Source organism: Leuresthes tenuis, unplaced genomic scaffold (assembly GCF_036924035.1).
Source record: "Leuresthes tenuis unplaced genomic scaffold, fLeuTen1.0.hap1 SCAF_21, whole genome shotgun sequence".
Classification (NCBI taxonomy): domain Eukaryota; kingdom Metazoa; phylum Chordata; class Actinopteri; order Atheriniformes; family Atherinopsidae; genus Leuresthes; species Leuresthes tenuis.
In genome coordinates this window covers 20,231,560-20,374,798 of record NW_027325375.1, presented here as the reverse complement: position 1 = coordinate 20,374,798, position 143,239 = coordinate 20,231,560, and the positions used below count along the sequence as shown (strand labels likewise).

Below are 143,239 nucleotides of genomic sequence, written 5' to 3'. Positions count from 1 at the left end.
TTTCTTTAATACCATAATCATTTACTTAACTTAAATCTTCCAATATACCACATTTTATTTCTATTATATTTACTCAGCTCTAAGCTGAAGCTGACAGTACGAAGTGTAGGTGGCAGCGACTAAAGATATGCAAATGGATCAAACATAAGTTTTACTTACCTGATTGTAATGGCCAGATATTGTAAGAGTGATTTGGACAATTGGCATTTAAAATGATGTTTTAGTTGCCTGGGTCCTGAACGTTGAATCCATTGTGTATGAATAACATGCAAATTCAGTCATATTTCATGTGCCATTTTATTCTGTATACTTAAAAATGAAAAAGCAAAGAATGCCACCAATATAGTTAACTAATATTTTCAGTGGTACATTTCTAAATACTGAGTTACATTACGTAATGTTGGAATAACTGCTGGTTTTATTTAATTCGACAGCATGTACACCAGCATCATAATGTCATAATGTTTTTAATAAAAAAAAGAAAATTAAGATTTAAAAGAAAACCAAGAGCAGGGTGGGGAGGTTCTATGTATAGCAAGGACTAATCTAATCTATTTCACTTTCTCCTTCTTGATCATCATCAGGCTAAATGAATGCATTACTTTCATCCAGTTATATTCATACTTATAATCACATTATGCAAGTGTGGTAAAATGTAAATTTCCCATCTGTATAATAGTTGGGAAAACGTGAAACATTTATGTTGAAGTAACTGTAATCCACAAATAGTATAAAATACAGAAACATGCTGTTCTAAATCCAGAGTAAATTGATGCAATTCGTAGTAGTGCCTTTATGGCTTTTGTGTGTTTTTTGCTCTTTTGAATAATTCATGATATAGAGACGCAAAATGTTCAGGTAAGTGGGTTTTCTCAAGACTACATGTCATAGAATTATATTACAAAAATTGTATTGTAATGACACAAAATATAACTACATTCATATGCTATTTCATAAGATCAAGCTGGTGGACACAGACCAATGAAGAGCCACTCTTTCGAGGCCTCCTCCTGTTGGTGCTTTTACTGATAAGTAGAGAGATAACTAATTAATCGCAGCATCCAATCTCATTAATGTAATCCAATGCCTGTATTCCAGTGTTGGTTTCCATCAATGTGCTGTGGTTTCAACTGAATTCATTTGTGGTTACCAACTGTGAAAATTTGGCTGTTTGCAAATCCACCCACAAAGTGCTGTGACACCAAGAAAATAATATATTATAAACTATTTCCACATGCAGAATGCTATGAAGAAGTATACTTAGAAATTATGTATAGCTAAATCACCACTGTGATGTATGAATGGGTCATATTAGAGAAACAGATGTTCATCTGTGTGAAATATTAGTTTTTATTGGGACTTTGCATTCTCCACATTCTCCCATTCGGTCTGTGCTGATGTCTGCCATTTGTGTTCATTTGTGAGGCCACCAGATAAATTATTGATGCACTATTAGTACCACTCCGCTTTGAAAAACCCAGCCATCTCAGTAGATAAATATGCAACGAAAAAGAAATCATTAAGCAGCCCAGCCAAGTTTGACGGCCACAGAGTTCAGCAAAGTGCAACGGCAGTCAATCCCATGTGTCTATAAAAATCCTCTGGATCAATTGAAGAAATCAGAAACAAATCCCAATAGGAGTGGCATGGCTGCTGTACAAAAAAAAATAATAACAGTCCCTGCTACAAAATTGATTATTTGACCGTCCTGCTTTACTCCAGGTTTCAAGCTAAGCCTTATGGATTGTCATTACACTTATGGACAGTCACTCACACAAACAGAGTGCAGGCAAACCTGAGGATCAGAAAGAGTTTGCGTGGTGAACGACCTCTGGCCAACGTTCTGCTCTCTACATGTTCAATTAATCACAAACAACAGCTTAATCCACAGTAATAGTGTCCTTCCAGCGTCCCCCAGAGCACACTCAGAGCCGTTTGAAAATTTAACCTCCTTTCTCTCATTCAACTTTTGCGTACGCCTCCCCCACTCACCTCACCTACTCACAGAATTTCTAACACTTCTGAGAAAATCGAAATGTAAACAGTTAGCAATTGTATTTGATTGCAAACGTGTGTTTCATAGTAAAATCAATGCCTGTTACCCATTAATGGAACGTGATGCGGATAGATTATCTGACAGCAGACTTCAATTTAGCCCCGATCTGGATTGAATAGCCATCAAATGGAACTGGAAATGGCATTCCATAAATCTATTACAGAAAGAAAGTTTTAAAAAGCTTTCTGGGTGGAAAGTTTCAGAAATGACGCTACCACTCTCGTTAGCAGTACTGCTGCCATGTCCCAGCCACCAGGGGCTGTAATGGAGGCACTAACTGTAACAGCTAAGTAATATTTCAGTTGAGAACCGAGGAGGGAAAAAATGACAGCATCAGTCCACTGGTAACATCTGTTTAGAGTAGTGTCTAAAAGCGATCTAAAAGCCTTCAAAATAATGCCTCCAGCCTGCCTTCTGTCAGAGGCAAGAAGAAAGCCTGACAGAACAATGTAAACAGGTTGCTACATTTCTATATAGCCCCAGCATCCTTTATGCTCTTAGATTCTGTTCTTACTGTTGGATGTTTTCCCTTGTGACTTTACACACGGTGTGTAGCAAATGTTGAATGATTTTCCTCTTTTTCTGCCCAGACCTAAACCACCATGTTTCAGAGAACGCTAGCAAAAGATGTCTTGTTTTAAATATATATTTGGGGTTACTTAAAGTAGGGTTGTGTTAAGTACTAATGAGCCTTATCAGTCTTATCTGCAAAAGAAAGCAGTCAGAGTGCTGTCAGTTTGGAAAAAAATCAAAGCCAAGCAAATAGCTACCCAGAAAGGGATAAGGGAATGATTTCCACGCACATTGGCTGCCAAACATATTTTATGCGTGTTCACCCTGTTGCCATTGTTGGACTCCATATCTGTCTTTTTCAGTCATTTCAGCTTGCAGCATAAGTGTTATGGCTGTCGGTGGAAGATCTCAATCTGACTGGCTGTTTGGCATAGCGATTGAGTGCACCAGAAGAGCAGTGACGACTAAAAGAGGCCAACTAAAAATGTCACACACAATCTTTTTAGAATTCTCGATCACCAGTTTCCTTAATTGTATAATGTATGTACACATCTGGGCTGGCACTTGGCAGATGTCTTTGCAGTGTGTTCAAGTGTTATTCTTTTTACTCTGATGTTAGTAATGTGAGAAGATCCAGCAGGTGGCCTCTCGTCATCATTGGTTCTTCATGATGGTTTGATGTATAAGAGCTCCAAGTCAATCGGGTCACAACAGGAATGGGAAGGTTAAGATTATTTTGCTATTAAAAAGATTCTATAGCTTCTCCCTGCATGCCAACATCAAAAGGCAACAGTGGAGCTGATTTGAAAGGGGAACGTATAACATTGGAAGTGATAATTTGAGTCTTAGTCTGTTTAAAATGGAATTTAAAGTAGTTTTATATTCTTTTGTTTCTGAAGAGTATTAATTTTATGTATTATGCATCGTGAACAGATGCGGTTCATGTACTAGTACATGCACCTCTTTGAGGTGCATGTACTAGTACTACTTCATGCAGCAGCCTTTAGTGGCTCCGATACTTTTAATGATCCTTTCCCATAAGACTCCCACGGCACTGGCAATTTCCAGCATTTTAATATATTTGACTTGTTTGCCAGAAAAATCAGCCAGCTTTCTCCATCAGCTTTGCTCAGAAAAGAATAATATTTTAGCATTCTGTTAACTGTACTGAAATGTAACTGGAGAGAGAGAGAGAGAGAGAGAGAGAGAGAGAGAGAGAGAGAGGGGGATTAGGAAGACTTTTTGACTAATTTTGTCAGTGGCAGTGAGAAAGAGCGATGAATATGCCAGAGGGTCCAACAGTGGCAAACGGGGAGAAGAGAGCAGCATATTTAATGCCATCATTTTCAGGCATTTTTATTCACACCCAATCCCCCCACCCCAGTCTTATTAATCCACATGTAAATTTCAGTGTAAGTTCTTTCTCATAGGGACAACACAGTGATTTACAATGAAAAAAAAACAAAATGGCAGATGTGAGGGTAGAGAGCTGTAAAACATGTCTGTGTGCACTTTGAGGCTCGAAAAAAGAAAATGTGAGGCTGGGTGGCAATTTCTACATTGAACAATTTAGAATATAAGCAGCACCTAAGATGGAAGGTGAAGATGGAGATCTAGTTTTGCAGAGCAGAGGCAGGCTTGCTGCCTGCTAATGTACCCCTGAATTGCATTTGATGAATTGATGGCTACTGCGTTTATGTGCTTGAACGTTCTCCAGTCATAGTTAATCTTTTTCACGGTAAATGACGCCTCTGCCCGAGAGAGACAGTTGAATGGCTTGACTTTTACTGACATTTATTTGTGTTGCTGTTTGGCATGATAATGACCACCAGCCATCTGATAGGCATACTACCACTGCAGACCTGGCCAGCAGTGAGATCATGGAAGGTGGGATTTAAAAAAAAAAACCTGTCAACTTACAGTGAGACAGTGCCTGTGCTGAGAAGAGTTTGAGCTCATAAATGAAAGGTAATAATATATAAACGCAATAAACGTTTCGGGTCTTGTGTCCTCAGGCATCCAGCTGCCTGCAAGGCTCGGCACATAAATTCCTAACAAGTATCTTCTGGAAACAAAAGCAGAGAACAGGTATATGTTTAGGCCAATTCTCGCACTGCTTAAAGTGGACATGTCATTTAATTCTTAATCTTGGGTACTTCTAGATTAGCTTTGCACACATCGTATCTTAAAATAGTTTGTAATTAGTTCAGAACGAGGGAGTGCTCTCTCCAGGGGGTTGCCTTCTCCTGGGAACAAGAGGGTCTGGCTAAAGTGTCTTCAGATTGGTCAAATTCTTGGAGGTTTGCCGCAGGGGCCGAGAAGGGGACGAGAGTGACGGGGGAATGTGCAGAAGAACTTTGCAAAACGGGCTACATTTTCAAGCATGACAGCACTCCAGATGTGTGCGTTCAAAAGTGAGCAGCATGACGAGGATTACAGCAGGACGTCTCTGTTTAGTAAATATACTCTGTACTTGCAACTGCATTTGCTTGTGTGAGTAAATCTATAGTTCTGAGTGGTTGAATAGGCAACAAATGGATACATTCAGTTGTCTTAAATAAATTTTGCCCCCTTAGGTCCGGCTGAAGACCGTGCTGGTCTTACAGTATTGCTTGCAAGCACAACCTATTTTGATTTTCTAAGATGGTTTCCACAGAAATAATTCAAGTTTCTTAAGTGTGATGATTTGTTACTTTTTAGAATTTTTGAATTGTTTTACATTTCATATCTAAATATATATACACACACAAACATATATATATATATATATACCCTAGTTTCAGCTTTATGTAAAGCTATCAAAGTCAGCTGCACCTCAGTCGAATACAGTTGCAAAACCATGTAACAGCCCTTTTCATAAAATGTACATTGATCATACATTTTTAAAGCAAGGCTTTTACTTGTAGTAGCGTAGTTTCTTATATTCATTATATCGAATTCAAAAATAACCTGTTCCTCTTTTGTTATTCCAAATATCATTTGACTTTTACTTACCTTTAAAAAGTAGAGCTTTTACCTAAAGATGACAAATCATTCCCAAAATCAGAGCAAATACATTGAAATTTAAACTGACTAGTAGTCGTACAAGCCCCTAGGTCATTCTTTCAATTATCTTTGCAAATATACCTTTGTATGATCCGTTGATTAAATGACAGCAGTAGCTTATTCTTAAAACAGCTGGGAACAAAGTGAGGAGTCAAAGAAAAGTCGTGGTGAAGAAGATTAGAAATGGTGTGCTATATGTGGTAAGTTCAAAGGCACTTTGAGGATCAATTCAAATAGAAGTCATCTACACACTCCATATAGGTTTTAGACGATACATACTAAGAAAACTGTGCCATCACTTACGATGTTCGTCTTTGTGACCAGTAATTAAGTTGTCCCTGTATGTCACTTACTGTACTGCACAATGGAGCCATTAATAAAGGCCTTAGAGCAGAGTACAATGTGCATAGTGCTCTTGCTGAATCCTAATGCAATGACAACTCAGATCTACATGCATCAAATGAAAAATGCACACAGTATAAAAGCCTCCACTATTGAGGGAGGTAATGGAAAGAGCAGCAGCGTTTCCAACTTAACATTCAGTAATGCAAGTAGCCTAAAGCTAAGAGTGCTGCTACAACTTTTCCTCATAATTTCAAGTTAAGCCTCTAGCCATGTTTCCTGCCGGAATCTCACAAAAACACCCAAAATAAGCCCGATCTCTTCTAACTATAGATTATTGGTGGTGGCAATAGTGTTAAGATTACATTCTGACACCTCAGCAGTAATGCCTTAGATCAGGTTGCAAAGTTCACATCTTTAACACTGGTCCAAAAACATATCCAAACATCATTTGAGTCTTGAGTGCAATGAGATTAATTTAATCAGCATTCAGACTCATCTGCAGCTCGACATCACAGCAACACAACATCCAAGGATACGTGCTCATTTTTCGCAAAGACTAAATTGGGTGCATACACTTCTACCGACTATAACGTCTCATGTTGAGCCTCTCAAACTGTAACAAACAAAAGTAGTAAACTATTCAATTTCAATTCAATGTATTTATATAGCGCCAGATTACAACAATTGTCATCTCAAGGCACTTAAGTAATATAGTCCAATTCAAGCCAAATGGAATTCAATTCATTGTAATCATAATCCAATTAATTCATATAGAGCCAATTCAAAAATTAATATCCTAGCTAAGGAAACCAACAGATTGCACCTAAACTTGTCTTCAGTCCAATCTCCCGTCCTGAGCGTGCCTGTGGCAACTGTGGAAAGGAACGACTCCCTTTTAACAGGAAGAAACCTCTGGCAGAACCAGACTCAGGAAGGGTGGCCATCCGCCTCGACCAGCTGGGGTTTGAGAAGACAGAAAAGAGGGAAAAGAGGGGGGAAAAACACCATAACACCATTCAAAGGATATCTGTTGGAACAGGGAAACACAAGTTAATAACCACAATAATGTCACATGTACATAAAATCAATTGTGAAATTAAACAGGGGGAAAAAGAGAGCAAAGTGAGGAAAGGTGTGACAGATGAGGTCCCCCAGCAGTCTAAGCCTATAGCAGCTTGACTATGGGATGTATCAGGATCACCTGAGCCATCCCTAACTATAAGCTTTATCAAAAAGGAAAGTTTTAAGCCTAATCTTAAAAGTGGAAAGGGTGTCTGCTTCCCGGACATTTACTGGCAGCTTATTCCACAAGAGAGGGGCCTGATAACTGAAGGCTCTACCTCCCATTCTACTTTTAGAAACTCTGGGAACAACAAGTAAACCTGCAGTTTGGGAGCGAAGTGCTCTGTTAGGAAAATATCTTACAATGAGATCTTTAAGATATGATGGAGCTCGGTCATTAACAGCTTTATATGTGAGAAGAAGAATCTTAAATTCTATTCTGAATTTAACAGGGAGCCAATGATGAGAAGCTATCCTGATTAGCTCAGGAACACAGCAGGAACACAGCCTGTAGGATACAGTGTAATGCCATCCGTTTACATTGTTGTGGTGGCAAAACTGTCCTCTGGGAGGTAGAGGTACACTGGCCTGGTATGCTGTAGCCTTCAGAGCACTGATTATAAATTTGCAGCTACATGCAATGGCATGTAAATGCAGCCATTAGGCTTTGGCTTGGTTCTTCATTAGACTGACACAAAGCCCACAGTACTGTCTACATATAGTATGGAACAAAAGTCTTGATCCACCCAGCATTTTAAACACAGTTTGACTGACAGAAAATTGATTTCCTTTCAGCAAGGTAAGGCAAGGCAAGTTTATTCGTACACAAGGTAATTCAAAGTGCAAAAAAGGTGATTCCCAAAGAGCTATTAGCTGAAAACTTGGCATACATCAGCATAGTGTGCAGTGTGTCCTCAAAATATTTGAGGAAACTGTGTGTCAGGCCTAAAAAAACTATCCACAGCAGATGAACAGTATCTGAATGTGATATCCTTAAGAAAGAGGAGAAAAAAGAATCCAGCAAAGACCTGAGAGATGCATCTGGACCTTCAGCTGATCCATCTACTGTTGGCCCAAGCCTCATCAGAAATTGTCTCCATGGAAGGGTGGCTGTCAAGAAGCCATTCTTAAGGAAGGGAAACAGGGAGAAAAGGCTGAGCTATGCCAAATGACACAAGAAGTGGACTGAAAATCAGTGGCAACAGGTCTTATGGAGGGATGAATCCTCCCCAGAGCCCAGACCTCAACATTATTGAATCAGTGTGGGATCAGCTTGACAGAGAACGGAACAAAAGGCAGCCGGCATCCAAAGAAGAGCTTTGGGATGTCCTTCAAGAAGCCTGGAGAACTATTCGTGAAGACTACTTAAAGAAATGAGAAAGCTTGTATAAGAGGGTTCAGGCTATGTTGAAGAATAAAGGTGCTCAGACAAAAAAATGAATTTTTCAAGCAAATTAGACTTTTACAAACTGTATTTTCGCCTCATGAGTATATTTCCATTTATGTTTGCACATGTCTAAAAAACTTGCTGCATATATTTTCAGTTTTCCTGTCAATATAAAGAAATGTAGGCTGGTGCCATGAGTGGCCTGTTCTGTTGTAAGCATTTATACCTGTTGGGTGGTGTGTGTGATTCAGTCTATAGTAAAGAAACCCAATGTCATTGCTTTAAACAATGAATGTAACTTTGGTCCATGATAACATGAGGAGCTAATTAATGTAGAACAAGACACATTTACTACAATAGAATTTAGAGGGGATAGTGTGTATGACCACTGAACCAATGGAGTCTTTGAAGGAGAAAATAGTACAGAGCTTAAGGCAGAGTTCTGGATATTGTATTAACATTACAAGCAAACTGAGATAACAGCCTCATACATTTTATATCGGTTTCACAGGGAAATTATATTCACCCAGGACTATGCCTTAATTGTGCTAAAAGGCATGGGCTGCTAGGACCTCCCATAATGCATTGACCATCTTTCCTCTGCTCTCCTCTCATCCTCCATGCATTTCTATGCCATAATTGCATGTTATCACAGTAGTGCTTTGCCTGTAGCTCTCACTGCACCTTTCTGCAGGTATTCAGGGCTTCTGGTCTGTGGTTACAACTCGCCAGTGTTTGTTGGCCCTCTCTCTGTCCTGCTCTTCTTTTTTTTTATGCTTTCCCTTGAGGCCAACCGTTCGAGGCAGATGGCTGCCCTCCCCGACTCAGGTTCAGCCAGCTCTTTCTCTGTGCCGTCACCAATTGATTGCTTAAAGGTAGGTTTCTTTTTAAGCAGCCTGAAATGACCGTTATTAGCCGGCAGTATATCAATAAAATTTGAAAAAACTGACTGACTGTTGTTTTCTACTTGACTGGCAGTTCTAATTTCATGCAAGACACATATCAGACCATAAAATGTTCATCCTTCTTAACAAACGCCCATTAAGCGGCTCTTTGTTCTCTGCAGTGCTAGTAAAGTGACTTTAAATGATCCACTTTTATTAAATCAGTGTCAGAGAGGGAAACTGTTTTTCTACTGAGAGGAGGTCCAGTCCAATACGATTTCCCTCCTGATTCCTCTAGAACAGCAACTGTTTTTTTTGCTGCCACACACCCACAGGAGCAGTCGATACAGCTGATTAGAAAACTGTCTGATGAGGATGAAGGATGAGCCTTGAGACTTCTATCATGAGGACAGCGCTCACAGACAAATCCTCTGAACTTCATAAACAAACTCAATCAATCGCAACGCTAAGACCATCTGAGTCACCCTGCTCTTTCAGCACAGGAGGGGAAACTATTGGATGGCTGTACGCAAAGACAACTATCATTTCAAACAAAGCAATAATGTGATGAGCAAAAGTAGATTTTAAAACAATTTCTCACTGGATTTCAGTCAGCAGAGCTTAAAGAAGGGGTTTCTGGGTAGTATTTGTGAGAAAGGCAGGGAGGGGTAGGAAGCGATTTGAACAAGTCACATGACCTGTACATGTCAGTATGGTTTGATAGTGGCTAAAATGACAAATGTGCGTTGCTGCTAGATTGCTATGAGATTGGGACAGACCGATGAGCTGATCAATATTGCCTGCTTTCGTGACCAGCAACAGTGTAATTTCACATGTTTTAATGTACCAGAATTTGGTACAGCTGCTTTTTGAACCTGTTTGCTTTCATTTAAGTATCTTTGGTTAGGTGTGGTTATACATCAGATTTAAACCAGCTGTCATATTGCTGATTAAGCTTTAATTTCTTCTCTCCTCATCTGTTACCATTGACATAAGGACAGATTCTTCATGGAAAGTCTGCTGTGAATTGTAAAAAGGGTGCTTGAAACAAATAACCTTGAAGAATTTCAAAGGAAACTCACAGTTGACTTAAAATTGCATCCACACAACAACCAACCTTCACGTGGACAGTTTCAAAAAACCTTGTTTACGGCATATTTTACAAAGCAGTCCTTTTTGATTTGGCCATCTTCATCTACAGAGTGTTTTGGAAAATATTTATTTTGGAAGGACGGTTGACTGTGTAGCTTTTCTTTTTAAATCAAACTTTTTGATCAAATGAATATTGAAAATGATATTTTTCAAACAAACAGTACAATAAGTATTATCACAAAGCAGAACAGTTATTTTGGAAAGTTGTTTTTTCTGAATTATATGAAACTTCCTGTCTAAATGTTGCATAACCTCACAATGAAAACTAAGTACTAACTGAGCTCATAGCAGGCGAGAACACTTGTATTCAGGACTAAAATGATCTCCGGTTCAACTTGCAGTGATAATCTTTCCTTCCATACTAGCAGTTAGCTGCACTGCAGCTGGAAGGAGAATGCATTGTATTTCACTGAGGAAGTGCCATGTGTAAGTCGTGTATGTGGTTTATCTAAAAGTGGTTTTAAAGGAAGAATAAAGAGAATATTCCTTTAAACAAACAAAGACAAGTGGTGGAACGACTGACAAACATTGTTATCTCCTAAGCCAAACTGCAATAAGCTTTAAAAGGGATGGGGAATACCATAACATATATACAAGGGCAGAAATTATCCATCAAGTTCACATGATAAATCATTCTGTGAGTGGTTGCAGTCTGCGGCGGTTAGATGTATTTATTTGGCCACACAGGTATTATTACAATCAAAACAACTACTTCAAACACTTAGGAATATTTTTGGAACCATCCTTTCAATTCACACAGGTCAACATAGGTTATAAGTCAGCTTATAGGTTAAACTGTGAAGCTGTGAACAGCTGCAATTAACCTTTGCTCATCTAACTCTTATTACAGTGACATGCCGTGTAGCATAGGGAAACAATTTTGTCTGGTTGTTCAGACTGAAATCAACTATAAAACTATGTGCAACCTAAAGATCACGTCTCTCTCTGTCCATCATTCCTTCTTTGTGGAGCTTTCAGTAACCCCACCAGAGCAGAAAATAAGCTGTAGTTTCCCCTCGGGTACGGATGAGCTATAGGAGCTCGACATAAAATGGATGAAGCAAGGAAGCTGTGCAGTGCTGAACGGCAGAATTGGACCTGGATCGGATGTGAGTCATTGAGTTTTCTCAACTGCCACAGGAAGAAATCCTTTATTGGGTTTTCTTAATTAAACAAATGATGTTCTCATTTAAGGGTGTTCGCAAAGTTGGACATTTAACAAGTGACTAACTACTAAAATCTTAAGTGAGCAATTTTATTTGTAAATTAATAACTTTGCACTTCAAATTTCAAAACTAAAATAAGTCATTACAACCTCCTCAAAACCCATCCACCTCTTTTCAGCGAGATCTCGTTGAATTTCTTTCACTTCTCACAACAAAGTTTACAAAAACGCTTTAGAAAACTTTTGTATCGTAGCATTGTTTTAAATGACTGTAAAAATAAAAAAATGCGAGGCACACCACAGGGATTTCCAATAGCGATGAACCTCAGGGAAATTCTGTGCTGAATCTGTAATTGCTTTTGGCTTTATAGAGATCCCAGCTCATTTCTATGGTTTGTAAGAGCAACTTTACTGCTGCGGGCAAAACCGTCATGGTCATATTCAAGGAACAGCAGGTTGTTCATATAAACAAAACTCTGAAAAAGAAATCCAAGTACACACCACCTTTTTGCAGTAATCAGCCAGATGCAGTTAGAGACCAGCTTGGGAACACAGTGGAGCATTTGATCGCTAAACAGACAGATATTTCCCTCGGGAGGTGGTAGAGACCAATAACAGTGAAAATCAAATGAATGTTGAACCTACAAAAGGCGGACATAAACAAAACTTCAAATGAATGAGAATGTTGCAATACAGTTGTCGGGATGAGCAGCTGCCTCCAAATACCTTCATATTATCAGCCTGAAAAGGGATGGTGCAGAATCTGGTATCTCAATGAGCACACCCAGGAATTTAAAATTACCGTCAGACTCCTTTGTCATTTATACAGCCGAGACAGAAGTATTTAACTTAGAGTCCAAACTGATCTTCCCTCTGTGATAGGGTTTGTGCACACAGCAGTATCGTGATTTGTTTGAACACTTTATTTAACAGACAGAAGCCGTCACCAGTTTAGCTTCATTGTGTTGATAACATAAAAGAAATAAAAATTTAGGACATGATGCAGCAACACTAAAAAAAAAAAAAGAAGTTGGAGGAGAGGCAAAGAAAGACAGCAAAGTTTTTAGAATAGATAGATATTCTGCAAGAGTCTATCTGCATATTTTCTGGTGACAGGAGAGGGTGCCACGGTTGGGTATAAAAAGAGCATCCACCAAATATCTAAGCTTAAACATACAGCTGCTGTTAACTACGTCTGTTTATCCTGGTGCGTCGGTTGTGCACATCCAAAATTATCGTTACTCGTACACAAGCTGCAATATAGGTGATCGGTAGGGGGTGTGTAAGCTAACTTAATGTTTCGATGTGTCTAAAGTGAAGAATCTAAGGAAAAGTCGACAGGAAGGAGCTTCAATGTGTCCTTAATTGGGAAAACAGGACCATCCTTTATGAATGAAAGGTATAATTCCGACTCACAATTCTTTGTGGACACAACTTTCGAATATATTTTTCCAGACTGACTAACTAAATAGGAGGCTGGGCCCCTCTGTAAAACACTGTGATAAGATTACATTCGATAGGGTATTTTTGATAGAATATTAATTTAATGTCTACGATTTCACTGCTGCAGACCCACATCATAGAGTTTAGCCTAAGTGTGGTCAGGTTCTCATTACAGGTCAGTTTTCTTTTCTTCTCTGAAAAAAAAAAAATAAAAATTTTAAATTTAAAAAACTGGTATCTTCAGTTCCCAAAAAATTAAAGAGTTCATTAAAAGGGAAGCAGATGGAGCATAATTGGGAAATGTGCCTCTATCCCTAATTCTGTGTTGCTGCATCACATTTTAAGTTTGTTTATTGTTTCTAAATACAATGTTTGGGGTCACTGAAGATGACTGAAGATGAAAAAGCATTTCTTTGTACTCATAGCTGGTCAGTTAAGATTCAAAAACAGATTTAGGTATGTATGATATTTCAGAAAAATCGCCCAACTTCTCTGGAAGCAGGGTTTGTAAATCGACCATGTGCATCAGGATGCCCTCGACATGAACTTAGCATAATTTCCGGTCAGTCCTCCACGGCGCATTTATCCACAGCTTGTATTTCGACAGACAGCTGACAGGTGGTACAGTCATTGATGCATTAGGTGACAGTGATGGCAGGGGAGGCTTCCACAATGCACATGAGCTCCCAGTTAAGTCAGGCAGCTTGGAAGCGACATCTGTGGCAGATGCTGAATTTGATTCCCAGCTTCAGTCGTTTTACAGTGTGGTCTGAATGTTCAAGAGCATGTGGATCACACTTATTGGTTCAACAATCCAGAGGTTTGCAGGTCAGGTTCATTGTAGACATATGAGTGAGCATGTGTGTCCTTGCAGGAGTGGTCAATCCAAAGTGTGATCTACATAGAAGGAATGAAACAGAAAATTTTGTGTTTTGATGTAACAACATTCCAAAGACATTAAAGAGAAAAAAAATAGAATCTGGTATCATATCTATATTTTTGTCAAAGCCCTTCCCAGTTTCAAAATACTACACGCTACAAGAAAAAGTTTCACTGTAAATCATGTTTCTTTGCATTAGCTCTTTGCTTTCATTTCTCTTGCTCTATAATTGAAGAGTCTCTGTTCATGCAATAATGTATCCACTGAATCAACAACATGTCGGCAATAGGAACATTTTTCTCTCCTCATCCGTCTCACACAAAGTTGTTGCGTTCCATTGAGATGCTGCCAGGGTTGCTGTCTCGTAATGTTTCAAACATGTTTAAAAATCCTAATGAGGTGCCTCATTTAACTCTGTGTCTGGAAGGAGTAGAATATGAGCTTTCTGACTGCAATAACAAATTGTAGGTTTTTTTCCTCCGGTTTTAGCATAACAAAGAAAGAGTCTGGGTTAAGTATTCATTTATTTATAACTCACAAGGGCATGTGAAGCTCTATGAAATATTTCTTTATCATTACTACTGCTGTGTAGCACAAAGCTTTTTGCAACAGAACTCATATCATGAGCGCAAGGTCAATCTAGGTTTACATTTTAATTGCACCGTGTGTTTTTACACCGCTACCATACAGCGCTGAACCACTGCACGGGGCATGAGACACCTCATGAGAAACTGTCCACAATTATTTAGGCAGTAACCAAGAAAAAAAAAAAGTTTTCGGAGCCTTGGTTCGGAGAAGAATCAGTAGTTTTGTCCAGCAGTTGAGAGTTCTCTTAAAAGAAACTGAAACGTCGCACTTATGTGTACATTTGGCAAAAAAGTGAGATTGAGAGTACAATTTATAATCCAATTCTTTGAGAAGCAGCCACCGCAGAGCTGTTTCTGCTTGGTTAAGAGTTATTTGGAATAACAGAAGCATCTGGATGCGACAAGTTTTATCTTTTATAACACTGAAGATCTGAGTAGAATTGCTAAGGAGAAAAGATTCATCTTCTACTAAATAATGACAAACATGTCTACACCCCAACATTTTCATTTTAAAGGAATAATTAAGATCCATTGAGCAATGTCTGTATTAATAAAACATCCTTTATAAAAGGTGTATTTATCAGTGAAGACTCCTTTTGTCATCACCCTCTGTGTTCACACTTCGAAAAGAGGCTACTTTTCAAAGATTTGTGTTGTCTGCCCTCTGCTGTCCTCTTTGTGAAATTGTACCTATGAAAAGGCTTAATCTCTATAATCATGATCATCCTTCATCTGTTAGCATCCAGTTAAAATGCGTGTTTCTCTGGGATTAGAGTAGAGGAAACGTACGCGTGTCTGTTTTAGCAAACAGCTCTCGGTCTGCCTTATTTTTGCATAAATTGCTTTGTTGCTGATAAACTCGGATGAGGTGGTAAGATCACAGAGGGTGGCTTTGCAATGCTTCTTGTGTCAATATTTGGGCATGAAATGGGGTTTTGTCATTTCAGAAGGTCTTTCGTGCTTCTCACCTCTACTTTCTTCAAGTTTCAAACATAGTACAAGTTACTTAACAGCTAGTGATTATGGAGGTGGAATAGACATGCATATTTCTCTCAAGGGTATTCTCCATGTACTTCAGAAGCGGGTCGGTGTTAATGGAGGCTGTGAGGCACCCATTATTTAGAACAATGGCTTGTGAATGAGTTGAAATAATAAACAGTACATCAAATGAAAAGTGTCATAAAAACATGATTCAATACAAGAACTTTGCAGTGGGACAATAACCATTTCACAGGGGAAATTACTGGTGAAATGTCCTCTAAACTGAAGCAGAAGTTAAGTTTTTGTATGTCTTTGGTTGTGATTGTCACCATATTGTGCTTCAGAGAAATGAATAAGCAGTATGATGAAAACAGTGAAAATCTATAATGCATAAAAAATTTAGGAAAACATGACAAATATTCATTGAGCGTACATTAATCATGTACAAATGCTGTTCAACTATTCTCTAATCAATGTTCTTTTGTTGTTACAAATCATTCAGAGATTTCTGTAAGCCTCCCACGACTTTGAAGAAATTGACTGCTTCCAGTTTTTAGGAGATTTCAATTATTATTCATTTGCTTTCTTGCTGTTCTATCCTTTCTCAAAACCTCCAGCAAACATGATGAACTCCAGGAAGCAGGGAGGAAAACAAAAGGATTAAAGATGGCTTGAAAGAATGAGTGAACTGACTTTTAATGACTGCTGCAGGGAAACTGGTGTGTTCAGTCAGCAGAGAAAAGAATACCAGTAAGAATTTATTTATTTTTTTAAACTACCAAAAACAATTAGTTGTTTCAAGGGTCAAACCTGTAGGGGTGTTCAGTCCCTAATGAGAGTTTGACTTCCACACTTTCACCCTCCATGTTGAAATAAAAAAAAATCAATTCATGGTACTTTAATTTAAAAGCCAAATATTTTTAAATAAATTACTAGTGGTTGTTACTACTTGCCACAATCAAGGGAAAAATGTTTGCAAAGATACTCAACCTTTGAGTTGGCGAACCATCTATTCAGGTCCCCCCTGAATGAAATTTGGGGTACGACCTGGGCTGGTTGCCAGTCCATCACATGCCTCACAGAGACAAACGAGACAAACAACCACGCACGCTCACTCACTCCTAGGGACAATTTAGGGACACCAATTAACCTAACATGCATATTTTTGGACGGTCGGATGAAGCCGGAGTACCCGGAGAGAACCCGTGCACACATGCAAAGTCCATACAGAAAAGCCACAGTTGGGATTTGGGAGGTAACCGTGCTAACCACCACACCGCCGTGCAGTCCTCAATTAAAGATAACGTTGACTTGAGAATCATTGTATAGTATAATTGTTGTTTTTTTCTAATGAAAAAAATAAATAAAAATCAGTTCAAACATATTATACCTTTGTTATGACCATTAGTTATGCTGTTCTATAATAAACGGCTTGTATTGTTTGCCAATTGTTTTGTCTTGTGTGAACAAAACAACGATCCTATGACAGTAAAAATCTTATCGTTTTACCAGCAAAGCAGATCTAAGGAGAAAGCTGCAAATCATTTTGAGTCTCTGCACATTGGGATAGACCTTCATATCATCAAGCAATAAAAGAGGAATCCTATGATATAGATATCAGGCCATTGCTCTGATTGTTGAAAACTGGTCAGATCAGAAGCTGAGACCAAAAACAACTCTGGAAAGTAATCACTTTTTCTGAATCCGCTCCGGATATGGCCTTTAAGGCAATAAAAAGAGCATTACTTTTGGAAAAAAAACGTACCTCTGAATGGGAAATGGCTCAGGTACTGTGACTAGAAATGTTTTATTTTTTTCCTGCAGATCTTAACTTTATTGTACAAACTCAACTCAAGGGCATCACCAACCCTGTCAACAACGAGGTGGTTTAGTGCTGCTAGTGGCATATAATGCTGAGAACGTTTGGAATTTTATGAAGATATTTAAAAAAATAAAATGAAATAGTATGTAGGAGTAAAATCCATACACACTGATAAACGAATGTGATTACAGGTGAGAGTAACAGCATTTAAGAGTTGTTCATTTGTTTGAGAGCTTCTCCCTGCTGACTATTCCCAGTAAAAAGAAAATAAACATTGCATTTTAAATCTATTCATATTTTCAATAGTCTTTGGCCAATGTACTAACACAAAAGTGTACCTTCTAGAAATGCATGAGAAGTACACCAGCATCAAGCTTCAATGTCAAACAATTTTTCATAATAATAATTTCAATATAAATGTAAAAGGGAAAGCGCTACACTTCAAACTCACAGCTAATGTTTGGACAAACATGTGTCCTCTGGCTGTCCCCACAGCTCCAGGTATAAAAGATGTGGCCAGTAATGTTGCGTTCAATGGCATCATGGAACAACTTGCGTTAGGTGTTACACTCTCATTCGTGGGAATATGTTAGTTTTGTTGATTCTTTTATTGTTCGTTTGTTTATATCCTTTTTGTGTTTTTTTTAACTTATCATTTGTGTTTTTAGGACCCCCCACATCCAGTTTTTGGCCTTTTGGTCAGGGAGTGCTGCATTTAAGTTACAAAGTCATTTATTCCATTTTTTTCTGTTAGTGTTGAAAGTCAGGTCGCACCCCAAAGTCAAATAACATTTGACCTACTTATTTCCTTTTAATAGTGCCAAGATTTATTTTAGCAACCAATAAAAGATCCAAAAAATCAACATAACAATAACATTTCTTTTAAAAATAATGATTATGTTGATGATTCTAAACAGACTCGAGAGTGTGCATGTTTTTTGCTCGTCTTGGTGTTGGCCCTGTGGTGGACTGGTGACCTGGGTATACTCTGCCTGTTGCCCAATGGCATATAGCATAATTAAAAAACAGCACTAAGTAAAATGGGAATAGGAAATTTAATTCATTCAGTTATTCTTAAGTAGGGAACGATACGAGTTTGTGTAACTGGGGGCAATAATAATGTTGAGGTTGACAAAAGCACGCTTGGCATAGGAGTCCAATTATCGTGACATTAATACGACTGTTCTGATTACGAGGCTATTACAGTCAGACATGTACAATCACTTTCTAAACGATTAAATTAAAGATTTGATTCAATCAATTTTACAGTTTTAGGTGAATTAGATCGATCTTAAAACAAATAGTCATTTAGATAAAGAAATATGAAAATATACCCGACAACTTTTTTATAGTTAAATACCAATAAAAACCTGTATTCCTTTTATTCCGTTCATACACAACGGAAACATACTAACGGCTATAGCCAATTTAGAGCAATCAATTAACCTAACATGCAGGCCTTTAGTTGAACTTGGACCCCTCTCCTTTAGCTGAACAAGACAACGAATGATAAAGGTTTTATTTTATACTTAACACATGTGGTTATGGTATTAATTACTTGCTGTTATATTGCATCAATTATGAGAGGATGCTGTATTCTTCTGTCCACTGAGATAGATAAACAATTTCAAACCCAAAGAAAACGTGACGCTTCTGAACCCCATTCAATATCTGAAGATATACTTATGGCTTTTCTCTTTTACCAATTTTGCAGACACAGGATAAAGATACAGAACAAACATGACACAGGGGGTTGTGAGAACTCACAAAGGTTCCAGGCCAATTTTGAAGCATTTGGACATTTGTCTATTTCAAATTGTGTACTATTGGATCAAACTGTGTTGTATGAAAAGCCTGCTTTTATTGCCAAGGAAGGCTATAAACTGTAAACCAAAGTTATAGTTGATTTTGAATGATTTTTATACAATTCACAGGTGTGCAGAAGGCAGATCTTGTACAGTGCAACATGTCTGTTGGTGGCTGTGGCTCAGGAGGAAGAACAAGTTATCCACAAATCAGGAGGCCAGTAGTTTGATCTCCTCATCCTCCACTTTGGATGTCAAGTTTATCTGTTGAGGATACTGCGTGTCAAAATGCTGTGGTGGATGTATGCAATAAAGTGTTTTATACATGTGTTTAAAGATCTACTGATTCAGAAGGCAATAACTTGATATAATGAAGTTTATTTTTTTCTTTTGATGCTCCACAGTAGGCATCATACAAGGTGAAAATCACAGATTTTCATCACCGCATCGTACACATTTTGCAGCGGCGCCAACACAATAAATCAGTATCAAATCAGTGTTGCTCTTGCACATAAAATATTTTAATAAAATCTTTTCTTTTATCTCTATTAACAATCAGCTGACTCAAATGTGATGTTGCTGTTAATCCCACAAGTCAAAACAGAGTTCAATAAAAAATCAGCTCATATCTTTGGCATCCTTTATCAATAGGACATACAAGAACAATAACTCTTACTGACAGAATAATTTGCTCTATAATTTTCATTGAAGTTTGTAAGATACATTAGGATGACCAAAAGACTTGTTTTCCTCCTTTTTCAGTTCACGTTTTGAAGGTGTGAAGAACAAATGGTGAACAGAAAAAAATAAAAAAAAATTAGAGAAACTTCCATTAATGCATTAAAAAGACAAATGATTACATTAATTTTAGATGGTTTTTGACTGCTTCAAAGAAGATTTGAGGATTTGGGGGGGGGGGAGAAGATTAATGGCAAAGACTAAAATGACTCATCAGCTCTTTGTGGTTCAAGTCAGCAGCCTACAAACTCATGTCAGAGATTGATGTCTCTCCAGATGTAATGTAATACTCCAGATATCAGAGATTAAAGTATTCCCCGAAGAAGAGTTCCCTCGTGGATGTCAACCACCATGTTTTGTTTTGTTTTTCCCTCCTAAAAGGGTTTTCATTCTGGTTAAAACAACTACTTTTTCAGCTGATGTCGCCCGTATCGTCACCCTCTGGTGACGCCACACAACTCATTTATTTCTCTTCAAACCAGTTGCTGGAAAGTTGACTGATTGGCTCACATTTCTATTTTGCTACTTTTTAAAGGATCTCTACAGATTTGCCTGCTGGTATAACAGCATGATCTTGATTATAAAATGACCTGGACAGGTTTGGGGACTGTGTCTTCCATGATTTTGAGGCAGTCGCATTGACAAAGTGTATCTGCTGACATACAGACACAGCTACACACTAACCCAGTCACATGGCAAAATGTAAAGTAGTCCAAAACCAAATGTTATTGTATTTGCTTTGTTGGATACAACAGTTATTTCTTTGAAAGTATTGAATTTGGGTGGAATTTTATATAAGTTTTGCACCCTGTTTTGTGTCTTTTTCAGAAGGGTCAGAAGTTCTCAGGCAGTAATCTAAAAAAAAGTAGATTCATAATTTTCCTAAACCTTTCCTGTCAATTATAAGGCTGCATGGAAACACACTGCTTCTGTTTTTTGTCTAAGTTCTTCAGTTCAAGATTTAATAGACAGGACTCCCACTCACTGCCTAGCTTGGAAAAAGACATTTCGATACTAGCTCTTTATCAGACAAACAGTTTTTAATAATCAGAAAGCTTTAAGAGTACAACTAATCCCATTTTCTAAATGTCACAGATTTAAAATATAACACGAATCCCAAATGATTCTTCAGTAAATTACAGTTGTTAATGTGTCTATGTTTATTAAGTCTGGGAATAACTACACAGAAATGTAAAATAAAAATAACATCAACAAGGACAGAACACCTACATAAATAAAAAAAAAAAACTTAAATTACAATCTGCAAACTACACTGGTATTAACTTTTTTTTTAAAGTTGCTGTCTGAAATGGGATATAAGTAGTATTTCACGAATACGTGTAATTTTATTCAGATGGAGGATGGAGGAAGAGACTTGATTTCTTGGAAGTCGCTTTACTCGCGACACAGAACATACAAACATCCCCAAAAATGCAACATTCTGCTTTCCCCAGAAGTTTTCTTCCATCACTTCACACTAGGGGAAGCAACAGATTTGCATCCACTCTTTCCAAAGCCCTTCCACCTTAAGAAAACAAAACAGTTGTGATGGCAAAATTTAGTTTAATTAGTTTGGCTGCTGGTCGATGGGGATGAAAGGGTAAAAGGTCTAGTTGTGTCCAGACATGAATCCTAGACTCCTGTCTGAGCCGGATCCACAGAAAAGCAGATCACTGCAGAGAAACCTTGACTAAGGGGATTTGAGCAGAGTCACAGCCCGGATATCTCATCCCTCAGCTTTCAAGCTGGATGCCTAATTAGACCATATTTGTTCTTTTTAACAAGCATTTCTGCATTTTCAATGTTGGTTGAAATAATAGAAGTCGGTCCATTAAAGGTAAGATCAATCAATTGATCAACGTGGAATCAATTGTTATGATTCAGGATAATCATACAGATGGGTGGATAGATTCCACAAAGACACTTAAAGGACGTGAGATGTTTTATGCAGCAGAGTAACTCTATATATAGTATAAGCAGTGACTTGAAGACAGTCTATAGACTTAGGAAGCCAGCTTTTCTAGTAATCTTTAAAAGTGATCAGTGTTTTTTTCCAGAGGTTCTTTCGAAGTTTTAATAAAATAAATAAAATCATAGTTTTTAATAATAATCAAATAATGGCTGCTTCTTAAATTTATACTGACAGTATCTGTATAAATGATGAGTTATTATCTTCCGTCAACAGATGCACACACGTTAATAAAGCCTTATCCATCCTAATCTGTTCTGACAGCTTTTTGCATAAATTTGACATGAACGCAGTCGTCTTACAGTTTCAATCTTCTGTAGAGAAGAAACAACACCGAGGAAAAATAGACTGCCCATCTGCAAAGCTCCATGGAATAAAGACTTCTGAAAATGTTGAATGTATCGTCAAAGATTATACGGTACGGATTCAAATATTTACAGAGAAATAGTTCATGTTCAACCTGACTCTTGCCATCCCTTAATGATGCATTTAAAGGATTCCTTTTTTGTTCTTTATGTTCTCTGTGATAAAGATATTTGAATGACAGGAAATCTGATTCACCGCGAAAGTGCTGTCAAAGATTTCTTCGTGACATCTCGAGAGATTTACAAGAAAAAGGGGAAACTGTTTGTACGTAACAAATTTGGCTGTGTCAGAAGACATTTGCAACTTTCAATCATTCCACTCATGCCCATGAATCACAGCTGACATCCTGAATGATTATCATGTTCATAAGACTTTAAGTTTGCAACAGCTCAAAGGGAATAATGTCCAGTTAGGCCAAGAATCTTCACCTCTCAGTCTGTGAGGGGGAAATGGGATCTAAACATTCTTAGTAATGACAACCTGAGCACGCAACTAGATGCTTTCATTCAGAGACTGAAACATATTTCAGGATGTAAAATCCCCATTTTTGTGGAAGAGGGAGGGAGGAGGATTTCAATAAATATGTATAACACCTAATCTGTGCATATGTAAAGTCACAGCTTTTCTGTGAATTTACTTTTGACTTGTTCCAGTTGCACTGAGGTTACACTAGAGGGCGATCCTGTTAAAGCTTTGAAATCAGTGGGCCCACACTGAGGCATGTTCCATGTAATCTGGTCTCGTCAGCTGGAGCCTATCCAAGCTGCTATTGGGCGAGAGATGGTGTACACCCTGGACGGGTCGCTAGTCCATAACAGAGCATTTGAGTAGATTTTAATAAAAATAAATAAAAAAATAATAATAATCGGTCAGAGTTTAGGTACATAACAGCCAAGTTGGATTTAAAAGCTATTATATCCCAGTTTTTCTCTAAACCAATTTAGTCATATTTGACAAGAGTGATTAAAAGCAGTCCTCATTAAATCTGTCAGAGTCCCTCATTTAAATACGAGTTGAGCAAAAGCATCTGTTAAAAAAATAATTATCTGGAGATTTTCATATAATGTGCACTTAACTTCTCAGGTTGACACAAAACTAAAGTATTTCTTTATTATTTTTAACAACAGGACTGTTGCACGAGTACTTTTACTAGACAATCAACTGAGAAATACGAAATTTATGCAATTGTATCTAGGCTGCCATTCTATGACAAGAAAGTGTGTATACATGCATTTATGTGATTCAGTTGCAACGTGGCTACTTCTGTTCATATTCAAAATCCAGGTGATGTAGCAATGAAAGAAGGATCTGTTGTACAGAATATCCAAGAGCCAGTTAAAGGTATTTATGGCACAAGTGTATTTTTCATACAAGTCATTTCTACATATTCTAGGAGGGAGTGGAGGTGAATGCAGCAGCTTGAATTAGCCCGCTTCATCTTCCAAACTGTATAATAGATTGTTAAATAACCATAGCAACCTATCTGCATCCTCTTTAAGAGCTGGAAACAATTCATGCAAAAAGAGGCTGTGCTGTGAACGGCAAGATGGAGCAGTGGTGGTGGAAGGGGGTCGTCTTTGGGTTCAATGGTGGGCTCGAGGTGCATTATGCGAACTAAGAGAGCACTTAACAGTGCTGAGGGGGGCTGGCCTGAGTGAGGGCACAAAACTGTCTCAGAGTAATAGCACAAAAGCAGAAGAAATGGTTTTTCGGGTGCTATTTCTACCATTCATGGTAAGACTTTTTTCAGTTAGATGGATGACATAAAATGATCTGGACCCATATGGTTATGGGCATTTAAAAAGAAGGCAGACTGCTTGTAGCCAACACAGCAGGCAGCACTGGTTTAAATCCCCAGCTTTTCCTGTGAACACATAACCCAGGCAACACTAGATGAGCGTGAGGTTGGCCGAGGCGTCTCGGCCGAGCCGCTCTTGTCTGGCCCATGACAGACAGCTCTGCTCATCCCTATGTGTGTCTGCTGCCCGTATCGACTCCCCTCCAACACATAACTCCATTAATCAGTCCAATTTCCCTGTGGGCAGTGGTTTATTTCCGTCATCAAATGCCTGATGAAATCTTTAGACACTGCGTATTAGGGAACAATCCCTACAAATAGCTGATAGTGTTAACCAGTCACATGCTGCGCTGAGGCATCGCTCAGCTCTAATTTGAAAGGAAGTGAGGTGATAATGCGATGTGTCATCCTTTTGTGGGCGTGCATTAATGGCACCAGCCAAGATGGCAATTGATGGCAAATCAACTTCTTCCAGCGGGAAGGGAACAGTGGAGGGAGGGGAGGTCGGGTTGGAGGAGAGCTAAAGAACATTGACTGGCAAACTGCAGAGCCACAGCGGCCTTTAATCCATTATTTCTCCTGATGGGGAAGGTTTAATGCATCTCAACCGTAGATGGCATGTGCATTTCAGCCTCTCTTCTTCCTCCTGTTCTCTGCCTATCTTTCTGGATGAGCTGCCTGTTACTATGACAGTTTTAGAATTTGATGTACGGCATAGATAAATGCTCTTTATTCATTCATTTCTTGTTCATTTGCATTTTAGTGGAGAAGTTCGGAAATCTCCAACAGCGCTGGACAGACATTGAGGACTACACTGGACCTTATTGGAAAATACCTGAATCTTACCCAAAGCCATAATCTTACATTTAAAAAAATTAAATAAAAATGACAGACAATGAAAGTCATGCATTGACATTCCAAAGGTATAAAAGAGAAAATAAGGTTGTTCTTTAAATTAAAATCTGCAGAAGAGGATATAAAGAAAGCCTTTAAACTTAGTGTAACTAACTCAGTGCTTTTTTATATTAAGTGTCACAGAAAAAAAAAAAGATTTATAAAAATCTCATCTAATCTGTCAGAATTGCATGAGTATACAATATGCAGATGACACATTTGATCCCAGGACTAAATTCCCACATTTCTAGATGTTCCGATCCCAAAGCCAGAAAAATCACCAGTTAGGAAATCAATATTCATCATCACTGCATTGATCCAACTCTGTATTGAGTAGCAGAGTGTTAACAGCATCTTGTATCAAACCAAGTGTTGCAGCTGACTAAACCCTCGTGTTAACCTGTTAAGTGTTTCTAGCTAGTTTCCTAAATGGCATTTAATGGTTAGTGTTTTAAAGGTGGAGCTGCAAAATACATATATACACAAAACATGCAGGCCTCTAAAAGATAACAGATTCTTACTTATCCTGTGTAAGTGGCTCTCAAAACAAGCAGCGAGAAAATAAAATAAAGTAAAGAAATAATTAAGCAACTTTCACTTCCTAAACTTCACCAGCAGTTTGGATTCTCTTACAAAGCAAATCACAACTGATCTTTTGAATAGCTGGGGAAAAAAATTTAAAAAAATAAAATGAAATCAGACATGTTTCCACTGAAATCAAATGAATAAACTATGGTCTTGTCAGCGAGTGGCAGGATGGGCTAGGTTGAAATTCAGTAGAAGAAGCAGTTGTTCTAAGAAACCTTGAAGAAGAAAAAACAGTTATAGGAATAACATTCAAGAGCTCTTCTTCAAGAATTACCTTAATCTCTGAGAATACCTGCCATATTGTACCATATCTGGGAAGATGCTGGTCAGTCATGAGTTTATGGTTTCCCGGGTTAGACCAGAAACAGAGGGTGAGTTATGTCACTGAAATCTCTGCCAGGTCAGACACAGTTCATACAAGTCCATCAATCAAAACAACCATATGGGTGATGTAGTCATATACTTAAATAACACCCAAAAGGGTTCCTTCCCATCCCTGCAAGAGGTAGAAAGGAAAAGAGACTCGTATGAGCTTTTCTATATTGGGACATGTCATTCTCAAGATTGAAGTAGGTGATTAGATGGTTTGGTTGCATATAGGACTTTTGGTCAATCATAAACTTTCAGCCATGGTATGCAAGTTTAAGACGAACATATAGCAGCTGTTTTTTTCCCCCACTCGTGCTCATTACTTAACTTTATTAAACACTGCCTGGTTGGGTTAAGGCATTGGCATTGCTTGGATAGAGTTAGAAATCCTGATACCTGGGTTGGGGTTAAAGGAATAGTCACAGTTACAGCTAAAATTCATTGTTTTCAATATGTCACCATGGACGATATTGCTGGTTGTCCCGGTTACATGTTAACTCAACATGTTAAGAGAAAATGTATCTGAATCCTGGTTGGATTTAGGCAATAACATCACTTGGTTAGGGTTGGAAATTGATCAATATTCAGGGCTAAAATACACTTTTTACAACATACCTGTTACAAATATCTTTATGATTCACATGCAGTTGCTCTCTCAACCACTAAATGTCATATTTTCATTCTTTGAAATAGGCAAAAACCTCTTTGACACGTTCTGACAATGTTCTGACGTGAAACAACAGAATGCTGTCCCGTTTGGCCTACAGCAACCCTCTCAAAGGATATATTTTATCTTACCCTGTGTAAACAATCACCATATAGTGATCTCTGAAAGAGATTTCCTGTATCTAACTGAGACTTCCAGAGGCCAGGGTATTTTCCATGGTCCTCTGAGCATTTGGTCGATGTGTTTTGTTGTGTGGGCAGCAGATCATTTTAAGTGATTCATACCTCTCCAAAGGCTCCTTATCTCCCAGCCACCCAAACACCCTCAATGATGTTTTCATCTTAACTGCTAGGGCAGCTGCCATCTCTTTGCTCAGTGTTTCCACATACCAGCTGGGTCATCACACAGCAGGTACACTGTGTTGACCTTGCAGCATACATGAAACATCTGTACATGTGCACATGTGCATTGTATATGATCCCAGAAAGTGTGCTTGACCCGATGATTTCATTTCATCTAATATATTCTTGTCATATTCGCTGTATCCGTTTGGCACCTACACCTGTTACTCTAAAATATAAAATTACCTGCTTCGGGATATATTGCACGGTTTCTGTAATATATTTACATCATACACTAGTTTTACGTTGAGCTTACGGGAAGACTTTTGATGGTCTCTATTCCTCTGTGCCATAGAGCTACATTTCCTAACAAAAAAATAAATAAATAAATAAATTATTTTGACTCCAGTCCACATGTTTTTTTCAGGAGTTAAATAGATGGTTAAATAGGCAGAAGATACAATAAAACTCTTTTTTACTTTCTCAAATCAAAAATGCAAAATCCAAATGTACTCTCACTGTTTGTAATCCAATGGTTCCTCTAATTGCTAACAGGTATTCTGCATGTACTGCTGGGATATTTATTTATTTTTATTTTTTTGCAGCCATGGCTGAGGTGTTACAATGCTGATCCCCAGCCCCTTCACATATGAAAATGTCCTTGAGCAAGACACCGAACCCCCCACATTTGCCTTGTTACGTTAATTGATATGTGATTGTAGAGAAAAAGAAAATGTGCAGCATGCATAGAGTGCAAATATATGATAGCAAGCAGTGTTTATTGAAATAGGAGTGAAAAGCACATTGTAAAGGGCTGAGTGCTGATATTCTGTACGTTATCGTTAGATAAGACATTGCACCCATGTTACCTTTTATAATATTTACCTGGTTACACTGGGCTCTCTAGAACATGAATTCTGCATAAATTCACATCAATTCTGCAGCGGATTCAGGTCTGAACTCTGGCTGGACCACTTTAAACTGTTGATACTGTTCTCTGTTAAAGTCTTCCATTTACTTCTGTTAATGTTTCCCCCCCTCATTTCTTATTCCAGTTCCATCCCACAACATAGGCTTGTCCTGTAATGAAAATCCCTTTGCAAAAAGAAATCTATAAGTCATTCTTAATTGAAGACTAAAATTCAGCAAGAATGAGAACTGTTGACTATATTAGATAATAAATTTGTTCATTAATATTTGCATATTCATTGAGTTGACTTTATACCATATCATTGAATATGTACACAGTTCTGAGAACTGAGGTTTTTCAGCTCACTTGGTTGAAGATACTATACATGACTGCCAAAGTGTTAATGAAATGACATATCAAACATCTGTTGTGTGTGATTAGAATCTAACAAGTCCAATCACTGAGGAAAGGGACAACAAACTCTCAGAGAATCCAACAATTGGATCTTCATATTGGCATTAATATATATACATATGTGTATTTGTTTTATCACAAGGCCCACACTTCATAAAGCCATCTCTACTATTTCCAATGTACACACTGGCTTCTTATTTCCCTATGAGAGGCATCTTTATAATAGCCAATTGTTTCTCCATGACAACAAATGCCCAGACCTCCGCCAATAACAGAATGACTGACTAACCCTATGCACATTTCATCACACAGCAGCCCTGAGTGTTCTCACAGTATACCATCACTGATAGGCAGCATTCTGGGATGCAGAATGAAAGTAATATGCACAGGTCCTGCCCCTAATTTGTACATACATTCTTCTGCATTTACACAAAAAGCAGATGGGGAGCTTCGCTAGGATTCTTTTCTTTGGCAGCTCTACGCTAAGACAGGCAACAGCTGTTCATTTGATGCCGCCTCCACCTTTGCTGACCCCATTTCCGTCTGTGCGGTGGCTGAGACTGAAAAGAAATTAGTTGCATTACCCGCTCCCTACCGCGGCAGGTCTAGCTGTGATTCTGCCCAGATTCTGTCCATTATAGTGGCCCCTCTGTCTGATTAGCCCCAACACACTCCCTAACATGCTAAATCACTGCTTCACTCAGCCGTCAGAAAACTCCATTCAGTGACAAAAAGACGAAGCAAACGGCGACGTTGTAGCAGAGGCAGACTGTGTGAAATATATACACACACATATACCAAAATCAACTGTATATTTGTCAGCAAAGTTACATTATAAGACGTTGTCATTTATAGAGTCTAGTGGCTGTACATCTTCTTCCAGATTAACACAAAGATAAACCATTGTTGCAATAGGCTTAAGCTCTCTTTAAAAACAGCAGACTGAGCAGTTTCAAATTGAAGATGAATGATCATTTAAATTGATGTTCATTTCTTTTGCGTTTTTCAAAAGCTGACAAGACTGAATCATAACTCATTGTAAAATTTATTGACATGTCTCATAATCAGAAGAGTGCTGAACCCGAAGCTGGGCTTTAGTTTGCAACATAGGTTTGGAAATTACCATTTGCATCAAACGGCACAGAAAATTTCTGCAACAGATTTGACTTTGTTAATATGTTACAGTTCAGTTTTGTGGTGATGGCCCCTTTGTGTACAGCGGAGAGAATAGTGTAATAACACTCTTTCATTAATCCAACTGTTTGAAGGGACAGGTTTCCTCGAGTAAGATCTGTTTACCGTTTTCATCTCAATCAGATCTCATATTTTTCTACATGCATACAAAACTGTAAAAATCTAATTTAACATACACTTTAAGCATGTCAAAGCTATCTTTTTCAGTTTATCAGATTTTTGTGCTTATTTTTCAGAACAGAGACATGACATAATGCTTGTCAATTCACATTCAGATGTAATAAAGCTGATCAAAATGGGAAATTTGCATACAATTTAATCATAATTACTGTGTAATTTAAAACAGACCAATGAAAGGACTGGAATTTTAAGAGTATTAAATGTTGAAAGGGGATGGTAGATGGACTGAACCAATGCCCTTGTACTATAAATACAGAAACAATTTGGTGTTTCTTATATTATTCGCAAAAAGCCTCTGTATACGAAAATTTCAATATTTTTCTGAATAAAGATCCACCTGTTCGTATTAAATGTCGTCCCTTGCTGTGAAATTTTATAATAAAAACTGGGTTAAATTTTGCATCTAATCTGTTAACACATTGTCTTCACAATACCTAGTATTCACCTCTTTTATTACACAGATGTAATCTTAACCCGGTTATGACAGATCAAGAAAAATGTTTGAAACAAACTGATAAAAAAATAAATAAAAAGGCTGAACCAGATGCCGTTTACCTTCTTGAGGGACATTACTCATACAAGATTTGAGCTCTTCTCAAGGAAATCCATGCAGGTCCAGCAGATTATATGTAGACCTGCAGCACAGAGTGTATGGTTTCCAGCTCTGTGTACCCCCCATCCATTTTTATTGACTTTATGCACAAGAGACATTTTAACTGAAATAGCCTTTTTTAATATTCACTCCCAACACAACGGAAGCCTAAGTCATATCGATTGAGGTTGAATTAAAACTACCTGATGCAGGGCGTCACTAATCCGTGGGGTCTTTTAAGAGTCACCTGGTCTGACAAATGGGCCCTTTTAAAGGAGTATAATGTGTTTTTAAATTATTTTATTGATGGGAGGGGGGTAGCCACTCCAGGTGCCCATACAAAGTGACTTAACACGCTGTGAAAGGGTCAATTTGGCCTCCATTTTCCATTTCTTCCTTATCTGCATTTAGAGTCATGCCGAGTGGCTCTATGTGAGCTCGCATAGGCTTTGAAGAGATTTGGCAAATTTCAGTATTTGCTTGCATTTAAGAGGCTCCTCCATTGCAAAAGATATTTGTTAAGACTTTATGCACTTTATGTCGTGGGCTTGCTGGTGATTGTTGTGTTAATTGATTGTTTCGACCTCACTGTATTGTCAAACACAAATTAATTTACTACATTTTCAAATGAAGACAAAAAAAAACACAAAAAGGAGCACTGTTCAGCCTCAGTCCACTTTCTACCTTATTCATTAACTGTTACATTGGCTCCTGACTCTGCTTATGGCATCAGCCTAAGAAATCTTCCTTAATTAAATACATTAGTTTATACAACCCTAATGGCAAAAAGAGATTTGCATTCAGAGTACAATGTAAATAAAACAAAATTAAATGACTTGCAAATCTCATGAACCAATATTTTATTCACGATAGAACATAGAAAACATATCAGATGCTGAAAGTGAGACATTTTTATTAATTCAGGAAATATAGTAGCTCATCTTTAATTTGATGGCAGCAACAGGTCCTCAAAAAAGTTGGGACAGGTCCGTGTTTCCCCACTGTGTAGCATCCACATGTTTACAGCAGTCTGTAAACATCTGGGAACCGAGGAGACCAGTTGCTAGACCTTTGGGAGAGGAAGCTTAAACTGAGCTTAAACCTGCTGTTTGTGGATGGCACAGGGAACTGTGTTCTCCAGCTATGATTTCTGGAAGTCTTCCTGAGCCCATGCAGTTAGTTCCACGATAATATCATGGATGTTTTTAGTACAGTGCTGCCTGAGGGCCTGAAGATCAGCATGTCAACTGATATTCACCCAGGTCTCTCTGTGTGCACAGAGAGGTCTCCATATTCTGGAAATATTTAGATAAATAGCAAACGGACTTAATATTGCACTTTTCTAATTGACCTCCTGTGATGGACTGTTGACCTATCCAGGGTGTACCCGAGTTCTCGCCCAATGACAGCTGGGATAGGCTCCAGCCCCCCCACACGACCCATGGTTGATTAAGTGGGTTAAAAAAAATAGATATATGGATAGTTGACCTATTAAAGCACTTTTACATGACAAGCGATATTCACCAAGCACCGATAGACCCATAAAAGGCTATTTTGGGTTCAGTGTCTCGTCCAAGGAAATGACGTGGTTTGGGAAAGCCGGGGATAAAACAGCCATCCCACTTCTCCACAATTTTTGCAGATTGTTGAGCCTCTGCCTATGATTACTTCTTCGACTCTGCCTCTCTAATGTGTTCCCTCTATACCCAGTCATGTTTCTGACCTGCTAACAGTTAATCCAGTTAGTTACAACCAGTTCCTCCAGCAGTTTCTTTTTAGTAAAACTTACTTTCTCAGCCCTTCATTGCCCCCCCATCCCAAATTTTTGAGGAGTGTTGCTGCCGTCAAATTCAAAATGAGCTCATGTTTTTTCATGAAATTGTGAAACGTCTCACTGTTTGATATGACGTCTATGTTTTATATATTGCATCAGGTTTACATTGTGGGTATAAATAAGCAACACTTGAGGGTTTTTTTGCCTGATCCCCCCAATTAAAAGTTCTCCTGTACATTAACACATTAAACAAAGCTTTCAACTCTCCCCGTGTAGGTCTAATAAATGCTGTCCAGGAAGGAGCCTCATGCAGTGGCCTGTCAGAATTACATTTTGTCTCTCATAAGCTAGGCAATTTATCCCTGAAAATGACTGATTAATGTTGAATCGTGGAGAAAAGGTGTGTAACACTTTTCAAATTAAGCAGACTCCGTATAAAAGGGAGAGTGCTAATTACATTGCAATTTGTATGACCTCTGGTTAAGTACATGAAAGCCTCCTGCAAACGTCAGGTGAAATTGCATTTTCAAGTAACATTTTAGAGTCCATGTGGGCGCTCTGCACTATAAAGCCATTTGTAAACGACTCCTCTTTTAGACTCCATTAGGACGTGGAGCGAGGAGCATTTCAACGTAGAATTCAAAGTCAATAAGCATGTAATCAGGACGTCCAGAGAATGTAGTAACAAGTGAAGGGGATGATTAATAAGAATGGCTTATGAACTGCTTAATTACCGACTACTGGCCTCTTCAGTTGTTCCTCCAAGTGCAGCTTTTGTTCCCTCGCTGCTATTATGCCCCTGACTAGGAGAGGTGGCAAGCATGGGAGAGATTCAAGACATCTGAAGGTACATTAATTGGCCATTTACAAATGGAAACCAGGCTGGCAATCACTTAGAACAGTGATTAATACAGTGTGTATGATTAATAGAGGTCAGGGTGCAGTGAATAAGCTTTGCACTGTAAACATGATGCCCAAGTGGGCCACGATTCACCCACATCCAAATTATTTCAGGATACAGATATTCATCGTGGTCTCATGTGGGAGTTTTATGTGCACTTAACAGTTGCTATGAGAATGAATGTATGAAGCTGTGTGTACATTTTAGCTGTTAAAAGAAATACGAGATTGTTGAAGTAGAATTTCACATTATAGCTGCATAAAAAGATAGAAAGTATGTAAAAAGTCTTTGGATTCAGCGTACTACTGTGTTTTTATTTAAAAAGAAAACAGAAATGGCAGGAAGCTTGTCTCAGAGTTCAGGCTGTGTTGAAGAATTACATTTTTAAGTAGTCTTCAGGAATAGTTCTCCAGGCTTCTTGAAGGACATCCCAAAGCTCTTCTTTGGATGTCGGCTGCCTTTTTGCTCCGTTCTCCATCAAGATGATCCCACACTGATTCAATAATTTTGTGGTCCGGGCTCTGGGGAGGATTTATCCTGTTGCCACTGATTTTCAGTCCATTTCTTGTGTCATTTGGCATAGTTCGGCCTTTTCTCCCCATTTCCCATCCTTAAGAATGACTTCCTGACAGCCACCCTTCCATGGAGACCATTTCTGATGAGACTTGGGCCAACAGATGAATCAGCTGAAGTCCAGATGCATCTCTCAGGTCCTGTGTCAGGTCTTTGCCATTTTTGAAAAAAAATACAATTTGAAATTGCTTCTTTGCTAAGTTGTCTGCTATGTGTAGACACAACACTGGTCCATCCCTTAAGTTAGGAGACTTTTTAATGCTTGAATGATTCATAGGTTCATAGGTCAGAGTTAAGTGACATTCCTCATGAAAACCTGGATAACTATTGCTCAAGACCACTTGAAAAGATTACAAGAAAGTCTGCCTGCTTGGAAGCAAAAGAAGTAGTGAGGGTTGACTCAGGAGATTTGTGCAGTACTGTACACTAAGATTTAAAGTTACACAATAAACTAGATGCCCAAGTTAAGATCCATTTGCACTCCAGCACCTGTAATGTGCTAAATGAATGCACTTACTTTATAGGTATGAATAAAGTCAGTACACTGACTGTTTATTCGAAATTAATGATGAGGTGTATTTTGATTGGTATGTTAAGAAAAAAAATAATAAATAAAATAATTCCTGGTTTCAACATATTAAGTTTACTTTTTGGTTTGATATATTAATACAGCAATGTTACAGAAAGATGGCATAGTACTGCAAGTGTTGAGACTAAACCGTTATTGTTATTATGTCAAGTTATTATGTCAAGCAAAGAAAGATGGCAAAGATTAGCTATGAATAAATAAGCTGCACCAGACTGTCCATACAAAATACACACATGTTTCCCCTCGTTTAATGTGAGACTAATATTCAGGAAGGATGTAGAACAGGTAATAGGACTTATCAGATTGGGAAAATGAGTAAAAGCCTGTGAGAGTCGGGTGGGAGGACCCCTCCCAGATTTCAGTGTATTTGGGATGTGGAAGGAGGCAGGAGTTATTCAGAGCCACATGAGTCCCCACATGTCTGGGGTACCACCCCTTCCCACCCTCAAAAAAGTAGGACGGAATGATTTTTCAGGCAATCAGCAGGGGTGAGACCAAAAAAAAAAAAAAAAAATCTATCAAGAAAATCCACACAAACACACATACGCAGCCTACAAATGGGTGTGTGTGTGTCCACTGACCCGAGGTGACCTGTCCTTTCTGAAAGCAACAAAGGTGGGAGTGAAAGAGGCGTGAGATCACACACATTTAAATCAACTGGATGAGTGCTCTTATTCATGCAATACCCACTAGGGCGAATGCTAACAATGTCCTGCTTGTTCACTGCCCCCATATTAGCCCAGAACACGCTGAAGTGGCTGCAGTAACCGCTACACTGATCATTAGATTAACCCATCATTTTTACAATGTGGGCATTCTCAATCTGCAATTAGTTCAATACCCATTGTGTCGACTCAAATAATTGATTACCAATCTATGTGATTGTCCCAATCCACAAACTGCTAAAATCTTCCAAATAAAGCTACTGTCTATAATTCAACATTTTTAGTCTTGTCAAATAAACAGCTGGTACAGTAACTGTTCAGAATTGGAGTTGTAATTCATCAAATTTGCCATTTGACAACGTGTATCTAATAACAGAACTAAACCATAAGAAAAATCAAACAAGCCAATGAGGGCTTTATTTTTCAAGCCCCAGTTCAATTCCCAAAATACTGTATAGTCTATTATTTAAAAAAAAAAAATCTGTTCTGTAATTAATTTGAGTTGAATAAACATACAAGATGTTCACTCCAATAGTCCTGATACAAAAGTTATTCCTGAAGCAAGAGCACAAACAGCTATTTTTAAACCAGGCAGAAGATAGGAATCTATATCGAGGACCGAAGCTGCCAAAGTAAAAAACTGACACCAAAAATGGGTTTGATTCCATATGCAACGCATATGAAGAATCAATTTAGGGTGATAACGTACAAATAAATGTTAGATTTGTTTATCTACCATCTTTCAACTGTATTTGTTAAAGAAATTCATTCATAATTTATTCATAATTTATCACTTTGTTTGAATATGTGTACTTTTAAAGCTGTATTTGTTTATTTTTCCCTAAAGTTATAGTTTAGTGAATGTTATTGTTAATATATATATATATTTCATATAGCAATGCATTCTTTAAACTAGTCAATGTTTAGTTTGAAATTCATTTTAATTTCTGTATGATTTCCATTTTTCTCCCTCACTTATTTCCCCCAAACTTTACATACAATTTGTTTACATATAAAATATATATTTTATTACATATACACTTGTTTCATTATCAAATGAGGGGTCCATCTTTTATGTGTGTCCTTGGAGGCCTGTTTCACAGAGACAGGAAGTTAGCCAAACTTACAATCTGAACATAGGTGTAAAAGCAATCAGTAATTAAGCATAGCTCTTATCGGGTTTTTTTTGTTTGTTTTTTTAAACTTGTCTTGAGCGCTGGTTGTGATGTTTGGTGCTTTTCTGAATCTTATGTTGGGCTGAGCAGACTGCAGATCCTTTCCTTCAGGGTGGAGTCTGGCTTGCCAAGGTTGGTCCATGGTCTCTATGACTCTCTCTCTGAGATGAGGATTCAGATCCCGTTTTGAAATATGGCTGATTTAAATAATGTGGGATCATACTTAATGATTGAGATGTTCAAATTGTAGTAATTTTGCTATTTATTTATTTTTTGCCTTTATGAAACTGCTGGATTTGGCACTGAATCAACATGGCTAATACATGTTCAGTGTTTGGAGTGAGACTGCATTTCAGTAGGGGAGGACTGCCTCATCTTTAACACCAATGCTTTCAGCATCTAAGATCCCCCATTAGGGATGTTGAAGATTGTGTTTACATAAAAAATAAATTAATTAATTAAATAACCATATTTAAAGGAGCATTGTGTAATTGTCTGCTGTTCGTCAGATTATGTCATTTCCGATTGAGCTATGAACGCAACACTCCATGCTTCGGAGAAACTACGGTGGCCTGACGCTAGGTGCAGCACACACTACCCAACACATCCATCACTAAAATGTGTCACGATGTCTTCCCCATCGAGTGAAACCACCTTCTCAAGTTCTGAGGTTACTTTTAAAGATAAATTATAAATAGATGCTACATTTGGTTAGATATTCTGATAACTTACAGTGAATGTCACTGTTAGTTGTTCTGTATTATATTAGTGTTTTGTGGACCCCAGGTAGCTACCTGCATGGTAATAAAAGCTAATATTAGCTACGTAAGGCTAAAGGCTGTATTTTGTCTAATAGGGGGATAGCATTAGCAGGCAACATATTGTATCTGGCTGACCTCTTAGTATCATGTTACACTTTGATTGAAATCAGCTGATCTCCGTAGCATGACACCGAGTAATTTCTGTCCAGTTAACAAAGCTACTTGTAGTTTTGGTGCATAAACACAAGCGAAGCAACAGTTTAACAGGGACATGGAGAAAACGTTACATTTGTTTAATCAGATCAGCTGATCATCTGCAAAGTAGCATCAAATCGCGCTTGTGCCACCCTTTGTCCCTTCTAGGCCATTGTAATCAATAGGGTGGTGTCCTTCCGGGTAAGCCTTTGTGTAGAGCGGACCACGATATATGTCGATAAAAAGGTGAAATCTAAAGTAATAAAAATGTAACGACTCGTTTCATAGGACTATATAGCACTAACAACATAATTATATTATATTCCATTTCTGTTAATAAATCACCATAATTATTACACACTGCTCCTTTAAGAGTTTTGTTTTACACTGATGTGTGTAAACGCGGGATATCTGCAGTATGTGCTATTGTTACCCATCTACATATAAAAATTATATTAAACTGCAACTTTGCAAATGCAAATATAAACACTTTGGAAATTTGTACAACTATCTTTCATTTGTTCAAGAGATGGCAAAGGTGCAGAACTTATAAATTCAAAACAATAAATCAAGAACTTCCGATAGTTGGGTGAATATAATTAAAACATAATGCACTTGCAGATGAACAGTTTTGAATATGTTAATACATAACATTTGCACATATATCAGAAATCCAAAGATACAACTGTTATGGCACTATAACACATTTTGCTGTAGTGATTGGACTGATTTTAAGGAAATCTATTTCCTACATATTTCAATCTTTTACTTGCAGACAGTTTTCCATTTAGGTTTGATTTCTACCTTTTAGAGTTACAAATGTGACATTTGATATATATATATATTTTAAAAAATTGTATATTTTGCTAAATTTGAACAGCTTTTGTGAATACAGTCACCAAACTCTTGAAAATGGTATATTTTTCTTGCCAGAACTCACTACACAGTGAATTAGAAGGCAACAAGCACAAAGAACAGGATGAATTTTATGATTTATCCATGTAAGCGTGAACATTGACTTAATTCTACTCCGTTTCAGACCCAGTGCTCCCAGCGACAGGAAGAGGTAGACTTAAGGGATGGCGTGTTGCTTGAATGGAAGTGATTGCTCTTAGAGTTGGAGTCCGTCGTTGCTGCGCAGATCCCTGCTGGAGCAGCCGAACAGGCCTAAGCCCCTCTTTTCTCCCTGCCTTCCCTATGGATTAAATGGCTTTCGTTCGCCTGTTTTTCCCTCTCTTGCGACAGACAGGGGTGGCATTTTACTTTTTCTTCCCATGGCCTCAGCAGATGAGGCAGCAGTTTTCTCTATTTTCTTCTTGCTCACTTGCACGGAGCAAATGACCAGCAAGAACTCAATTAGCAACATGTTCCTCCCCGCCAGGGGTTCCAAGCAACACTTGCTCATCCTGTATCGGAGATCAAGCTGGCTTAGCCAAAGTGTAGTGACAGCAAGCAAGAAAAAAGGGTAAGCGAAGTGTGTGCTGAGGGTTGGTGGTGGGGGGGTGTGGTCGACTGGGCGGCATCTGCCCCCATACAGATTTGCTTAATTGGGTTTGACTCCCACAATTACAGGGTAATAATGGCCTTTTCAGCCCAGCCACGTTGAAGTGAAAGCAGTTGCTCCGCACACCCGCATGCTGTCAGATGGTTTATTGCAGAGAGCAAGTAACCAAGAGGGAGGGAAGAGGGAGACAGGGAATTGGCAATGGACTTTGGTTAAGCAGTGGTTATTGAGTCTTTGATAGGACTCCAGGAGGCCAGGGCAGCAACAATGACAGAATTAATGGGCAAGGCACGATGAGAATGTCAGCTTAGCGGGAGGCTGCTGTGGCCTTTGAGCTGCCTTCTGACGCCTCTGTGATTGTGCTCGCCTCAACACAACAAGGCTTGACCTGTTTGTTGGTCTATCTGGTCTGTAAAGCATTCCTGCCCATTGTGCTTATCATAACACAAAATCCAAAAGCAGCTCAACAAGTTCATGAGCAAGCCAGAATCATTTTGCTAATAGGCACATATACTGCTGCAAGATAATTGCACGTTTACCAAAATAAGACTGGAGAAATTGACACAAAGAATCACAAGTAGCTACATTATGTTGACTGTAAGGAATCTGAATGATTTATGATTTTTATGATTATGACTTTATGATTATGCAGGATTATTTAGATGTAGAATTCCTCATTTGCCAATTAAAATAAGTCTAACAGAAAAAATATTAGCCAAATTTAGTGGTAAACTAAAAGTTTAAAGCAATTTAACTACTGTGGTAGACAGTGAAACCATATTAAGGGTTAAACTAAACAGCCTGCAACACCATTGCCTTTTTAAACTCTTTTTCTCAAACATGTCAACCACTACAAGGAAGACCGTTCCAATAAATGGGCAGTGTGCATGCATGATGTACAGTTATAGAAAAATTAACACCATTGAATTGTATGCATTACATATAGAATTTTTTAGCTATATATCCCAGTGAACCAATTTTGTACAGCCAGTTTGTTTTTTTATATAAAATATGAACAAGCGATAATGAAAAAGGGCTTTCATAATTACATTAAATACAAACAAAATTTTTGGCACGCCTTACGAATATCCTGTTTCAGAATCTTTAGCTATATTAACAAGGTCCCCCCCCAAAAAATGTGTATTGTGTTAGAATCATATTTGGAAAAAAAAAAAAAAGTCTTTGATATTTTACTCCTATCAGCTTTTTCCACATAAACATCTATGTATATAGTAGTGATTTCCAAGAGCAACACTGACATGCTCAACTGAATAGAGTTGCTGGAGATATTTCTGTAGTGCACAGCCAAAGGAATTGTTTTTGTTTTGATCTTCTCTCCTCAAAGTTATGGACTCTTAAACTCAAACCTATATTAAGAGCAGGTAGAAAGATATATTGCATCGCAAAAAATGGAAACAAAAGGGTTTTTCTCACTCACCGTAGAAGTTTATGTAGTTCACGGCTGGTTGGTAGTGCTTGGCCTGTTGGGTGAGGAAGAAGACAGGAAGGCCTTTTTGACTCTCTAATTATTACCAATTATTTACCAAAGAGGATGCACTGCTGATGGAGGTCACCCATAATCCAGGATTTCAAAACACAGACCAGAACAAAACTGGAACAAAGCTTGAGAGGACAACTCACACAGCAAATGATGACAGTGAATGAACTAATCAACAAATGAAAACCAGGTGCAGGGTAATTAGGCCACTTACTAAGGTGTAAACTGAAGAGGAGACGCTCGCTGAGGTGTCTGACTGCCAAAATAAAACAGGAGGTAAAGTTAACCAAGACACAAAACAAGAAAATTACCAAATTCTCTACGAAAGTACAGAACAAAAGAAATTAAAGACTAACCTCACAGAACCAGACAATCTTAACGGAACAGGACAGAAGCCACAGACCATAATATTGGTTTTAATACCTAAACCTAATCGAGTAGTTTTCTATAAAACTGTGATGAAACAATGTGTGAAAGAACCGCTATTTCAAAGTTATTTGTAAACACAAGCGGTCAGAACAGGACAAAACCTTCTATTTTGCAGTCATATATATGTAGTTCCATTCTCCACCCACTCCTTCTCCACCTCCAAATCCAGACTTTGTTGCCTGTTAAATGTAAAACCCCAGAATGCCAACCGGTTGACCAGTTGGCATTCTTCTGTGGAGCTGTTTTCATGTGCAGTGACATGAACAAAAAAACAACAACTAAATTCATGTATGTGGACACAAATCACAAAATCAAATTCATGTGACTATTTCATGTTTTTGCTGTGAGACTGAGTTGGAATATTGTAGATTCTCCAGCTGTGCTGAACAGCCAGTCAGAATGTGTTTGTCTCACTTATTCAGCGTCTCTTCCACACAGAAGAGACAAGAGACAGATGGTCCAGACGATCCTACCAATCAGTGTTGGTGTTCAAGGCCCTAATGTGTCCAGTTCGCAACTTCCAGCTAAGGTTGCATTGTGGGCAATAGAAGACAGGAGAATTCTCTTTTAACATGCGGAAACCTCCAGCAGAACCAAACTCAGGAAGGATGGCCATCTATCACGGCTGGTTGAAGGGTTAGAGGGCAGAAAACATAAAACACGGTTACGTGAGAAGAGAAAAATACTGAGTTAATGACAGCAGTAAAGCCATAGACATACAGCTACAGGTCAATATATAATTATATAATTTCCCTTTAAATAAAGCGTTCTTCCTTCATTTAATTTCAATAGCAGCATTAAAAAACACTTTTTGGTTTGGGTTTTGGTGCATGTTTGTCTTTTTATGAATAATGATGTCCACTTGGGCCTTCATATGAAGTCTAACTTGGCTCAGTCTGCAGTTAAAGGCTGAAACAGTCACTCCACATTTCCCTCTATCACCCTGAAGACTTTTAGATGTCTTGTTTGGTGGGTTTTTTTCCACAATCTCCAAGCATCGCTGACTTCTGTTACCGAGTTCCTTCGTAGCACCACATGCTTTTCGCATCTGAAAAGTCTTATGACTGTGAGACGTCAAGATTTTTTAGATTTTCAAATTGTGTTCTTCGATAATAGCAATTTTGAAGCTCTCAGACAGCTTTCTATACATCATCATTCGTCGCTTAATCAGTTCATGTGAATGTTAAAAATTGAGTGCCGGTTCTAATTCAAAATCATCAAAAGGATGCCAATAATTGGGAATCTGTGCATTTTGTATTTTGATGTTTTTTTCCATAGATGTTAAATCGCCACTGCCCAATGATTTTACTGCAACTATTGTTTTTGCTCTGGTTAACAGGACAAAAACAGATTCTTCATGGTGTAAAATGACATGCGCCTTTGATGTCGTTCATACGCTATTTCATGAGACCTGGCGAGGATACAAAGAAATGTGCTCTTTCCTCAAAACACCAGCGTGTATAAGACAGTGTTTCACTCTGTGCACAAAAAGAAAAAACAAATCCTCAGTCTGACACGCACACGCACACACAAAAATAAGTTTCCAGTGTGGGCCAACTTGTATGGACTTTAGAGCACCCTGCTGTCAGTCATGATTAGCTGTAACGATGGTCCTATTTTGACACTTCAGAATCAAGTCTTGGCAAATAGCCCAGGGAAGGGGAGCCACATGCGACAAGATGGCTTTTCCCTGATATAATTTGTGGCTGCAAATTACAAAACAGAGGCAGAAATAATGTGTAAAGTCAAGTTTGGTGAGGGAGAAAATGGAAAAATTTAGGGCTGTGTGCCACTCTAATGGATATCCTTGTGGCTGGGAGAAAATGGGACTCAATAATGTGTCCTTAATGTCTGCCAGTGCTGTTTCAGGGAACGTATCAGAAGAAATGTCCCCTGCCATTTCTGCACGCAATCACTTAATGGGACGGGCAAATCTCAACAAAATGGATGCACTGATCTATTTCGGGGCTTAACAGATGGAGTGAATCTGCAGCTCTTGGAAGACAAAAAAGAAAAAGGTAGATGGCAAAGAAAAGAACACGCCACAAACAAGCAAAGATAAAAACAAGCCTTTCATGATTCACTCAGCTAGGCAGCATGCCTGCAATGTTTGTGTGTGGCTTGAGTGCAGACACTGACAAGAATTTCAATTATTTAATTAGGGAGGGAAAATGAAAAGACTTAAGTGTTGTGATTTCTGCAGTCTTTCATAGATCAATCTAATGTGTGCTCACATTGGAAATCAACCAAGATGGAAGAGGGGCAAGTGAAGTAGCGTCTTCCTAAATCATGCAATTAAAATGGCAAATTAGTTTCTTGATATATTCATTTAAGTGGTTAAGTGGAAAGGTTTTTCTCCCCGTCCACGCGGCTGTCTCACGGGCAGCTCTGGAGAGGCTCCGCCATCCACATGCTCTTATGATTAGAGCCGCCGTTTATTTGCTGAGAAAACGCTGAAAGCACTTTCTGCACAAATTAGCCATTTGAAGGCTCGAAAATTCAATTCAGTGGAGTTGATTTAGGCATTTAGGCAAAGCATACCTGGAACGTAAAGCTTTAGAAGCATTTTGCCCACTAATCTCGGTAACTTTCCAGGGCCATTGTGGGCTCTCTTATACGTTTCTGTGACCTTGTGCGTTTCGAAAAGTCCAGCTGGAAAAGTTTCTCACTTTTTGGCTCAGTTTATTTCATATTTTTTACATAATCTGTTGTGTCTAAAGAACATTTTCTGTCATCATAAAGATTTGTTCACAGCGCAAAAATGTGGTAATGTCAGTAAAAAGCAAAGAAATGATGAGTTTTATGTTAACTATTGTTTTGGATAAGACAGGCTGTGTTGAAGAATAAAGATGCTCAGAACAAATACTGACTTTAAACCTTATAAAACTATGTTTTTTCCTTATATATTATATTTGAATTATTGTTGGAACATTTTTTAAATGTTTCCTGTCTTCTTGACAATGTATAAAGAAATGAGGGGTGTCTCAAAACCTTTGCATAGTGCTGCCCCTCCAAACCTCAATAAATGTATTTTCCACCACAGTTTGCAAATAAAAAAAAGGGAACACCCACACAAAGATATGCTGGTAGTTTTATTAGAATAATGCAATAATTTCAATTCGAATTATCACAAACATTACTCCCTACACCAATCGAGGCCTGTAATCCTGTAACTATAACATAAAATGGCGTGCTGTGAAACATGGCTTTAAAACAGCTTACAATATGAAGACATGAGAAAGTGTTTGCATCATCATGTTTGGACAGCAGGCGCATATGAACACGGCTGTGTGTGGAAGGATTTCAGATTCACCCATAAAGCTTTGTGACTATACCACAACAATGCAGGAAAGCCAGGCGCACACTCTTTGTAATTACTCTTGTCACATTTCCTTCCCTCCTTACCCACCAATGATACCGCATAAATGGGGACTTTCCATAACAAAATTAATCCCTGAAAAGCTGGATGGATTCAAGAAAACATGGATTTACTCTTCTGTCACAGTGGCATATTGTCCACTTTGAAGGTGCATGGGAGGATATCAAATGCCCTCCTGGCTGCCACACTCCAGATGGAAGAAAATAGGCTGTGGTCTATAAAAATGAAGTTAGATGTAAGTACAGCACTCAAATCTCAGGGAGAAAAAAAAAGCTTTTTCTGGGGCATTTTGTTGTTGTCGATTGGTCTGAGCAACTTGCTGTAATGCAGGTAATAGAGCTACTCTTCTCCTTTCATCTTCGGATTTTGTGCATGTATGTGTGGCAAAGTGGGAGGGGGGGTGCACAACAGGAGCAAATACTGCCAGATGATGGTCAGAATGAAGAAAACATCATGTCAGAGCACTGCAAAAGGATCTGCACTGGTGTGAGCTTCCTCTTCAAACATCTGCCTTCATTTACCTTCAAAGCTTCTAGGAACGAAAGTAGAATCTCTCTGAGATTTGAAGTACATACAAAACTCTAACAAATTAGTAAGAATAAATGTTTTAGATTTGTAAGTCATCACTGAAAAAACTACAGTCGTCTGTAGCATTTTGAAATGACATGCTTATCATATCCACATTTGATAGACTTGAAGTGTTTAAGGTAAACTGCATAAACAGAAAAGGGTGTTTCTCTCGCTGAAATCCTGTTCCAGTTCAGATTATTCAGATCAATTGCACCCATGTGAAGTTAAGGTGTGGTGGTCAGCACTGTAGCCTCACAGCAAGACTGTCCTCAATCTGTCCAGTTAGAAAAACAGTACATATCTGCTGTTTCAAAGTTTAGAAATGCTACTCCAACTTGTCTGACTCTTCATCTGTAACTCTTCCTCTGTGGTTTGTATTAATTTAAGTAAATTTAGGAAAAATCACAAGTAATGTCTTTTCCAGTTGATGAAAGCATTTCATGATTCTGATCCTTAACATTTACTAATATCTCTCCTTATCAATGACTTTCTCTTTGTGTTAAATGTCAGTTTGGATCATGTGAAAGTGAAATCCTCATTGATCATTCAATCAGACATGTTCTACAGTGTCTGGTTTTGTCTTATCTTGGTTATTTCTTCCTGGATTAGACAAACGTAACCAAGCTTCAGCTCGCGTACAACAAAGTGGTGTTTCTGACCTTGAGTGTTCATCTTGGGCAACTGTAGAATGCATGACGCTCTCTCCTGTCTTTGCAATCTCGTTTTTCTCCAGTTTGAGAGGTTGCTGAAACTAAAACACTTAAATTGATCCTATCCATCCTTTTGTCTTGCTCTTATAAAATACCAGGTCATGTTAGCAGCAGGCTAACCAGTTTTCCTAGGTGTTCTTCTCCCTGGCGCCTCTTTCCAGATCCACCTGTTTGATTCCAAGGTGTTCTCATACCAACTGAGATATGTAATTCCTCCAGTGAATTGTAGGTCTACCCTGGCACCTTACTCTCTGATGGGCAAACCTCAAAGGCTGTCACCTTGGTAAAAATCCTAGTTAGCTGGAGCCGTGGCTCTACACCAAACTACCTTACCGGAATCTGAATCTTATGTGTGTTATTTTTTCAGTCACTACTCAGGTCAGAAGTGAGAGCTGGAATGTGGATCAACTAGATTTAAAGCTTTGGCTTCTGGCTCAGCCCTTTCCTCATCTGGCCTAAAACTAAACAATCCCAATGCTTGTCCAGCTCGTTCTCTATTTTACCCCTACTTGCTAAACAAGATCCAGAGATATTAAAGAGATTTTTTTTTTTAGGGTAGAATCTCATTCACACCCTTTTATGAGGGAAAACCATGGTGTCAGATTTGGATGCACTGACTCCCTACACCAGTGTATGCTGGAGGTCATTTTCTAAAGAAGCCAACCAAAATAGATCATCAGCAAAAGACAAAGAGCAAGAAGTTCTCAAAGTGGGCAGCCTCATCCTGCCAGATGCATTTAAAATGCCTCTCTATGAAAATAACAAAATCTGATAGGAGAGAGCAGATTTGCAAATCAAGTAGCTTCTTAACTACCTTTGAGACTTTTGCCAGCAGTATGAGTGAGACTTCCCTCAAGTCATCAGACTCTTCCTCTCTCACGTACCGTTGGGCATGTTGTCCAGATTCAGGAGCTCCTCAAAGTGCTCTCTCTGCCAACAATATCGCCAGTCCAGGTCAGCAGTTCATTGCAGAGTTTTGTTTCATTTGATCTTATTTGATTTTGTGTAACGTGTTTATTTGAATTGTTGTTGGTATTCCTGAATCCCTCGGCAGCTCAAACATCCTGATTTCTGTGCAGGTGAGGGATGATCTGTGAAATTCAGTACAAGTTTCTGTAAATTTTATTATTATTTTATATTCGTGTGGGGGTCGTGGAAGATAATAGTGACTAAACTACAAGCAACTAAAACTGATGCTGTTGAACAAATCGGGAACAACCTGTGCACAATTCACTGTACTGTTAACAGTATGTCCGTTTTCTGGGAAAGTAACTTAAATCTACTGAAACGCATCTACTTTATTAATCTTTTTGTATTCATGGAATGCTATAAATTTGAATTGTCATTTCAAAATCTTTCATTTTGAAATAAACAAAATATATATATGCTTTTAAAATGAGAAGAATTAATAAACAGAGCAGTCAAACTGTAATTTCATGCCCTGCTTGCCTCGTACTAAAGCCAGTTCAGCCCTGTACTTTCAATTAAAACCATGCAGTCATCAGTATTACTTCAGCTTGCCAAGCTTGGCCATTTCTGTTTTTTCAGCAGATTCCCAAACTACAAAACCGATGGTTGCTGATTGGCCAGCGGTCAGCCTGGCCTTTTGTCTCAGTGGTTTGTTTGTTATAGCCCCAGTTTCCCCCTATTCACCCCATCAAACACTGGTGCTATTAGCCTGCTGGAAATCTACCTGTCTTGGCATTATAGGATCTTGTTCTATTTGTCAGGCAGCTTTCTCGTCTTCATAAAAGGTTTTTTTTTTGTAAGGTAAGATTATATTGAATCACTATTTCAAAAACTTTGGTTAATGTTCAGTTGTTTGTGTTTTTTTCTTTTCTCTCTGCCATTTGGATACAAGAGTTTGCCCTTGTTGTATCTGAAAGTGTACAAACCAGCTTCTGATTCTCTGTTTTATCATTTAAAAGCCCCTGAACAGTCTGAAAAGTTCATGTGAGACAAATGTTCTCACTAAACAGCTAATTAGCTTACGTCTAAATCTGAAAGTCTAAAGTTTTATCCTTAAGTTTGACAAAATATCAAACCGACCTTGTTGACTGATTATCAGAAATTACTATTAACATTTTCTAGATGTACCATAGCATTGACATACTGAGACACACTGAGACTTGCATGCTGCGGATCAAATGGATTTTAAGTGTTTTGGTTGAGATTGAGACATCTGCTGGAACTCACAAGAGAGGTTGCTCAGAGGGAAATGTGATCCAATGGAAATACAGAGCTCTTCAATTAATACACAGAACTCTTCAACAAGCAACCTGTTCAGGTCTCAGACATAACAAGATATATCTATCATCCTTTATCTCCCCTCCACCCCCTAAAAAATGAAAAAAAAAAATCCATGACAACTCTCCATGAGAAAGAGAGGATAGCTGCAGGATATTGCATCCAGGTGGAACAATGAGCAATAGATGTATCAAGTATCAAAGCATCACTGAACTTAATAGAGGCTGGACGAGTGTGTGTGCGTGCGTGTGTGTGTGTGTATCAGGAGTATGGGTGTATGTAAAGCCCATCTTCAGGGACTGATCTTCCAGAGAACAAAGTGGCGCATACACACAGATGACCCCGCAGCTCAATCCAGTGGAAGTAATATGTTCATTACAATGCAGTTACTTACACTTAGAGGTGTGTGCATGTGTATAAATGTGTGTGTGTTGTGGAGAGAAAAGGGGCCCTTTCACTGACCACTGATGCTAAGTGACCTCATATGTGTGTCTGTGTGTCTGCAGGTGCAGGATGTACAGCTTTATGGGTGGAGGGTTGTTCTGTGCAGGTGTAGGGAACATCCTCTTGATTGTTTCCACAGCAACCGATTATTGGATGCAGTATCGGCAGTCCAGCAACTACATGCACCAGGGCCTGTGGCGCTACTGTACGCCGGGGAAATGTTTCCAACACAGCGACAACATTGGTAAGAGCAGCCACAGAGAGCTTGTAAGGACTAACTTTGTTATATTTCAGTTTCCGATGGGTGGAGCTGTTCCAGTGGAAGACTTTAGTTTTTTAAGAAGCTCAGAGGCCAATTAATCATCATTTGTCAAGGTGCTACATCTAGAAGACAAACACATCTGCAGTTTTAATTCTGTATTCTTTGATTCTCATAGGTATAGAGCTGCCAGAGCGCACCTGCACGTTACTCCACTGCTTTTCTTCTTCTTTTTGTCCAAGTTTAAAAAAATCCATCCATCCATTTTCTATGCCTACTTTATCACAGGGGAGCCTATCCCAGCTGCGAATGGGCGAGAAGCATCGTACATCCTGAACATGTCTACAGTCCATTGCAGGGCCACACAAAAGAGACAAAAGAGACCATTGCACGCTAATTTTCATAAATATGGTCAATTGACAAACACCAGTTAAGCCAACTGTTATGTTTGTGGATGGTGGGAGGATGCTAGAGTAACCAATTACAATCCGTGCATGTATTGGGTGAATATGCAAACTCTTTACGAACTTCCTTGCTGTGAGGTGACAGCGCTAACCGCCATATCAACTGTAGCCCAAGTTTAGAATAATCACGTTGAGTTAATCAAACTGAAATTCAAAAACCTATCTGTAGTCATCTGAATGTTACTGCATGGGCTGTCAATCAGCGTGTGCATATGATAATAAAAAAAAGACAGCTGGACTAACACATCAAGATGATGCGATTGAGAGCCAAATCAGTCCCGCATTTATACGCTCAACCAGACTCAAAGTGGCTAAGGTGCTCTGTGCATGCACCAAAGTTCCCTTCCAGGACAATAAAGAAGAAGAGCCAGCAACAAAGTCTAAGTCTATATGAATGCAGCTGAATTTTTCTCTTTCGTTTGTCAGACGGCTACAGACCCATTAAGACTACGGGTCACCTTGTGGTCACTTAAAGCATTTCCAGACTGTCACTCTGCTGTATTAAAAATCCTGTTTTTATAACTGCAGCATCATCTGACAAAATCACCATTCAGGTAACTTAAAGGCAACGTCTGTGCGGTGAATTTCATTTGATTTTTTTGTTCTTTTTTCACGAGAACACTTGAATCCAGTCTCCATCTAAAATGCATGTCACCTAAGACAGCTTGTAAAAAACAAGCAGAAATGTTATGTTGACATTTAGGGTAGTCAACTCTACCATGGAGTACTTGAAAAACATCCATCCATCTATTTTCTATACCCGCTTAATCCAACTCAAGGTCACGGGAGGGGCTGGAGCCTATCCCAGCTGTGATTGGGCAAGAGGAAGGGTTCACCCTGGACAGGTCGCCAGTCCATCACAGGGCCACAAACAATCATCCACGCTCTCTCCTAAGGTCAATAAGAGTCACCAGTTAGCCTAACATGCATGTTTTTGGATGTTGGCAGGAAGCCGGAGCACTTGAAGGGAACCCACGGATACACATGGATAACATCCAAACTCCAGTCAGGATTTGAACCAGGAACCCTCTTGTTTTAGGGTGTTAGGTGCTAACCACTACACAACCATGCAGCCAGCATTTAAGAACATATTCCACCTTCAAATCTATTGGAAGCTGTTAGGGGGCACTGTTTGACACAGCATTTTATTGGTTTAATAGAGGCTGTGCACCAACAGCACTGTTCTATCTAGATACACACCCTGATTGGCAAAACATTCAACATGGCTACCACTTGTAGTCATGGGATTGGGAGGACAAAAAGTGAGTTGAACCTCAGACGTTAGCATCTAGCCAGAAATAGTGTTTCCTGATATTTATGTGCACCTCATTTCTACACTGAGAAAATTAAAAAAACAAAGCCTTTTGTCAAGAGAACAAATGTGATAAAGACCCCAGCAGACATTCTGGTTGGTTATCAACAGGTTAAGGCTGACAGTTTTTAATACACGGTGATAAGAGTTTTTCTAATTAATATTTAAGATACCCATTTATGCCTCAGTGTATCAAATTTATTTTACTGGCTAAAGCTTTTGACTTGTGAACCTGGTAATCAGGATTACAAAGGCAAGGTAGGAGTCTGATTTGGCCATTTCATCAAAATGTTAATATTGAACTTCATTTTAACATATTTGTTCCAATAAAGTTTGGAATACATTTGGGAAGTGACGGTAAGTCACTTTCTGCACAAATTTCAAATGCAGAATGCACCTGTCTCTGTTACAGAACAGGTGACGGGACAAGCTAACGTCTATCCTTCAGCCGCAAACAAGAACAAAGGGACAGTGTTACACGTTTTTTTCATCGGATGCTCGCTGATCATTGCAGTTACACCGACTACAAATGGGAGATGCTAAATAGCCTGTCTCGGTTCGTCAAAGTATTGCACAATAATCATTTTTACTTGGAAATCTTACATACTGGACACAAAGTGTTCACTGCAAATCAACATTTCTGAGCCCTGTTGTCTTGATGAATTACAGTCCAATTGTCTCTCTTCCCTTTACTTTTGGAAACTTGGGGAAACGAAAATCTGAACTTCTTACTGAATGTGTTGATGTCGTCGATTCCACAGCTGAGCAGGGGGTTTATACTGAAACAGTAAAACCCCGTACCATTTTTCATCTTTTTGGTAAACTATGATCTGAATGGAGCCACATCTCAGATAATTTACCTCTGTTGACTTAAAGTGACCCCAGTAGCAACCCCTGTTGACCTCTGACCTTGTCCGCAGCTCACTTAGACGCCACCCGCGCCCTCATGATACTCTCCCTTTTGGCCTGTTTCATTGGAATCGTCATTGGCATAATGGCCTTCATCCATTACTCCTCCTTCGACAGGTTTGATAAAACCTTCGCTGCAGGCATATTGTTTTTCATCTCATGTAAGTGTTTATTTATTCATTTATTGGTTTGTTTGTTGGACATTTGTTGGTTTGACAGCTGTAAATTGTACCTTAACTGATTGCAGCCACATTTTTTTACATGATAATTGTATGACTGTGCTGATCATGAATTAATTGCACTTTCATTATTCCATTATCTACACACTTTCACCAAAAAGCACAGCTGCTTTTTTCCATTTCTGACTGAGAGCTTTCATTAATCTTCTCTTTTCAACTCTTTGTTTGGAATCATTTGCAGTGGTCTGATTCAGTACAAACGATACAATTTGTGGTGGCACTCTAACTATGAATAAACAAGGCTCAAAACATGAAATGTGCACAATTTTTGGCTATTCAGACAAAATTTTGGCAACATTTTCTTCACATTTCGATTTGTCCCTGCAGGCTTTTTCGTGTTTCTTGCGATGGCCGTGTACACTGGTGTGACTATGAACTACTATGGGAAACGCTATGGAAACTGGAGGTTCTCCTGGTCATATATCATTGGCTGGGTGTCAGTGGTGCTCACCTTCTTTTCAGGTAAACATGCCTCCTGTCAAACCAAACGTTTTCTCACAAAGGTGCCACCAGTTTTATTATCTGTCAGTGCAAATCTTAATGCAATTTAATGCAAATCTAATAGATCGGAGAACATATTTTATGACCATGTAACTGTATCAGAATGAATTTATCATATTGATGAGATGAGATTTGCTGAAAGAATTCAAATATACACAGATGTAGGATCGCAGATAGACTTGCACTCACCCTCACATAGGACTCAACAAACTTGTATTACATCTAAATGTGGTAAAACTGCATGTACGTATATTTGCTGAAGGGTAAAAAAAAGGAATTTAATATTCCATAATGCTCTGTGGGAAAGCAATCTATCCAGGTTAAGCTTAACTCCTGGTTAAGCAGCTGATTCAACAATGTAACATCATAACAAAGGTTGTTTTTTTTATAATTTTAAGCTGTTTCATTGAGCGGATAAAACTAATAATAAGAGGCAAAAACAATCAATGAATAACTAAATAAACAGTTTACACTGTAACTCTTGACATTTCCATGGTTTGCATGGATGAACTGGATGGAAACTGAACTACAGAGCAGTATGAAGTCAATAGTTTGACATATATCCATATTTAGTAATATCTTGGAATAAAAGAAAACCTTCCATTTGTACCAATTTATTGATGTTGCTGAGATGACTTCTTGATTAAAACCACTTTCATAAGCTATCACACACAAATCATACAAAGAACAAATATGAAAACATGTTCATGTCTTAGAATTAGATCAAATGGCCTCTTCAATAATTTGATGATGATAAAATGAGTGTGTAAGCAGCATCAAGCGACCCCAAAAGAAATGTTTCCCATCCACTACTGTTGCATGAAATCACATAGATATCCATCACACATAATGCAACTCGTTTTAGATCAGAAAAAGGTTGCACCAGCTTCAGAGAAATCACATTCCCCTTTTAACTTAAGTCTGAATGATGAAACTCAATTTTCTGACGCTTAACAAACGCTTTCCCTCTCTTTCTGTCAGGTATGTTCTACATGTGCGCTTATCGGATGCATGAGTGCCCCAGGAGCGCTAACTCTCATTAGAAGACTTGAGACATCCTCCAGAAATAAGCTATGGATTCTATTCAGCAGATGACGAATGATCGGATTTTAAACAGTTTCAAATAATAAAAAAAACTAAATATATATATATATGTATATTGGGAAACGAGACTCATTATTTTCACTCGCATTCAGCATATTTCCCTCTTTGCGTTGCATTTTGAGTCGTTGTGGAGCTTTCAGCACTGCATGGAGTTTTAAACGCTGCGTAAGGCTGTGACAGAAAGGACACTTCCGGCACGTGAGTCCAGTCAAGACTGGTTTTGAGTTAGACATATTGCAGTATTTGATGTCATGTGATTTGCTTATCTAACAAACACCACAGACCCATGAAGACAGGGGATACTGGAGGCACAGCAGTCTACAGCAAATTATATTGTTATTTACAGAAGCTCAGAAGACTTCGGAATAATAGATTAGATTGGTCATCTTCTTCTGCGCCTTCGTTCCAACAGTCTCACAGCAGAATGTGAAATAGCTACATTGTACCAGAACGCAGCAATTTCTTACAAAAGAAAGGCTCAGATATTGTAAAATGACTGCATTTATGGCCCACAAACTCGCCATATGCATCGCACACGCTCAAAAATTCGATCAAGATCAAGGCCTCTACATTTTCAAGATTTTAAAAATGTCAGATGTGACATTTTTTCTCACAAATGTTCTAAACAGTTCTAAACCGTGACAAATGGGACATGGCTCAACTATTTGATGTTCAGAGGCGCTTACAGAGAGTTGAGGAGTCCAGGGAACCAAGTTCAAGTTCAAGTACCAGGAACGTTTTGGCTTCTTTTGCTTTGCCGTCTCTCTCTTTTGGCTACGGTAAGGCACAAAATACATGGTTGGGTAATTAAATAAAACTATTTGATAGATGCATGGTTACGGGTTTGCATCACGCCGCTTGAGCCTGAAAAGTTTCAGGGTTTTTATTGTAACACTTTGTTATGGACATGTGGGTGAACGCACTTTTTACGCAGTTTCTTGTCAGACTGGATGAATTATTCCCTCACTTTGTCGTTCACCACCCAGTGAGAGTTTTGAGCAACGCCGCAAACCTCTTATGTAAACGCGCCATTTGAGGGAGTGACGCACTGCCTGTGCGGCTGAAAATCTCACTTAATGAAATGGCCACAAAAAGCCGCTTAACTGGGTCTCAAGAACGGATCCTTAAGACGATTTCATCACCATTTGTTTCATTTACTTTCTAATTTTCCTCCAAAAGCGGCTTGTCATCCTGGAGCGTTTCATAGGAGGGATTGGCACGGGTGCAGCAGGGCTGTCTCGTGGCAGAAGACGAACATCACACTCTGCTATTATTTATTTGTATTTTGAGCGTCCGTTCAACAACAACAAAAAAACTTTACAAACTAATGCGCTTGTGTAGCGTAACTGACTCCAAGTAATTCATTTGTCCTGCCTCCATCTCATCAAATGGAAATCCCGTCCTACAGCCAAAGGATTACAACTTCCGCTCTAACATCTCCCCTAATTGCCTAATAGCATTGCAGCTTGAATTCTGCCTACATTAAGACACTTTCACATTAAGCGGATTGATTGGAAATGTGATGACAACACCATATAAGCAAATTACGGCGCACCGCTTTCTTGCCTAAATGGCCACAGGAGCAGCACTTGTGCTCTCCCAGATTTTAATACTGACAATTACTGTTAATTTGGGCAGAATTACAAGACAGACCTGTAGCAGCCTAATCCTCATGCGAGACGGGATGCTTCACTTGAGTCAAAACATTTCTAACACGAAGGAAGCGGGCAGAAATGATTCATCTCGGCCGACTGAGAACGGTTTTCTTTTTTCCATCTCGCATGTGCACTTTTCAGCACAAATCGATCTAAAGTGCAAAGCCGACATGCTTCAGTCGCTCTTATGCATGTCCCATCCTATAACCCTAAAACAGCACCACGGAGAGCGCCCCACCATACCGATTACCTCCATAAGTCGACAATGTCTGAAAATTAAACCTAATTTTGCCCGCAGCTGGCTGTTAACCAACAACAGGTTGATATTTCATCGAAACAAGTGGCCATCAATGTATAACCGACTGAATGAGCCACCTTTGTTATTGCCTCTATTTTTGCTAAGGCAAACTATAAATCTGTTTATATCGCAAACTTTGAGTGAAGAATGTTTCTTCTAGTGCTCCAAAACGCGCGCGCGGGGGGGGGGGGGGGGGGGGGGCACTGCATATACGCACAGCACGGCTGATTCTGTTGGACTGTCAGTTGCTTTTCGAGTGAATTACGGCGTGGTCACAGGTGCGCTGCTTATCTGAAATCAGTTTACTTTCTTCACCAGCGTTGAACGCTCCTGAGCCAATCAGAGGGCAGAACGGGTCCCTCACCGAGCCCACCCGCCTACCCGGAAATCTAATTGGCCGACGCGCAAATCAATTTCCCCAATCCGCAACTCTCGCTGAATAAATACTCGTTAGAAAGATGCCCTCCCACCGATATCTGTGTAATGCCAGGCGTAGTGTCGTTCACTGATCACACTGAGGGACTGCTTTTAAGCCAGGGAGGGTTCAATAGAGTATAGACAGATGCTGATGCAGTCTTAAGGCAGGACAAACAAAAACAAAAAAACAAACCCAAACTAACATCATGAGTATGAACTATGCGTCTGCGGCGCCCACACAGAGATCCACGTCTTTTTTCATTGAGGACATCTTATTGCACAAACCCAAGCCGCTCAGAGAGGTCATTCCCTCGCCGTTCTGTGGCTCTCTAGCCTCCCGGATGCCCATTCTGGAGTACGGATACCCTCTGATGCCGACCCCGATACTGGCGCCACATCCTCACCCTCTCCACAAGCCGGAGCACCACCAGTACTTCTTCACATCTGGTAAGAGCTGGGGAGGAAAGGCCTTTAGGGGCAAGAAAGCAGCTGTTATTTTATCACCATTTTAAAACGCTTAATTTGAAAGGGCAGTAGAGCACTGGGGCAGAAAGCCGATATAGATTTAACAAATACGAACCTCCAGTGTGGTGAGTGGCCGTGAAGTGGTTTTGAATCTGATCGAAAAATGCAGGTTTTGATGAAAATGGTTGAACTCTGCCCTAAATTTAAAAAAAAAAAAAGACCGTTAGCTTGTTCAGTTAATGCTTTATTTTCTATAGAATATTTCCAACGTGCCTTAATAACATTTCAGCACCCTCAACATTGGTAAACAAAAGAAATATATAAAAAAGATTCATGTTAAATTATACTTTCTCATGGAGTGCAGAGGCTCAGAAGGCTTAGAAACGCGCACAAACTCATAATGATGCCACCATGAGTTCAGAGTTTTGTGTTGTTGTCTCTGAAAGTTGGGCTGTAATGTGCCCCCCCACACCTGCAGGGATGCAGATGCCAGCCTTGTTCCAGCACCACGCAGAGTTACCGGGGAAGCACTGCAGGCGCAGGAAGGCAAGGACGGTCTTCTCCGACTCCCAGCTGTCCGGCCTGGAAAAGCGCTTCGAAATCCAGCGCTACCTGTCCACGCCAGAGAGAGTCGAGCTGGCCACGGCGCTCAGCCTGTCCGAGACGCAGGTGCGGAGACGCACAAACACACACACACACTTCTTACAATTATTTTTTTTTAATCGTTCCATGTCACGCCAGAATCACACAAATCAACAGTTTGGAAACAAATAAAAATTATGAATAAACGAAGCGCTAAATTGGAACAAACGTTCCCCCCCAGCCTACTAAATTCAGCTGTTTTCCAGGCCGGTGTTTTGCTTTGACAAAGTCATCTAAAATCGAATAGATGTCAAACTTGATTTCTGCTTCACCACGAGCTGCAAAAAAATAATAATAAATAGACCAAAACGAAGACGTAATAAATAACCAAAGCACAGTTTTGGAGGGTTCCTGGCGTGGCAGGCAGGAAGGATGCAGTTCAGGAGTTCCTTTGACCCTGTCTCTCCCCGCGCAGGTGAAAACGTGGTTTCAGAACAGGCGGATGAAGCACAAGAAGCAGCTGAGGAAGGCGCAGGACGAGCGGAAGACCCCCGGAGATCTGGAGCGCTCCGCGGACAACTCCAGCGAGAGCGAGCTGAACGAGAAGGGCGCGGAGGAGCTGAAACACGGCCTGGAGCCGGACTCCTACATGCTGGAGGAGAACGACGACGATGTGGATATCGAGGATGACATTTGCTCCCCGGATCATCTACTATAGTTCTGTGAGCATCAGCGTTTAAATGTAGCCTCTAGTGTACAAATGTCCCCCTACTCCGTTGCACATAATGAAGACAGTAACGACCTAATCACCATATTGTTAATATTATCATTATCATTATTATTATCATTATTATGACGAGTCTAACCATGTTGCAGCTGTGTCTTTTTGTATTCTCGTACGGAGAATCTGTAAATTCCTATAAATAACTGTAACTTAAACGCATCCCCATCCATTTGCACTTTTGTCCCAAACGAAAATCTTTTTTTTTCTTCTTTTTTTTTTTCTTCATCATCACCTTTTTGTCAGCCGTCACTTCACTCCTGATGTGCGACCGGCGGTTTCTCCGTGTCGTTGGCAGTTTTGTTGACACGGTCAAAGTCACCGTGCTTCAGTGGCTGCCGCCTCCATTGCTGTCTGTAAATATATACATATATACATATATAAATACAAAATGCTGTATGAATGAAACGGCGCCAGGCTCTTCTTCTTGTTTTCTTTCTTTTATTGTTCATCTTTAAGCTCGACTTTTAGGGCTTTTTTACATTATTATTTTATTTTTCGTTTATATTTGCAAAGCTGAACTGAGGGACTTTTTTTAAAGTGACGTGCACGTGGCGCTGTGAGCACGGGGCTCAGCTCTCCTGGATGAGGCTGAACTCCGACAGAGAGACGAGAACGAGAGCAAGAAACGACTAAATTCCCAAACGCTTCCTCTCACTGAAATGATCTGAACGGGTTTTTGTGTTTGTTTTTGCTCTTTATGAGCTTCTTTAATCGCATTTTTTTTTTTGTGAATTATTTCTTAAGTTTAGGATGAAATTCGCTCCACAGCTGCAGGGTGATTTGTGGACACATTGCTCAGCGTTTCAGAGCAAATTCATTTTTGTATCAATCCAAACAGACGCTTCATATGTGGATCGGTGTGTCAGTAAAGAACTCTGTAACGTGCGTACCTGGATGCATTTTAGCCTAAAGTTAACATCTTGGATGGAAAAGTTTCTGCAAACATTGTGCAGCTGAACACATCCACTGATTGCATTTTTTTAAAGGTTTATTTTGCTGCCGTTTCTGGAATTTACGAACGCGTTGTTAATTTCGTTCGTTGTTCTGCATCTTTTCTTTTATTGATGGGAGCCTTTTTATTCACCTGAATATGCATTTAGGCCTAAACGCGAGTTTATTTGAGACGCCACAAAAAAACCATTTGATAAGAAATTTGAATAAATGTGTCAGACTTTAAGATGCGTTCTCCCTTATAAATATCCTCTTAATTTGACCGTGTAAATATTTAAATGTTTTTTTACTCTATATGTTTTTTTTTTCGTCATTTAAATTTTTGCTTTAATTTTTTTTTTATTCAGTTTGGCAAACATTAGCACTGATTCATCGCGCAGTTCAGTTCTGTATGCACTGATGTACTGTTTATAAAAAGAGATTTTCACTTATGGTTCATTTATTCCTTTTATTTTTGCTCGTTTTCATGATTTGTTTTGCCTGTGAGCACAGGACACAGGACCGTTTAGCCCAAATTAGAGCATATTTAACAGGACCGGGGGAAAAAAAACAAACAGTGTTATCATTTCTGCGCCTGATGATAAATCCTGAGAAACAAACACGCAGGGGTGGAACCAAGAAGTGTCTAAGGGTGGCCGTGGACACTAAGCCCTCTCTGGCCACCTCACAAAGCCAATGACAAAGTCCCTCAGAAGGCTGCCAGCTAAAGCTGCATCTCTCATATTTAATCTGTTAGACTTTATTTATTCATGGGACTTTTCTCATAAACGGAATATAAAAAAAAAAAAGATCATTTTTCAAAAGGCATTGAAAAATAACTCAACCCTTAACTCTCACCCCTGACCTACCCCAGCCTGAACCCACCTCCAAGCCAAGGATTTAAAGGAAGGAAGGAAGAAAACAACGAAAAAGAAGAAAATAAACAACAAAAAAGACTAGCAAATGTTTACAAGTTGATTAAGGGACTCAGTCATTTAGGGTTAGGTGAGGAATGGACACCAGATTTAGATCTCAGTGTTATCAGCTCAATCATCTATTTACATACAAATAAAATAAAACCATTTACAGGCTACACGAAAGAGCAAATAAACTGATAAATCAGACAGCAAAACAATAAAATTAAGATACACAAATAAATAGAATTCAATCGGAAACCAGACAAAAAAAAGCACAATTAAAACGCATTCAACAGTGAGTGAACCTGCCTAAAATAACAACTACAATTCACTTCTGTTACTATTCAATGCGTTTTAAACATGAAATGTAGGATTTCTATCAGCCTTTCGGAAAGCTTGACAACAGAAACTGCTCCTATAAGATAAAAAAAACAAAACATATTTATTTATATATATATATATATATACTGTTACAGGGCAATCATGCTTACATGTGCAAATAAGAGCGACCAAAAGATAAAGAAACAAAGAAATAAATCCTCTGTGCAGCGACAGCGGTCGTCTGAGCTTGGCCACCTTCATGAAAACATTCTGGTTCCGCCACTGCGGATATGTGCAGTGGATGGAAGGGTTCTGGTCACTTCTGGTGTGCAGCACGCCCCCACCAGTCTGAAAACATGCATGTTAGGCTAATTCTGACCCTATCTTAGATGTGAGGGTGCGAGCCACTTGGGCGGGGTGTCCCTCGACGTCAGCACGGACTCCCCCGAAACCCTCTGTGGGAGAGCACAGGTGCAGCTTCCGTCAAACAGATGATCAACAGATGTTCAACATACTGACCAAGACCTAATCCATAGCTCCTGAACAAGACAAAACAGACTAGCTTGCTTTTTTAGTGAACTACATTGGGTCATTACTGCTGAAAAACAGTGAATAAAATAGACGAGACAACAATGAAGGGTAGAGGAGTAACACATGGCAGGTTATTAGATACCCTATCACCGGGCATTTGCATGATAACGTGGAAATCCACTCTTGTCCTTCATGTTGGATTCACCGTTCTTCCCTGTTTTTTTGAAAAGCGATTCATGTAATCTCCAAAATGTGATTCTGATTAACAAGCAAAGGGTGGGGGGGTGGGGGCTATGTGGAGAACAGGCCATGCAGAAGGTGATCAATTAAAAGATTAAGTGTTTTGCAACACATGGACGCATCTGCATTTGGGCCTAATAGCAGGGCCATCAGCTCATTTTCAGGAAGGCTGCCGCCAACTGAAAGCGTGCTTCTCACATCAAAGCATCCACGTCTGCCTTAGCTTCCCAATGGACAGAAAGGGATGCTAATTTGGCCCCCTTCATGTATGGCAGTGAAAGACTCCTTCAATTAACTGGATTTCAATGGCAAAAAACGAGGAGGTGGGTGGAAAAAAAAAAAAAGGATGCAAAGAGACACAGTCTGGATGGACGGTGATTCTCATTAAATTAAAAAGGACTCGGCCATTTGTTTCCAACCGCGCATCTGAGGACTTAACACTAAAAACACAGAGCTTCAAAGAGTCCATGATGGGTTAAATAGAGACTATAATCTAATTAAAATATTGCACAGAGGTAAATAGTGCTTTGATTATGATCTGAGGGTTCAATTAGTGAAATGAGCTGCTTGACAGTTTGTTTTTGTGTGTGTGTGTGTGTGTGTTGGGGTGGAGTTACTTCTTAAAATATTACAGGACTGGGAGCAAATCATTTCAGCATCAAAGTATAAATCTTCATTTGAAAAAGTTAGAAAGTGGAAAAAACTGAAGACATTTTTTTTTTAAAAAGAAAGAAAGAAAACACACACACAGCCGCAACAAAGAGTGTGTGCATCAGGCTTATTCTAGGTTTGTTTCACTCTGCCTCTCGGTTCAATCGGGCCAGAAGGAAGCTGGAGACAAAGTTTAAGCAGTTCTGTGTGATCAGGCTGGTTTTTCTTTCTTCTCTCGCTGTGTAACACAAATCAGTACCCCTTCCTAAAAAAAAAAAAAAAAACAGGTGTGGAATCAGCTATCCATCTGGAATGGCTCTGAGAAGGCTCTCTAGAAAATTAAGAAAAACATCCAACAACATCGCAACAAACACAGGGTAGTTTTTTCCTTAATTCCACCAGCATGTTCACATAACATCCCCATCACATTTTTTAATGGTTTGGGTTTTGTGAGGACCCTGATTGTGGAGTTTTTCCGAGGAATCTGTGTCCATTCGTGCTGAATCCATGATCTTAGCTGCTTAGCAGTCCGTGGTTGTTGTTGCTGTCTGATTCTCCTCTTCGTGATGCTGACGTCAGACCACAGAACAAGCGTCCACTGTCTTTCTGTCCATCGTTGTAATACAGTTTCAGGTTATATTTCTGGATGCAGCCGTGAACTGTGTTGAGTAAAAAAAATAGTTTTCCAAGCTCCTCCTGAGCCCATGTGGATGTACTGATCGTGGAGTCATGTCTGAGGGCTCCAAGTTCATCCAACAGTGGTTTCTCTCCTCGGCCTTCACACTCAGAGATTTCCCCAGATTGTCTGGACCTTTTCACAATATTCTGCTCTGTAGATGCTGAAAGACCAAAGTTACTCGACATCTTGTACTGAGAAGAGTTTGACACAAAGTGGTGAGCCATGACTCATCCTTGCTTGGAACGACTAAACCTTTGGTGGATGCTGCTTTTATACCCAATCCTGACACCCTCACCTGTCACCAGTGAATCTGCAGATCGTAGAATCTTCCTGAACACGGTCTTTTACTGTATAAACTATGCAGTCTTTCTGTGCGTCTATTCCAACTTTGTGTGCGTGTGTGTGTGTTGCTAGCATCAGATTTCATCAGATTGTCTTTTTTTTATTTTTTATAACACACTAAAGTTAGTGCAGTTAAGAAACTGAGAATCATTTCTTTGGACTTGCATCTATGTAATAAAGGTTTAAACAAACTTAAACTGTTTTCATTGCATTTTAGAAGTACCCACCCACCACTTCCTGTCAGCATTTTAACGGATCCAAGGGTGTAATGTAATTCTACTTCATGCCTGTAATGAAAGCCCAACAGTACCACAGCAGTAGCATATGAAATTTCAATTTGCAATACTGAGAAAATGAAACAGTCAGTCAGAGACAAGAAGCCCCCACCTAGAACATAAAAGTAATTCAGAAACTTCTCTTAAGTTCACAGGGTCTCTTTTGACTTGAAATGGGGCTTTTTTAACCTCTCCTCAGCATTTAGTGTGAGTACAATCTGCATTTAAATCAGCAACATTCTGAAGCCAGCGCACACCTATGGGGGGGACATTCACATCCAAACCTGAGTTTAAACCTGAGCGCAACAGAAATCCACTCTCAAAATACTCTGTATAGGCCCTCAAAGTACACCGAGCCTTTTGTAGAGACAATCAAACAAAGGCGTGACGTAACGTCATCATGAAATGATTTGATACAAAATTTCATTGCACTTTTAATCCGTAAAAGGGAGCGTTACAGCTGCCATGTCTTGACACCGGAAGATAACTGGTGGTCCAAAACTCAAATGACATAGTGTTGCATCCCGTCTTCCTCAGCTAAAAGCAAATAAGTTTTGGTTTATTTCCATCTGAAAAAGTCCTTTGCTTGGTTTTAAAATATTCTTGCGTGTTTTTAATGCAAAGCATGGACATGTAAGTGGTGATTTAGTCACTTATTGTCATCAATCATTACCAGCAGGTTTGAAATGTTTAGGCTCGTATGTGCTGAGAGGACAGCACTCTATTGCCTCAGACTTTTCTTAATAGTGCCACAGCCTGCTTTTCTTCAACATGCCGTTTCCGTAGGAGCTCCAGCGTGGCCAGCTGGGACGCCTCCAAGCCCTCTAAGTAAGGAGTTTGTTCAACGAAGCCTTCGGGCTGATGTTTTTGCCTCTGCTGTCGTTGAGACTGGGAGGCAGGAGGTTTGGCTATGCTCTTGGCATATTCCAAAGCCTACGGTTAAGGGAGAAAAACCAAGACACCCATGTTAAGTGGTTGCTAAATACAGTAAACAATACAAGTGAAACAAATGAAAAATAAATGTCTCCGAAAATTTGCCTGCCATTGTTCTGTTTCTCTGATGTAAAGCATGCTGCATGCTTTGGTTGTAAAACTTAACTTATAGGAGAAAGTATCAGGATGCGATAAAAAAACCACACAATTTGGTCCTCAACCGGCCTTAAAATGGGGTAAATACAAGTTCAGATGATAACAACACATGACACATTACACTAAAACAATAGACAGAAGCAGCATGTGAAAAACTGAACCCACCCCATGATTCAGTGGCTTCTCACATCACTGTGGGGGAATTTTATGATGGATGCTTGGCCTTGACAAAGTAATAATCTGAGGGCTCTCATTGTTATCAATTGTTGTATATTTAGGGAAACTCCTCCAAGAAAAACCTGGGAAAACTATTCTTTTTTTCATCACAAAACGTTAGCAGTACTGTTTACCATCTTGTATGTTTCAGTCATGGGTTTATATTACCCAAACCTTCACGAGACATGAGTTTGCAGTATTTGACTGTGATGACTCATCATGTACCGCTCCCAAGCTGTGCGAGGCCAGTTACACAGGATGAACAATGTAATGTTTAGTGACTCGATATAACTCCCCAGATAAATACTTTGGAACAAAGGACAGAGGATTTAGTGACAAAATCCAGACATTTTCCTCCGTCAAACAACAACAAACAGACCTGTGTCAGGCTTTACACTCATGGACACTCAAACACACTCACATCCACTCAGAAAGAAACAGACACACATACACACACACCTTCATCCTGGGAACTCTCTTCTCATTGCCTTCTGGGTCCCTGGTCGGAGGAAAGGGAATCCTACTTATCTTTTTGTTCTGCTCGCGGATCACGGTTGAATACAGCCTCTGTCGTTCCATTTTCTCAACACGATGCTGGTGAAAGAGAGAAGCGGCGGGAGAAAGAGAAACAGAGGCAGATTATAAAAGGGGATTTAATTAACTGAGCCATTTCTCCCTTAAGGCTCTTCTCTTGTCTATCCCCTCGGCAGAGCCTCTCCACGAAGCCCAACAAAACCAAACACTGCAAGCCTTTCAGGGAGCCCATCAACGTTTACACATATCGTTCGCTAATAGGCTTGGCCCTGGAGATGCACTGGGCTCAATCTAGTGGAAATTGGCCAAACATGCTCACTTTTTACAGCTGGGGATGAACAAAGGAGACGTCAAAGCACAAAGCGCACTTAACTTCTTAAAGGTACTTTCATTTGCTTTGTAAATGTAATTGTATCTGTGCAACAGCAACAGGAATTCAGCCGACTGGAAGAGGGCAGCTGGTGGACATCAGGATTTAGGAAACAGCACTTTGGGACAATTAACCATCCCAACAAATTCTCATGGCATTTTTCTGTATGACTCAACTATTTGTGGCTAATTAGGATTAATTTACTCACGTAGCCACAGATGAATCACACGTTGCGGCATGTCTGTCAGATTTGGAAGCTAATATTCAATTTTGAGTTGAAAAAGTTGATGAAAGGACAGAGAGGCTTTCAGAGCTGAAAAACATAGTTACATGTAAAGACTTCTACCTCATACTGATGAAAAACTCTTCATAAGATGGATACAAAACGCAGCTCATCTTCTCGCCGTCGAAAGGCGATGAACATTTGTCTTTTATTTTCCTCACTATGTACTCTACATCTTGATTGAACTCTGTTTTGAGTTTATCAAGGGAAATATTTCTGAAGATTAAACTGCCTTCCGCCTATGAACGCCTGATAATTGTGACAAGCTTAAAGAAGCCGAAGAGAGCCTCTGACCTGCTCCCAAAGGTTGGGGCATGTTTCTGTGGCCAAGTGTTGCCGATGTGTGTGTTTTGTCTTTATTAAGACAAATTATTTTGTCAGCCAAACTAAATGTTCTCCTTTTCATGTTGAACGTGCCACTTTTTATCCTCAAGGTGTTGCTTCATCATCAGGAAATCTGGTTCTATATTAATTGAATTGATTTGACATTTAATTAAGTTTTTTTAGATTAATTTCGAAATAATTTTTTGTGACTGTGTTCCAGACGTCTGATCCCATCGTTTCTGAGGAAGTTGTTGTGATCAGATTTGTGACTGTTGAACTTCTTTTCCACTTTGCCAAGAAAACCTTTTCAAGAACATAATAATAATAATAATAATAATAATAATAATAATAATAATAATAATAATAATAATAATAGAAAATATCACCTGGTCATCACTAGGTCTTTAAATTAAGTAAATACAGCCTCAGATGAACAACAATGACACAATAAACTAAGGCATAAACTAAGGCAAGACACATAAGCAGAGTGTGAACAAAGAGTTTTATGTAAAGGGTCATTTAAAAATGATCTATTCCACATGAATTAAAAGAATAAGAAGCAGCCAGATGTTGTACACAGTAAGTGTGAGAACCAGCATTCAGGTGTGCGTTAGCACAATGCCAAGGAAGAAAGACATCAGCGATGATCTTAAAGAAGCAATTGTTGCTGCCCATCAATCTGGGAAGGGTTATATGGTCAATTCCAAACTATTTGGAGTCCATCATTCTACAGAGAGAAAGATTATTCAGACAGCTGTCAATCTTCCCAGGAGTGGACGTCCCAGCAAGTTCACCCCAAGGTCAAAAACCCAAGAGCTACATCTCAGACTCTACAGGCCTCAGTTAGCATGTTAAAGGTTAAAGTTCATGACAGCACAATCAGCTAAAGACTGAACAAGTATTCTTTGTTTGGAAGGGTTACAGGAGAAAGCCTCTTCTCTCTAAAAAGAACATGGCAGCACAGCTTAGGTTTGTAAAGTTAATTCTGAACAAACCACAAGACTTCTGGAACAATGTCCTTTGGACAGACCAGACCAAAGTGGAGATGTTTGGTCATAATGCACAGCAGCACGTTTGGAGGAAACCAAACACAGCATATCAGCACAAACACCTCATACCAGCTGTCAAGCACGGTGGTGGAGGGCTGATGATGTGGGCTTGTTCTGCAGCCACAGGACCTGGACACCTTGATTTTATTCCTTTTACAGGGACAACATTTTCACTTATTAACTAATTCTAGGTAAAAAGGTCAGTGAGACGGGACGGTGGCTGTGATCACTTACTGCCTTCTCTGTGGGTGCACCTCGGGCTTGAAGTTTCATATCCGACTCCAGCTGCTTGTCGTCTTTCAAACTGTACGCCTGAGAAAAAGAGAGAGGGGAAGTCTAAAGTTTGAAAGCCGACAATTGTTGAACCCTGATTGTGCAAGATTGTGATTTTATTTCATTCTCAGCCGTACTTTGATGCGTCACACAGTTCTGTCAAGATACCAGATTTTCATGGCCAGAACACTCACAATAACGATATTACTGTGATTAAACTGGCCATCTTTGTTATTAGTTTTCTTTGTTTTCCGCTATTATATGTTTATTGCCAACACAATATCGATATTTCATTGTTTTGATATCACGATGTTAGGGTCAGGTGAATCAATCCACCTCTTTGGTCTAGACTAAAACACAGATATCACTGGTGCCCATTGATGTCTCCTGATGACTGTGTTGATGACTTCCATCTGGAGTCACAACCGAGCCACAGTTTCCATCTTTCCTAAGGAACGTCTCAAAACCTCCAGAGCGGATTCCCAAAAATCCTTTCAAGACATTTTCAGTTCAAAAACAACACATTCTAATCACTTTGGTGACCATATGAATTGTACTCTGGGACCACTTTGAGCTCCATAGTCTCACATATGGTAATATTGGTTTAAATGTTGACAGTGATGTGTTGCCGTGTATTTTGGTTCATGGTTCATACATTCATGTTCCCCATTCAGGGTGAATTGGAATAACCTACTTTGGTTTATAGACCAAATACCCAAACAAATACATATCCTATCAGCCTCAGCTGCACTGTCAATAGACTGTACTCTCAGTGCTTGTTTTTTTTTGTCTGCTCAATCATTGTGACATTATTAGGTTGGACATTCATGGCAAGCTGAGGTTGAAGTGTCAATTCACACAAAAATGTACTATACTCGTTCTATTGCAGATGGTGGTGATGTTTTAGTTAATGATGACCATCACACACAATGATGGTGTGTGTGCGTAAGATTATGAGTACAAGGCCGCATGCAGTCCACAAGCTGTCACAGACAAAAGGGAGCTAATCGCTCCAGATTGTACTGGCTGCTCTTTGGTAGGAGGATTTCAGTTTCCTTCAGTCGTTGGCAATGGACACAACAGGATACCTTTCTTTCAAAGCCCTCTCCCCTCTCTCCAACCCTGAAGTCACACTCATCTGCTTTTATGCCCCGGCACTGCAGCCAGACTGCTTTACAAATTGAGCCTATAATCTCGTCAGACATGATGTGTAACATGGTGGGAAAGATGGGAGGGGTGGGGAGTGCTAAAGGAGGACTATGTGATGGGTTCAATATGGACCCAGCTCAAAGAAATGGAACATTTCTGTCTTTCCTGTTCGCAAAATGGTCTTTTTGTTCCATCTTCATGTCTGAATTTCCCCACTTTGCCAACAATTTACACCCCAGTTTTTGTTGGGGATATTTTGTGTGTACCGTTTAATTATTGAGCGTATTATCAAAAATATAAAATCTTTTTTTTTTACCACCAGCTGAGACTTAAAGAGCGAACACACACAGGGATCGGATCATTGCTTAGGGATTGTCTCTTATTGCATATCGAAGCCCGTTTCACCTCTCAGACCAAACTATTATTACTAATAATATAATAATAATAAGTATTTTTGGAACAGTTACTGGTATTTGAATCGAACTTGCGCACTGATGTAGATGTGGTGGAGAACTAATGAGAGAATGACTGACTCACTTATTTCTCAGGACCCACCTGTACAGCTCAGCCAGACAAACCAGGACAACAAGAACAAGCTAAATCATTAAATGCAAATCGGCATCTTTAGTGGCCCCGTCCTTCACAGACTCCCTCTCTTCTAATCACTTTATCCTCTAACACATCTTCAAATGGCTTTTCAGAGCATGCAGCTCTGTGGTTTATATAGTCATCATCTTATAGCAATTAAGTGTATCTTAGTGGAGCTAGACAATTAGCCTGATGTTTTGTGCCCTCAGTCACCAGAACACTCCGGCTGGATTAAGGAGTCCCCACACGGAGACAGCTGAGGGGATTATTTGGGACTTCAAAGGGACATTTATTTGTGTAACCTCTCATGTACGTGGGGATTAAAGGCCAATGCCACTCAATTGAAGAATTCATGTGTCACCTTTGTTAGGTGAAACTGCATAATGTGTTCTTTTTTCCCCCAATGTAAATGTGTTTGTTAAGAATGTGTTGAGTGTGTTTTTGGACCAAAGTTTAAAATGCAAACAGATGAAGGACTGAAAAGCAGCAAGCTACTCTTAAAGTAATCTTTTAATTAGTTTTATATATATATATGTTTTTTTCCAGCTGTAAAACCTATGTAAAGACCTATTGGGCCACTACTATTTATGATACAAAGAGAACAGGTCTGATAGCATTAATCTGTCACAATTAAGGTTTACAGGTTGTTTTTTTTTTGTTTGTCTGTTTGTTTTAAGAAAATTACTAGTTATATGTAAACAACAAACACAATATGCAGAAATTGTGACCACATCTACAGTACTGTGAGAAAGTCTTGAGTTATCTCTAAAATAACTCTTTCAAGACTGTTGCTAGAAGAACAGGAGCAAACTTAGAGCACTGATCCTTTGAATCGTGCACACATAAATGCAAATACAGAGTTTGTATAACTCCAACGAGCTTGAAAGTGAATATTTGTTCTGAGCACCTTTATTCTCCAACACAGTGTGAGCCGTCTTAGACCGGCTTTCTGTCATTTCTTTAAGTAGTCTTCAGGAATAGTTCTCCAGGCTTCTTGAAGGACATTCCAAAGCTCTTCTTTGGATGTCGGCTGCCTTTTGTTCCGTTCTCTGTCAAGATGATCCCACACTGCTTCAATAATGTTGAGGTCCAGGCTCTGGGGAGGATTCATCCCTCCATAAGACCTGTTGCCACTGATTTTCAGTCCACTTATTGTGTCATTTGGCATAGCTCAGCCTTTTCTCCCTGTTTCCCTTCCTTAAGAATGGCTTCTTGACAGCCAGCCTTCCATGGAGACCATTTCTGATGAGGCTTGGGCCAACAGTAGATGGATCAACTGAAGGTCCAGATGCATCTCTCAGGTCCTGTGTCAGGTCTTTGCTGGATTTTTTTCCTCTTTCTTAAGTACATTACTTTCAGATACTGTTCATTTACTGTAGACAGTTTTTTAGGCCTGACTCTTCTTCTTTTGTCCTCCACTTGCCCAGTTTCCTCAAAATGCACACCATGCTGAGATATGCCAACTTCTCAGCTAATAGCTCTTTTGGGAGTCACCGTGTCTGCGTAAAAATACTACCCGTCAAATCATATTTTATTTTACTTTTATTTTGTTAATTGATGTAACTAAAGAAATGAGGAAAAAAATCTTGTGTCTTTTCAACAGGTCGCATCTAACAAAGTGTCTAAAAGTTTGTCACTTTAAAATATATTCGTGTTTAACAAGAACCAGAGTGAAAATGAGTGAAAAAGCAGCCAATGTCCGATGACAAACTTTGAAAGACCTTCAGAAAGCCTGGAGAACTATTGCTCATGCGCTTAGCCTGCTTAGAAAAGAAGATGCAGAAATGAGGGGTATTGATGCAGTACTGTGTATTCATGCATGAATTATACCAGGCATACTCACAATGCCTATCAAAGGAATTAAGTAGTCACATATGTTGTGTTTGTTTTTTGTGTTTCAATCTGTATGACATTGAGATTAGATGACAGACAAACACATGCATACAATCACACTGATTTAAGACAGCAGATGAAAACATTCTGTACTTTCAGGACATGAACGACCCTCACAGACGTACTAACCTTGCAAGTTTCTCTCGCTCTCATCTGCTTCTGTTTTTCCATCTGTCGCAGGTAGCCGCCTATGTTCACACTCTGACCACTGCACAGCTCAGGCCTTTTTTCTGTCATTACCTTTCCAATTGGGGGCAGAACTGAGTAAGGGCTCGAGACCTGGGATAATGGAGTGGTGGGTGTCCTGGGCACGTTCTGCGCAAATTCCTCACCGCGAATCTTATTCGGAGACCCCCGGTCCTCCCCTTCACGGGATAATGGACCCTTCAATGCCGGTGTCCTGCAACAGAAATGTATTAATGCATAAATAACCAAGCGTCCTATACCAATACACAACTAAACAAAGAATATTTGTTACTAGCATATGGTGGCATTTTCTGTCTCAGTGCTGGAACTTATTCACACAACCTCTTCTTCTGCTAATATTTGATTGCATCACTATCCAGTTTTTCTGAGATACCAAACATCATTATCTTTCTCGGGGGTGTGAAGTGATGGCAACTTTTAACAACAATCAAACACATGAGCCTGTGAGATTAGTCACAAACTTAATTGCTAGTTTATTCAATCTGTTGGAATTTGACCTGAATTAAAGATATCGATAAGCAAATGCGCTTCACACATATGCCCTTTTACCAGCTGGCCTTCAGGTCATTTTTGGAAGCGTTTGGAAGTTTTTGGAAGTGTGGGCGTTACTGAAGGATGATAACTAAGCAGCGAATGGAAATGCACGTCGATAGAAGTGATTAGATCACTTCAATCGGACGGGTGTTGAGCAACACCATCGGAACAAGAGAGCGTGTGAGGGAAAATATTCTCCATTCCTGCAACTTCATTTGGAATGCCAGCAGGTGACGTTATCAGAACACATTGATTTCTAAACCATGTTATTCGTTGATTGGAGGAAACGGCAGACCCACCTTATAGGTAAGTCCAAATAGTGCACCTCTCTGACAGTGGTTAAGCTGAATGGTGAAGTCTAATGGCTACAGCATGTGAAATGAAGAGTTTATTTATCAAAGTAAACCTTATGAAAAAAAAAACTTTTCCTAAACCCAAGAGTGCATCTTAAATATTTAAATCGAATTTGACAAGTAATCAGGTTCTTATGTGACCTCTGTTGTGTTATGACCCTTCGTCATATGGTCTACTGTGTATTGTTACGCTGTGCTCTGTGTTTGTGGATGTGTGTTTCAGCTGTGGTGCGTAACTTGATTGGACACGAACTATGCTTAGATGACAATTGGGTTGATCCAACCCAACCTGGACATTTTAAATCCACGTAAATCAGACCATTATGGTGGATTTTGCTGCAGGCTGACTTGTTGTATCACCAAACGGTGTCAAGCGAACTAACAACGTTCGTTTAGAAACCTCCACTTTTCAGCTGACAGTGAATATGGCTCAGAAATCTAATCATACAGTCCCTTGCTTTAATGCTGATCATTTCAACAGCATTAGTGTGATTGCAATCTTTAGGCGGTCAAAGTAAGTAAATGGTAAATGGATCAACTTCGCCATTGCTCACTGCTATTCTCCAGTATCTTATGAGGAAGTTGTGCACTTACTGCCGACATTCCTGAGACATCTGGGTGGATTTTCCAGGATCTGTTTGACACGCTGGTGACACGTCAGCGTCAGCTAAAGAGCTCCACTCGGTATTACCACGAAGAGATGCCAAGTTGACGATAGAATTCTGCCCTGTCTGCTGGAGTACTGGAAGGAGATCAGATGGAGTTCTGAGGAAGATGTTGAGGTAGACCGTAGGTGGCAAAAGCTGCGATGAAGTCTTCCTCTGAGGTTTTAGAGAAGTTACAGGAGCTGGTTTTGCAGACACAAAACTGAGACTGTCCCTTTTCTCATCTTTGACCTCAGGGGCAGATGGCTGCAGCTGTTCGGAGTCGTTCGGGTTTTCTTTCTGCTGGGTTTTCCCCTCTTTCCCGATTTGAGAGACCTGTGACTAAAACAGGATTAACAGGGTGAGAATAGAATTCTTCAGCGAGGTGTAATAATTTGACCACGACTGTTTTAAAGGACTTTAAAGGCGCAGGTGTGTTAATCACGATGCGACGTCCAAGGCTGAAAAATGAAGCCACTTCCATACACAGCTTTTTAGATAGGCCACTTATACTGGTTTCAAAAGTGAGTCAATCCCAGGGGCAGTTTGTCCACTTACGCATCCACAAAAGCAAAGTCCAGCAGGCATGAATTCAGACAAAGGCTGTCACAGAATCAGATATTCACTGTACAATTATGATGGCCAAAAGCATCAACAATAACTCTACAATCGTGACATTGAAAGAAAACTAGATAAAAAACATTTTACTTTCAGGTAATTAGTCTTTTTTTTCTTTTTTGCAACTGAATTTGCAGTCAAAATAGGGAAAACTGCACAAAAACTCAATCATTCTGCTGAGACCAAATCACAGTACCATCATATGTGTGTTATCGACAGGATGCAAGGTTTACTTTGTGTACAATAAACTATCAGCCTGCGTTGTTGCACAGTTCTAAGACAAACTGCTCATCCAAAAAAGCAGCCCTCTGGGGAGGAAGGACATTAATTCTGACTGTTTTTGCTTTTGAAGAAACACTTTCTGATTCTGAGTTCACACGATGTAATTTAACAACGGTTTATGATTTAATCATTCCGCATTTAGATGGGAATTCTGTATTTAAATGTTGAAACTGTTGGAGGACTCGCCCAACTTTGACTCATCAGGCTGCAGCTCATGATGATAATACAACACGGCTGATACATAATAGGATATATCTTGTATGTGGATGTATGTAGTCCATCCATCCATTTTCTATACCCCTTTAATCCAGTTTTAGGGTTGTGGAGGGAGGGCTGGAGCCCATCCCGGCTGTCATTGGGCGAGAGGCGGGTGAAAAACACAGGGCCACACAGACAAACAACAATGCACGCTCACACTCACTCCTCGGGACAATTTAGAGTCACCAGTTAACCCAACACATGTTCTCTGACACGAACATACTCAACTGAAACTGTTTATATTGATGCTTTCGTACTGTTCAAAGACAGAGTTGTCTGAGAGAATTGTCAGCCTCTCTATGGACCTTATAATGTGCTATTATACACTTCTGGTTTTTAACTCCTCTGCGTACCTGTGATGTATTTACTTGTAAAGCACAGCGAGGGGCTGTTTCTAAAGGCGGTGTGGACGCCTTTAGAAACAGCATCAGCTCCAAATCAGCCCATTTACACAGCAAAGACAACAACAGACCAACAATGATCCCCGAGTTAAGAGGCACAATTCTTTCCCAAGGGTAAGGAGTGGCCGTCGCGCTTCTTTGCATGATCTGAGCAAATTATTTAGCTGGGGCTCCGTGAGTGTGTTTCTCATGCATCTAATGCTGCTGATTTAACAAAAAAACAGATTTGCCCCGTTGCAGAGGGGAAATATTTACACTCCTCTGTTGGCAACATGAAGGTGGCCACTCCAGAGCTGGAAATAATGATGTTTTCCCAGTCTTTTCCATTTTCACTCCAGATCCGCTTTTTATTTTTTATTTTTTTATTTATCATCTATTGAAATAATCTCTGGCAAGGCCTACGGCAACAATTCCAACAGTGATTGCTTCCACCTTCTCTGGCGAGGTAATTAAAATACAGAGCAATGGCATCTATTGTGCAGCATCCAGGTAGCCCCGGTAACACTAAAATCAAGCTTTCATATGCAACACTGCAAAAAAAAAAAAAGAAAATAAAGGAAAAACAACCAGATTTTGCTTCATTTTCACACCATTGTCAGCCACATGATGAAAAGAACCAAGAGGGCTCCTACACTAAACTGTTATTCAGCTTGGGTGGCGAAGTGTCTTCCGGACTTTGTGCGCCTGCTGTGTTACTGCAGGCACACAAAGAGAAACCAACATGCTGCTGCAGATAGGTGAAAATATAAGCATCTTTTATGTTTTCATCACCCATGCACTGCGAGTGAAATAGGCTCGACAGCCCATCAAAACCAACACCTCCTCAGAGGTATCAATACCGCACCATTTCCATCCACGCCTGCCTTCTTCGACCACATCATATTACATCAATTTACTCTTTCAGTCGCTGCTAATGTATCCGTTTTGTGGCAAAGAAATATGTTCTGTTAACACTGTAATGAAAATCATTTTGTTAACTTCAGGGCTCCCCTCAGTGACAAAGGACCATCTGAGTGGATCGATGGTATTGACAGGCTAAAGAGTTTTTTTTCGCTGAATGTCACTAATTCTCTGAGCGGGAATAGGTGAAGGTCAGAAGGAATGATAGGATCCAGATTTAACATTTCCATCGATGGTGGGTTTCTGATCGCATCTAAGAGCGGGAGAGGTTACTCGTGAAAAAAACGCCAGACTTGAGAAACTTCAGCCCGACGTTCCAAACGCGCGCATTATATGCGTTGAATTGCACTCGTAGAGCAGCAGATTCCCCAGTGCTGAAAAAAAATAAATATCCAAACATGTCGCAGCACTCAAGTGCAGGCACTTCTTTTATACCTTTAAGCAAATCGTTAGGCTTTGGGTGATTCCCAGAGACACACAAGAAGTCATTATACGGATATTTTAGACAGTTCGGTGCTGTTACAGATGATAAACAAGCACCGAGCAGGTGTTTGAAGATCAGTGGCAGCTGTAACTGACTACTTTATGTCCAGCAGTGTGCACACACTCACACACACACAAACACCTCTCACCTTTACCCATTCCCACTGCCATGGCCGTTTGACAGTCATTACAAGAATCCCAATCAGCTGGAGCAAATGATCGAGTAAGAATTGCATTATGAGCACGGTAAGCTGTGTAATATCTTCTCTAGCAAATTGGGAGGCCCGTAATTGCTTCTCTGCAAGAGGATGTCACAACAAAGTCTGGCAATTGCAGCTAGCTATATTACCTCCTGTACCCGGGAAACATCTGCTTTTTGCAATGAAGACTTCAAAGGGTCTGTGGATCTTGAATTGCATTTAGCTGCTATTGTGGCCAGCCCAGGTAATCTTGATTAGGTGTTTAGACTGAGACAGGGTATACAGTGGCAGAGAGCTTCCAAGAGCTTTGGACTAAAGCTATTAAAAGATTGTACATTATGTTCCCCCGGCTTTGAAGTGAGGGCCTGCAAGAGGAGAAGGGACTCTGAGGGCCGAGTGCAATAGCAGAAGATTGATCTGCTACTTCTGTCTTATATCAAAGGAGGCCCGAACCCCGATGAAGCCAATCATTTCTACTGCCACTCTCCCACTTGGCAGGGCTAAACATTTGCTGCATTAGGAGATTGTGTACATTTAATAACACGTCTAATTATCCCAACTTGCCTTCAGATTGCCGCTCTCCTCGGAAGACTAAATGGGGTAGTTTGAAAAGGCAGAGTAACAACAAGCTCATCCAGACGCGTACTGATTTGCAAAACCGACGCTATTCGCACACATAAGAAGATACAGGCGCACAGGTGGGAAGAAGCAGATAAAAGTGAAGCTATTCCAGTCATGAAAATCAGTCTGGGATGTTTACGATTGCTCCTTAAATGTAACGTTTTCCAACCACGTAATATTAAGAGTAGGTGATAAAATCATCTCCAGCTTGTTAGATGATTAATATGTAAATTTAGGCGTGTGAAAACAAACAGCCCTATTCCACAGAGGGGAAAAAATCATCAAATGTGACAAAGAGACATTTCAGACTGCATTTTAATGGCTTTCCAGAGAGCATCTTAAGTGATAGCTTGATGTTGCTTGGCCAAAGAAAGAGAGGAATGCACAACGCAGCTCTGGCCAAACAAGGATGAATCAAAATTAAATAAATCATGATGAATAAGTTCAGTAGTCAAAGCTAAAGGGGTCCAGCAAGAATTAAAGAGCCTGACTTTTTATTTTTTGTCTATGCAGTCTATAAGCCCGATCAAAAATGCTTCGAAAACGATTGGAATCTTTTGGTCTTGGGTCAAATTTCACGATCAATCGTAATGCTGCAGTGAGCTAAAATAAATGTGTTTCACACCATTCAATTCCAAAATCTGCCTTTAACTGATCTGCTATCAGAATAGGTTATCGACATATTATAGCCAACTTTGCCACACCGTGCTCAACTCAAGATTAATCCTACAGTTAACATACTTTATGCAAATAACTGCCCCTTCTTTTATGTCCCATGAACCCCCCCCCCTCCCATTGAGTAAGACATGTCTTTGTGGGGATCAGGCAATAGAAAACTAATGGGCGAATTCGGAGAGAAGATGAAAAAACACACGGGTTAAGGAGAGGAAAAGGCTCTGCTTACTGCTGCACACAGCTAACAGCTCTTGACTATGTAAATGGTGATGATATGAGACATTGTGGAGGGCTGGGGCTCAGATGGGTGAACAAGGTTGGGGGTATTATAGCCAGCAAACAATGTTGTGGTCTGACAAATGGGGAGTGTAGGCCATCCTGACCAATTATGCCACTGTGCCAGGTGCAGGGATGCCTAAGAGCCCATTGGTAACCATGCGTCTCTGATGTTCTTATTGTACACATCAACTCATAATAAGCACTGCATAGCCAGACATGCCTCTATTTATGCGATGCAGGAGAAGGCAGATAAGAACAGCGAGGCTTCTTTGTCAAATTAGCTTTCCAGTCTCGGTCAAAGAAAACATCACAGGACATCCTTGTAGTATTTGTCTGATATGACAATGAAAAAGCAGTGCAGATGCCATCAATATTGATAAATAAGTACAGGCTTAGCTGATGCAGAGGGGGGGGGGGCAAAGAAAGTAAAAAGAAAACCAGTTTGTCTTCAATTTTGCCCACAAGAAAGCATTCAAGCACCGGCTTCTTTACAGAGTTTCCAAAAGGACCTTTCAAAAGTAAATATACTGACCTTTGCCTTCCTCTTATCACATAAGTACACAATGGCTGGTCAGGAGTCCACAGTAAGGATGCTTCTGATTGGACACCAGCAGTTATCAGACGATATTCGTACTAAATACTGTCATCAGCGGTCACTAACGAGCCTGATCGGAAAGTCCGATCTTATCTTCCAAAAAAGTTCCCCATCGAGCATCAATCTGAGCTAGAATTGGAGCCTCCATCCGGTGCAGTTTTTTTTTTTTTAAACACACAACCGGAAAGTTGAGACAGAAGTTCAACTTAAAGATAAGTGGCACACAGCTAACCGGCATATGGACACAGGCTGGATTTTTTTTTAAGCAAATGATTTTATTCCAACTCTTCTTTCCTAAAACGGGAGTCGTTTCATACCATAAGAAAACTCCATTTGTTAGGCTCTGAGCGGGTCCCATTAACCATGAACATGAGTGCACATGTTGCCTCGTGATAAATCCGCTGCCGTCACATCATTTACCTTCTCATCTCTTAATGATTTGAATCATTTTGTTATCATTTCATGTTCTGTTCCTGGGGTCCAGGGACCAGAGATGAAAAAATAGCCTTCTGGCTACTGGTGCATTTACATTTATGTCTGTTAATGTGCTCTGTCTCAAAAATAAATGAATTAAATTAAAATTCCAAGTATTATTAATCTAATACACCACTTTCCAGAGTTGCTTGGGCTCAGTGGCAGCTACAACCAGACAATTCCTTTGTTCGCTTCCAAAACAAAGAAATCTAAATAGAGGCAAACATGTATCAAAAGATCAAATATGAGTAGTCCATCCGTCACAAAGATGGCCTGTAAGGTTTCTGGAAATTACCAAGAAAATCACTAAATCTAGGTTCAAAATACCAGTATCACATTCATTCTAAAATTTCTGGAAGTCTGTCACCAGTCAAACCTCATCTGAAGTCATGTTGGCGCGACAGAAGCTCGGTGGCCTCACACTCATTATCAGTGCTAGTGCAGCTCCTGGTGTCTGTTTCTATAACTGCAGCTTGCCTGGGAGTGACCGGAACAGTGCTGCGTGTGGATCTGTTGGTCAGAGGCTCTCACAACAAGCAGGTCGCTCTGGTGAAGATAACTTTGCTCTATGTACGCACCTTTTTCACAGCACGAGGCCCCCCCTGCTGAAGCGCGAGGGCCTTCGCGTAGGAGCCACATTTGGACACGTTACGCCCCAGGGTTATTTTGTTGCTCTCCACTATGTTCCTCGCCACACTTGCTGGCTTTATGTTTGTTAAAAGCTTAGGACTCGTGAGTGTGGATGTGCTCCTGTCCTGTGTCTGAATGGCTCCTCCCTTTGTGGGTCTCAGCTCTTGCTGGCTGCGGTTTTGAAAGTCCTGGATGCGCACAGCCTGCGTATCCTTTGTCAGCTCAGGAGGCCTGCCGATGTTTTCCCCGTCACTGCCGCCGCTCTCTTCGCCGTTTCCTTCAAATCCACACTGCAAAGTGTTGCGACTTTCATTCTGAGAAGAGGAGCTGAATGGTCCTGAAAGCTCTGCTTCCGGTGATCTCAGCTGTGAAGAAAGGCTGGCAAAGCGGGGGGCTGCTGGAGGGCTACTTTGATCACTTTGTGAGTGTAAGTGGTACGACTTGTGGCTTGTGTCACCGACGTATCTGTAGCCTCCTTTTATTAGCAGTCCCTCTCTGTCCCCACACGACCGATTAGACGTCTCTTTGAGGTTTTGGTAGTGCTCGTCCACAGAAATGTGTGCACTGTCCCTGAAGCGGCCAGCTCCCTTAAGGTTTGTCCTCCAGTTGGGATCGTAGCGGAGGTCAGAATAGGCAGCGTCAGAGAGCAGTGGGCTGCAAAGTTAAAAAGTTAAGTTAGGAAGTTACTGTCTTTTTCAGTTGATAATATCATATAGAATAGTCTTAATTATTGGTAATTAATTCAAGTTTTCGAAACCGGTTTTATAGATGATGTTTTTGAGTCCAAACAAAGCATTACACACATATGAAAGCCCCCGTGGGCCTGCACTGAGAGGTCAAACGAGCAAGGGGCATTACACCATTATTGAAATTATGATGTCCTCAAACAAAGAGAGCTCGGCGTTATTAGAGACTTTGAAATTGAAACAGATGAGGGGGATTATGAGCCTGTATTTACAGATAATTTTCGTATTTTCACCTCCAGGCTCACTAATGAGAGAGTATTTGAGAGCTACTAGCGAGGGAATGGCTCACAAACGGCAATTTTCAGCTTATAAAATAGCCTGAAAATTGCAGACTAAAATGCTCTTTCTGATGGTGATGAAAAGATCTCATTAAAATAAATAGCAGAGAGCCTCTTTGTTGTGCTTACTGGGAGGACGAGGGGAGCCTAATTCTCCTGCCGTGATGTTGTGTGGTGGTGGTGGTGGAGGTGGGAGGCGGAGGGGGGTGGGGGGGGTCGCTAGGGTGTAGAGCCCTTCACTTCGATGAGGCCAAAAGGGTAAGGGATGTCTCTCTAATGACTCAGACTCAAACAAGTAGGAGAATGCATTACAGGCAACATGCAGCTGGGCGTGATGCCTCCAACGCTGGCCGAACACCACGGCGTATTATTTCTTGCTCAGGATACACATGCATGAGATACAAAAGCAAGTGAAATATTTTGAGCAACTCTGAATGGGAAAACGAAAAAAACTGGCCAAACAAACCACGTCCGACAACCCCGTTGCAATCTCTGAAGTGAGATAGGTGGAGATTATAGTGAAGAGGGATGAATGGAGTTGCCTAAATAGGAATGTTCTGCTTGAATAAGGGATGCCCAATGGATTTGTAAACTATAAAGTGGCATTGTGCGAAAAGGCTTACTCGCTTTGAGAAGGCAGCAGAGGGCTGTGATGGGAAAGCGACCACGTCCACTTCCTCGCCGCTGTGTAATAGAGGCTTTTGTGAGAATATGTCATGGTCATTTTCCTCTGAAACAATGCACTTTGGAGGCGGACTCGCACTTGCTGGGCATCGGCGGGGGTTAATGACTGGAAAATTGAGACCGACCCTAGTCTGTTCGGAGGTAAATGACTATCTGTCAGTGTCTGAAGGGAAGGGAAGAAACAAAGGCGCAAGAAGACAACAGAGGAGAGCGAGATGCCTACCCTAGCGGTAGAAAAAAAGAGAAAAAAAAAATCCCCTTTAAAGCAACAATGATTATCCCTAATGGCCCACAGGTGAACACTTACCGTGATCCACCCAACAGAACAAAAATCTAATTTCCCTCAAACAAAAGCTTATATTTCCAAAACATCAGAATTAGGTTATTCTCACTGAATATACCATCAACGCCTGTGTTTCACTGAATCACTGACACCTTTTTTTTTTTTTTGGCAGTGATGAATGGCGGTTATTCATCCTTTATCATCCCGGTGCTGTTTAAAAGTAAAAGGTTTGATTGCTGCTGCCATCCTCTTTGTTGTGCTCCATCTAAGCAATACTCTTATCTGCTTAATTTGAATTCATTTGCAACAGACAGCCAAAGTGACAGCTCAGTTCAATGGAAAGCTGAACAAGGTCAGGCACAAATTCTAACATGGTCAATAGCTTAAATAATTACATGTTTGTAGAATTCAGTCCTCTCAGCCAATTTTGTATTCAAATTTTTTTTTTTTCCAATATCTATACCGCTCATCTATCTCTGTGGCCGTCATATGGGAGATGAATTCAATTCAAAACATAAAAGACAATTATTACTGTTGGGGTTTTTTTTTACCTAAAAATAGCAACGCCACTTTTAACAATCAGTCACAAACACCATAGAGTAATTACTGCCATCTACTGGCCACATCGTGTCACTGCGAACCGAGATTCATATTATAAAACCTCTGTAATAAAACCTCTTCATTTTAGCCGAATGGCAGAGGCAGTGAGTGGAATATGAAGTCCGCGCTTACTGTTTCTATAGGAATTAAGAGGGTAAGTAGCGTTGCTGATGTCTTGATTTTTGCACAGGTTATCAGGCACAAACTTTCATCTCTTTTTGCACGACACTAAACTAGTGACTATTCAACCAGCCAGTTCCTCGCCAGTTAGTGCAGTTTACCTTTCTCCCTCGCCATCATCTGCTGCCAAACATTTAGTCTGGACGCCATTGTTCTTGGTCTGGGGATGTGCTGCCACTTCTAGGCTATCATAAACCTCAAGATCCTCAGTTTCATCTTCTTTTGCAGCTTGATTTCGTCCATCTCTGTACATTACAATGTGAGCGTTCTCCTCTTCACTGAGTACAAACTTGATTTGATGGTGCTGGAACGCTCTCTCCTGAGCCAAGCTCTCAGTATCCGACAGCACAGAGTACCGCAGAGAAGGAGGCCTCTCTTCCTCCATCTTTAATACGGGACACGTCTTTCCACGGTTGATGCCTTCATCCATGTTTTAGGTGAGCAGCCTGCGTCATGAAGATCTTATATATGTCACTGTCAAAAATAAGGAAGAGAGGGTCACTTGTAAACACTACAACCAACTGAAAAGAAAAGCCTAAGACACACGAGGACCTGATCTGTATTTGCACTACCCAGCTGGCACCTAACTCAAGGGATGAGCCAGTGTAACAGACAACTTAGCTAGAAACTATTTTGAATAATATCTTTAGGCACTTTGTTACTAGCAGCCTGTTACGAAGACACATCATTGGTTCCCATTTATTTAGCTGCATCTAAGAAAAACACCACAGTTAACACAGTATAACAGACGGAAAATACTATTTTTGCAGCAACAAGGTGATTCCCAAAGAGCTATTAGCTGAGAACTTGGCATATCTCAGCATGGTGTGCAGTGTGTCCTTAAAACAGTTGAGGAAACTGCACAAGTGGAGGACAAAAGAAGAAGTGTCAGGCCTAAAAAAAACTACCTGAGACCTGACACAGGACTTGAGAGATTCACAGAAACATTCAGTTGATCCATCTACTGTTGGCCCAAGCCTCATCAGAAATGGTCTCCATGGAAAGGTGGCTGTCAAGAAGCCATTCTTAAGGAAGGAATGACACAAGAAGTGGACTGAAAAGGCAGCAGACAGCCAAAGAAGAGCTTTGGGATGCCCTTCAAAAAGCCTGGAGAACTATTCCCTGAAGACTACTTAAGGAAATGACAGAAAGCATGTCTGAGAGGGTTCAGGCTGTGTTGGAGAATAAAGAAGCCGAGACCAAATATTGACATTAAAGCTAAATAGAATTGTACCAGCTCTGTTTTTGTCCTATTTACTGTATTTCCATTTATATTTGTACATGTTTTAATAAACTGCTGCACCTGGTTCCAGTTTTTCTGGCAATATATAAAGAAAAGAGAAGTGGCTCAAGGGTTTTGCCCCGTACTGCAGGTCCACCTTCTTTTTAGAAAATTAACATTTTTACCATTCAGTTAATTCAGTCCATTGTCATTTTATACGTATTCTGCCTTAGAACAGTGTCATGATATCATAGAAAAGTAATTTTATAAACATATGTTGCTTTAATATACTTTAAATTAGACTATTAGCAAAAGATCTTACACATAATCTTTTTTTATTTACAATTGACCCCAATGGTGACATGAGTTATTGTGCACATTGGACCTGAAAAAGGAGTAATCTTTTATTATTTATCGTTTGACGCAATCTACGTAAGATTAAGCATCCTAAACCTGATAAAAACAAATGTGTGTGTTTGTCCTTCAGTATTTAAATCAAGAAGGGGAAAACTACAGATGGTAAGGTGGGACATAGTTTGGCATCAACGCTAAGAAACCTGACGGTGTCCTCAGAAGTTACCAGTTAGCGTACGTAGTTAGCGTTGGTGAAAACATTCGTTAGAAAACAAGAGGTAATAGGTGACATTTTCATGCTCTTGTTGTGACAAAAATGCAACTAAATTGCACCGTATTCATCAAAATTTTCCGGCAAAGTCAACTCGCTAAAATACTCACTTGTTTTCTGTGTCCAGGGAAACGATTGTCAAGTTGCGTTCACGTGCTTCTTCCAAAGCTCCGACTGTCAGTGGCCGCGCACACAAATCGCTCAAAGCAGTTAATTTACGCACAGGTGAAACATGCAGAAATCACTGATCGCCATATCTTTTGCTCCGTCTTCCTGACTGTTACCGGGAAATCAAAAGAAAGTGGAGAACGGAGGCTTGGAAAAGGAGCTACGCTAGGTAGCACCTGCGTATCCTTTAAGTTTTTTCCCGTCCGTGAAGGGGACGTGAAACTATACTAAAACGGGATCAACTTTAATATGTACGTATGTAAGAAAGCTTCGTGGATATCTGCGTGACCCTTCATATTTAAGATCATGCTTATGAAGCAAGGCGCCACATTTATGTTCTTCTGTTACAATCAAATCTCAGCGGACAATTATTTTTTACTAGATGCATGGATTTGCATGGTAAAAGTCCACATTAACCACCTCAATCATCCCAGTCACTTATAACCAACCGGTGCAAGTACGTCACAAATCTGTCATACCAAGGCTCTGAAGTTATTGTCATGACTGCTGTTTAGGTCAGTGACATTTTGAAAACACTATCCATACTAACCCAATTAAGTCACATGACACTCACCCATTTGTTACATATCTTCAGATATATTTCATGGTCAGTTTGTCAAGTAAAGGATGATTTCACTGCTCTAAAAACAATGATCTAGTTGTTGCATGATGTCCAGTATCCCGCTCATGGTAAATCACTTGGATGTAATTAAGTACTTCCTCAGTCAAAGAATTATAACTACTTGTGAAAATAGATGTTTGACTTTCAGCTTAAACATTTAATCAGTTATATTGCAACATGCATTTAACCATTAGATGGGGCCATTTTAATCACCATTTAATTATCTTAGACTCCAGAACTTTAATCTTTCTATAATAAACAGGGATTATGAATCTTTTCCACAATACTGAGGGCAACAGTGAAGATGTGCAGAAAATCAGAACTTTCTACAAATGGAATGCACTTTATGCACCCAAGCTTGTCCTTTAAAATGAAAACAGAACACCTGTGAAAGAAGTGCCTCACACTGAAGTTAAAGCTTCACATCAATCTTTGACAATAAAAAAAATAGCAGGTTTTCGAAGGGTTTCAAGATTTATTGTCAAGGCAGTGCCATCTCGGAATACAAAACACTTCGAACATGAAGCGAGTGCTTAAGTTGTGCAGACAAGTTGTTCCCAGTTGTCCCAAACATTGCAATAAATGTGATCCCCGTTTACCGGTATTAAATTACGCTCTTAAGCCTGATGTAATGTGTGCTGTAAGAGGGTTTCTTTCTTCGAAAACATCCCGGGAGGTAGTTGAAGCGATGGAATGTTTAATCGACCTCCTCGATGGTGGGTCCGGAGGATCCACCGCCACCGGGAGCGGCACCACCAGCTCCAGGGAAGCCACCTGGCATGCCCTCTGGCATACCGCCAGGCATGCCACCGGCACTCTGGTACAGCTTTGTGATGATTGGGTTGCAAACCTTCTCCAGCTCTTTCTGTTGATGTTCGTATTCGTCTCTCTCTGCAGTCTGAAAAGAAATAGTGTTAGGACGATGTCATGTCTGTGGGTCTAAAAAAGAAAAGAAAACCTATATTTAAGTTAAATATAATCTTTACCTGGTTCTTGTCCAGCCAGCCGATGACTTCGTTGCACTTGTCCAGGATCTTCTGCTTGTCCTCGTCACTGATCTTGCCAGCAAGTTTCTCATCCTCCACAGTCGACTTCATGTTGAAAGCGTACGACTCCAAACCGTTCTTAGAGCTCACTTTGTCACGCTGGACATCATCCTCTGCCTTGTACTTCTCAGCTTCTTGGACCATGCGCTCGATGTCTTCCTTGCTGAGGCGACCTGCAGGAAAATTCAGGTTAAAAATGGCGCCAACATAAACTAGAGTTTGTGCTTAAAATCTACTTAAAAGCTCACCCTTGTCATTGGTGATGGTGATCTTGTTCTCCTTGCCGGTGCTCTTGTCAACAGCAGAGACATTCATGATGCCGTTGGCGTCAATGTCAAATGTCACCTCAATCTGGGGAACACCGCGGGGAGCAGGAGGGATGCCCGTCAGCTCAAACTTGCCCAGCAGGTTGTTGTCCTTTGTCATGGCACGTTCACCCTCATAAACCTGTTGGAAGTACACAGCACAGGCTCAGTAGATGCATTAAAGCAACAAGTCTTATGCTCCGCCTGCTTTATTTCGCTCAGACATCCAAGGAAGGTCGGGGCCATCTTTGGTTTTACAACCTCTGGTGGAAACTACGAATGGCAGGAGTAAACGTCATCACTGCGAAACATTAAAAAAGGCCTGTTGAACTGTGTTGTCCTCACCTGGATGAGCACACCAGGCTGGTTGTCAGAGTAGGTGGTGAAGGTCTGGGTCTGCTTGGTAGGAATGGTGGTGTTACGTTTGATCAGAACCGTCATGACACCTCCAGCGGTCTCAATACCCAGGGACAGAGGGGTGACGTCCAGAAGCAGCAGGTCCTGCACGTTCTCGGACTTGTCTCCAGAAAGGATGGCAGCCTGGACAGCTGTAGAGACAAGTAAATTAGGTCCAAAACAATTGAAGAAACATTGAAGTCATCAATTTCCATCACCTGTAAATGCTCAGCTCATTATGAGCAATTAATAATTGCTTACAAAGTGGTGTTTATTCAGCAAGTTGTGAACCCTTACCAGCTCCATAGGCCACAGCTTCATCTGGGTTGATGCTCTTGTTGAGCTCCTTCCCATTGAAGAAATCTTGGAGAAGTTTCTGGATCTTGGGGATACGGGTGGAGCCACCGACCAACACAATGTCGTGGATCTGGCCTTTGTCCATCTTGGCGTCGCGGAGGGATTTCTCAACAGGGTCCAGGGTGCCACGGAAGAGGTCGGCGTTGAGCTCCTCAAAGCGAGCCCTGGTGATGGAGGTGTAGAAATCGACTCCCTCGTACAGAGAGTCGATTTCGATGCTGGCCTGTGTGCTGGAAGACAGGGTGCGCTTCGCCCTCTCACAAGCAGTGCGCAGACGACGAACGGCCCTCTTGTTGTCGCTGATGTCCTTCTTGTACTTGCGCTTGAACTCTGCGATGAAGTGGTTGACCATGCGGTTGTCGAAGTCCTCCCCACCAAGATGGGTGTCTCCAGCGGTGGACTTGACCTCAAAGATTCCATCTTCAATGGTCAAGATGGACACATCGAAGGTGCCACCACCGAGATCGAAGATGAGAACATTTCTCTCCGACCCAACCTGAAATCAGATAAGATACTGTTAGGAATGAGCTTACGGCTTTCGGCAGTGCACGCTACGGAAGTGCTCCAGGATAATTCACCTTCTTGTCTAACCCGTAGGCGATAGCAGCAGCGGTTGGCTCATTGATGATACGCAGAACATTGAGGCCAGAGATCGTGCCAGCATCCTTAGTGGCCTGACGCTGAGAGTCGTTGAAGTAGGCAGGTACTGTGATTACAGCGTTGTTGACTGTCTGAAAAGACAAACAAACCATTAGCATCACATGAAATGAAGTCAAATTTCACCCACAACCAAATCAAATTAACATACTTTTCCAAGGTAGGCCTCAGCAATCTCCTTCATCTTTGTCAGCACCATGGAGGAAACCTCCTCTGGGTAGAAGGACTTTGATTCTCCCTTGTACTCAACTTGGACCTTAGGGCGAGTGTTGTCATTGATGACATTAAATGGCCAATGCTTCATGTCTGACTGGACAACGTGATCGTCAAACCTGCGCCCAATCAGCCGTTTGGCATCTGAAAAAAGAAAAAAAAAACAGTTAAGATTTGGGTCATATCGGTTTTTCAATCTCTGGAAACTACAGACAAATTGAAATGGGAAAGCCAGTAATGGCATTTTAATGCCTGTTAATCATTTGCTATTCTTACATCAACATGGTATAAATAAAATTGAGTTCGCTGCTTTTAGACAAGCTCTGTTAACGTTGGGCACCGAGGCAAAACAATTAAATATTGAACCACTTGATTTTTACTTATTAATGTCAACTGAAAAAAAAAATCCTTACCAAAGACTGTGTTGGTGGGGTTCATGGCAACCTGATTCTTGGCTGCATCTCCAATCAGCCTCTCGCTGTCTGTGAAGGCCACATAGCTGGGTGTGGTCCTGTTGCCCTGGTCGTTGGCAATGATTTCCACCTTGCCATGCTGGAACACTCCAACGCAGGAGTAGGTGGTTCCAAGGTCAATTCCAACTGCTGGCCCCTTAGACATTTTGCCTGAGAGAAGGAAAAAGGGAAAAAAAAAAAAAAAGAAAAAAGACCGTTAGTGTGGACTCTTATTTTCCTATAAACGCATTGTTCTGGTAGAAACACAAACAAGAGTTTCAAATTTACAAGAAAAATTGAGCACATGACGGACACATGAGCACAAAACGGAGAAATCTACAATAAACATCGAACTCCAGCAGGAATGTATTTATAGTTCATTTTAAAACGCTGTAAGAAAATTTCGCATCGACGGAACATGGCACCCTGCGTGACCACGTGACAGTGAGACAGCAGGTTTACGACCGTTCGCGTGAGCTAAAACCATATTTCTTTATCATATTAAAAATTAAGAAAAAAATTAAACGCACGAAAGCTTCGTGACGGAATTTTCAGTCTACCCGTTTCTACTTTCTAGTCTTTACAAACTTTTATTGTGAAGACAGAAATCTTAACCGGAAGTCTGCTCTCTTGCGGAAAGCTTAACGGTCGTTGTTCGAGAACAATCTGGAAGGAACCAGATATCCCCACCCCCACCCGACTGAAACGCTAAAGCCGACAAAACCAACGGTGGCACCTGCGATTACAGCCCTTAAATATGTAGTCAGATTATGTTTATCTAGATTTACCAATTACCTCGTAGTTCCTTTAAGCATCAGTCATTTTTAACTAGAATTCGATTTCGTGTCCCGTTTTTTTCAGCACGAGGGATAAAGCAATATATTACCATCGATGTTTAAAAGAAGTTAAACGATAAACCTAATCCAAGTAAAGCATTTTGAGCTAAATAACTTACCAAATTGCTGATTTCCTGCTGACTGATTGTGTTGGGATGGAATGGACAACGGCGAGGGACGTTCAACCTTGCCGGTATGAGAAGGGAAAGGGGATCTTATGTTGCTCCGACCTATATATATATCACCGGCACTGCAGCCAATCAGCGTCGAGTTATTAAGCGCGTCTGCAACAGTCAACCAATGGGGTTCAGCGTATTTCACGCTAGTGACGACACATCCAACCTCCTGTTCTATCTTGGATTTCATAATCTCCGCGAATGACCGCATGGCTCGAGATAGAACCTTGTCCCTTGATACAGAATGTTCTCACATCAACGGTATTCTTCCAGAAATGTAATATTGATATTAGGTCGTCATCGATGTCATGAAAATGTACAATACGAACATTTTAGAATAAATATATGGGAGATTTAGGCTGGCTGGACCAGAGTTACCGACTGCACTTCCCACGAGTATTGGTCGAATATGTTTTAAACTGCTGTGAAATTAAGGGCAGCTTTTATTCGCAGTGTATCATGAATCATATAGCCCTGCTTTGGACTTGATTAGGCATCTGTTCATGTAAGGTTGCAATTATTGACGCCGAAAGCCCTCTCGGTTATTGAATATATCAGACACTACATGTTATCGTGGTAGACCAAATACTTGGTACCACTTTTCCAAAAAATAACAGTATGTTCTGGGAAAATAAGATTTATTCGTACAAAATACATACATTATGCAATACTCATGTAATACAGACATACTTTTCATCATAAACTTTCATTCAACAAGCATTTTATCAGGAACTTTTGTAAACCTGCTTATTCATCCACTTTTCCATTCAGTCACTCATAAGGCAGCAATGCAATGCATAAACTACTTCAGCTTCCTTGGCATTATTTAACATTAACAAACAAACATCAGAAAGGGGAACACTGGTCTCTGAGCGACCATGATATGATTGCTGACGGAAGGTGGTTTGAATATTTTTTAAGCTGCTTTTTTCCACGGATTTGACATAGAATTAAACTGTGTAGAAAGTTCAATGTTCTTCTGACTCTGAAATAATACTGAGGGATCTGCCACCCACATAAATGCCAGGGATTCAGTCTTCAAGGCTGCCCTTTGTAGCCTTTCTCAACACAGTTTGCCATCTTTAACATGGTGATGATCACAGTGGATCTTTGGTCATATGAACATGGAGCAACATTTAACAAAAGGGTGTCCAGCATGTTGTCGGAGAACTTCAGGACACCCTGTAGACACAGTTCAAAGTGCAATAAAAGAAAAAAAAAAACATTGAGGATGATTTTTACAGCTAAAAGTGCAGCTGTATTTCACATATTGTTAAAGCGATGTCTCCTTTATGTTGGCTGGAGGTTGTGCCTGGGTTTGAGGAGGAGAAGTCTGCTCTCTTGTTGAATTCTCTCTTGGTGCCATCGCACTTGTGTTTATCACTGAAGTTATCACTGTTGGTTCCTCGACAACGTACTGTGTGAACGCCGTGTTCAATATTCCTGTGACACAGGAAAGAGCATTTCACCGTCAGTGATTTATTGTGGAAACAGATGTTGCACGTCAGCCCTGTTTATGAGGACAGGCAAGAGACTCACCAGAGTCTGTGCTTGAAAGGCATACTCAATGTGAATTTAAAGTCACGATGAATTAAATCAGCCAATATTACATTATAAACTTCAGCAGATAAAGATTATCACAGCAAATAGCAATTTTTTGTGCATGTCATGGTAAATGTGTCAACAAATGGAATGATGAACAAAACCAAGAACATCCATCAGCCTTTATGGAATGAAAATGTACAGCTATTTTACACAAATACAGACACAAAAATTGAAAAACTAATGAGTCACTATGTCTTTTTTTTTTAACTGTACTGCATTTTAAATAGAAGAAGAAGTTACTGAGTCATGCAAAGGGAATTCATGACTAGTTTCCTTCCTGTCATGGGCCCAACTGGCTTTTATCTCCCAGCTGACAGGTGATATCCCAAGACTTTTACCAATGAGGAAATACTCATTGAGTCACGCTGAGCTGCATTCTCTGTCTCAAGCTAAAACTTATATCCCGTAATATTCAGGTAAAAATCTTAACGTAAAATGTAAGCATGTCAAGCAAGTCAGAGGGATTACTTGCAAAAATGTCTTTCTGTACACCTGTAAAAAAAGGGAGAATAAGGAAACTGAATGCTGAATGATCTTATGTACCTCTTCGTCTTTGTCCCTGGGAGTTCTTCTCCTCCTGGCTTGCTTTTGATTTACTGCTCTCCTCTGATGGATCAGACTCTTCATTCTCTGTAACAATGAAAACTGTAAGACGTTTTGTCAATGAATTCACTGAAAAAAGAAAGCACTCTTTGCTTTGTGGAACCCACAACCACAACATCCTTGTAATTTCACGCTTATTGACACTTTTTCCTTTTGGAAGCTCAGAGGCCTGAGTTATTTACTTTGGTACAACCCCAACTGGAGCTGAAACCGAAAGCAGCTTCAGTGTGACGTTGTTGTTGTTGGGTTTCCACGCAGAAAAAGACAATGCGGCCTGCTTACCTCTCTTCCAGGCTCGGTGTGCTCTCTGCAGCTTGATGGCAAAAAAGATCACCACCACCAGAAGGCCGAAGATCAGGCATGTCACCAGGAGGACCAGCAAGGTTGAATTCCCTTGAGTTCCCATTTGCTTATTTGAGCCGAACCCATCTAGAAATGGACAGAATATCAAATCTTACTCTCTCTTAAAAGCTGTCACACGTTTTTGCTATAGTGCGCAGAAGGTATGTCATTAACATTTCGACTGAAGGTATGGCTAACAGAGCGAGGCGTTTACCGGTTAGGTTTCTGTCTGTACTGTTGTTGAAGGAGAAGTCATCTGTTGTCGCAGAGATGGATGTCCCACCTTTAAGGAATTGCAGAGGATACAAGGATTAACAAAGCTGCAGGGATGCTCAGTGGTGGAGCGTTCTAAGTGTGCCTGCCTTACTGGGCGCTCCCACAGTCAAAAGACATGTCTCTTAAGTAAAACCCTGCTTCTAAATTGCCCATTGGTGTTTGGGTGAAGCCCTCTGCTCACTCAGTAAAAGCTAGAAGAGGCTCCATCCCCTCTCAACCCTCTACAAGATGAAGTGTAGATAATGGAGGGATGAGATGAATAATTTAGCTACTGCAGCTCATGTGAACTCTGTTTTAATGGATTCACTCAACTGTAATTGTCCATAATTACCACTAGATGGCACTAAACACATTTCCCTGCATCAGATAATCTGACATCATTATATGTTAGGAATAATACCTGTGGTGTTTGTTTCCTCACTGGTGGTGTCATTGCTCATCACAGTTGAGTCTGGTAATACAGAGGATCTGGAACCATCTACAGTAAATGAATCTGGAAAAAAAAGCACAGGAAGCATGTGGATAAGTGAATATTACTCAAGGAATGAAATTGGTGTAAAAGTTATTGTGAAAATAGATTTATTTCTGAGTTAAAATCTCTGAAGACAGAGGATGTATAAGGTTATTTCTGTCATACAAACACGTTAGACGAGCTTTGCACCTGCACCAACCCTCACTGTTCCATTCTCAGACTCAATGAACACATTTACCATGACAGAGTTTCACATTACACTCTCAGCTCCCTATCACAGGAAACATCTCGTGGCATTGCAACCACAGGTGAGGCCGTGCGACAGTTTAATGCTTTATGAAAGAATTATATCTATAGTTTCCATATCACAGGCCCACACTTGTTTTTATACAGTTATGTGCATAAATGTTATGTACATTAGCTGCTATTTTACTTATTTTCAGTCCAGTTCCTGTACCTGTACCTGACCTTTTTCAGGTTTGTGAAGCCACTTAAAACTGATCTATGAATCATTCAAGCATAAAAAAGGCACCTAACTCAAGGGAGGAACACAACACTGTGTCTACACATGACAGGTAAATTAATCAATAACCTTTTTTAAATAGTATCTTTAGGCACTTTGTTACAAGCAGCCTGTTACAAAGACACATCACTTTTTCCCCATTTTTTAGTTCCATTCAAAAGATAAGAGTTTAACAAATAGAAAATAGTATATTTGTACCAACAAGGTGAGTTCCGAGAGATTTTAACTGAAAATCTGGCAAAACTCAGCATGGTGTGCAGTGCGTTCTTCAAACATTTGAGGAAACTGGACAAGTGGAGGACAAAATAACTGTGCATCTACTGTCATCTCAAGCCTCATCAGAAATGGTCTCCATGGAAGGGTGGCTGTCAAGAAGCCATTCTTAAGGAAGGGAAAACAGGGAGAAAAAGCCAAGCTATGCTAAATAATGGATTGAAAATCAGTGGCAACAGGTCTTATGGAGGGATGAATCCTCCCCAGAGCTCAATATTATTGAAGCAGTGTGGGATCATCTTGACCATCTAGTATTTACTTGTTGCTGTTGTTAAGATAAAATGTTCTTTTTTTGTCTCTGATCTCCACTTTCTGAATGTCATCTGATGTGGACAACTATGTTGCCTTAAGCCCGTGTCATATAAAAATCATGTAGAAATGATCAGTGTGTCACTCACCACGAGTGCTGAGAAGTGACTCTGTGAATGTCACAGGGCTTACAGGAAGTCTAGTGGGCGCTGTCGCAGTCTTTGGGTCACTGGAGGAAAGCCACTGATCAGAGGTAACAGTTGAGCCGTCTGATGAGGGGCCGTTCACGTCTTTGGTTGTATAATACACCACAGTTCTACCGTGGATGAACCATCGAGCCGTTGTCCCCAGAGGCTGAACTGTGGGTGAACTGGTCGTGGTTGTGGGCAGGGTTTTTTTAGCTGTGGCAGAAAAAAAGTTTTTGTTAACAATGAGTGGAAAAATAATTCGGTTTATGGAAAAATCTTTGTGAAAATTCATTTTATAAATGAGCAAATCACATATCTGCCTTGTAGATTAATACAGGAAGCCAGAATTACTAGCACAAAACAGGAGAAAGTAACTTGAGACATGAGGCTTTTGGGGGGTTTTTGGCCAGTGAAACTTCACAATTTATTGCTGTGGACAGTGTAACGGAACAAGCCATGAGAAATAAGACAAAATATTCCAGTGCTTTCCCTGTTTTGTGACGACTAAACCACATTGTAACTGTTTCTCAAAAAGCCCCCGGAATGCAGAAGTACTTTGAAGTCATATTAAGGCCAACATGCAGGACACTTGCTTTCATTTTCGCTGCTGGAGAAGTTTTGACAAAGACCAATGAGAAAGCTAAAGTTACACACACAGATTAAAGTTAAAGACACTCACTGTCGACTCCAATTTTGACAAAGTTCATCAGAGGTTGTAAGTGCCATGCTGGATGGCGAACGAGGCATTTCACAGTGACTTTGTTCCTCACCGGGATCACATGTAACATCGCCAAGCTCACATATTTTTTGTTTTCATGGTGGTAACTGTTAGCAGCTGTGGAATACGGCAAAAGTGATTAGCATCCACTCATGACCAGCTTATATCAGTAAACAAAACAAACATTCATACCAGTTTAACCCATTCAGACCTACTGCAATGCTTCATTTACAATTTTGGAAAACTTAAAACTTTTGATCTCTCCACCTCTGAAGGAAACTAGAAACATTAAATAAAAAAAAAACATTTTAAAGCTTAAACTTCATGCTTTCATCGTCAATGGCTGACTTTGCCCTCTTGTTTATCACCATGTATTTAAAAATGCAAACGTGTCTTGAGAATGTCGATCCTACACACATAAGATGGAAGATGTCACTCGTAATCGTAATGGGTTAAACTGCCTGTCAACGGTATTCCATTATGAGTCAAAATTGACATAAACTGTGGTCGTTAGTGTGATCAGTGCTTGTGCCCACTCTCTGGTTTCTTTGGTCTAATTTTGGCGACACCTACAAAAATACAGCTGCAGCGATCAGAGTGCTATGTGTTGAAAAACCGTGTTGAAAAGAGCCTGTCATTTATTTTTTCATAAATTTCAAGTAATACAGTTCAATATATTCAAATATAGTTTGACGTGTCGAATGCAAATATAAATGTGAAGTACCAAATGCACACAGTTACGAAGAGTTGGTCGAGGTAATTTGATTTTACTCATCTGTGTCCTGTTATAGAACTTGCAACTGGCCACCTTCTTCTACATGACGCTTCAAAGGATTAAATATATATATATATACCTGTTTTAAGGCTCGTTGTATCACTTACTGCTTTTATAAGTTTAGTACCCTTATTAGGGTTTTTTTAAGCTAAAGTTAACATTCTTTCCTTCCAACTTACTGGAAAATTCAGGCCCATCATCGAACTTCCAGTAGATCTTGGGTGGTTGGTGGGTCCCCTCAGCACTGCATTTAATGACAGTCTCTCCTTCATGCTTTGTTGTTGATATTTTGGGAAGACCTTTAAATGAAGAAACATCAGCACAGATATTATTTCAGAATCATGGATTACTTGTTCAAACTATACAGTATCGTTTAAACATCTAGAGCCATGCGTCAGTTCTTTAGATTTTGTCAGAAAACTGAGTTTGTACAATTCTAACGAGGTTGAAAGTCAGTGTTTGTTCTGAGCGCCTTTATTCTCCAACACAGCCTGAACCATCTTAGACCGGCTTTCTGTCATTTCTTTAAGTAGTCTTCAGGAATAGTTCTCCAGGCTTCTTGAAGGACATCCCAAAGCTCTTCTTTGGATGTCGGCTGCCTTTTGTTCCGTTCTCTGTCAGATGATCCCACACTGCTTTAATAATGTTGAGGTCTGGGCTCTGGGGAGGATTCATCCCTCCATAAGACCTGTTGCCACTGATTTTCAGTCCACTTTTTGTGTAATTTGGCATAGCTCAGCCTTTTCTCCCTATTTCCCTTCCTTAAGAATGGCTTCTTGACAGCCACCCTTCCACGGAGACCATTTCTGATGAGGCTTGGGCCAACAGTAGATGGATCAACTGAAAGTTTCTATGAATCTCTCAAGTCCTGTGTCAGGTCTAAGATATCTTTGGTGTTTCCATTGAACACAACTAAAGAAATGGGAACCAATGATGTGTCTTTGTGACAGGCTGCTCATAACAAAGGGCCTAAAGATACAATTTTAAACTGGTTCTTTGCTAAGTTGTCTGTTATATATGTGGACACAACACTGGCTCATCCTTTGAGTTAGAAGCCTTTTTTATGCTTGAATGATTCAAGCCTCAATGTCCAGCCTATAGCCTGGAGATCTATTGCTCAACACCACTTAAAAAATTACAAGAAAGTCTGGCTGCTTGGAAGAAATTCATAAAGAAATGAGGGGAGGCTCAGGACATGGACGGTACTGTAATAAAGATGATGGCTCTGATAATGAAGCGAGTAAATCATAGTCCGAGTCAGATATTAAGCCGCTCTACATGTGTGACCCATAGAGCTGATCACGTACTCACCTAACACAGTCACCTTCACTTTCTTCTCGGTTGCGTGATGGTCATAGTGTGCGCACGTGTAGGTGCCTCTATCTCTGAAGGTGACATTTGAAACGCTGATGGAGAACTCTGAATGAAATAGCCTGTCGATGCTATATCTTTTGTCCCGTAGAACTGGAAACAAACAAAGCAATATTTAACACCGCTTAAGTCCAAGAGTTGGCTGTAATTCTGCCACCTTGAGTGTCTGATCGTGCTTCTGTTGGTGTGAGACGTACGGGTTTTGCCATCTTCACCTTTATTACGATTGAAGAACATAACATTTCCGTCAGGGTTCCTCCACTCCACATTGTTCTTGTGAGCGTTGGTGAGGGGGCAGGTTAAATGTAATGTATGACCCTTAATCACCGTCACATGCCCCAACACCGCAAGTGAAACTGCAATGATAAAAATACGAACTTTAATTTGTCACTCCATGACAAGGTTTTTTTTTTCCTTCAGTGGTGTTTAGACCACTCAGCAAACAAGAACCCACCTACTGGAATAAAAAAAAGTTCAAGTCAAGAGCAGTGGAAGTTTGTTTCCCTCCTACGCGCAGAGGTGTCCGAAGTCAAAACCCCGCATCTCAGTTTGACTCACCTATTCCCTCATCTGCTACTACAGTAGACTGGCAATATGCATACACACACACACACACACACGAGTGAAAAAGTGTGGAGGTGGTGTGACTTGAGTAAAACAAAAACTGTACTGCAGCTTCAAAAGAAGCAGCCCCCCTGTTGCTACGTGTCTAATGCTTTTCTGCCGGGACAGGAAGTAATGTGGTCACTCCTTTTATGTTAAAAGAGAAAGTGGGGCAGGTGTGAGAGAAAGTATGCGTTTGCTGTAGGTTGTTAACGGGGGCTTTGAGTGCTTTTTTCTTTCCTGTGGGGTGAAGATGACTAGCTGTTTGGAAAACACATTTGTGGGGGAACACTGACTCGTTTTGCTCGTTTTGCATTAAAGAGATATAGAACCACTTAGGTTGTGAAGTTAGATAGAAAATTAAAACAATGTGAAAAAAAAAATTTCTCTAGACTTTGGCAATCTGGGTTGAGATATCAAAATTTTTGTTGCCTGATTGCAAAAAAAAAAAAAAAAATGAAGAAATAATATATGCAGTATAACTTATAGGCTTCACATGGGAGCAAATCAAGTGATATGCAAGCTGTGCACTGATCAGCCATAACATTAAAACCACCTGACTGGTGCTTTGTAGGTCACATTGGTGCAAAACTACTCTGAAATGGAGGACCCCGGTGGTGTTTTGGTTCAGGATGTTGTCAGTCTATCCTCTGGGTCTTGTGTGATCAGGGTGATATGCCGGTGAGAGTGAGTTTGGTCAGCAGCAATGTCTTTGTGTCTAGTGCTTATCAATGTTGCATCCATATTAATGCCAGCTAAGCTTTACATTGTTACAAGATTAATTATTTTCTTCACTTTATCTGTCAGCGGTTTAACTATTGTTACTACTCAAAGGGATTACAGGCCTGCATTTTTCTTTTACGGAATTGAAATTGAAACTTTCCCAGATGTAATAAGGCAAAACTATTAAATGTTTTAACAATTCTTATCAGTTAATAGGAGATGGTGCGCTGTGGTTTTACACACTAAATTATCATGCAAATTAATCAAGTTCAAGACCCAATATCATTCAACAACTCTCTTTTCTACCGCACCCTCAGTTGTGGTTGGTTAGGATTAAGCATACAAAAAGATGCGTGATATAGATTAAAATATGATAAATGTATGGGTCCCTTTACAAAACAACAGAGAACTGAAAATGTCCATCTCACTGCAATGCACACTGCAATGTTTTGGATATTTACACGTTTTCTTGTGGGATATTTAGTGTGAGATAAACGCTCAGATTAGTTTCCTCAAGTGCATAAAGAAACAAAAATACCACTTTCACCCTCCTGTCATAATGAACTACGCTAAATAATTAGAATGTTTACATATCTCAAATCTTAATCCTGTGAGATTAAACAATAATTACTTTTAACTAAAGATCGTTACAAGAAGCATGAATTGAAATTCCCTTTTTAGTTTCATTGTACAACTGTCATGTGTTAAGAATTCATAAGCAAACTCCTTACTTCCAGCAGCTTCATCTGTAATTCAATGATCACGTCCACATTAATCCTTCATTTTAGCATCCTCTGTCATACAAAACAAACTCTGCCAGTGAAAATGTTTTTAAAGTAAAGGACTCACCCTGTATGTGAAGCAAGAAAACACCGAGCTGCAGCTTCATCTCCATTTCTGCCGCTAACAGTCACACTAACGCTAACAGACTCTGCTGTGCTGCTTCCTCATCACCCGATATATTTGTTCTCTACGAAGGGACCTTCCATGACATCACGCGTCTGTGGTTTCCCCATAAGATTTTGATACAAAGAATTCTCTCTCTATGACACCTACTGTAAAAGTAGAAGTTAATGGTCAAGGATTCCTACACATTGTTTCTTTTTATAGTTACATGACAATTAGGTTATTTTTTAAATAAAAGAAAAAAGGAAATGTGTAAATCTTTGAAATGTTGCATCAAATGTTTTTTCAATGTGATTAGCAGTAAAACTACTGGTAAAAAGTAATCACAAAGATTCAAAGTTAATCATTCCCTGACTCTCGAGTATCACTGAGACTGACATTTAAGGGAGATTGTTGTGTGTCTCAGGGCAAAACTCTTCGATTGTACTGAATTTTTAAACACACATTCCTGGAACCTGAAGAACTGAAGCACAAGAACAAGCGAGGTTTCAGTTCTCCAGCAAACCTTTCCACAGTTCTCTACATTGGTATTTGTTTAGTTTTCCCGTACGGACTCAGAAACATGGAACCAGCACATTCTTGTTCCAAACTCATCACATGTTGGTGCTTTAAGAAGAGCCCCTCGCTTCAGTTTTCAAAACCAGGGCTACACCTTTCGCCTTCATTAACGTGGTCGTCGGTGGTGGCCTGATGACTGATTCTGCTCCACCTCTGGCTCTTCATTCTCTCGGATTTAAACACCCTGGTTTGCTTTCCACTCCTTGCCAGTTCTAACCTTTCATCACCTTTGCAGTATATGTATGTCTTGTGCTTTTGTGAGGATTTCATATGAAACTTTTGTGATTTGGAACCACTGTTAGTTTCAGGGAAGAAGTTGCTCCTATCAGATCAGCACTTCCCTGGATGATTGCAGCCTCACACTCCCACAGCCATATGCCTGAATAAATCAGGAAAAGACAGTCACAATTCAACTTAGTGAGACCCGAGCACTGAGAAGTTCATCTACTGGTTCCAGCGATTACAATGTGGAGGAAAAAAAATCCTTTTTTTCAGTCTTTGCCTCTGTTCAAGGGCCCCTGCTGAGTGATTGTAATACATACATATTTCAGGGTATCCTCCTATCAGGAAAATGTCATTCTACCTTGCTGACTTTTCAAAAACGAACACAGACCATATATGAAGGTCACAGAAGTGACGATGGATAGAATTAAACGATGAAATACATTTCACTGAATCACTTTACCGACATTTTCCACATAGTTAAGGCGACACGTTTCACAACTGCTACGTTACCAGTTCAAGAAACCTTGTGGGTCCAAAACCAAAGCTTTAGGGGTATCCTCTGTGTTCAAAACCAGGGCCCTTATCAATGGAGTGAGAACAGGTTGGGTGTGAAGCAAATAGAATGAGCTGCTTCGAGTGAAGGTGGGAGTTTAAGCTATATCACTTGTTGTAGTTCAGTAGAAGAAGTAGTTGTCTTAACTTGAAACAAATGTTGAGGATGAAAAAAAAACAGGAAAAAACAACTGCAATAGACATATAGAAGAGGAAAATGGAGAGAGCTCTTCTACAGGAATCTATTTAATCTCTGAAATGATCTCGAAGGACCTTCAGAAAGCCTGAAGAACAACTGCTCAAGACCTCAAGATCAGGAGTTCTGCACTATAAGTGAAGATTAAAGGAGCCTAAAATAAATTACACTGTCACAGACGCGACCACATTTTGAGAGAAGTTGCACATCCTGTTTAAAATTGAGCTGCAGCACAGAAATATATGTATACAACCTGACTCCAAAAGATGTAGAACTGAATATAAACAGGATGTTTGCAAATTATGTCAACTCTATGTTCAACTGAAAATGGTACAAATACAAGACAAGTGGGTGATATCTAAGCAAATCTTAGCAAAAGGATTACAGCTGATATCATGGGACATCAATTATTAAACACTTAAACACCTTTTTTCCCAGTTCAGTACACGTTTGAGCCAAGGCACTGTGTAGCTCATCTGATTAAGCAACACATACAGAGGCTGGAGTTGCTTTAAGCAGCCGGCCAGAGTTGTAGTCTCAGCCTGAGCCTATGCACATGTCTGCCCCGTTTCCTGTCTACCCGCTATCAAATAAAGTCGACCAGCCTCTGAAAACCCTTAAGAAAAAGACTCGTACTTAAATGTTGGTAAGACACAGCAACTTACAAGGGTCTAGGAGTAAAGTATATATCAGGAGAAAGTTGACACTGCATGCTGTTCAAAACAAAAGGGTTAGTTCAAAAATACCACAAGAGTTGCAGAATGAAACCAAAAATGATTACAAAGATGAAACTGATTGATAAATTCATAATTTCTGCTAAGCATATGAAAGTCGCATTTTGTTAAGAGGAATAACATAACAATTATGCAAAAACGGTCCTGTCAAACACTTATGTGCCGAAGCAACAAGCTGATGAAGCGGATAAGTTAGAATTACTTGTAATTTAAGTTTAGCTAAGCAAGCTCACTGATTGATAAGAATTGTAAAAGCCTATAGGTTATGTTGGTTTTCCTGTGGAATATTACAGTAAACGGATATTCTTGCTGTAATGTTGCAGAAGATTTACCAGGAGATTTGATAAAAATGTGCCATAAACATTCAACAAAGTTTTAATAACCTTCATTCCCAACAATGATAGCAAAACAACAGATCCAAGTAATATAGGCCAAATTAAATGCTTAATTTGGCTCTACGACTACAGCAAAACTTAAAGAAGTCCCACGCTCACCACAGAGGCGATAAACAATTCTGATAGCATCACATCAAGGCCGGTCTCCACACACGCAAACCAAAGAAGATTCATTTCCCCAAGACAGACACAGTGAAATTCGCCTCGTCGGCAAAACAGCTCACCAAGATAAAGAAGGACGTTTTTGGTCGTCAGTTGAAATGGAAATTGGACACAAAATAGTTTTCCTTTGAAAGGAGAAACATCTACCTTCCGAGAACACCATTCTTATGGCCAATCATGATGAGGAAAATGTGATGAAACTTGGGCAGCTGGATCAGTGAGGAAAATGTACAAAACAAACAGTGAAAAAAAAAAAGGAACAATATCAACTATTTGGAGTGGTCCCTTCAGAGTTCAGACACAAATCCCACCCAGAATGTCTTAAGCTGATGACAGGGAAGCCAGGGAAACCTCAAAGACAGGAACACTCTCACATGAAAGGATGGTCCAAAAAGAGACTGAAGACTTACAAAGAGCTTGTGAGCAATCATAGGAATGCTAAGTTGATTGCTATCATCAACAATACGACACGTATCATTTTTGACATGGACTATTTCACGAGAATATGTTTTTGTAAACCATGATTTCCCATTTTAACACAATGCCATACTGTCTTTCATCATCATAAGTCATTTCCAGGCAGAAATCTATTGAGTAAATTAAGGACATAAAAAACAAACAAAAAACGGGGGCAGTGTGTTGGTATAGATCATTTAATGCCGGAATATTCTTGATAGCCTTTTCCCATTACCTTTTGTGACAATTTGATTGATTGGTGTTGATGGATGATGAATTATAGGCATCCTAAATGATGATAGTAATGAAGAATATTTTGGTTCTCTATGCTCCACGCTGAAAAATTTGATCAGAAACAGCTAATAAGCGTTTCTTATGAGCAAACAATGATCAAGCCCTTGCTTTCTGGAACTGCCTGTACCTACGTACAACCTTATTCACTGAGGGAAACCCTGGAACTTTCTTTCTCCAGCTATTTTCATTTTTAATCCACCTACTTCCAAAGAAGAATCGTCTTTTTTTCTTTTCAGCTGTCCGGGTCTTAACCAATCAGAGGATCATAGCTTTAAAGGGAGCACGAGGACTGAGCCAGAACGTGCTGGAAGCTGGGCTGTTCTGAAAGCTGATTGGCTCACGCACTTGGCAGCTTTGTACCAAATCTGGGAGGCCAGCTTGATCTGCTTGTATTCATACAGTGGCGGAGAGAGTGAGAGGAAACCATCCCTGGAGCAAAGCATCATCAAGGTAGGCTGGGAATGTGATCATTTGGATTTATAGATCAGCTATTCAGCCCTCTGTTTCTCTCACCATAACACAACAAACATGTACTTCTCACTTGGATGCATAAAGTGATTCATTTGGCTTCTGTATGTCTGTGATCGTGTCACAAAAAGAATTGTGAATTTAAGAAGTGTGTAACTATATGTATAAATAAGTACAAATGACTTAACTTTGAGAAGTTGTCAAGTCGGCTCATCCATACAACTTGGCACATAGATGCATGAGCAGCTGGATACTGCAGCATCAGGGCAGCGCTGTTCTTCAGACACAGGCGGTGGGGGGAGGAGGGGGCCTGTTTGTCAGATGATCAGCAGTTTTAAAGGCGTTCTGCAGTAGAGTGACAAGACAAACACAGTGCGCAAAATACACACTGTACAAATAAACTCGCATGAGGCTGCAGAATACATTGTGGTCAAACTGATACTGCAGTCGTAACTTTTAAAAGGATCCTTTTAATTCTCAAACAAGACCTATACTTTATTAATTCCGAATGATTTGGACCAGATGGTTCCTGATAAGGGATCCGTAACTAGACACTAACCCGTCCTTCTCTCATTACTTTTTGAATAAAGCTTGAACTTCAGTTGGAGGTCTTCAAAGTTAGACCTGAGGAAAACTAGCCAGAGTTTTAGGCCTTCTACTTCTTATTTTGTCCTCTCCCTGGACAGATTTATTAATTATTTGAAGGACACACTGCTAGTTTTTTAAAGCTAATAGCTCTTTGGGAATCACCTTGTTGGTGCAGAAATACTATTTTATGCCTGTCAGACTGTTTTATCTTTGACCTTTTTAATACATGAAACTAAAGGGAACATATTGTGACAGGCTGCTTGTAACAAAGTGCCGAAAGATACAATTTAAAACTGGTTCTTTGCTATGTTGCCTGGTAAGTGTAGACACAACTCTGGTTCATCCCTTCATAGGTCAGAGTTAGGTGGTTAAGAAAAAACAAAAAAAAAACACATTTGTCTTAAACTGGTCAGATACAAGGACTAGACTGGAAATGAGTGAAAAAGCAGCCAATGTCCAAAGAAAAACTTAAAAAGACCTTCAGAAAGCCTGGAAAACTATTGCTCAAGACCACTTTAAAATATAAGAAAGTCTGGCTGCTTGGAAGCAAAAATATGAAGAAATGAGGGCTGGATCAAGACTTCTGCATAATAATGTTGCGATTAAAAAAAATTACATTGTCATAATAATGATAATGTTCACATGTGAACCTGAAGCTTCTTCTTGAAGTTATTATCATTTGCAGACTTTTCCTGCATTGCCCCCTGCTGGAATCTAATCAACCGTGAGCTGTTTTGCTTCCTCAGAACAATCATGTCCAAAGGGCCGGCCGTTGGAATTGACCTTGGAACCACCTACTCCTGTGTTGGAGTGTTCCAGCATGGCAAGGTGGAAATCATTGCCAACGACCAGGGCAACAGGACCACACCCAGCTATGTGGCCTTCACAGACAGCGAGAGGCTGATTGGAGATGCAGCCAAGAATCAGGTTGCCATGAACCCCACCAACACAGTCTTTGGTAAGGTCATAGGAGCCTAATGTACTTCTGCAATGTCGAAATAATCTGTGCTGTCACTAATAATATTGAATGAATAAAAGAATTTTTACTATGGATTAAAAATGTAAGAAGAAAATCCAAACAAAACATGAAAAACTGTGTTTATTTCGTTGCTACAGATGCTAAACGCTTGATTGGCCGACGATTTGAGGACCCAGTGGTTCAATCAGACATGAAACACTGGCCTTTTAATATAATCAGTGATAGTGGACGCCCCAAAGTGGAGGTTGAGTACAAAGGTGAAACTAAAACCTTTTACCCTGAGGAGGTCTCCTCCATGGTCCTGACAAAGATGAAAGAGATTGCAGAGGCCTACCTCGGAAAGGTAAATGTACAACACGTATACATATGATTCAGCTTTTACATGATATTTCCATCGTATCCTTTATAACCTTTTCCGATTTTTGTCAGTCTGTGTCAAATGCTGTAATCACAGTACCTGCATACTTCAACGACTCTCAGCGTCAAGCAACTAAAGATGCTGGAACTATCTCTGGTTTAAATGTTCTGAGAATTATAAATGAGCCCACTGCTGCAGCTATTGCCTACGGGTTGGACAAGAAGGTGGGATTTAGATAAGAAGAAGATTTACTCTGATTTTTGTCTGCATGCACTTTTACAACAGTGCAAACAATTTTTTTTCTTTGATAGGTTGGGTCAGAGAGAAATGTTCTCATCTTCGATCTCGGTGGTGGCACCTTCGATGTGTCCATCTTGACCATTGAAGATGGAATCTTTGAGGTCAAGTCCACCGCTGGAGACACCCATCTTGGTGGGGAGGACTTCGACAACCGCATGGTCAACCACTTCATCGCAGAGTTCAAGCGCAAGTACAAGAAGGACATCAGCGACAACAAGAGGGCCGTTCGTCGTCTGCGCACTGCTTGTGAGAGGGCGAAGCGCACCCTGTCTTCCAGCACACAGGCCAGCATCGAAATCGACTCTCTGTACGAGGGAGTCGATTTCTACACCTCCATCACCAGGGCTCGCTTTGAGGAGCTCAACGCCGACCTCTTCCGTGGCACCCTGGACCCTGTTGAGAAATCCCTCCGCGACGCCAAGATGGACAAAGGCCAGATCCATGACATTGTGTTGGTCGGTGGCTCCACCCGTATCCCCAAGATCCAGAAACTTCTCCAAGATTTCTTCAATGGGAAGGAGCTCAACAAGAGCATCAACCCAGATGAAGCTGTGGCCTATGGAGCTGGTAAGGGTTCACAACTTGCTGAATAAACACAACTTTGTAAGCAATTAATTGCTCATAATGAGCTGAGCATTTGCAGGTGATGGGAATTGATGAGCTCAATGTTTCTTTAATTGTTTTGGACCTAATTTACTTATTGTCTCTACAGCTGTCCAGGCTGCCATCCTTTCTGGAGACAAGTCCGAGAACGTGCAGGACCTGCTGCTTCTGGACGTCACCCCCCTGTCCCTGGGTATTGAGACCGCTGGAGGTGTCATGACGGTTCTGATCAAACGTAACACCACCATTCCTACCAAGCAGACCCAGACCTTCACCACCTACTCTGACAACCAGCCTGGTGTGCTCATCCAGGTGAGGAAAACGCAGTTAAACAGGCCTTTTTTAATGTTTCGCAGTGATGACGTTTACTCCTGCCATTCGTAGTTTCCACCAGAGGTTGTAAAACCAAAGATGGCCCCGACCTTCCTTGGATGTCTGAGCGAAATAAAGCAGGCGGAGCATAAGACTTGTTGCTTTAATGCATCTACTGAGCCTGTGCTGTGTACTTCCAACAGGTTTATGAGGGTGAACGTGCCATGACAAAGGACAACAACCTGCTGGGCAAGTTTGAGCTGACGGGCATCCCTCCTGCTCCCCGCGGTGTTCCCCAGATTGAGGTGACATTTGATATTGACGCCAATGGAATACTTAATGTCTCTGCTGTTGATAAGAGCACCGGCAAAGAGAACAAGATCACCATCACCAATGACAAGGGTATAAACAAATTAATGAAAATGTTGCTTAATTAAAATGAGCTAATTCACGGATGCATGATTGAATGTCAACCTTTTCTGTTTTATGTCAGGTCGTCTCAGCAAGGAGGACATTGAGCGCATGGTCCAGGAAGCTGAGAAGTACAGGGCTGAAGATGATGTCCAGCGTGACAAAGTGAGCTCTAAGAACGGTTTGGAGTCGTACGCTTTTAACATGAAGTCGACTGTGGAGGATGAGAAACTTGCTGGCAAGATCAGTGACGAGGACAAGCAGAAGATCCTGGACAAGTGCAACGAAGTCATCGGCTGGCTGGACAAGAACCAGGTGAGAATAGTTTCTGATTTGTTAACTTTAGCTCTGAAATATGAAAAACATGAGTATCATGAGTATAATTTATAACGCCCACTTTTCAATTACTCCACAATGACGTGGTGACAGAAATCCAGTCACAGAAATGCTTTGTCATCTGGGGCGGTCTGTGGAGTAGTGGGTTGTGCAGGGTTGTGTATAGAGAATTAAAAGGCTTCAGTCCATCAGACAGCCCTTTGCTGCATGTCATTCCACCTCTTTCTGCTTCCTGTCTCTCTTCAACTGTCCTGTCCATTAAAGGCATAGAAAGCCCAAAGTAAAAAAAATGCTTTGTCATCTATACACAAGCATACAGTAGTCTGCAAAAGTCTTGAGCTCCCCCTTAAGCTTAAAAGTCAATATTTGATATGAGCAGCTTTATTCTTCAACACAGACTGAACCCTCTCAGACCAGCTTTCTGTCATTTCTTTAAGTAGTCTTCAGGAATAGTTCTCCAGGCTTCTTGAAGGACATCCCAAAGCTCTTCTTTGGATGTTGGCTGCCTTTTGTTCCGGTCTCTGTCAAGATGATCCCACACTGCTTCAATAATGTTGAGGTCCAGGCTCTGGACGGATTCATCCCTCCATAAGACCTGTTGCCACTGATTTTCAGTCCACTTCTAGTGTCTTTTGGCATACCTCAGCCTTTTGTTGGCTTGGGCCAACAGTAGATGGATCAACTGAAGATTTCTGTCAATCTCTCGGGTCCTGTGTCAGGTCTCAGATAGTTATTTAGGCCTGCCACTTCTAATTCATCCACTTGTCCAGTTTCCTCAAATGTTTTAAGGACACGCTGCACACCATGCTGAGATATGCCAAGTTTTCAGCTGATAGCTCTTTGGGAATCACCTTGTTGGAGTACAAATACTATTTTAGTATTTTTCATAGATGGAACTAAAGAAATGGGAACCAATAATGTGTCTTTGTAACAGGCTGCTAGTAATAAAGTGCCTAAAGATTTAATTTAAAATCATCTCTTTGCTAAGTTGTCCATTACGTGTAGACACAGCACTGGTTCATCCCTTGAATTAGGTGCCTTTTTATGCTTGAATGATTAATCGGTCAGAGTTAAGTGGCTTCACAAATAAACAGACACATTTCTCTGAAAATGATCAGGTACAAGAACTGGACTGAAAATGAGTGAGAAAGCAGCCAATGTCCAAAAAAAACTTTGAAATCCTGGAGAAAGCCTGGAGAACTATTGCTCAAGACCACTTCCAGATTCCAAGAAAGTCTGGCTGCTTGGAGGCCAAATATAAAGAAATGAAAGATGGTTAAAAACTTTTTCGCTGTACCGTATTTATTTTAGTGGCATCAAAGGGAAATGAAAACTGGTTGCTGCATATGTCAAGATTAACTCATTGCCTTGTGGTTACTTGCAGGGAACTCCTAGAGAGAAGTAAGATTAATGTCAGTTAGTATTGCTTTTGATGCAGTGGATACTTCATGATACAGATATGACAGTGAATCCCACTTTGAAGTGGCTCCAGAATTTAGAGGGTTGAAACATCTCAAACAATAGTCAGTGTCTTTCATACCAACAGAGAACAGTGATTTCACCTGCATCCTTTTGTGTTGGAGAGCCCCAATATCCTACTCTATGCTTCAGCGACCACAACAGGAAATGATTGTTTAAATGTCTGTTCAGTTTAAACATTATTACTGCCAAAATGTGATTGTATGAACTGATTTCTGTATTTTAGACTGCAGAGAAGGAAGAGTATGAACATCAGCAACAGGAGCTCGAGAAGGTTTGTAACCCCATCATCACAAAACTGTACCAAAATGTCGGAGGCATGCCCAGTGGGATGCCAGGTGGTATGCCAGGTGGTTTTGCTGGAACGGGTGGCGCTCCAGCCAGCGGAGGATCCTCTGGACCGACCATAGAGGAAGTTGATTAATGCTTGTGTCAGTGGCTCTCTCATGTCCCCGAATGATAAACAAGCATGGAACATTCCCAGAGACCTGTGTGAACATACTTAAGCAAACGCTCTGCAATGTGTGTCATGTTTGAACCCTAAACAATAAATCAGGATGGCAACAAAAAATATTGCAGGTGTTCTTTGTCTGTTTTCTTATTGCTCCTGTCATGAACGTCATGAAGTTGTTCAACTGTTCAACCTGCATCTCTGATCTAAAATGTAACAATGATACATGTTAAAAATGTTTTTATTTTTATTCATTTTATTTCCTTCTAGAATTCTTACGTTGTTGGTACTTCAAACTTTTTTTTTTTATGAGAATAACCAACCATTTGTCTGTTGTTAGAAATGGAATGAGTGGATTTTCTTAAAGAAACACAACATTTAAAAGCATCTGGATACAAAAACAGCTCAGGTTTGCTGATACAAAGCTTCTGGAAGTGATTGTGTGAACTGAACTTTCTCGTTTCTCTTCTGTTGATGGCAACTCATTTACCATAATTCAGGGCAGAAGAATGAACCTCAAGAGGGAAGTAAATAACCTTTCAGGAAAATAAATCTGTAAGTTAATGGCAGTGAGACCGATAACTGGGTTTAAACTGAACTCGTAATGTGGAAGTTTTGTCTGCTGGTGGGATATTAGGCCCAAATTAACATACAATGTCAAGTCTGACCAAGTTATTTGAGGTTAAATGGCTTTAATGGATGCTGCCTGTAAAACCGTGTAAACACCAGAAAGGCCGCAGCCCGTCTGTCAAGACTCAGTACCCGGATGACGACAACAAAAACACAGACGGTTCCTATAGCCTTTAATGGAAACAACACGACATAATAAACAATACAACTAAATTTCACGTTTCGTAACAGCTAAATCAACCCCTGCCGTTCAGAACTGGTCCATATTAAGAGCGGATTTTTGTGATGAAAGCCACATTTCCAGCCTTCAGACAGCGCCTCCATTTTCCCGAGCCTGAGAGCGACTGAGCAGTCTATGAAAAGTCCCGATGACAAGCCAATCCCGGCTCATATTTTGTCGTAGAAACAGATAAACCAAACCACAGTCAATCCTAAAGATTTTTATCAAAAAAAGCACACCGATATGAAAAAGTTGCTGGCTGCGGGGACAGCCTTTGGCCCCCCGCCTGACTCCGGGCCTGCCTCGGTCTTTTCTACTTGCTCTTGGCCGGTTTCTCCGTCTTCTTTGGAAGAAGGACAGCTTGGATGTTGGGAAGCACTCCTCCCTGAGCGATGGTCACACCTCCCAGCAGCTTGTTCAGCTCCTCGTCGTTGCGCACCGCCAGCTGGAGGTGCCGGGGGATGATCCTGGTCTTTTTGTTGTCTCTGGCCGCGTTGCCTGCCAGCTCCAGGATCTCAGCGGTCAGATACTCGAGCACAGCTGCCAGATACACAGGGGCTCCAGCGCCGACGCGCTCCGCGTAGTTGCCTTTGCGCAGCAGCCTGTGGACTCGACCCACCGGGAACTGAAGTCCGGCCCGGGAAGACCGAGATTTCGCCTTTGCCCTGGCTTTGCCTCCAGTTTTCCCTCTGCCAGACATGTTTGTTTGCAGTTGTGATTATTTTAGAACACAAAACAGGAGCGGCTTGACGTGCTTGCGGCTTTATGTTATGTATCCGTGACTGTGAGGATGGAAAACGTAAAGGTTCTTCCTATTGGAGGCGTGAAACTGAGACACACGCACCAATAGCAGAGCGCGTCCTGCAGTAACGAGCGTCCTCTGGTGAGCGACGCTCCAATCCCAAAGAAGAAAGTGCGCACAGATATTTGCACAACTGTATTATAAATACAGGACTGACGGCGAGGCTGTGTCTGGAGCTGCGTGGTTATCCTGCGGATCTGCTGACGCCTACACCAAAGGGAAAATGCCTGATCCTGCTAAATCGGCCACTGCGCCTAAGAAAGGCTCCAAAAAGGCGGTGACCAAAACCCAGAAGAAAGGAGAAAGGAAACGTCGCAAGAACAGGAAAGAAAGTTACGCTATTTATGTTTACAAAGTGCTGAAGCAGGTGCACCCGGACACGGGGATATCCTCCAAGGCCATGGGAATCATGAACTCGTTTGTCAACGACATCTTCGAGCGCATCGCCGGGGAAGCGTCACGACTGGCGCACTACAACAAGAGGTCCACCATCACCTCCAGGGAAATCCAGACCGCCGTGCGCCTGTTGTTGCCCGGCGAGCTGGCGAAACACGCCGTGTCCGAGGGCACCAAGGCCGTGACCAAGTACACTAGCTCCAAATAGCGGCTGTGAGCTTGGCACGGAGGGAGCAAAAGTCACCAAATCATCAAGATCCACCCACTCCATTCTGTCGCGTGTTGCCAATGTCAAAACTGCGTCTGTAATCGTTGCACCTCAGCTGGACTTGAAAGATATGAATGCTCATTTCACCCCGATTTTACAATGGGTGTAACTTGCTTTCCATTTTTGTTTCAACATATGTTTTTAACAAAGAGTTTAATACATTTAGGATCGATGTAAGTTGATATTCTGCCTGAGGTATGGTGCTTGAAGGCCTATTTATACACCTCCAGTTTTCAGACATGATCCAGTTTTATTCATAAAGCGCCAAATTAATTGAACAAGTATGTCCAGGTCACATGAAGACAAATTTAAGAAAGATTAAGTTGAAAGCCAACAGATTGCAGCGAAACTTCTCTTTTATCCAGTCCCCTGTCCTGAGAATGTGCCAAGTGACGGTTGGAGAGGAAAACATTCTTTTCATGGGAAGAAACCTCCAACAGAACCAGAACCAGGAAGTGTGGCCATCTGCCTGACCAGCTGAGGGTTGAGAGGACAGGAAGGAGGGGACAATATGCACCATAACGCCATGCCAGGGATGCCCGCTGAGAACGAGAAACATGTTAAAGACAAAGTTAGAGAGGGTGTCTGCTTCCTGAACCCAAACTGGCAGCTTAAGGTCCCGATAACTGAAGGCTCCACCTGCCTCCCGCTCTACTTTTTGAAACCACACTGTGAGATAAAAGCTTTGATATGCAACAACTGTGATTAGTTCTGACTCCATCACTGATCTGGTGACGCCGATTGTGTCCCTTCACTTATAAAAGGGGAAACTGTGTTTGTTTCTGTTATGATTGGGCTCAAGAAATATTAATTGTGCATACAGCAGAACGCAGCATATCACCTGCTAAGTGAAGCCCAGATTTCCAGCGTACAGCATGGAAAACTGAGCCACCACATAATGATGCACCTTTGGTACTTTTGAGTCTATTTCAGACCAGATGTTTTCATTGTTCCGATGGGACTCTGAGCAGTTTCAGGGGAGGCTCAGTGAGTGAACGTGAGAAAAGAATCCACGACTTCCTCTCTACTACTCTATTAAAAGAATATCTTGAACGTTTGTGATGTGGTTGAGAAACGCATATGTTTCTTGAGGAAACTGATAAATACTTACCACTGATCTGTATGGTGTCGTCTGGATTTGTCACTCACTGATATGTGGTTAACTCGTTAACTGGTTAAAACATACAATCACGATCACATATGCAAAGTAAGCAAAACTCATTTGAAAACTGGAATGAGTGTGGTCTCTTTCTTAGAATCAAGTTTATTGTCATACTAAAACGAGATCAAAAGGGCTTCTTATAGAATTTCAGATCCCCAAAAATAGGAGCATGTGTGGATTAAAAACAAAATATAAAATACGAACACAATACAATACAAACTTTTTCAAGGGAGGCTTGTTGCCTTAGACTCTAAAACGTCCCGTTTTAAACCCTAATGATCAAATAATTAAGAGTCGTTTGGAAAGAGCTTTGAAACATATTTAGTCTTGTATCCTGGAACACTGGCAACTTCTTTACATTGTCATCATTTCAGTTTTATAACAAAAAGGTGGTAGTTTCTTTACTATAAAGCGGATGATGTACAGCAGGTAGATTACATGAGGATATCAGATTTGGATATCAGTTAATGGCTGATATTGAACAATTGAGGATCTTCGTTATTCTGTTCAAATATCTTTGTATACAGCCTGATTAATTCGGAGATAAATTGAATGATCGGGTCGGTGTGCCTTTGATGGAAACCAAACTCAAAGGGAGAGTTTGGTTATCTCATCATTTCAGCCAAGGTGGGATGCTGTGAGCCAGCTTCATGTTTTTCGGGAGCAGAGTATAACACGCTTTCCCATCCGGTTGTACAGATTAACGGGATTTAACTGCTTGGAATTGGACGAAGTTCGAACACAAACGTAGACTTGCCAGCAAAATGGTTCTAAACAGCAAAAACACATATCCTAAGGTGAATGACTGAATGGGACGGGATTATTTCCTGACACAAAAACGTGAATGCTTTGTGTCTTTGTACACATGTTCCACTCAAGCTTTTACATCAAGGATTAAGAAGAAGCTGATCTAAGAGGTAACCTGTGGCAAAAAGCATATGACTGCCAAAAGGGGGAAAGGGACAGCCAAAAGAACGTCCTAATGCTAAGCTTAGTGTAAGCTCATCTCCACTCCATTGTGTGGACAGAGCTGATCAGGTCTTGGGATTCCTGGAGGGCGATCTGAGGAGGGTTTGTGGCTCAGGTGACGATTGCAGGAGGTTTTGTTCAACAGGGTGTGTCTTTATCTCCAAGTCTGATCTGATGTGTAGGAGACCTAGTTTGCTAACAAAGATTGGTTGCCCTCGGCAAACGGGGGGCACTTAAATGGAGCAGAGGGCATAACAAAGCTTTCTTGGGTGTTTTCTTGTAAACATGACTGAAACAATTGAGCGGGTATTAACATTTTGGTTATGTAATGACTTCAAGAGGGGGAACGATAGACGGACATTTATGGTTTTTATTCAGTGTGGATTTTGTACTTAAGGAGATTCTTGGCAATTCTCGCAGTCAAGTTTTATCTTGATGGTCATTTTCTGAAAATAAAAATCTACAAAACCCAAACTTTTCCAATCATTTACAAAGGAAGAAGGCAAAGAACAGCAACTAAGACCCTGTCAAACGTACCGTCATCTTCTCCTGAAACATTATCAACCTGGAGACGGGATTTTTAGTCGCACTGGAACACCAGCTGAGGTTACTGCTGAAACGACAGGTTGAATTTATAGCTACTTAACAAAACGTTACGCCATACCGAAGAAACACCTTATACATTTACCTATTGTTCATAGTCTGTCAGATGATCAGCCAGCTTGTGTTGCTTCCTTACTGTTCCCTCTCTTCTCAGTGGGCTTCCTCTGAACTCTTTATCTGGAAAGGAGGCCAATATAAATGGCTGAACGTCATGAAGTAAGAGCAGACACAGTAAAAGATAGAATAAGCACGAGAGGAGGAGCAGCAGTCTGTGCTCTGTATAAGGTAAGAAGTAACTTTTGGAAGCTTTGAAAAGAAATTTGGTATCATCTTATTTTATCTTATCTTATCTTATCTTATCTTATCTTATCTAATGAGTCTTACAATCATTGTGTTCCAGCAGTTTAAGCCACAAATTAAACAAACAAAAAGTAAATTTAACTTCACTGGAGACACATCTGTTAGCGACACAAACTACAAGATACGCTCCAGCCTTCGCTTGTTAAGATTTAGAGGAGCTATATTTGGAATCAGACGCCCCAAGCGTTTCTGACAGTAATTTCATCTCATGGGTAAGATTAATTTGAGTTTAACTGCGCTGCACTGGCAGACAGATCATTAACTATTGTAGTTCTGAATAATTATGGGCACTTTTCACATCAGTCTGCTTCGAAAAACAAATAGTGTGGCCTTCGCTGCCTGATATCTTTCTTAACAGCCAGTGGTTCTTGTTATTTTCACATTAAGACTGAAAGAAAACAGACACAATAAGCTGATAAAATGCATCGCATTCTAATATGTTAAACCAATTGTTCCATATTGATGAAAAAACAAGATTCTTTGAGTTGTTAACAGCTACTCCAAAGAAATAATTAGGACCATGCTCTGGTTTATTTCAACACCTGCTTTAGGACTGAATCATTCAGTGTTTCACATAGAAAATAGTTTGTCAGGCTCATGATTAATATAACTAAACTCTTATCAATTAATTCCAGATAAACTGCTGACAACTCATGGGATCTAAGTGCTTATACGTTGATGAAATTGTATCACCAATCCAATCGTGTCAGATGGGCGATGATATCAGTGATATGAGACCTTTTACAGAGGGAGCACTTCTATCTGAAGTCCTTGTGAAATCACATTTGATGATGAAGAGTTTTTAAATGATACATCTTACAATTAAGGCTCTCTGTGCGTTCATATCTGCCCTGAAGGGGACAAAAGGGAATTAGCAGGTAATCTTCATTTCATTTCAGTTTGTTGTCTTCTGTAAAACGCTTCAGAAATCCAGATGACGTCTCCTGCACTCGGGGGCGTACGCTAATTTCGCATCTAACAAGTTTCAAGTTCAAATTTAAGCAGAGCTGATGTGAAAGGGTTGGTAGCACCTAAAGTAAATACAGGAGTTGACTAATCAGAGCATAGTGGGCTCTATTTTAACTGGAATTACTGGACTATTTAGAAGCAAGGGAGACTTTTCAGTGTTGTTAATACTCATGCAGTAGGATTGTGGATGAAGGGCTTTTTTTAGCTCTTCATGAGTGTCTCTCATTGCATTTTCTGGTTGTTAGCTAGATCTAGTAATGAGGAAATCAAGTGCTTTTCTAATTTTTTATTTTTTTTTACCAGCAGTTGGAGAACAATGTGGCTGGCCCTTCTTACATGTCAACTTGCCACACTCCTTACTGTCCAAGCTCAAAATGCCTGCTTCGGACATCCCACGTTCAGGAGACCAGGTCAGTGCAACCTAACCTAGGGCACCTAATAACTATTTGTTCTGTGGCGATATAACGGTTTAATGGCTTTAACAGAAAACACAGTCATTCTCCGTGTGTGTGTGGTAATCTGAGCTGCCCTGTTCTATGTTTGGTCAGCTAGGCTGGTCGTGCATGCATGTGAGTGTACTTAAATCTAAATAAACATCCAAAAAAAAACATCTAATACTGCCATTTACCCAATAAAAAAATTAGACAATTGCCGATATTCAGCTTGTTGACCGCAATCAACAGCCTGTCTGCATATAAGACGTCACCATCAACTGATGGTAGTGGCTGATGTTTATCTACATTGACTTTGACCAGAAAATGACAGCATAAAATGATAATATCTTTTACATTTAATTTTGTTGGGCACAAAAAGAATAATAATAATAATGATAAAAATTGATGGGACATGTAAGCGTAGGAAATTGAGTTGGTAATAGCTTAACAGGCTAAGAATACTTTCAAAACAGTTACTTATTATTACATTTTTTCATGAATTTGTTTGATTACATTGGGACTCATTAAAGAATAGGGAGATGAAGGGTCGAAATACATGTTTGGTTATTCTTTTATGAATAAAAGACAAAAAGGGTTGATATTGGCTACTTGCTAAATCATTATTCTTTACAGTGGCATCGGTATTTGCCCAGAATTTCACAATATAACCATCCCCCAATTATAAAACTCCGGGCTACAAGAGCGAGCACAGCAGATTATTTCTTTAGAAAAACACATTTACTAACTGTAAGCGCTACACATGGAGGCTCTGAAACTCACGGCAACAACTCAAGGACAAAATCAAGAACCAAAACTGATCGATTTTACCGCTCACACTCAATCCCTTGTGGACTAACATCCGCAGTTTAGTCAATAATATTGAACGAGTGAAATGTTCTGAGAAATTTGTGATTATCACACCTTGCCGGACACAGTGTCATGTCACCATCTATGTTGTTGTAGCTTCCAGGTTTGTCATCTGGGAGGTGGTAGAAGCTCGTAGCCCTCAGAGAACTAAGGTTAAACGCACTACTGGAAAAGAGAAAGAATTTAAGGATTTATGGGTAATTTAGCAGGTATATCCGTGTTGAAAAAGCTTTGTAGACGTGCTAGTTTTGGCTTTTAGACTAATCTACCACCACAACACTGGCTTCATAAAGTGATAAAAAAAAAGTTATTATTACTACATTAGTGAAATAATGATTCCATTACTTTGGCTTTTTCATCGCTGACTTCACATCTTCAGTGTTGATCTGTTGGAGCTTGTTTTCCTGCTCTTTCTGGTCGCCTTGTTACTCTTCCTCAGCTTCACCATCAGCTCCTTGTTCCCCTTTCTGTGGAAAGCCAAAAGGGTCATAATTCGCATATTTCGCCCACCGCACTAAATGTCATCCGGGGTCTATTTTTTGTGCAACCTGGTGTCTATTAAACGCTGTTACAAGTGCCACCAGGCATTTGATAAGCACCTCCAGAAAATGGACAAATGCCACTTTAGAAAAATGTTTAGAAATGTGTAATGCTGCCAGACACCGCCTCAGGTTTTTCACCCAATGAGGAACTAGTAAGGTGGTTGTGAACCAGCTGTGAGAGGAGAGAGGATCCCGCACTGTAAGTGTTACGAAGGTGGTGCACCTTTAATCCTGTGATTAAAACATGTTGGTTAAGCTGGTGAAAAAAAAAATAAAAATTGACATTGACCCAAATGACCCCACTGACCCACAGAATGGGCGGGTGGATAAATGACAAACATGTGACCTCAACGACTCTCAAAGTGTGAATACATGTTAGAAGCCTGAAACTCACCCAACAGTCAGTAAGAACTGACAATGTAACTGACGACGTTAGTCTTACATTTTAAAAATGATCTTAATCATATGTATAAATTAACATCAACACTGGATACATTGAGTTTTCAATATTTTCCACCTGTGTGCTATACCGCTTAGTTTTCTTAACTGAAAAACTAAAAATCCATTAATTCTTCAGTCCTGAGTTGAGTCTTGGTCACAGTCCCAGAGTCTGATTCTGGTCTCCTGTACTTTCGGCTCAGCCAACTCAGACATCGAGGTATTTTGTGGATCTCAGACGGTGGACCTCCAGATCCTCCTGTGTCCCGTCTATTTCAGCGGATACAACGAGTCTCTGCTGGCCCTCAACTCGGAGCACTCCAAAGAGCAGTGTAAAGGCACCGCTGACTGGACGGCAGACCCGCCTGTTGTCAAATTCAACATCTCCATCACAGACGAGGCGATCGCCGTTTGCTCCAGCACTCTGACCGTACGTTGTCCAAGCCTGAGAACACTCAGCGAGGTGCGACTGCCAACAACTTCTCACTAAACTCGTTTGTTTTTTTTTTTATTTAAAAAAAAAAAAAGGTTACTCAGGCGATAGGAACTGGAATTTTCGCAGATTTCTCCAGTGTCCAACACATCAACATCTCAGGCATGATCTGCTCTGAGGATCCAGCCTCAGGAACCATCACCTACCACCAAGAGGTGATGTACAGGTTCTCCTGCCGCTACCCTCTGCAGTACCTGGTCAACAACACTCAGATAAGCGTGTAAGTGGCCCTGTGTGATAACCAGTGTTTGAACTGTCAGATTTGTAGTTTTACAGTAAAAGATGACTTAGGTTTGGATGGATTGAACAATGAAATAGGATATTTTTAGTTTATGTACACTCTTTTGTTCTTGTTCTTTTCTTTCTTTTCTTCTGTCCTTCTTCCTTTCTTGTTTTTTTCTCTCTTGTTTTCTTTTTGTCTCGCCTTTTCTTTCTTTCTTTCTTTCAACAAAGAAATGCTCAAAGAAGCTGAACTGATCACACGTGTACTTGGGCACCAGTTCTTATAAATACTGTTTTGAATTAGAACACCAAATCCCCTGAATAAATCAATCAAAATCGATAGACGAATAAATGAACATTTGATTTGACAGTTTTCAGTGATAATAAACTGTAAATTAGAGAAGCTTTCATGTTGTAACAAAAGAGGAGATCTGAATCTGATGCTGATAAAAAATATGTCTTCTGATATTTGATAGGAAAAAAAGAATTAAAACATTATTACCTAAAAATGAAAGCTGGCTGTCTTGTTAATTTATTCATTTTTAGTTGCCGCATAACAGTATATTTGTAATATAACCGAGGTAATATGATTGAGCTCAAGTTTTTCTGTTTGATCATTTGAGAAATGAGCAAAGCAGAACTTTAAAAACTCAAAAATGGATTTGAATCAATGGTCCCTCTGCATGAAATGGAAGAATGAAGGATTAAGGTGACATTATTTACACTGATTCCAAGAAATGGTTCGACTTCTCACATATTTGCTTTTGCTTCATGAGCAGCCAGTGGCTTTAGAGGTGTGTGTTACTTCTGTGTCTAATTTCAGAAAAACATAAATCTCACCTGGGGCTGTTGTTCCCTCGTGTATCAAATGAATGATGACCTGGTTGTGTCCAACTTGGGTTTCCCCCCCTTCCCAATTAGCTGACAGAATCTTTCTTCCCAACAGGGCTGGGTCCAACCTGGCAGTCAGAGACAATAACGGGAGTTTCGTCAGCGCACTGAGCATGAGACTCTACTCGGTAAGAAGAGGCAGGCGTCGACATAAAATAGTTTTACATTTACCGTCAAACCAAAGGAAAAAAGTGTTAGAGGGAGAAGAGGGGACACACTGACTTTGTTTAGTAACAGTAAAGAGCACATTGGATCCTAAATAACAACTCCCACCTTTACAATTTCCCCCGAATGCTCTCAAGATCGTTTCATCAAAGTCGTCACTCAAGCACGAATGTGGAATGATGACGACTGTCTCAGGATTCAAAGAAAAAGTTCTAAAGTACAACATAACACATCTGTCTTAAGCTACAACATGTTACAAATGACTTTGTTGGTAAAACTTATGTGACTTGGGATGAACTTAGCAAAGAAGCTATATTAAATTTGATCTTTAGGAACTTTGTTACTAGCAGCCTGTCACAAAGTCACATCATTTGTTCCCATTTCTTTAGTGGCAACTATGAAAAACACACAAAAAAACCCCACAGTTTGACAGTTCCTACTCAAAAGCACCTCAGACAAGAATTCAAATGTTAAAAAAAATCTAATGTAAATTAATACACATACCTTGTCAATGATGGGCACAAACACAACAGTGTTATTCAGTATTATCAGCATAAATTGAATGTGAACGGTAACAGAGAAGCATTGAGGCTTGACAGAGAAACAGCACATGGATTCTTGCTTTTCTTGACTTTAAACTGGCAACATATAAGAGAGTGTCCTCAAGACGAGACACGAGAGGCTGAAAAAGCCAAGAAGTGTGTACCGTCATGCCTGCAGGTTCCACAACTCTGAGTTACAAAATGTAATACTAACTGTACGTCCAAGGTAGCCTAAATCATGAAACTACTCAAGGATCCAAAACAGGAATTTAAACAGCTGTGATCTCAGACTTCTCTGTTTCTGTAAGACAATATTTGGCCTCCTTTTTAAAAACTTTAACATAAAAAGATATTCTGACATGTCAAAGCAGAAAATGAACTGTAAATGTCAAAATGGCTGATTTCAGTTCAGTTCAGGGTCCAGTGAAAATGTACAGAAAGTTTATTTTTTTTCATGTTGTCCTTTTAACTCGAGGTACAAAAGTCCCACGAAGAATGGGGTAAATTTGCTTTGCTTGTTTTTTCTATTTCCACCTCACCATTTCATTGGAAAATTGCTGGAACGCTGGAAAATCAAAATGTGGCTCTCACAACTTATTGGATAGTGTGGATTATGTATAATCAGAATTCTTATTTCTGGGCTGAGTTTGTTTTGGGCATATTTTCATGTTACAGCATGAAGTTGGTCTGGATATTTTTTTCCAGAGTATCCAGAGTATATTTTGAGTAAACAGAAATATAGAAAACCCTGAACTCAGCCTTAGTGATTGGTTGTTGTGCACACTGGTGAATTGGACATTGCATCTTCACTATAGCCAAGACATCATGTTATACTATATGTACACAATGTTATTGTACTGTATATCTTGACGTAAGAGTAATAACTGTATCATGTGATTTGATTAAGATTATGAAGCGTTTTATGGGTGCAAACATGACTCAAACACCACTTTTGTTCATATCTGAAAACTTGGTTTCCAATATTGAGATATTACACATCGATTGCATATAGATATCACAGATATTACACATAGAACATGATTTGATATTATATTGTTTTATATTGAGGTTTATATCATGTTAGAATTACTTTTTTATTGTAGCTTGTTTACTGATCAATTTCACACTTATTTACGTCTAAATGTATTTGTTCTATATTTTTTCCATATATTCTAACTGGAAAACTGAACCAAAACCTTTACAAAAGTTGCTCTATTCGGTATTTAAAGTCAATACTTTCATCTAAAGTTGGTAAGAAGTCAGAAAAAATCAAGTTTCTTGATATGTCAAGCTATCACCTCAGTTTCCTGTCCCCATTATTAACCTTTTGTTTAATTTTAAACTGGCTGTTGGTGTATTGTGTATAATTGTTTTTCTCTAACTAAAACTCTGTCAAATTAAACAACTTTTATTGGTTCAAATAACTAATTTTACTTCTCTCATGGGCCTTAAGGACAATAGCTACTCCACCACACTGCAGATCCCTCCAGATGGCCTGGAGCTAAAGACCAGGATCTTTGTAAAAGTAAAAGCATCCAACCTCACCAGCAGGTACTTCGCATTTTACACAAGTCTTGGTTGTTTAAGAGGTTGACCTTGTCTGCTTAAAGATAAATAAAAAAAATTAAAAAACATGCTGATATTTAGATCATCTTTCCTTTGCCATGGACCATATTTTCCTACAGATATAATCACAGGAGAAAAGAGAAATAGCTTTTGTGGTCTTGGCTATAATAAAACCCTATGCTTGCAGGTTCAATGTGTTCCTTGACCGATGTTGGGCTACAACTTCTCTCTTTGCCTTCAGTACCTCCTCTTTTGATCTTTTTGTTGGGTAAGTTGCTGTTAATCATCTACAGCCTACCATGTGTGAGCACCTTTTGTCAGTTTGCTGCTCTGGAGCATTCAGGTGTGTGTTAGCACAACGCCAAGGAGGAAAGACATCAGCAATGATCTGAGAGAAGCAAATGTTGCTGCCCATCAATCTGGGAAGGGTTATGAGGCCATTTCCAAACTATTTGGAGTCCATAATTCTACAGAGAGAAAGATTATTCACAAGTGGAAAACATTCAGGACAGCTGTCAATCTTCCCAGGAGTGGACGTCCCAGCAAGTTCACCCCAAGGTCAAAAACCCAAGAGCTACATCTCAGACTCTACAGGCCTCAGTTAGCATGTTAAATGTTAAAGTTCATGACAGCACAGTTAGAAAAGGACTGAACAAGTATGGCTTGTTTGGAAGGGTTGCAGGAGAAAGCCTCTTCTCTCTAAAAAGAACATGGCAGCACAGCTTAGGTTTGTAAAGTTACATCTGAACAAACTACAAGACTTCTGGAACAATGTCCTTTGGACAGACCAGACCAAAGTGGAGATGTTTGGTCATAATGCACAGCAGCACGTTTGGAGAAAACCAAACACAGCATATCAGCACAAACACCTCATACCAGCTGTCAAGCACGGTGGTGGAGGGCTGATGATGTGGGCTTGTTCTGCAGCCACAGGACCTGGACACCTTGCAGTCATTGAGTCCACCATGAACTCCTCTGTATACCAAAGTATTCAAGAGTCAAATCTGACAATGGACAATGATCCCAAACATGTCTGAAAAAGAAAAGAATCAAGGTGTTGCAATGGTCCAGTCAAAGTCCAGACCTACACCTGACTGAAATGCTGTGGTGGGACCTGAAGAGAGCTGTGCATAAACCAATGCTGCAAACCTCAATGAGCTGAAGCAACGTTGGAAAGAAGAGTGAGCCAAAATCCCTCCACAACCATGTGAGACGATAATGTCATATAGAAAACCATCACTTCAGGTTATCGCAGCTAAAGGAGGTTCTACCAGCTGTCCATGGGGTTCATTTAGTTTTTCACACACTGCCACTGTTTTGTTTGTATTATATATGAAACAGTGTGTACTTTCTTTTTTTCCCCCTCACTGTGCGTCTTCATGTGTCCTCTTAAAGGTGTGACCGGGATGGTCAGACAGTAATCGGAACCAATGGGGAGCAGCAGGAGGCCAGCTTCTCCTTTGAGGCTTTTCGCTTTGTCCAAAGCACAGATGCAGTTATTTCCACCTATTATGTCCACTGTGCCACCAGGCTCTGTGTGAACACCATCTGCCCCACGCTCGCTCAGGTCAGATTCTCCCTCCAGTTGTAAAAAAAAAAAAAATCACATATTTCAACCCTTTTATCAGCCATGTACACTGCATTTAAAAAAAACTTCAGCTCAGAATTGTTTCGATAGGAACGTAAGGACAAATTATTGGAGAACAGGTGTTATCTAACATGTTCTGTCTTAATCAAAATCACTCCCACCCAAATCACCTGCAGAACTGTAGCTCTAACACCAACTCAAGAAGGCGACGCGGCGTCAACGACGACGAGGAAACAACAGTGACCGATACGGCCACCGTCAGCTCAGGCCCCATCACCATACACCTGGACGGTGGTGAGGATGTGAACCGTCTTTCCTTCACATCTGTCTGAATGAGCTGGACTGAGCTTTCTTTTGATCGTGAACTGATATCTCTTGTTTTCTCACAGGGTACCTGGTGGCATCTGGAGGTGTGTATACACTACCAACAAGACTTAAAAACACAGGGTGGCTGTGCCATTTGGTTCCCCTGATCATAAAAATGTGTCAGGATTACAGAGAATCGTGGATGATGAAGCAAAATCACCTTTGGAACAGGGGCTGCTTTTTTCACAACAGAATTTAGGCCGGAGCAGCGGTGGGAGTGAACATTTTATACCCAATCCCGACACACTCACCTGTCACCAATTAATCTGCTGATTGTAGAAAATTTCCGGAACAGTATTTGTAGATTCTCTTAACTTTTCTGTCTTTCTTTGCCTTTAAACCACATTTTTCTGAATCTGTTGCCGCATCAGCGGCAGATTTTCATATCATGTCATGCATATTTTTGACATATAATGAAGTTGGTCAATGAAAATACTTTTGTGTCCAGTCAGGCAATCTTCCAAACTTTTCAGAAAATGAGGCTTGTAGCGTGTCTGGTGGGGATAAATCGCACATACGAGGGTTATTGAAGTGGAGTGAAGTGGTGGAAGTAGAGGCCTATAGAAACATGATTATTGTCCATGTTGTCTAACTCATAGTGTTTCTTTTTTTCTAAGGTGAGAAGCAGACTGACACGAACAACACCGTGGTGGCTGTTTCAGTCGTCGCAGGCATCGTTGGAACTATCTGCCTAACTCTGGTGGCGTTCATTGTTTATCAGATGCACCAATCTAAAATCGCTTTCAACAAGACAAGTCTGTTCACTCAGGATTGATAAAGGGTCAAATTAGTCACATCCATTCACATTACCATCAGACCATGCGTCTTGCATCTGATTTTCACGTTAACATGATGACCCACTGAAACAGCATGCATGTGCCCTAAATGCCTTTTCTGCATGAGTTATTTTTATCAACAACAGAAAACACATTTTTGTGAGAATTCAGGAGATTAGATAAAAGTAAACAAACAATTCTGTAATAGAAGCTATTGCAGCACATTCGTGGATGACATTTAGCTCAAGAATTATGGAATAAGATGCAGAAGAACAAGTAAGGAACATGGCTAGCTCAACACGGCTAGCTTAAAGGCTAGCACTCCAAAAAAAAACAAGAAGAAAGAACAAATATGAGTCACATCAGTGTAAAAGAAACAGATTTGAGTCACTTAAGCCTGGTGAACGTACTGTACTGAACCCAGCCGAGGTTACATGCGTGGGATGTTTGTTGGAAAGCATGATAAACCAAGCCAAGTCTGCATACCTCCATCAAGAATAAGAAAAATTCTGGATGCATTCCGAGATCAAAAGTTAGTCACTAACAAAAGCTGGACCATGGTCCACATCTGGCAAATTTTATGGAACATTTTTAGATTTTCTACCTAAATAAGACTTAAGCCTGAAACGTGACACTGAGACAATCAGACTGTAAAGCATTCATCCACAACCCAATATAACCTTTATGCGCTGTTTTGTGTCTGTTTTATAGGGTTATTGATATAATGTTGGGGAAATAAATTGTCGACAGGGATTTTTTTGTGAGTGTGTGTGTTTGTTCAAGCAGGGTAATGGCTACTGTAGCTCACATCTGGGGGAGGTTTTACACTTTTATATCCATTAAAGCTTCTGAAGTTTTTGTATTTCTTTCCAATAAAGATCATTGACAACATTTTTTTGTGTCATCATGTGTTCCATACATTACAGCTATGCTGATTTTGTTTATTTGATTAGAAATATTAACTTGCATCTGTCGTACATAATGTAAAGCATATTCAAGCACAACAAATACAGTTATATAGCAGCAGCTATATATCTGCTTATGTACTGATGCATTTTTCAGGAAAACCTGAAAAGGACTGATCATTTCCCAAATGTATTGGACTGCAGAGACATACATGATAGCCCATCTGGCCAAAAACTAGCACAGAATCCAGTGTCACACAGAATCTTTGTCCTTGCACAAACCTATTGATACTGTGCGGATGCACACAAGGTCACATTTGAGCTTCTGGGTAAGGTGGGCAAACGCTTCTCATTCTCATAGGCATGTAATCTGTCTAGATCACAATGTAGAGGTGTAAATAATGCTGATCCTCCTTCAGTCTCTTCTTAAAATGAGAGTCCATATCGTTCTTCTGCTCCTCGTTTTCTTTGTCGGGTAAGTTGCTTTTCTGAATGGATATCAAACCCGGTGGACCTGTATAGAAATTTGAGGATGACAAAATTTACTTTACAGTTGAGGCTTCATACACAGAGTGTGTGTGCGTGACTGGCCTGCCTGCCGTCCACATCTGTCTCCTGTTGAAAACGTACGGAGCATCATGATGAGGAGAATCGGACAACAACAACCACGGACTGTTGAGCAGCTGAAATTTTGGATTCAGCCAGAAAGGACACAGATTCCTCTGAAAATACCCAACGGTTTGCATCCTCAGTTCCCCAAAAAAGTGTCATCAAAAGGAAGCAGATGGAACACAAAATGTTAAGTGTGCTGCTGGTATTTGATTTTACTTCTGCTTTAAGTCTTTGTTGCAGTTTGGATATATTCTTTTAATCATTTCAGTTGTTATTACGTAGATCTGACACCAGCAAATGTATTAAATCCCCATTACACTCAATTCCTCATACAATGGAGGATGGATGATTTTGCATAATACCAGGGTTAAGTATTTTTGAGACCACAGAGAGAACTACAGTGACAAATTAAAAACCAAAAACTGACCCTCACAGGTACTGAGGTCATTTTAACTGTTGATCACCATGACGATCAACTGTTGAAACCAGGGTTTGATTGGATGGGCTTCTCTCAACTCTCGGCCCTGGATTACCTCAAAGATCAAGTCAATGCATGGACAAAATGACAAATAAAAAAAATCTTTTATTAACAGTTTAGAAATAAGCATTTGCATCTCCTATTACTGACTTGCTTTTCACCACCACCCCACAGAAGCACAAAGTAGACCCCAAACCAAAACCCTCCCTGTTCCAGTGAAATACACACAAGTAAGAATCTTTTAAACACAGTAAAGAGCGGCAACACTACTGCTAACTCACCATCTCTTCTGGCAGCTTGTGGAAACATGGACTTTATACTGCACACACGTTCAAGCTCTTCTCGAAGAGTGATGGACACATGTGTGGAGTCAGTTCTACAAAAAAAAAAAAAAAAAAACCGAACCAACTCCGTTTGGCAGCTTGTTTTCTAACTTGTTCCCAGTGTGCACAGGCAGGAACAACCGAGCGGACCACCAGCGATATGCGCTGCTGGACAACAGACTCCAGCTTGCTCGGTTCTGTTCAGCTGGTAATCGGACGATAAAGAACTGAGTGCTGGTGTTGGATAAGAACTCTAGAGGGCGTGCAATCCAGGAATGTTTGCCTGTAAACAGGTTCTGTAACGTAAAGCAGAATAAAAATGTAAAAAAAAAGGACCGTACTTGAGAGGAAGCCCCGCTATGGTGCGCGGTACACGGTACACACAATGATACCAGCATTTCATGCCATGCACCTGCATGATTTAGAGAACTGAAAGGAAATTCTGTCTGCGTTGACACTTCCGTTTTATCCAGTCTGTGATTAAAACTTCCCCCTGTTGTGTCATGCTGCCCCAGATTTATGTTTAAGGTTTACGATTCACCGTTTAGTTGATGAAGAGGAATATATACCATTATATGGCGATTTATGCAGCCAAACAGCCTCTGAGTTGTTGAAAGGAAGTCCACCCTGACTGTGACCAACAACAGTAAGTTGTGTTTGTTTTTTTTAACTGAGTGAGGCTCAGACAGTATCAACCCAACACCACCACACTGTGGTTAACTCATTCAGACCTAAGGCTTTGTCTAATAAAAAGGAAAAACGTGTCCACTAAAACCCTTTTATTTCTCAGCCTCTGAAGAAACAGGAAATAAAAAAATAAAAAAAACATTTGAGAGTTTAAACCTTCGGATTTTATTGTAAATTACAGAGTTCAACCGCGACTTTGTCAATATTAAAAAAATAATAACCATCTTGAAACTGTTGACGCAGGTCACATCAGGCATGAAAGCTAAAAGCACACACGTTGCATCAGGTCTGAATGGGTTAAGGATACAGAGTGGGACGGAGCAGGAAGGGACCGACCAGAGTGGATCAGTTGTCTAAACGGGCCGAATGCAGCGAACATCTCTGCCTGCATCATCACGGATGACATCCCGTGTCGGGCATAAAGGAGCAGCAGCTTTGTTTTTGTTGTAGTCAACATGCAACTTGGCACAGATGCAGTCCGGGGCTTTATTTTTGTGAAACTGCTTCTTTTTGATGTCCATTGTTTTTACAGAGTCCGTTAAAAGACAAAAGAAAAAACTGCATGGGGACACAGAGGGGGGGGGAGGGAGGGGGGAGCATTCTTCAATCTCTATCCAATCAGCTTCCAGAAAATTCAGCAATGGGAAAAGAAAAAAAAAAAAAAAAAAAAAAGAAAAAAAAAAAAAAAAGAAGGAAACTGAACATTTTAAACTGTCAATAAATAGTGATTTTTTTTCCCCCACAGTTCCAGTTGTTATAATTCATCCCCTATGTGGTTGTCATCTTGGGCCTTGTCTGTTGATTCTGGAAACAAAAACACAAGAACAGATACATTTTTTCCTGGGTATATAGAAGACAACATCAAGGCTGTTCATTAATATAGAAAACATGAGCTGCGCAGTGGCCACATTCCCTTCTCCGTACATGCTGACGTCCTGATTCATCCCTCATTTCTTTAAGATTTTTTACTTCCAAGCAGCCAGACTTTGTTGTTATCTTTTAAAGTCGCCTTGAGCAATAGTTCTCCAGGCTTTCTGAAGGTCTTTCAAAGTTTTTCTTTGGACATCGGCTGCTTTTTCATTCATTTTTAGTCCAGTCCTTGTACCCGAACCTTTTTTAGAGGAATGTGTTTTTTCATTATTAACTCACTTATCTCTGACCAGACATGTTCACAAGTCATTTTTTCCAAGTCAAGTCTCAAGTCTTTGAGGACCAATAACAAGTCAAGTCTTAAGTCTTTTGACCCAAGTCAAAGTCAAGTCTCAAATGACTGAAATTAACGTTCTATCATTAGAGACATTTGGTCTCGATAAGACTGCATTGATGTATGTTATGGGCTGAAATCATGTACTGTATTATTAGTATATGTAATATCATTATACACTGCAGGATCAAAATTGATCAGAGCATCGTCACTTAAGAGGGCTATTTCAATCCAATGTGAAGAAATGCCATGAAAGCTTGTTTGAAGTATATCAATAAACTGGCTGTGTAGCCTGAACTTCTCATGCATAACATTTTTCCAGCTCAATTTCAGTGCATTTTTCCTTTATTTATTTATTTTTTTTATTTTTTTTTGAGTGTCAACCTGGAATTTTATCAGGTGTCCCCTGAAATTGTAAAAGTATTTTAAAACAGCAATTCGATTAACGTTAAGCTACATGTAGACTTGGTTTAGCAATTAATTTGGTAACTGTTAACCTAGGTTACTTAACCAAAGTCATTCCCAAATTTCACAGGTTGCTGCTGATAAAGCAGCAACACCGTGTAGTGAACAATGAAGCTATAATCTGCGTATAGTTTACTTTATAGTTTTTTTATTAGTTTGCTAGCTTTCGATAAGTTTCCCTTTCACATTACAGAGAGACTGACCTGTCCTTGTGCGTTTTCAGGAAGTTTGGCATCATTTATCCTGTTACCACACACCATGCAAGTGTTTACCGTCTGCGTGAACGCTTTATAACCAAATGTGACAGCATATGGCACAGTTCCAGATGAGCTTAACGTTGCCATGGTTACAGTAGTTCGATATCAGTGGCTGCACGCGTGCGTGAGGCGACGTAGCGCTCAGCCTGCCATCAGCCTTCATACATCAGAATTAATGAAACAAAGATGAGAAACAATAATTTCATGAAATTAAGACTGTTTGCAAGTCCCAAACCTCCAGTCCAAGTCAAGTCTCAAGTCTTTTGAGGGCAAGTCTGAAGTCAAGTCTCGAGTCTTTGTTTGTGAAACTTAAGTGCTACTCCCCATCTCTGACTCTGACCTGCGAATCATTCAAGCAGAAAAAAGGCTCCTAACTCAAGGGATGAACCAGGGTTGTGTCGACACATAACAGACAACTTAGCAAAGAACCAGTTTTAAATGGCCTCTTTAGGCACTTTGTTACCAGCATCCTGACAAAGACACACAACTTGTTCCCATTTCTTTAGTTGCATCTATGAAAACCTCATGACAGAATCCTTCCAGAGATTCAGATCTGTTTAAGTGAAAGGTCTCTCCATCTAAAAGTGTCAGTTAGGAGCTAAAGCGACGATCTTGATCGTTACAAGAGAGTTTGACGTCATCAAATTAAAATGTAAAACAACAATGCAAGTCTTTAATAGAAGCTGGTCATCCAGGGAAAACATTTATAAAAGAAAAGAAAAAAAAAAAGGGCTGCAGGTACAGACGTGCTGAAGAACAACAAGAAGGTGGTATGATCCACTGACCTGGAGTTATTGTTTCTTCTGTGGCCTCTGATTGGCTATCTGAGTCTGCTTTTGGAGCGCTCTTCTCAGTTGGTGGAGACTCACCTGGTGGGACATCTTCTGGGCTTCCTGCTTTTGGAGAGAAAAAAAAAAAAAAGGAACTTTTTTTTAAACTTCATTCATGGAAAGAAGTTGAGAAATGTGCCTAAAATGCAAGAAAAACTTCAATGTTTTATTTTTCTTGACGGGCTTGAATCTTTATATAAGCAGACAAGTCTAACGTAATGATGTTCAGCATCTTCACTGAAACAAACGTAGATTTTGACATCAGCAACATGCTCAAAAATGTTGGGAAGGAGTTGGACAAAAGTTTAAAGCATATATAAATTACAGTGTTCTGGAAGATTCTCCAAAATCAGCACTTAAATTGGTGACAGGTGAGGGTGTCAGGATTGGGTATAAAAGCAGCAGCCAAAGGTTTAGTCTTTCCAAGCAAGGGTGGATGTTTATCCAACAGAAACCACTGTTGGATGAACTTGGAGCCCTCAGGCAGCACTGCAGGAGAAACCGTCATGATCAGTACAGCCATATGGGCTCAGGGCGACCTCGAAAAAACATTTTTTACTCAACACAGTCCACGGCTACATCCAGAAGTGTAACCTGAAACTGTATTACACAAGGAGGAAGCCATATATACAACTCTGCGCAGAAACAGGGCCGAGTTCTCAGGACACGAGATGGACAGAAAGACAGTGAACACATGTCCTGTGGTCAGATGCGTTCACATTTCAGCTGCTTTTGGGAAAAACTGACGTCTGCTTCTACGGGCCAAAGATGGGAAAATGTACGAAGCATCACGGAGAGGAGAATCAGACAACAACCACTGACTGCTGAGCAGCTAAAATCTTGGATTCCACAGCAGATTCCACAGATTTTTCTGGAAAAACTCCAACAATCAGTGCTCTCAGTGTCATTAAAAGTGTCATACAGCAACTTTAAGTGTGCTTGTTGTTTCTAAATACGATATAGTTGGTCAGTGAAAACACTGACAAACTAACAGATTTCAGATTGAAACTTTTGTTGCATTTCAGAGTTTTGGTTCAAAGCAGAGGCATCGGCTAAGAGTCGATGTCACTTTTCCTCTGATGTTGACCCACCACTCTTGGAGTCCGTGCTCTCCTCCTCTGGGGGGATGACTTTTTCCTCGGCTGTGCTATTGTCCTTGCTGCTGGCCTTATCGGAGCTCGTGCTGTTCTTGGCCTTGGGTTTAGCCTTAGGCTTGGCGAACTTTGCTTTGTTGAGCAGATAGTTGACCTCTCTGTCCAGCAGGGTCAGCTTGGACTCTATGTCCTTGGACAGCAGGATGGGACGCTCTTTCGGGGACCGCTTCTCCTGCTCGGATACGGTCTCGTTCTTCCAAATCTGAAACAGACGTAGACGTCACACATGAAACTCAAGTTTTTGGAGACGGGGACAGTTTCTCAATTTGCCTTTTGTGGCACTGCGAGCTTAAATCTTAGCAAGTATTCCTGAGGATCTTAAAAGGACTTCATGAGGGTTATCTCATCTTAAAACAAAGCCGGATTTTAAAGTTAGGAGCGATGGGGTTTTAGTGAGATCCACACCAGAGATACGGTGACGGAGAGCCTCTCCAGAAAGGATAAGAATAAAACCAAGACGATGCAGGACAAACCAACAAATAACATTCTCCACTTACTGTTGTTTCGTTGATGACTTTTTCCAGCATATTCAGCTCTACTTCAGTAAATATCTGGTCATCCTCTGGAATCAGTTTGGCACTCCTTTGAAAGAGGAAGAAAAAACCCGGTCAACACAACACCGGATCCCTCCCCAGACTCCTCATTGCTCGCCGTCCTCCTGTCCACTCACCTCAAGAAGAAGCTGGAAGTGTTAAGCAGGGTGTCGAGGGCAGCCAGCCGGTCCGGCCACTTGCGTCTCTCCTCTACTCTAAAAAACATGTCCTTACACAGGCTCTTAAGCTGCGACAGCTTCTCCCTCAGCTGCTTGGTGGTGGCTGCGTAGCCCTCCTCATCCATCCACTCCGACGCCTCGCTCAGCTTGGCCGAGATCTTCTCTTTGTCCTCATCGGTCACCACCTGCTGGTAATCCTCCTGGTACAGCTTGTCCTGGTAACACAACGCAGGTGTGGTGTTTTTAATTCAATTAAAATCAACCCAACCTCAGATGACAACAAGGATTTTAAATCAGGAATTTAATTGGAATGCTGCTTTTCTACTTCGAAACTGGACCCATCTGAACAAACAGAACAAGGAAAACGATCAAAGGTGGTAAGAAGTGACGTAGATTTCTTTATGCTGCTCTCCTAACTGGTCTCCCAGCCTGTGCTGTGAAACCTCTGCAGATGATCCAGAACGCGGCGGCGCGTCTGGTCTTCAATCAGCCTAAAAGAGCACACGTCACCCCTCTGTTCATTGAACTCCACTGGCTACCCTTAGCCGCCCGCATCAAATTCAAGTCACTGATGTTAGCCTACAAAGTGCTTAATGGAACAGCTCCCATCTACTTGAATGCTCTTGCAAAGGCTTATGTCACAACTCGGTCCCTCCGTTCGTCCCAGGATTGTCGTCTAGCAGCTCCTACACCACGCCTAAGACAATCCAAACTCTTTTCATGTGTCGTCCCACGATGGTGGAATGACCCAGAACAGGGGCGTCCCTGTCCATCTTCAAGAAGCTCTTGAAAACCCAAATATTGCACTTTATCTTTCTGCACTTCCTTCTATGCCTACACCCTATCTCTACTCTGTCACCTCTGACAGAGTCGGACTAGTGGGTTCCTTCTATGTAGTTTATTGTTAGCTTTTTGTATAGCTTGTTATATCTTGATTTGTAAGTCGCTTTGGATAAAAGCGTCTGCTAAATACATAAACAAACATAAATGAACGCTAGCTAATGTCATAGAATCCCCCCCATTTCTCTGCGGTCTGTCATGGATTATTGTCTCGCTTCCTCCACAGTTAATTATATAATACGCACATAATAATTATACTTTGTGTGATCTTCTGTCTTTTAGCTTAGGAGAATTACTACTAAAATATCTTAAAAGTAAATATGCACAAAAGTCTGGCGTTTACGGTGCGACTGGATCAGAACCACATCAAGAACCCCTGAGTGAAACCGCGGTTGGTTGTCAGTTCGGTGGTGGAGTTTCAGATGAAACTGGTCAGAATGGTGTAGGGAGAGAGGAAGATGGTGTGGAGCGTTTACATTTCTGCACACTGCAGCTTCCACCCCGATCTGACATTGTCATACACAGATTTAACAGAAGCCGTAAAAGTGTCATCAAGCTGCGGGCTGCTTACCTGCGTCTCAAAGATGAACGCCTCCAGACTATTCAGAGTTTTTTCCCTCTCCTGTTTGGCGAGATCTCTGTCGGTCAGATCCTGCAGCCTGAAAAAGACAAATACTCGAATTAGTAAATAAAACTCAGAAACTAACAGGAAAGGAGTTCAAATCGCTGCTTTACTTCTTCAGAGAGGAAGCGAGGTCGTCGGCAGCGGGGTCGATGATGTCGTTGATGAGGAGTTCCACTGCGATGTCCTCAGAGATTTTACTCTTTTTCTGAGGTTTGGCCTTCTTCTCTTCCTCTGCATTTGCAGCTTTCTCTCCATCCTTTTCCTCCTTTAACCAAGAGACAAATGTTTGCAGCGCACCGACGGTCGACTAAAGCTTCCGAGTTTACACCAAAGTGTTGCACAGAAATATTACCGTGGCCTCCGTCTTGCTGCCTGCGTCCTCCGTCTTCTCCTGGGTTTTCTCCTCATCTGTACTTTTCTCAGCATCTTCCGGTGTCTCCTTGGTGTCCTTGTCCTTCTGCTCCTCATCCTTGCTCTCCTTTCCAGCCTCTGGAGGCACTTCTTCTTCCTCCTAGAGACGGGGTAGAAAAATAAGAATTAAAAAAAGTTGAGTTTTGTGGTTGTAAAACTGCTGCAAAAGAACTTCAGATAGCACCGAGGGAAACCGTTTACTTAAGATCTGAACTTTAAACAGGCTTTAGAGTAGAAGCATTCAGACTGAGACGCTGTGTGGACAGAGGTGCGGTTACCTGGGCAGGTTCAGTTGCATTTGGAGCAGGTTCAGAGGATCCTCCTCCAAAGAGGGTGGAAATGGTGTTTCCCAGCTCTGAAACACAGGTCATGTTAAAGTTTTATCCCTGCAGCAGAACATAGACTTTAACCCACCGGCCTGTTGAATTCAACACGTTTTCAAATCAAAACTTTGTGTTTTGAAGACCATAATGAAAGCCTCATTCTAATCCTAAAAATCCTAATTCAAATCTCACAAACATGTTTTACATTTTACCATTTTATGAAAGATATGAGCTCAAATTGAATCTGGCAGCAGCAGCACGTCTCAAAAGTGTTGGGACGGGGCAACAAAAGGTTGGAGAGGTAAGTGGCGCCAAAAGGAAACAGCTGGAGGAACATGCTGCAACTTGCAGCTTAATTGGCAACAGGTCAGCGACATGTTGGGTATAAAAAGAGCACCTTAGAGAGGCAGAGTCTCTCAAAAGTAAAGATGTGCAGAGGTTCAGCAATCAGCAAAACACTGTGCCTGCAAATAGACTTTAAATATTCATCATCTACAGAAAATAACATCAAAAGATTGAGAGTCTGGAGACATCTCTGCCTCAGGAAGCTCTGCATTAAAACCGGACCCGATTTTGTCCTGGAAATCACTGCATGGGCTCAGGAACACTTCCAGAAATCCCTGTCTGTGAACACAGCTCACCGTCACATCCACAGATGCAGATTTAAAGCTCTGTCACGCAGAGTGGAAAACACACGCGAGCATGAGCCAGAAACACTGCTGTCTTCGGACAACATTCCTCTCCCAGAGGTCCAACAGCTGGTCTCCTCAGTTCCCAGATGTTTACAGACTGGTGTTAAAAGAAGAGGATGCTACACAATAGGAAACACAGACCTGTCCCAACTTTTATGAGACATGTTGCCGCTGTCAAATTGAAGATATTTTTCACCAAATAACAAAAAGGTCTCTTTCAACGCTCTGCTGTGAATAACATATTGGTTTGCCATTTGCAAATGATTGCTTTGTTGTTGTTTTTTTCCCGTATTAGGTAGCTGCCATTCTGTTTAACATTTACAGCCTCGAGAAAATTAAAGGCTTAATCCGTGAAAATTTAAGGAGGATTTTATACAAATTAATCGTGAATATTACAGGCAGTATTACTGAATAATGGCTGAACATTTGTTTTAGTCTGCATTTGCACAAACAATGGTGTTGCTCTTCCAAACCGAGTTAAATGACACCCGTCTTGTGCCGTTTAAACAGCTGCAGAACGTACTCGTTAAGGTCGATTCCTCTTCTTTCTCCTCCACAACGGTTTCAAAGACAGACTCCACCTGCGGACGACAAAATAACAACAATTTACAAAAAAAAGGTACATTTCAATGCATCTACACACAAAGCTGTTCCTATTTGTGCAGTTTTTGGTCAGAAAAGCATACCAGATCTCTTCTAATCTTGAACGATTGAAACCTCAACGGTGAAGCTCACCTGATCCAGCAGCAGCACTCCACTTTCATCCATGTTGAAATGAGCTTTGATTCCTTTGGACTCGGCATCTGTGTGCTTCTGAAAGCTGCTGCCAACTCCAGACAGCTTGACTGTGGTCAGGTTCAGCGAGCCAAACACACTGCAGCACACAAGCAGGCAGCGGGGTTAAACTTAATTATCACTGAATAACGAAGGAAACGAGTGATGGTTTAAAGCACATTTTAATTTATTTAAAACTAAATGTCAGCGGTACTCTTGAAAATGCCATTTCAAGACGAGTAGAAAATATTGAAGCCAACCTGAGCTCATCCGGACTCAGGAAGCTGAGGTCGCCATAGTTGATGTTGAAAGCAAAGTCGTCGTTGTAGCGATTGAATGTGATGACTTTGCGCTGGGGGTAGGGCGCCATCCTCTGGAACAGGACGCGTTTGTTGTGCTTCACGGTTTTGACTCCCTCCTCCTCCTCCATCTCCCTGGTGAACTCCACCTAAGCAGAATAAAGCATCAGGCGGCATTAACACACACTGTGTCCGACGTGATTTACGATAAAAAGCGTACAGCAGCCCATTGAGCCATTATTCTTTTACTTCAATCTCGTCATTTTTGACACGTCATCGCCTCAAATTCTTTTAAAAATAATCATAAGCTTTCCCCATCATCATCATCATCTCAGCTCTGACCTGAATGGGGAAGACAGCTGCATCTCGAACCAGGAAAGGCTTGACTTTGAAGGCCTTGCTGAGGGCTGCAGCCTGGTACACGGCACCCATGGCTGCTGCCTCATCTGCGTTGATGTTCTTCCCCAGCTCCTCTCTGCACACACAAAAAGAAGTGCATTTTCTCTAATTAACTGCAAAACAGCGTAGTCCTCTTTCATACAGTTGTGGGAAAATGCGATGCCTCCTTCGCATCTCTGAAAGTGAAACCTCTTTGCGGTCGAAACTTACTTCCCCACAGCTTTCAGCAGCACTTCCTGAACCTTGGGGACCCGTGTGGAGCCACCCACTAAAATCACCTGCTCAATTTCCTCCTGTTGGCAGAAGAAAAACAACTCAGCAACGTGAAACACTCTTCACTCAGACAGCTTGACTCTTCCGGGTGCATTCAGCTGATTTAAAGAAGGAGCATGACGATGATCAAAAACAAACCTTTAACCTACAAACTACCGATTTGCTAGTCTTAGGCTGAAATTGTGCATATATTTATCTATCAGCAACAATCAAACTAATAAAACTTCTTCTCTTAATGAACTTGTATGATTAAGGTCTTGTCCTCCGCAAAGTTGAGGGTTTCTGGTATTCATCAAACACAGACAGACTTGTTCACCGGTCCTAAATTACACTTTGCGAAGGTCAAATACCGACTGGTTCAAAGCTGGCTTGAGGAGGTCGGGTCCAAAAACAACTGAGCGACATGAGAAAGGACACTAAAGGTGCTAAAAACGACGGAGAAAGAAGCAGCTCGGGCTCAAAAGCAAAGCCAGGTGTACAGAACTGGTCAGAGACAAACTTCTTTACTGGTGATCCATGAAATCAGAAACCAGCATCGAATCAGCATCAGCATGTACGAATAAGACGATAGGGTCAAACAAACTGTTGCAAGAAGGAAGTTCAAAGAGCAGATGGAACGTGATACCACATCATACTAATGACCCTGAACTTTAGGGATTTCTTTTTTAGTATGAAATTCTCATGTATTCACATTTAACTCAACAAAATCATCTGGATTCATGTTACTACCTTCATCACCCAGAATGAAATGAGCAACTAAATAAACAAAGTCTGAGGAGAAAATGGATGAGCAGAGCTGTAAATTTGGAGCATGATAATCATTAATGTAATGCTCCGATACAAAGGTCAGAAATACATAGTTTTAAGGCTCAAACTTTTCCCCTGTATCAGGAAATCCTGGATTAATAACCCGTTACTGAAAATAAGCAGGCGTACATCACACCCAGAGCTTACATGTTAGCTTTGTTTGCTCAGTGATGGTACTACCAGACTTATACCGTGCAACGACCACTCACTGTTAAAATGTGAGGAAAACAGGCAGAAAATGCTGGGCAGGAGGGATCCAAAGACTAGAGTTAATGCTGGCTTAATGCAGGATTTTATAACAGTATCCATCCAGTGTTTACATACACAAATAGTAGATGTTTTAGTCCTTTAGCGATAGTCTGTTGGGATATTTTTGCCAAACAATTGTAGAATTTAAAGAGGTAACTTATGATATTTCAAACATTAATGTGCATGTGCTTGTTCCAGTTTTCAAACTGAGGAATAAGAGTACACTCCAAGTTACATAAGGCCATATATTACCTCTTTAATTAAAGCTAGGACTTCATTCAATAAGTAGAAGACTGGGGTGCGACACCATGTCATGCCTGTGGAAGTCTAATCTGAGGATTTTTTGGTATCAAATCTCATCACAAGACTCATGATGTCGACTCATGTGGCAGGAAGCGAGGTTCGCTATGAGAATACTGACCAGCTTAAGTTCTGCAGCGGCCAGGGCATCCTGCACCGGGTGAGGGACCCTTTCAAAAAGATCAGCGCACAGCTCCTCAAATTCAGTGCGGGTCACCTTCGCTTTGAAGTCGATGTCGTCCATCAAGCCTTCCACCTGAGGGGAGAAGGAGAGGGAAAAAGCAGGCACTTAACTTTATGTTAACGTTGCTCACGGAGTCGCTCAGACGAACAGAACCTGAGAGGCCGACATTACACACACAGCATCTGCTGGCCTGATGAAAAACCTTCTTTCCCCAAAGGTTCCACTGAAGTTACAACAGGGCCGAGCTGTACTGAAAGCTGAAGTACTGAGCCATCCTTCATCTCTTCAGAAATTGTTGCTGCAAAAATATTATTTTCTATCTGGCATTTTTCATAAATGCAACTAAAGAAATGTTGCTTTGTGACAGGCTGCTAGTAACAAATTGCGTTCATATAAAACTGCTTCTTTGTCAAGTGTTAGCTGCCTTTTCTTTAATGCTTAAATGAAAGCATAAACGTCCAGAGAAAAACTTTGAAAGACCTTCAAAAAGCCTGGAGAACTTCAGCTGAAGACCCATTTCTTTCCATTTTATCAAGAAATGAAGGATGGCAAAAGACTTTTCCACAGTGCTGTAAAAATTACTTCAAAACTAGTAAGACTGCCATTAAGATGTTGATAGAAAAGTGAAGGGGATAACACAGTAGATAACATGGATTTATAGCAGAGACTGCAGGCTGAAAGGGATTTGGGGGGTGTCTGCGCTCACCTGAGCCATGAAGTCCACATTTGCACTCAGCACAGTCTTCAGTCTCTGGGCCTCTTTGAGCAGCTTGGCCATGGCTCGGTGGTTCTCCCTCACATCCTTCTTGCTCTTCTTCTGCTCATTGAACAGTTTGGCCAAGTGGTCCCGCAGTCGCAGGTCCATCTCAAAGCCCCCCAGCCCGCGATCATACCTGGAGACAGAACGCAGGAAGCATGCCTCAGTCCGAGAGTCCAGAGCAGGTGCTCAGAGGTCAGTTCATTACAAAGCAGGTTCTGTTGCCGATAAGGTTCATAAACACACAGATGCATCATTTTGACTGCATCTCTTTGACAGTTTAACAATTCTGAGGGATGCAGAAGAGTTTTAAAGGGATTAATAAGTGCTTGAGTGGGAATAAACACCCAACAGAGCCACACAGTTCACAGAAAGAGGCTGGACACAGACAGAAGCTGCTTTTTTTTTTTTCCAGTGGTGCTGGATCAACGGACTCACCCAACACCTCGGATCTGTAACTGGGGCTGGGTGCCCGTTTCCTTGGTTTTGATGGTCTGATAGGTGACGATGGTGGCGGTGGTGCTGCCCGAGCCCATGTCATAAAACATCACATTCTGAAAGGAAACCGGTACAGGCTGTCAGCAACATGTGGTCACATCCGTCTCTAAAGAACCTGAAATGTGCGGCTCATTTACGATGAGCGACGCTCTTATGGCTTCTGACGCACGCAAACAATAACATGCAGAGGACAACTACCACTCTGACGTGTTGAGTCTCCACGGGAAGTTTCCTCACAACAAGATAAATAAATATGTGGCTGTATAATGAGACTGATATAGGGTCACCTTGGCTGTGCTGTCGATATCTTTCCTCCTGAAAACGCCATAGTTCAGGGCCACAGCTGTGTTGTCATTGATGAGCTGAAGGACCTTTAGACCGGCCATCTGCGCGGCGTGCAGCACCGCCCTGCGCTCTGCCTGGTTGAAAAAGGACGGGACGCTGATCACGGCATCCTTGATTTGCTGTTCTGTGAATTATAGAGATGAATTAGGAGGGAAAAGTCACAGATACAGGCACACAATACACGATGATGCAGCTTCGCTCGCGTGCAAACTGACCTGCGAAGTCCTGAGCCAGCCCACGAGAGTAGTTGAGCACCATCCCCAGGAGCTCTTCAGGTGTGTACTGCATGTCTCTGTCAGGACAAAAAAATAAAAACAGGAATTTCCACCTGACAAGAAGAGCGCCGTGGTACAAACTACAGTTCATTAATAACCTTTAGAAAGAGATAACCTGGAACTAATGCAGTAGGATCCCCCCCCCCCCCCAACGAAAGAAACCTTTGATCCTCTTTCTCAGAGGTGCAATGCACATATTTACAGAACAGGGCGGCACCAGCTGATAAAGCACACAATAAAGCCGTAATATAGGATGCAGGGACCCTGGAAAAGCCACTTTAGAAGTTTGAAAAGGAAACCCTTAACTTAAAACTTCGTAATTAACATTTAAAGTCGAGCTCGACTCGGCAGTTCAACTGAACCATGGAGCTTGTAACAGTGCATGGGAAAGGAATAGAGATATTAACCCGAAAGTATGTCTGACGTCCATGTGAAAAAAAAAAACTAAAAACGTTCTGCTGCTTCTAACCACGGTACAGTAAGCACAGCTGGATTCTCTGCACAGACGTTGCCTTTAAGTTACTCGAATGATTTCGTCAGTTGAGGCTGCGATTATAAAAGGAGGATTTTATTAGAGCAGAGCGACAGTCTGGAAATGCCTGAAGTGACCGCGAGTTGAGTCCGAATGTCGATCTCAATCTCTAACGGGATTAACCGTCTGGCGAAAGAAACAAAAATAAGTGAACGACAGCAGCTTTATTGGGAATTCTGCTGCATTAATACACACACACACAAAAAAAAAAAAAGCAAATCTAGAGCATGTAGAGAGCACCAAGGTCCACTGGAGTCGAGTTGAGCGTAAACATGCAGGACTGATTCGACCACGAGGAGCATTCAGTTCTCACTGAATGAATTTAAAGCCATTTTGTTTTTCTGTGACCTAAAGGGAGACGCGCGTGTTTTTGACTGATCATTTTCTGACTCGTGATATTTATCTTGCGGTTTATTCCGGACATTTTCATAAACATGGCCTTGCCGCCTTCATCAGAGCACGAAAGATAACGGGAGGTCATTTTCACACACGGGATTAAGTCGGTGATTGGCTAAAAGAAGCCAAATGACATTTAACTTCCTATGACCATGTGTTTTATCATTTGAAAATAGAGAAATGTGACCATGGGAAGTTGTTTTCTTTCTTGTTGCAATTAATTTGCCATTTGCTTCTGGATATTCAGCAGTGAAATCTTCTGATTTTAGTTCATCACCACAAACAAAGACACATTTGATAGCATAACCCTTTTAAGGGTTTGATGATCTAAAGCCAACAGCTCCTCTGAGAAGCACCGTTTCTACCACCTGAAACCAGTCAAATCTCAAAGATCTCACATTGCTTTGAACCAGAACTACATTGAGGATTTTCACACTGTGCCACTTCTGCGGCTTACTTTGTCACGATTTTCACCACAGAACACGCTGCCCTTTCCCATATATTCTCGGCTTAAATACCGGCAGTGACTGGCTTACTTAAACTGCCAACTATTTCAGAGACTCCCGTCCCGTAATAGAATCAAAAAGACTCACTCAGAGTTTTTAAAGAAAATCGTTCCTCTCCTCGGGTCCTCCTGGAGCTGGTGCTCAGGGAAACGTTTCCTGTACAGCTCCACCTGGAGGTTGTCGTGCTTTTTACCCAGGAGGCTTTGGAGGTGTCTGTAGACCGTTTTGGGGTTCTTCACAGACTGAAAAGTTGAACAGAGCGAGTGACCAACAAAAGCCGACGAGCATGACGTGCAAATCATTGGACAAAATGGATGGCATTCGATTGGATAAATCTGAGAAGAGGTCGTACCATCCCTAACGCGTTGTCTCCAAAAAGTCTCTCGTTTTCCTTCAGACACACAACTGTGGGCGTTTTCCTCCTCGACTCCCTGGGGAAAAAGCATTAAGACGATTAACACGAATTCAATAAAAACAACACAATGAACCAGAGAAATAAAAGCTCGCTCACTTGTTGAGAACGATCTCCATCGGCACGCCGGGTTTCACGATCGCAATTTTCATCCACTCGCTGCCAAGATCAACCGACATGACGGCCACGGTTTCTGCAAAACACGGAGACAAGAGGTGCGGGCGGTGAGGCCGAGACGCAGCACCAATCTGCGCTACAGTCGAGTTGCTTCAAAGATCTAATGAAAACGTTTCCGAACGCAAACCAAAGCCGGCTGCTTGAGTTAATCGGCGAGGCAGAGCGACACATTCTGGAGCTAAACGGTCAATCTCTGCTTTACGCAGTCAGTCTATTTGAGGCCGACTGTGCAACACGACAAACAGTACTTGACTTTAAATCTGTATGTGCACGATGAGTGGTGTTTACCTGTGGAAGAAGGCAGCATGGCCAGAACGAGGCAGGTGAGAGAAACCAGCAGCAGACTCCTGCCCCCCATGGTGAGCTGTGAAACTGAGCACAACGAACAAACGTTTAAATGAGCATAAAAAGGCTCCAAACTCAAGGGATGAACCAGTGTCGTGTCTACACATGACAGACAACTTAGCAAAGAACCAGTTTTAAATGGCATTTTTAGGTACTCGCAGCCTGACACAAAGACACGTCATCAGTTCCTATTTCTCTAGTTGAATCAGTGAAAAATACCAAAGATTTCACTGTTTGAAAGACAGAAAATAGTATTTTTGCTCCAACAAGGTGATTCCCAAAGAGCTACTGGCTGAAAACTTGGCATATCTCAACATGGTGTGCAGTGTGTCCTTAAAACATTTGAGGAAACTGGACAAGAGGAGGACAAAAGAAGAAGAGTCAGGCCTAAAAAAAAAAAACAGCAGATGAACAATATCTGAAAGGGATTTCCTGACTGAGCTATGCAAAATGACACAAGAAGTGGACTGAAAATCAGTGGCAACAGGTCTTATGGAGGGATGAATCCTCCCCAGAGCTCAGACCTAAACATTATTGAAGCAGTGTACAATTTTTTCCCCTCATATTAGTAAATTGTCGCATTCATTTCTTGTTTTCCTGCCAGGATACAAAGAAATTAGGGGTGGCTGAAGATATTTTCACAGTAATTTCTGTCAAATCTGGTCTGAGGAACACTTCTGTCCATCCATCAGAACAGCATTTAAGCAAGTTGTCCCCCCGTTGTTGTGTATTCTTGTATTGAAAGTGACATTTAAAAGGAACCGGAGGTCTTTACATTAAACTGACTTCATGCGAGATAAATGTGCCACATGCAAAACATCAAGTTCACCTGATCCCACCCAGGTGTTCACATTTCCCAAACACGTGGCGTTTCTTCCGCTTCAAGCTTTAATCTCGGCTAAATCTGAAATATAAACAAAGACCTATGCCCTGAGGAGAACCCTTCAGATTTTAAGTTTCTGGGGTGAATGTGTATGCTGCAGCCTGCGCTGGAAATCCAGACAAAAAACAGGGAGACAACAAGCAACCTGCATAGAAACTTCTGGTCCTACGTCAGACAATGACGCAAGAGTGCAAAATAGATGCAGACCTTTTGTCCTCTCATTAACGATGCTATCAACTTGTTGTATTTTCCCCAGGCACAAGCCTTTTTTAGCTTCTAGAAATCACCAGGGTGTTCATACGGTCTGAATGAAAGATAAGTTGCTGATGAGCAGCTAAGTTAGACCAAACTATTACTGTGTAGCATTAGAGAGATAGCCAGTAACGGCTCAATTTAGACATACCCGGAAACTGCCGTTTGTTAACAGCAATAAGGCAGTATCGTATATGTTAAATCGACAGCACAACTATAAGCTGACAGGCTCAGTTAGCTAGCTGCTGCCTGACAAACATCAAGCATGAATGACACATTAAGGCTGCAGCAGGAACTCACCTTTCCTTCCTTCAGTCGGGACAAATGTTATTGTTCAGAGGCTACCAAAGGGCTGTGCTTCTCGCTGCGGACAGTGAGCTTAGTTTAGCGAGTCCTTCCTTTATTCACGGCCTCTTTGTAATCACACTAGGTAGTTTTGGTTCCCCTTATCACCGGCTTGCTCACGGCTGTTGGGCCCGGAACGCGGCGTCACCTCATTGGATCCACTGAAGATGCTACCACGAGAAAACGGTCTTTAAGCTAGCTGTTGTCAACGGTGCCGTTTCCGGTGAGCTTTCAAGAGAAAAACACGACCGCGTCCGCACACGTACATTGCCTTAAACTGTTCAGACTAAACTAAACTAAACCAGACAAAACACAATTTAATGGTCATGTGATCAAAAAATAAAAAGCTGAACACATCAAACATTTATATGAAAACATTGAAATCAACCAAATATGTCTCCTAATACTCTTACTTACCCCGGTTTTTACAAATCACAGTGTTGTACAAAAGTACATACAGTCCTTGTTTCTTTATATTTTGCTGCGAAACACCAAGACTTTCCTCGAATATTTTAAAGCAGTCTTAATTCAAGTCTTAATTAAAGTTAATTCAAAAGTTTTGATTTGAACATTGGCTGCTCTTTCACCCCGTTTTCAGTCCAGTTCTTGTACCTGAACAATTTCACGGAATGGGTTTTTTTTGTTCATTAATCCGCCTAACACTGACCGATAAATCATTCAAACTTTAAAAAAGCCCCTTAACTCAAGGGATGAACCAGTGTTGTGTCCACATATAACAGACTACTTAGCAAAGAACCAATTTTAAATTATATCTTTAGGCACTTTGTTACTAACAGCCTGCCACAAAGACACATCATTTGTTCCCATTTCTTTGGTCCCTTCTTTCATCATTTCAGTTTAGTAACTCTCTACTGTCTTTGACTCTGCAAATATTAAACTAGAACAATGCTGGGATTTTTTCTCGCCAAAGGAAGAATAACGTGCCCTTGCTGTGAAAGGTACAGCTCCCAAAGTTCCGGCAATTGACTTCTGCTGATTTGACGCCCGCTGCAACAGCCGGCACTGACCGGACATGCCAGGGCCCGCCCATATTAGTCCACGCACTGCTCCGTGATTGGTCCACGCGTTGTGAGCGACGCCAAAGCGAGTTTTGGCTGAATCTGATTGGTCCACGTGCAGATAGTGGGCGTTTGTCAGATGACGACATTTCCACGAAATGACTGCACAAAGTGCGTGCAGCCTAATGAAGTTATTCAAGTGTTTTCACCCACTGTGAGTGAACATACAGCTTTATTAGATATAATTTTACTGTATTAATTTGTCCTTCGTATAAAATCCTGATCTGTACACAGACTGAGACAAACGCATCTCAACTGAAAACAGGAATCGCAAACTGTCTTTTGTTATAAGTAGAGGAAAGATTTGGGTTGTACACACTGTACCTCCATCAGTTTAATTTCAGGGATATATATTTTCCCGACCTCTAAAATAAGATGTTTTGAGATTGAGATTCGTTTAGTAAAGCTTCCAAACACGTTCTGTGTGCCTTGGCCGAACAATAACATGAAGTTTACACAAAAGTCATCCAGAGAGCACTGAACCACGGGCACACATGACATAAATCTCTATTGAATTATATTGAGTATAATTTGTGAAAGAAAGGAGAAAAACAAAGACTTAATACCAGTCTTTAAATAATAATATGCATTTTTAACAGAAACTGAGACAAAGCACAGAGGTAGGGTGTGAAAAACTAAGTGAACCCCATGATGCAACAGCTTGTAAACCCACCTTT

General features: G+C 40.5%; 10 protein-coding genes across 11 annotated transcripts; 5 read left to right on the top strand and 5 right to left on the bottom strand.

The window, feature by feature from the left end:
* Positions 1-47,630: 47,630 nt before the first annotated feature.
* lim2.1 (lens intrinsic membrane protein 2.1) lies at positions 47,631-52,288 on the top strand. The gene is made up of 4 exons (XM_072375137.1): positions 47,631-47,805; positions 50,517-50,666; positions 51,072-51,206; positions 52,227-52,288. Exons 1-4 carry the CDS (start codon positions 47,631-47,633, stop codon positions 52,286-52,288), a joined length of 522 nt encoding a protein of 173 aa, XP_072231238.1.
* Positions 52,289-54,792: 2,504 nt separating this feature from the next.
* Positions 54,793-56,570, top strand: bsx (brain-specific homeobox). Its single transcript, XM_072375361.1, has 3 exons — positions 54,793-55,166; positions 55,663-55,853; positions 56,242-56,570. The coding sequence occupies exons 1-3, from the start codon at positions 54,926-54,928 to the stop codon at positions 56,482-56,484; spliced, it is 675 nt and encodes a 224-aa protein (XP_072231462.1). The 5' UTR covers positions 54,793-54,925; the 3' UTR covers positions 56,485-56,570.
* Positions 56,571-62,165: 5,595 nt separating this feature from the next.
* jhy (junctional cadherin complex regulator) lies at positions 62,166-80,559 on the bottom strand. Its single transcript, XM_072374411.1, is given in 9 exon segments — positions 62,166-62,369; positions 63,201-63,335; positions 63,986-63,991; positions 65,536-65,613; positions 69,334-69,608; positions 70,841-70,898; positions 70,901-71,284; positions 77,307-78,012; positions 80,231-80,559. Coding segments are annotated over 9 exon segments (2,175 nt in total).
* A 2,662-nt stretch (positions 80,560-83,221) lies between these two features.
* Positions 83,222-87,255, bottom strand: LOC140280397 (heat shock cognate 70 kDa protein). Its single transcript, XM_072375715.1, has 9 exons — positions 87,148-87,255; positions 86,154-86,363; positions 85,679-85,884; positions 85,449-85,601; positions 84,811-85,366; positions 84,463-84,665; positions 84,061-84,259; positions 83,753-83,985; positions 83,222-83,664 (listed from the first exon to the last, which is right to left on the bottom strand). Exons 2-9 carry the CDS (start codon positions 86,356-86,358, stop codon positions 83,464-83,466), a joined length of 1,956 nt encoding a protein of 651 aa, XP_072231816.1. The 5' UTR covers positions 86,359-86,363; positions 87,148-87,255; the 3' UTR covers positions 83,222-83,463.
* A 713-nt stretch (positions 87,256-87,968) lies between these two features.
* LOC140280144 (uncharacterized) lies at positions 87,969-96,864 on the bottom strand. The gene is made up of 11 exons (XM_072375427.1): positions 96,775-96,864; positions 94,797-94,955; positions 94,540-94,692; positions 93,408-93,527; positions 92,415-92,570; positions 91,697-91,948; positions 90,431-90,523; positions 89,969-90,037; positions 89,695-89,841; positions 89,353-89,454; positions 87,969-88,647 (listed from the first exon to the last, which is right to left on the bottom strand). Exons 1-11 carry the CDS (start codon positions 96,818-96,820, stop codon positions 88,478-88,480), a joined length of 1,467 nt encoding a protein of 488 aa, XP_072231528.1. The 5' UTR covers positions 96,821-96,864; the 3' UTR covers positions 87,969-88,477.
* A 3,951-nt stretch (positions 96,865-100,815) lies between these two features.
* LOC140279288 (heat shock cognate 71 kDa protein-like) lies at positions 100,816-106,661 on the top strand. Its single transcript, XM_072374410.1, has 9 exons — positions 100,816-100,853; positions 102,206-102,417; positions 102,576-102,781; positions 102,868-103,020; positions 103,108-103,663; positions 103,809-104,011; positions 104,215-104,413; positions 104,505-104,746; positions 106,464-106,661. Exons 2-9 carry the CDS (start codon positions 102,213-102,215, stop codon positions 106,659-106,661), a joined length of 1,962 nt encoding a protein of 653 aa, XP_072230511.1. The 5' UTR covers positions 100,816-100,853; positions 102,206-102,212.
* Positions 106,662-107,474: 813 nt separating this feature from the next.
* On the bottom strand, positions 107,475-108,346 carry h2ax1 (H2A.X variant histone family member 1). Its single transcript, XM_072375010.1, has one exon. It carries the CDS (start codon positions 108,236-108,238, stop codon positions 107,852-107,854), a length of 387 nt encoding a protein of 128 aa, XP_072231111.1. The 5' UTR covers positions 108,239-108,346; the 3' UTR covers positions 107,475-107,851.
* Positions 108,347-108,431: 85 nt separating this feature from the next.
* On the top strand, positions 108,432-110,121 carry hist2h2l (histone 2, H2, like). The gene has a single exon (XM_072375011.1). It carries the CDS (start codon positions 108,564-108,566, stop codon positions 108,942-108,944), a length of 381 nt encoding a protein of 126 aa, XP_072231112.1. The 5' UTR covers positions 108,432-108,563; the 3' UTR covers positions 108,945-110,121.
* Positions 110,122-113,383: 3,262 nt separating this feature from the next.
* On the top strand, positions 113,384-125,319 carry LOC140279287 (zona pellucida-like domain-containing protein 1). The gene is made up of 11 exons (XM_072374409.1): positions 113,384-113,477; positions 115,552-115,778; positions 115,877-116,061; positions 117,010-117,082; positions 119,115-119,212; positions 119,415-119,495; positions 120,623-120,794; positions 120,992-121,141; positions 121,807-121,936; positions 124,406-124,483; positions 125,144-125,319. The coding sequence occupies exons 1-11, from the start codon at positions 113,384-113,386 to the stop codon at positions 125,317-125,319; spliced, it is 1,464 nt and encodes a 487-aa protein (XP_072230510.1).
* hyou1 (hypoxia up-regulated 1) lies at positions 124,038-141,656 on the bottom strand. Of its 2 annotated transcripts, none has more exons than XM_072375709.1 (24): positions 141,439-141,656; positions 139,947-140,030; positions 139,581-139,674; positions 139,422-139,500; positions 139,157-139,311; positions 137,576-137,652; positions 137,303-137,484; positions 136,956-137,071; positions 136,467-136,653; positions 135,698-135,832; positions 134,158-134,240; positions 133,891-134,023; positions 133,510-133,697; positions 133,211-133,349; positions 132,999-133,056; positions 131,739-131,815; positions 131,402-131,560; positions 131,160-131,314; positions 130,996-131,083; positions 129,543-129,799; positions 129,370-129,454; positions 128,810-129,074; positions 127,674-127,784; positions 124,038-125,766 (listed from the first exon to the last, which is right to left on the bottom strand). In XM_072375709.1, exons 2-24 carry the CDS (start codon positions 140,014-140,016, stop codon positions 125,717-125,719), a joined length of 2,943 nt encoding a protein of 980 aa, XP_072231810.1. In that variant the 5' UTR covers positions 140,017-140,030; positions 141,439-141,656; the 3' UTR covers positions 124,038-125,716. The 2 variants fall into 2 exon arrangements, with proteins under 2 accessions (XP_072231810.1, XP_072231811.1); XM_072375710.1 differs by having other exon boundaries at positions 127,674-127,781.
* Between the last annotated feature and the right edge of the window lie 1,583 nt (positions 141,657-143,239).

Bases quoted from the DNA above. Each gene is read 5' to 3' on its own strand.
- LOC140280144 (XM_072375427.1), bottom strand. From the start codon at position 96,820: ATGGAGATGAAGCTGCAGCTCGGTGTTTTCTTGCTTCACATACAGG. The intron at 91,949-92,414 runs GTGAGTGTCTTT...TTTCTGCCACAG, and splicing joins TGTCAAAATTGGAGTCGACA to CTAAAAAAACCCTGCCCACA. The intron at 88,648-89,352 runs GTACATAAGATC...CCTGTGTCACAG, and splicing joins CCAGGGACAAAGACGAAGAG to GAATATTGAACACGGCGTTC.
- LOC140279287 (XM_072374409.1), top strand. From the start codon at position 113,384: ATGTGGCTGGCCCTTCTTACATGTCAACTTGCCACACTCCTTACTGTC. The intron at 115,779-115,876 runs GTACGTTGTCCA...AAAAAAAAAAAG, and splicing joins TTTGCTCCAGCACTCTGACC to GTTACTCAGGCGATAGGAAC. The intron at 119,496-120,622 runs GTAAGTTGCTGT...GTCCTCTTAAAG, and splicing joins TCTTTTGATCTTTTTGTTGG to GTGTGACCGGGATGGTCAGA.
- hyou1 (XM_072375709.1), bottom strand. From the start codon at position 140,016: ATGGGGGGCAGGAGTCTGCTGCTGGTTTCTCTCACCTGCCTCGTTCTG. The intron at 136,654-136,955 runs GTGAGTCCGTTG...TTCTGTCTCCAG, and splicing joins TTACAGATCCGAGGTGTTGG to GTATGATCGCGGGCTGGGGG. The intron at 131,816-132,998 runs GTACGTTCTGCA...CCTGTGTTTCAG, and splicing joins AGAGGAATCGACCTTAACGA to AGCTGGGAAACACCATTTCC.
- hist2h2l (XM_072375011.1), top strand. From the start codon at position 108,564: ATGCCTGATCCTGCTAAATCGGCCACTGCGCCTAAGAAAGGCTCCAAA.
- lim2.1 (XM_072375137.1), top strand. From the start codon at position 47,631: ATGTACAGCTTTATGGGTGGAGGGTTGTTCTGTGCAGGTGTAGGGAAC. The intron at 50,667-51,071 runs GTAAGTGTTTAT...TTGTCCCTGCAG, and splicing joins CATATTGTTTTTCATCTCAT to GCTTTTTCGTGTTTCTTGCG. The intron at 51,207-52,226 runs GTAAACATGCCT...TCTTTCTGTCAG, and splicing joins GGTGCTCACCTTCTTTTCAG to GTATGTTCTACATGTGCGCT.
- LOC140280397 (XM_072375715.1), bottom strand. From the start codon at position 86,358: ATGTCTAAGGGGCCAGCAGTTGGAATTGACCTTGGAACCACCTACTCC. The intron at 85,602-85,678 runs GTATGTTAATTT...TTGTCTTTTCAG, and splicing joins CTGAGGCCTACCTTGGAAAA to ACAGTCAACAACGCTGTAAT. The intron at 84,260-84,462 runs GTGAGGACAACA...TACTTCCAACAG, and splicing joins AGCCTGGTGTGCTCATCCAG to GTTTATGAGGGTGAACGTGC.
- bsx (XM_072375361.1), top strand. From the start codon at position 54,926: ATGAGTATGAACTATGCGTCTGCGGCGCCCACACAGAGATCCACGTCT. The intron at 55,167-55,662 runs GTAAGAGCTGGG...CCACACCTGCAG, and splicing joins CCAGTACTTCTTCACATCTG to GGATGCAGATGCCAGCCTTG. The intron at 55,854-56,241 runs GTGCGGAGACGC...CTCCCCGCGCAG, and splicing joins TCAGCCTGTCCGAGACGCAG to GTGAAAACGTGGTTTCAGAA.
- LOC140279288 (XM_072374410.1), top strand. From the start codon at position 102,213: ATGTCCAAAGGGCCGGCCGTTGGAATTGACCTTGGAACCACCTACTCC. The intron at 103,664-103,808 runs GTAAGGGTTCAC...TTGTCTCTACAG, and splicing joins AGCTGTGGCCTATGGAGCTG to CTGTCCAGGCTGCCATCCTT. The intron at 104,747-106,463 runs GTTTCTGATTTG...TCTGTATTTTAG, and splicing joins ACAAGAACCAGGTGAGAATA to ACTGCAGAGAAGGAAGAGTA.
- h2ax1 (XM_072375010.1), bottom strand. From the start codon at position 108,238: ATGTCTGGCAGAGGGAAAACTGGAGGCAAAGCCAGGGCAAAGGCGAAA.